Here is a 143,391-nt window from a genome sequence, read left to right on the forward strand (position 1 = left end):
TTCCTGTGGCCACTGTCAGGGTGGACAGGCCGCACCGCAGGGCACGTCCACACGAACTGGAGCGAGGGCAGGGCCCCGAGTGGGGTGGTCCTGCCTCAGCGGGGCGGGGTGCACTGGTGGGGGACTGACAGCTGACGGCCTTAATGGGCACATTGTCCCCTTGCTGCCGAGAGCACCGCCCGGCCACTTCCTCACACGCCGCGCGCTGGATGAGCTCATGTCTGAGGCTGCGGGCGGCACGGGGCAGCCGAGCTTGGCTGCAAGGAGGCCCGGGGCCCGCGAAGCCCGAGCAGGCTGGGGCCGGCGGAGTCGTGAAGCAGAACGTTGTAATGAGCGACGCCGGCTGGATTTATGGGGCTGCGCACGTGCGCCTGGCCTTCCTGCGAGGGCCTCCGCACGGGAACAAAAACAATTCCTGGCCCGAGAACGGCGCGACTGGGTCTTAACAAGAGCCCACTAATTACTGGAAGGCCCCGGCCAGGTCCCCAGCCTGTGGAGGAGCAGAGCGTGGGGCTGGTTCCTGTGTCAGCTTAGGCTTTGCTGGAGTCTTCGGTCTCTACTCAGGAGGCCCAGCGGGAGGCACGAGACATGCCACTTGCTACCTATGGCATTGCAGAAGCCGCTGACCTCCTCCTTACTTTTCCTCATCTGTAAAATGGGGCGATGTGCCTTCTGAGGCCAGGGGGTGACAGCATACCAGAGTGAACAAGGGTGGACCTCGCAGATGGCCTGTTTCTGGTTCTGAGTCTTGATTATCTGCCTGGTTCTGCTGTGTGGCTTGCCGAGAAACTTCACCTCTCTGAGCCAGGCTCCCTCACCTAGAAAGTGGGGATAACGGTGTTCAGTTTGCAGGGTGACGAGGAGGATTTGACAAGAGAACGCACGTGGACTCCTTAGTGTGCCAGGTACTCAAACTGCTGCCACCTCTGCACGCGGTCATGGCAGCCGTGTTACTGTCATCTTCCTACACAAGCATGCGAGTGGCAGATGGGTTCTTGAAGGCCCTGTGTCAGTGTGATTCTGCAGCTGTGCTGTGGTGTCTGGGCTTCAGAGGGTCAGACCCATACCCTGTCAGGGGCACGTCGGAGACTCATAGGGGCTGACATGTCCTTTGTCCTCTTTCCGCTGGTAGAATCTGGGCCTTGGACTGAGAGCGGGGCTTGTCCTGGGGCTGGGTCTGTGAGCAGGAGATCCCTGACTTGGGGTTGTGTGTTGGGCCATCAGTAAGTGGTGCTAGTCTCCCGCCAAGGACACCTGCCCTGTGGCCAGTACCTTTGCCTGGAAAGTTTGTGCACCAGGCCCCCTGGCACACAGGCAAGAAACTCTTGGCTGCGATAACTCAGAGGTCTCTCCTGAAAACATTTTCTACTGTTTTCCCTGTTTATGGATATCATGGATTTAGCATCTGGCCAGAAAGTTCCCATGACCACTCCCTTTTCAAATCGAGAGCCAAAGAAAGCAGAAGCACCAGATGCCACGAGATCTGGGCTGTGGTTAGCAGTGTGGCGAGAGGGTGCCGTGCCGGGGCCTGGGGCCAACATCACACTTCACTCTGAAGCCACCGTGTGCCCGCATGAAGCGGGAGATCCAGCAGGGTGGTGCCCCTGGCTGACTTGCACAGGGATGGATTTTCGGGAACGACTATGTTCTCCCCAATCTTCTCACTGCCTTGTCTGACTCAGGCGGTCTGCCTGGTGACTAGCCTCTGAGGTCCTGGTGGAGTCTGCTCACGCAGCGATTCCCATCTGGGTCCTTGGGGTAAGACGCCGAGGGTGCCCCACAGGGCAAAGGCCCCTCTCCCCGGCCTCATGGAGGGCAGGGTTTCTTTTGCTTGTCCACTGATGCACGCCTAGGGCCTCGCGTACTGATGGGTCCAGAGGGCTCAGGGGATGTGTGTGAGTGAGTGATCCTCGCTGTGTGATGGGGAGACAGCCGTGTGAACACATGACAGCCATCCAGGAGGCACAGTGTTGTGGCTGCTGAGTGTGCCTGGTGCACCGAGACAGGGCACCTGGCCTAGACAGACAGGGGATCGGGGAAGGCTTCCTGAAGGAGGAGGAATGGAGGTCTGAGAGCAGAGACCTGAGGGTTGAGCAGGATGACGAAGAAAAGGTGGCTGTGGCATGTCCCAGATTGAGGCACTGGCATACACGGTGGCCTGAAAGCGACGTAAGAGAGGGGTGCAACAGTCTGTACTGGTGGAAAGAGGGGCGGAGGCGGGGAGGTGAGGTGGGGGGAGGCTGGGCACCCTTCCTCGGGACCCAGGCCCATGTCCCCTTCAGGAGGCAGCTTCGGAACTTCCATGGGTCCCTCTTCCTTTGACCGTTCTGCAAACGGAAATGCTGTGCCATCATCCCAGCCCGTTGTGAGGCCTGAGGCAGCCGTGTGCGTGCACGTGTCTTGTGTGCTGTAAAGGGCTGCGTGGCTGATGGCTCTGGGTGCTGCCCTGTAGAGGCCCTGGAGTGACTGGGGCCACTTGAGGTCCAGAGGTCCAGGAGGGTTCAGGTGAGGGCCCCTGCCTAGCGAGGTTGTTTAGGGGAAGTTGTGAACATCCCCTTGGTCATTTGGATTTGCCCAGAATTAAGGCCGTGAGTAAGCGAGAGTTCCTCACGGTTGGCCTATCCGTGAGGTGGCGTTTCCCTAACCGGGATGTGCCACAGGGCCAGGTGACCTCTCTCCAGGCCTTTAGGGGCTGCCTCCAGGTGGGATGCCACGGGCATGACCTCCGTGGCACGTAATGAGGAGCTGCCGGGGTTCAATTAGGCGCCGAATCTGGCACTGCGCCGTGTGACTGACAGCTCATTACCCCACTGCCATTTTGGGCGGTGGAATTTAATCTCCCAGATGGCAAGCAAATCAATTTGTCCATCCACTGCAGCTGAGCCTGCTCGAAGCCTACTCTAATTTATTCTCTTAAGCTTCAGAAGCCTTGCCGTTTCAACGTACAGCAATACCAGCTTCCCTGGCCAGCCTGGGCATGCGGTGTACAGGCGGGCATGTGGAGAAGGTTGAGTGGGCGGCCTGATTGGGCGGCTGGAGTGCTCAGGCAGGGCCCATGCCATCAGCCAGGGTCCTAGTCCAGGAGTCTGGGCTCATAGGTGGGAAGGTTGTATGTGGGAATAGGAGTGGTAGGACATCTAAGTCCCTGAGACCAAAGTTGCCTGCCCCAGCCTAAGGCCAGAAGGCACTTTGGCCAGCATGGCACAGGTGATCTACTTCCATGCATTCTAGGGCTGGGTTTCCCCATGCTGTGGTCATGGGCCTGCTAGAAGATTTGGAGGCTGTAATTCTGGGACTCTGAGCTGTCTGCCCTCAGTAAAGTATGGTCACAAGCCCACAGCCGTGGCAGGAACCTTCACCTTGCGACGCTGGGACAGTGTTCAGGGAAATCCGAGGCCTCTTCCTCCACGATTATAGTGCCTGTGGCATGTGCTCCAGGGTGCATGATGCCCCTGCTCGACTTTGGGTGCCGGGCCCCAGCGGACTCTGGAAGGCAGTCTGGGTGACCCCTCTAAGCATACTCAAGGGGGCTGTTAGCAAAGGTCTGCATTTACGGGGCAAAAACAGCCTCTCCGAGGGGAAATTTCAGCTGCTTTGTGTCCTGGGTGATCCTGTTCAAGGTGGGTATTTTTCTGCGTATCCCTCAGTTCTGCACTCTGCTGACATGGGGCTCTGGAGTCTCCTTTGGCGTGTGAGGTGGGGGGCGTGGGAGGGGTGAATGTCGCTTTGGTGGTAGAGGGATTTGAGGAAGACAGTACCTTCTGTGGAGAGAGCATTTGTGAAACACTTTCTGGAGTTTGACAAAGCAGCCCGGCTGAGTTGGTTTTTAGGGGTCAGGGAAAGGCCAATCTATTTACACACCTTTGCTAAGGAGCATGGCGGGGCAGTGATGGCGGCCGGGATTAATGAGCAGTTTTATTGCCTCGCCTGTCAGGAGGGTCATGGGATATTATTTTGATATCGGGGGGCCCCCAGAGGCAAACACATCAGGTTAAGTTATAAACAGAAGAAATGCCAAAGGAAAGGTGGCCTCACCCCTGGCCATTAAGCGTTTCCTTTTCTTCTCAGCCAGGGATGGGCCCAGGACCCTCCTCCCACCCCGGTGCTTTCAGGGGGATCCCTCTGAGGCCGCACCAAAGCCAGTTCCCAAGATAACATTGGCCGGTGGCGCCGGGCCAGGAAAATTAAACATCACGGTTGCTAACGAAAGGAAACGTCCGGGCCATCCCCCAGCCTCCGCTGCCTCTGACAGAGGGAGTGCCGGCCCACTCAGGGTGAATGATGACACAGCCCGAGTGACATGTTGAGGAAACTGCCTGAGGACTGCCTGCACCCGGCCCTGACCGGCCCGGTTGGGTCTTCCACCCCTCCGGCCTCGAGATGGGGACCAGGATTGGGACTGCGTGACTGGACGAGAGACGGAAGTGACTGCTCATCTCTTGTTTTCTTCTCCTGTCTTCTTGCCTTCTTGCCTTTTCTCTGTCAGGGCAGACTGTAGCTGTGACCAGACACAGCCGCCTGACCCTGAACGGGCAGGAGGAATTCTGCCAGATAAACACAGGCACAGATGGACAGCTCCACATGCCAGGGCCAGAGCCAGGGAGCAGGGGCCATGGCGGATGTGGCTGGCCTGGCTGCACGTGGGGTGCAGGTCTGGGCTTGGCCCCCGGCAGACCCGTAGCTCCCCTGGCTGGCACCGCCAGGCCTGTGTGCTGTGTGGCCACTTACCATGTATCACCCTGACCTATGAAGTCCTATGTCTTCTGCTGCACAACCCCCACGCCCACCCCCTGCAACACTGTGCTAGTGCGCACAGCTCCCTCCCGAGTCCCTGCCCATTTAGCACGCATGTCTCTGGGTCTCCCACTTGGCTGGACAGAGGCAGGGTCTCACCTGCCTTTGCCCGTTTGAGGCTCTTTTCATAGTAAGTACCCAGTAAATCCCGTTGGCCCCTAGATGGCTTTAACATACATTTCTATTCATCTGTCCTCTAACACGTTCTGTTCATGCTGCCAGGGCTGGCCACACATGACCTGTCTGGAATAGGCAAGAAGGCCTGCCTAACTGCAGCAGAACTTGGGAGTACATACCAAAGGAGAGGCCACCTTGGAGGTTCAGAGAACATACAATGGGGAGCACTTTGTTTAGTTAGACAACTGGGCTCATGTCCCAGCTCTAGCACTGAGAGCTGTGTGACCTTGGGGAATATGCCTCACCTCTCTGTGTTGTAGTTTTCTCGTCTGTAAAATAGGGATAGTATTACCAACATCACAGGGTTGCCATCCAGCTGAATGGATGTAGAGGACTGGGATATGGGTGTGCATACACACACACACACACACACACACACACACACAGTAGTTATTACTGTCATATTAGTCCCAGTTGGAGCTATGGTGCTGTGTTAGATCTCAGATGCAGGAGGCAGAGGAAATTGTCTGGATTATTGAGGGCAGAGCCCAGCTGCCGAGGGCAAGGGCTGCTCCTCAGGAACAGGGAGTGGGGGGTGGCTGTTGTCTATCTAGTGCCACCACCAGATTGCAGGGCTGCACAGCCCCTAGCTTACAGAATAATTTCATTTTTGGTAAATTTCACTAACTGCAACGGCTCTTTTGAATGGAGGCATGTGTGCATTTCAAGTTTTCCTTGCAGTTACACCAAGTTTTCTTTCAAGTAATGAGCTGTTTTCTTTTTCCCCTGTAAACATGAGGCTGACATCAGAGAACAATTTTTGATCCTGGTTTTAAAAACTAACTGGGTGGTTTAGACATGATGGGAATCCCAGGCAGTTGGCTGGCTCTCTTTTCTGTTTCACTGAAAAGCATTTCTTCAATGAGCCCACATCTCAGGGGCGAGACGCACTTTGGATTAGTGAAAGTTTAGAAACATTTAGGTGATTATGGTAAATAATTCACGCAAATCCCGACAACTGCAACTTATTCTTTTGTGTGTGCTGGAGGAAGAGCCTAAGCTGGCTCCCTTTCCTGCATTTGCTTCCCAGTCCTCTTAGCGCCATCTAGTGGAGGCCCCTTGCTAAATAATAGGATTTGCTCCTGTGGTGCCTTCTTCAAAGTTGAGGAAATGCAATTCACCTAGAGGCCTTTTAACCCTCTGTTCCTTTTGTGTTTCAGTCTCCAAGTTAGAAACACCACCACGGTGGGGGTACCTGGGTGCCTCAGTTGGTTCAACGTCTCTGCTGTCAGCACAGAGCCCACTTGGGAGCCTCCGTCTTCCTCCTCTCTCTCTGCCCTTCTGCAGCTCGCTCGCTTTCTCTCTCTCTCTCTCAAAAATAAGCATTAAAAAAAAATACCACCATGGTTAACTGGATTTCCTTTTGTTGCTGATAAGAGTGAGCCATCAGGGGCCCTGCACTGTAGTTGTCAGCATCTCTGCATCTGAGTCTGGTGGTGACTTACTAGTCGTGTGATCACTAGGAAGTTACTTAACTTCTCCCAGCCTCAGTGTTCTCAGCTGCAAAATGCCTTTGAAAACAGGAAGTGCCCATCGAATTATCCCTGAGGCACAATGAAATTATGCCCCTGAGGGGCTCAAGACAGTGACTGGCACACAGCAAATGATCACCATCCCCAGCTAATAGCACGGTTTATTTCTCGTTATCCTATAGGATTCTACCTATAGACAAAATGCTCTTGGGTGAATGACTGCACCGTGTGGTTTGTCCGAGCAAACACTTTGAAGATACTACTTTTGACCTGATGACATTTTAAGATGCGTCTTGAAAAGACCACAATAAAGTTTTTCTTTCTTTCTTTCTTTTTTTTTTTTTAATCAAATTCTAATCAAGAAGTAGGAAGTGTAGACTCAGTAGAGATCTTGGGGAAGAAAAGTAAAAGTATTAACAACACCTTACCTTTATGAGAAACTTGGAAAAAACTGTCTTTCAGGTTTGAGTTAGAAGCAGTTGCCTTTTCATTGAAAAGCATGGTTGTGTGATGGCTTGGGACTTCTATTTTGATTTCATTAGGCACAGTTGGGAAAGGAAAACTGATCCTTTATGTTCATCTCTGATATGTGTGTGCTACATAGTTTCTCCTGGCTAAAGGCTGTTCTAGAAGCAGGCCTATTTCTTTTTAGAGAGAAACGGTCTTCTGTGCATTTTAGGCAAATGTACCTTCTGAAGCAAAGAGTGTCTGTGTTTTGCTGAATTTAGGTAACACAAGGTTTAGCCACTGTCGTCCAGCTGGGATCTCCGTAAATACAGCTGACCCTTGAACAAGATGTGTTTGGACTGCACAGGTCCATTTACGTGAGGATTTTTTTTTGATAAATGCAGTATAACATGGTGTATGTATTTTGTCTTCCTTCGGTTTTTCGTAACATTTTCTTTTCTCCAGCTTTCTTTATTGTAGCAATACAGCCTATAATGCACGTAACAGACAAAATAGGTTAATCGGCTATGTTATTAGCAAGGCTTCCAGTCAGCAGTAGGCTATTGGTAGGTAAGTGTTGGGGGAGTCAAAATTAGACTTGGACTTTCAACTGGGCGTGAGTTGGTGCCCCGAACCCCCACCTCGTTCAAGGGTCAGTTGTAATCTGCATCACTAAACACCCACAGCTGTGAGAAAGCATGTCAAAGCTGGGAGCACATCTCGGGGACCTTGGGAGTGGCACCTTGCCCTTGGAAAGTTTTTGGCCGCAGGGACCCTGTCCTACAGGAACAAGAGGCCCGACCCAGCTCCGGCAGAAGTCTCCAGGCTTCGCCAGCTCCATGTGGCAAGCGGCCCGGAGACACTGGGCCCGTCCATGAACCAGAGAGACTGTCAGGAGGGGGCGGACGGGAGGAGAGATCTGGGCTCAGATTCTGAAGATCTGGGCTCAAGTACCAGTCTGCCACTTACCACCCACATGGCTTTCAGTATACCTGCTTCCTCACCTGTGAAATGGGGAGAATGCCCTTGCCCGAGTGTCACAAGGATGGAAGGAGAGACTTTAAATGAGCTCCCCCTACCAGTCATTAGGGCCTGAGGATGCTCCTGTGTCCAGGCAGCGGTGGCCCTGTGGTGGCTCTGGGGGCAGCTGCTCTCGTCCCCCATCCTGTGACAGGAGAAGTCCACCTAGGGCTCAAGGGCACAGTAACTTGAAACAAGCCAGTCACCACAGCAATTTAACATTTTACTAAATCGATTCACACAAATTCCAAATCGCAAATATAATTAAGGACAACAGATTCTGTTCTGCCTTTTAAATCTTTCATTTTCAAATCCATCATTATGACAAAAAGTAAACAAAAATGAAGTCTGCTGCAAATTCATGATCTTTCTTCTTGAGGGAAAAAAAGGAACATTAGAGTAAAAAGAACGCCACTGGGTGTACAATAAAGCACCACGACACACGGTTACAAAACAGGCTTCCTGGATTCGGCCACACGTAGAAGACACTGCTCTCCCCGCTGTTCTGCGTCAAGCAGGATTTCATTAAAATAAACTATAAAATCTCCTAGGTTACACTAAAGTCAGACACGGTCTGGAACACAGTGCTTAACAACAGTAATGCCAACTATCAGTGCTAACGTAAAAACATTTTAGAAGGTCAAAAACAATTAAACTGGAAACCAAAACCTTATCTTCCCTAGATGAGCAAAACTGGAAATGAAAGGGTTCCGCCTCCCAACAGGCGTGAAGGGGATTTTTCTTTCTTTCTTTCAGATCGGAGGCGGGGGCGCGGCGCAGGCTGCTTCTGTACTTCAGCCTAGTTGGCGTCCAGCTTGGCCATTTCCTGTACGTAGATGCCTATACTCTCGCTGTCAAAAAGCACGAAATACACCGTTTTGATGGAAGAGGACATCGTTGACACGAAGTAACTGGAGATGGCCTTCAGAATCAGCTGAGCTGCCGTCTGCTTTGGAAAGCCATTCCTGCAGGAGAGAAGGGGGCTCAGCAACCAGGGGCCGCCGTGGCCATGGGCCTGCCGCCCTGCCGCCCTCCCTCCCGGAGGCCCCAGGGTTGGGTGCTGTGCTTCGCCTCGAGGGGCCTCAGTGCCTGCGAGGGCTGCTCACACACAGGGGAAGGGCCAAGCAACAAGCACATATGCACGACTTGTGTCTCCTGCGTGGAGTCTCCCAAGGGTAGTGTGAGTTCCCACATTTCTGTTCCCGGTGTTACTGTGACTAGGACGGGGCTTGACGCCACCCCTCCCCCATGGGACAGCTGGAGGCTGGAGCTTCTACAGGAGGGGACTGTTGTTCACACACATAGGGGCGTTAAAGCCTTCATGTGGGCCTTAGACTTGACAGGTGCTGGGGCTGCTGGCCTGGAGTGCATCCCAGGACCCACCAGCTTGCTATCACCCATAGGCCAGGCCATGGGGGGCTGGGAGTGCAGGGGACGACTCCTGGCCGAGGGGGCTCTTTATCTCAAGAAATGGCATTCAAATTTCCCCGCCAGACGGCTGTGAATTCACATATTTCCACTTAAGGTAAAAGGTGGGAATTTTGGAGGTAGGGCTCAGACTCGGGCAGAATCTGAAATGAGGCCTAGAGAGACTGGAGTCTCTTGCTGTACATGTGCCTGGGGCTGTTCCTGGTCAACACCGCAGGTGCAGGACCCAGGAAACCCGGGACAGTGGCAGGAACATAGCGGCTTGCCTAGGCTGGCAGAAAGGATGTGGGTTTTGAGCCAGTGGTCTGGATTCAGATCCCTTACTGACCCCCTGGGTACAGTTAAGGATCCTCAGGTGAGAGTCTGAGGCCAGGTTTCATGGGGATTTCTTTTTTCATTGGCAGATCTGCAGTCTTCCAGAGCCCCCAGCCTGTGGACCATTGTATCCAAAGTGCTGGGCCAGCCTGCCGGCTTAGGCCACACCCCTCCTTCAGATGGGGTGCCTGCTGCCAGGTGAGAGGTTTTCAAATGCATAAGGTGGAGGCTTTCTTAGAACATTCTGAGCCTTGCTTGCTAAGTGCCTCTGAGTTTTGAACTACCTTAGCTTATTCCTCCGGAGAGCCACTCTTACTCTCCAGTTGTCAGTACTAAGCACATCTCAGGGCCACAGGGCAAAACCATTCTAGTGACTTGGTTTTCATCCAACGGGGCTTCGCCCAGCTGGAAGATAGATCCCTAGTACTTGTAGATGCTTTGGAAGTGAAGCTCATTCTTAGCAGACAGGGGGTGTCACCCGGGGCACGTTCCCAGCCTGTGCCGAGGGGCCTCTGGGCAACAGTGGGGTGTGAGGCTTGTCCTCAGCCACACGGCGCCCACAAGGCAGCCAGCCAGCACAGGACTGCCCGGGAGGAGCGGGATTCAGAGGCCGAAGGAAGAGCTGCACAAGTGTACCAGCTGCAGGAAGGGGGTGTCAGGCCCAGACTCCCCTGGAGCAGATCCTGGGTGCTCTGTCTACCAGCAGCACAGGAATGGTGCCAGCAGGTGGGGCAGGACGGAGGGTGGTGGGGACCATGCTGAATGAAAGGTTTCGCTGGAAGCGGGGAGGATGTGGGACCCACAAAGCAAGTTATTCCCCTTCCCCCCATCCACTCTCAGATCTGCAAGCTCATTCTGGGAAGAAGCTGTTCTCATCACCCCTGACAGAGTTGCCCTGACCACTGTCACAGGATAGGTTGTCTGGGAAAAGGCAAGTGTTGGCAAGTATTCGAAGACATGAACTCGACTTCCCATTTTAGGGGCACGTTCCTAGGGGCACGTGTATACATGAGTGTTGTGGGAGGTCCACCTCACACCCACTGTGGGTGCCTGAGCGTGTACAGGCTGCCCTTCACCCAGCCCCAGTCCTGAGGGTGAGACCAGGGCCAGCTTTGGGGGAAGGCTATGCCGTTACGGGGTCACGGGGGTCACTGGAATAAGGGACCCTTTAAAGTGTCTCACAAAGAGCCAATATTTACTTTCCCACTGTAAACTCAGATTACGGCCTCTAACTTCATCCCTGGCGAGAAAAGCCAGTGGCCAGATCTGCAGGAGTTCCGGGAGTGCCTGGAAGCCGAGGCAGGACGGGGAGCCTGGCCCACCCTCCCGAGCAGCCTGTGTCAAGATCAGGGAGGGCTTATTCAGATGCAGGTTGCTGGGCTCTGTCCAGGGAATCGGACTGGGCAGGTCGAGGGCACGCCCTTTGAGAACCACTGTTCTGCATGGAGCCAGCAAGGAGGTTTTAATCTGAGCTCACAGCTCAGCCCCAAGGTTAAGAACCTAGAAGTGAGGGAGAAAAGGTGGGGATCGAAGGCTCTAGGCCCGTAGTATCAGTATCTGTCAGCCCTACTGTTAACGGAGCACGGGCTGGTCTCTTTCAAGGTTGTTGGGTGCAAGTGAATTTGATTTATTTCCAGGAGAACCTCTTATTGACAAACTCATCCCTCTGTCCTAGGCAACCACAGCCTAAAGAAAAAAATGCAGCCAAGGGACCGTAGCTGTTCTGGACCACGCAGGCCGCCAGGAAGGAGTGGGGAAGGTGATTCCTTTCTTTATGCTTTCAGGGCTCCAGAATGTTTTCTTATGGCCATAGTGAGCGGCGCTTGTAGCAAAATGGAGCATAGCAGCAGCTGTTCTCATGGCAGTGCTTTACACACCACACCCGGAGCCCTCAAGTCAGGGGCAGCTGTGTCGCTGCAGAGGCCCAGATGGCCTCCCGTCCTCAGGAGGGCCGAGCAGCAGGGCAGTTAGAGGTTCAGGCCGTGGAGCCACACAGGATTTGAGTCCAGGCCCTGCCTCTGTGTCTTGTTTGTCATCCGGGGAAATGGGGTAGGTAAGCAAGGCACCTGTTATCCCTGGGGGCTGTGAGTATTGAACAAGACAATGTGCAGAACATCCTCAATTGGTAATGGCGTCTATAGAACAGGCAGTCTGGCAGCATCTTTCTGGAGGCTCATGTGGTACAAAACTGTCTTCCTCCCGGGCCCCGTGATCGCTGTCACCACTGCACTTTCCCTGTGCCGACAATGTCGGCCTCAGGCCCCCAGAAGGCCATCGGGGTCAGCGATGACTACTGGCACGCATGGTATGGCAGGGTGACGCAGGGTCGCTGGTGCTGTGTGGGCCAGCTTCAGAGGCATCACTGGTCTGTGGGGTCTCTCTCATCTCCCGGCTTCCTGGCTGGTTGGGGTCCCTGCTGGTTGCTTCCCTGCAGCCGTCCCCGGTGGCCATCCCTGCTTGGCCAAGTCTTTGGGCCCACCTCCCCTAGCAACAGTCACTCTGTCCACCTTCTGGAGAAGACCAGATGCCCCCTCCCCCAACGCACAGTAGAGTAAGGGGAATGGGGCTTCCCTTGTAGTGTTAGATTTGGGTTTGAAGCCCAGCTGCCCTGGGGCAGGGGCCTTAACCTCTCCAAGCATTAGTCTCCTTGACGTGGGTACACGGGGTGCTGATGCCAAGAGGCAGGTGTCCCTCATATTCCCATTTAGGTCCCATGGGGCCTGCCAGGGGCCATGGTTAAGGCATGTGCCTTAAGTTACTCTGCAGGCAAGTGTCCTAGACTCCAGCCTTTTGGTCTTGAGCCAACTAAGGAGCTTCCCCTGAAGTCATTTCAGTTGTCTTCAGCCTCAGTTTCTCTAGACTAGTGAAAGGGGACCACCTGAGCTGTCGCACTCTTTGGGTCAGCCTGCTCAGTGATGGCTGGGGGCTACATACTGGTTGTCTGTTCTTGCATTCCACCTGGACCACAGGGGTTCTGGGTTCACAAGGGCCATGTCCGATAAGGGATTGTCATGCCTCCAGCCCTGCTGGGCCCTCACCTTTGATGGGGCATCACTAAGTGTTTCTGTTATCAGTGAGCTCACCTGCAGGGCTGGCCACAGCAGGCACACAGGACTCTAAGCCAAGAGCTGTGTTGCACAGCCTGATCAGGGACCCTGGAAGCTCCTGTGGGGAGAGGCTATGTATCGGGGGTTGGAGGAGTCCAGGCAGATTCTTCTGGAGGAGACAGACTGGCAGCTTGCCTTTGAAGGCAGAGCAGGATTAAAGGTGGATTCTAGATGGACTCTGGTTTTTGTATGGGACTGGTCCACCTGTCTAATTGTCCTGGCGGTTTGCAAGAGGGTAGGGCTGGATGTCACAAAAGATTGAGTGACTTTAGGAAAGTGTGTCCCTGTGTGGTCATTTTTTCTGGTAGGATTAGGTTTCCCTCTCACGGTGCTCCTGTGCCTTTCCATTTTCCATGTTCTATGTAGCTTTGAGCAAGTGCCTTTGTCAAGCTTGGCTGCCTGAAGGCCACTCCCTCCAGAGGCAGAGACCAGGGCAGCAGCTGAGAGCAGTGGGCTCCACTTCCAGAGGGCATGGTGGGGGGGATGGACTGGGGAGCACAGCCCCTGTGTGGCCTGTAGCCTTCTTTCCAGATGTTCTTGTCTTAGGCTAGTAGGTAATTCTGCCCGTTCTGTTTGGTTTCTTCCTATCTCTTCTAAAGCCAATTCTCAAGGTGGAGGGAGGCTGACGGCTGGGCCCAGGGAAGTCAGGGACTTCCCCAGTGGGGTTTCTGAGCTTCCCTAAAACCTCCTCCTGTACATCACCCTCAAGCAGGGGGGCGATCCTCTGGTGGAGAGCAAATGGGGTCTGGAAGGAGCTCTATGCCTCTCATCTTGGCCAAGGACTTGCCCTAAAATTCGGGCTCTCCCCCGTCTAAGTCGTGTCACCTCAGGGGAGCGAGTTAACCCCTCTCAGCTTCCTTTTTATTTTTTCTTTTAGTGGAATTAATGACAGTGCTCACCCTGTAAGGGTGTTGTGAGATAATGCAGATCAAGGGTTTAGCACAGTACGTGGGACTCAATGAATACCCATAAATGGTAGCTTGAAAAAAATGAACTGGCCTTGAAGCTCATAAATCTACAGAGAGTTTAATCAAAGTTCCAAACTACCCATTCCCTATATCCTACCCCTCCAGAGAGGGGGTCGCCCCCTAATGTCACACAGAGCTGAGAGAGTGGGGGTATCCATGAATGTTGTGACCATAGTACCCAAGGACAGTCTCCCTGAGGTCAGGGTCTGGCCTCCGGGGGGCTACAGGGAGAGGGCATAAGGGTGGGATGGCCCTCCACATGCTGGGCCTTGGCTGAGAGAAAGTGACCCCTCTGCTCCTTGCCAACATGTTTGCATTTCTATTATTTTCATTCCAACCCGACTTTTAGGCCGGAGACACTGGATGCCACAAACAAGCTTTTTATTTCCCCTCCTAAAACCCACTGTGATTTACAGGCCGGCTCTGGTGTAATCCTAATCTTTACTCATGAAAGAGAGGGCAGCTGTTTACATGGCTCTGTGGGGCAAGGTCTGCCTGACAGATGTGGGGCCGCTGGCATTGCACATGTGCTTGCCTTTGGCATTCTGCCCTCTTAAAAGCTTTCAATGGATTGTTTTTAAAAACTTCTTACTCCATGAAAAATGTAGAGAATTACTTTTATGCTTCAATTAAAAGTTTCCCAATAGCTATATGAAAGAATATGAAATTATTACCTCCAATAAAGGCTCCTGTTGCTTCTTTCTTCGGAAGCACCTTTCATCAGAGCAGATCAAAGTGCATCCGAAGCACTAATTGAGCCTCAGGACCATCTGTGAGGGAGGGCCATCCCCAAAGCCATGCTCACTGATAAGGGAGGCCACGGACAGAGAGGCTAACTCGTTTAGCAAAGGTCACACAGCAGCACTGTGCCAAAGAACAGACCGTCTACAGGATGTGGAAGAAGCAGGAAGCTGGCTACTTAAACTCTGATTCAGAAGCACTTTGTCAAAAAAAGGTTCGGAATCGACTCTGGCACCCATTACACATCTCCCTAGTTCTGGGGAAATTTCAAGCTAGGGGCGGGGCGGGGGTGGGTGTGCTGACGACCTTACAATGGTGGCTTTTGTCTTTGCCACCGGCTGTGACAGCCAACTGACAGCAGCCTGACAGCAAATGGCTTTCAATGGTCCCTCTCCTTTAGCTTTTCTTTTAAGAGACCCTTAAATGGTGTTGCAAAGTGATGTTCAACATAGGCTCTTGGCAAAAGAGAACAGGATTTAAAAGCACAGACCGGAAGTGTGGACGGCACCCAAACCAACACGTGTCATCACATACCTCTGGATGTCCCTCACTTTGGCAGTGAAGTGGCACTCAGCGTACAGGGTAGGGAGACTGTGGGCATGCATGAGGGTGGGGCGCTGGCATGAGCTATCACTGTCCCCTGAGGGCCCCTCTTCCCCCCCCCACATACTGTGGGAACAGGGCAGCTTGGGCAGACCTCCCGGTGCCACGTGATAGGAAGCCTGCCCAGGGCTAGCTCTGTCACTTGAGGTGTGGAACCCCAGTGGCAGCAGTGTTCAGAGAGGCATCATTACAAAGCCTGCCCAAGATGGCGCTCGCAAACTCTACTCTTTGCTCCTCGTGGGTTCGGAGGGGAAGTGCTTTGAAAAGAGGTGCTTTCTCTAAACATGAGGAAGGGGGTTGAGGATGGTCACCCTGTGCGGCCTGAAGTGTCAAAGGAAGCCAGTATATGGCCGCCACACAGCCCTGCCTGGGCACCGGGAGGGTCCGATGGCAGAGACCCAAGTGGGCGCACAGTCTGGATCGGATGCCCCAGGTGCAGCCACGGCCAATACATAGCCCTGGGTTATGGCCCTCTTGGGCCCAAGATGTCCACAGCTGCAGCCTCTGGTGCCAAATCCAGAGTGTGAGGGATGAGGCACAGACCAGGACAGGGAGGACCCCATGATGTGATGGGAAGTGGGACACTGCCCCTGTATCATGGCACGGAGTTCCCAAAGCACTCTCCCTTCTCAGAGCTCTAATTTCTTTTAATGCACACCCAGAATTACTGGGGGCTACTTCAGCGCTGGAAGCCAGAGCAGACCCAGCCCTATGTCACTGTCACAGAAGTGTCCGCCTTGCACGAGCCAGACAGCAGGATACATGGAGACAGAGCTGGCAGGTTGCGGGGTGGGGGGGGGCGGCGAGTGAAGGATGCCAGAGATACAAAGGTAAGGGGCAGAGGCATGCTGTGGCTGGGAAGGTGCTCCTGGAAAGAAGGTCCTGGCTTTCACACCTCCCCTGTCCTCTCCACTTCCCTCATATCTGAGTCTTCGTGTCCTGCCAGGTTCACTCTCTAAACCCCCATCTCTGATGGTCCCACTACACCCTGAAGTCACTTTCTATGCTGACATCTGCTGTCACAAAGGAAATTTGATACGTTCCTCAGTCTTCCTGTCTCACTCCGTCTCTTCAATTGCTGTTCACCATTGCTTAATGTTTGTATTCTTTCCCCTCCTGTGCTTTGGGTCTTCTCGACTAAAGCAGATGGCTCGAAAACAGCCTTAGCTGACCGTGCACAAGTCAGAGCTCCACGATTATGGGCTAAGTATGCAGCTAAGTATAATGACCTCACAAGCCACGATGTGCCCTTACCTGCCGCTGCCAATGGACGGGAACGCGATGGACTTGAGCTTCTTATCGTCTGCCAGGGCCAGACAGTTCTTCACCGTCTTTTCCAGAAGTTCCTCACACTTGTCTGCACCCCAGACCGGACTGTTACAGTGGATCACAAACTTGGCAGGCAGGCCGTGACCTGCGCTGACAGCAGCTGGAGGAGACAAGACAGGAACAGTGAGTTCTGTCCCTCACATACCCAACACAGCACCCTCCAGCTGCAGCGCGCCCCCAGGCTCCCCTGTGGCCTGCATCCAGGGAGCGCTGCAGCTGCCTGCCATCTTGTGCTTCTGATGTCCCCCTAGAAACTGCTCACCGGCAAGTCTTCTCGGGAAACACCAGGCCAAGAGCCACCCTTGGAAAGCTGGCATTGAGATGCACCGCCACTAAGAATTCTAGCCAAGATTACAGCCAGCTCTCTCTGTACATCCTCCCAGAGGCGGACCCTGAACCACCTAACTTGACTGTGTCAGAATGTTTGCAGCCTCAAATTCGCCTCTGGGGATCTCTAAGCCCCCTTCCTCCTGTGAACTCCTGTACACATAATTATGATGTGTCTATAAATCTCCCCGGCAGAGTTCAGGATAAACCTATTAGGAAAGCAACTCCATTTAATGAGCCACTAAGCAACATGACTGGCAGCTCTGGTGCCCTCTTCTCCTCCTGAACTGATCTTCGTTTTTGACAGAATTAAATTGTTCTTTCACGCTGGAACTGGTTTCTGTTCCGGGGAGAGCTGCCTTTTCCCCACTACACGTCTCTACACCCCACCCAGCTCCCTCCCTCAGGCTTTGCCTTCTCATCAGAACCAAAGGCACTGGCTTTGGGCGTGCTATCCCGTAGGAAGTGTTCCAAGTCAGCGCCGGGTCTCCCAGAGCATGTTCTGGGACTCCTGTTCCCAAAGGTGCAATGCACAGGTGGTGGTTCTGGGTACTGGGTTTGCTGAGTGCCTCCTGCGCCATTTCTGTACAGGAACACACTGAGGCCCCACATCGCTGCTATGGTCTGATTGTTGCCTGAGCCCACTTGGGGTGACCGTCCTCGTGGGTAGGACTGTCAGGTCTGCTGTGGCACTAGTAGATACTGGGGAAGAGTGATCGGTAGGTAGTGCCTCATGGTGCAGAGAAACAGCTCTGAACTAAGAGGTCTCAGTTTGACTCTTGACTCTGGGCTCAAGTGCTGACCTATAGCAACATGAGATGTGGGGGGTTTACGCACTGGTCTGTCCTCGGGAGAAGTCACTGCTGAACGATGCTTGGGAAAAGACTGGAAAGAAACATCAGTAACTGTGATCATCATCCGTTAGTGGAGCCAGGGCTAAGGTTTTACACCACCTTTAAAACTTTTTCTAAAATTGATCTTAATATCAAGGACAAAATGAGTTATTCAAACAGGCAACCATATCCTCAGCCATGCTAAATGTAATGGGTTTGCATCAGCGGTGGCCCAGGTGTCACCTGCTGAGTTTGGGGTATGGAAGCATGAGGCTGACCTCTCATCACACCTCCATCTGAGGGCCACCCATGGGAAGCACCTTCAGGGTGGCACAGAGAGGTTCTGGGAAGGGATTGAAGAAAGGTCAGGAGCCCCTGGCTGGGTAGTTAATACTACATCAGTTCTCCCTTGTTCAATATGGGACTTTGGTGGAAATACCTGTAAGGACTTGGAAATGTACCCTACCTGATACCACACTCATTGCAAGCAAAAGAAAATGGGCAAGGGAGAGGTCCAAGGCAAAGCGAATGCTACCCTCTTATCCACACCCGGCTCCGTGCCTAGCCCAGGATGACTGGTGAAAGAGGGTCACTGGTGTACCCTCTGAAAGAGGGCTTGTGTAGAAGTCACACAGTAACCGGTGACACCTGTATTCAATTAAGAGTCATTTTTAAAGCAGCAGTAGGATTTGCAAGACAGCTTGGACACTGGGGACCATCCAGTATGAAGAGGAACCAGAGCCCAAAGGAAGGGAATGGCTTGTCCTCACATCACTGGTGGAGTGAACCGGGCCTCACCCCACCGTTTGGACCCCTAGGTCCTCAGGAGGCCCTCTGTCCTTCACCACCTACGGACCACCTCCAATTCCAAAATCCAGGCCAGTAGCAGGAAGAAGGCTCTGCCACTAGCTCTTAGCAATCATCCTCCACACATCCGGTTCCAAGTTATTTTCTTACCCTTGGTATCAGGAAAGGTGTGACTGGCAAAGGAAAAATGTCTATTTCTATTTTGCCCATTAAACACACAGATGGCTGAATGAAAATGATTAATTTGCACTTCTCGCCAGCACTTTTGCAGATGGCTCAGTATCACTGCCTACAATTCTCAGCTCTCAGCTTTGCCAAACTCGAATGCTGTAATTCCTTAAAATCAGAGTCTAGACACCAAACATTTAAAAGCTATTTTGAGCAATAAAGAAAAAAAACTGGAAAGGTAGTTTTCACAACCCTTACACTCCCCCCGACAATTTGCATGTGTTTTAAGTCCAAATTTGTAAGGCTAACCGGCTCGGAGACAGGTTTGCGTGGACACGCACTCCTGAGTTCCAAGATGCCTCATAATCGGGCTTTCCTAATGCTGCACGGGCCACGCCCAAATAAGCAAGGCGCTGCCCCAGCTCACCTCCAGCTACTTCCAAGGGCCCGTTCTTTTTTCGGAGTTCCAGAACAGCTTCCACAAACTCCTTGCCACCTTTCTTCTCCAGCGTGTTTCCTAGACAAGGACAGGGTGAGGTCAGACTGTCATTCTTGCATCTCAGGGCACACACAGACACTTAGCATGTCAGGTGATTACATACTTCAAATGATCTGACCAGCTAAATTTCCATACAGCTGCAAAACAGGAAACTAAGACTTGGTTAAGTCATGAAAGTGAAATTTAGAAAAGATTCACCACTCGGCCAATTACCACTGAGCTGGCTTTGCTATCCGACATTTGGGGGTGACTCAGGGTAATCCTGGATATGCCAGAGATACGAGGGACATGGGACACGCCTGTTCCCTGCAAGCGTGCCTGTCCTGCATTTCTCGCCATGAGAAATCAGATGGTGTTGGCTTCTGAGGCTCATGCCCCCCGCCCCTAGATTTTCTTCTGAGGAGAACCCCCAAATATGAAGGCTTTAGGGGAAGCATACCAAGTTCCCATCAGGGAGCCAGCTCTCCCCTTGGCAGTGTGCCCAGAAGAAAGCATTCAGATTTGGTCACCTCTGGACCACCGTTATGACCATACTTCTTTCCTATTTTGCAGCTCTGGTGTCAAAGGTGAATACAAAAAAAAAAAAAAAAAAAAAAAAGGAAAGGAAAGAAAAAAGATTAAAAAAAAAAAAAATGGCCTCAGACAGTATTTCCTTCATCACACTAATGACTCAGAATCACTTTAGGTAAAGGAAGGCAACATCAGAAGCAGAGCTTAAAGGGGAGCTTGTACTACGTGAAAGTTTGTAAAAGAAGATGACTGTTCACCAGATTTTCAAGGTTAAACCCAGCGGAGGTAGGCAGCACCTTTTCTGGAATTCGGGTTCTTGCTAAGTACCCAATTCCTGCCAGGAAAACCGGGTTCCCACACAAGGTTACCAACACCTGTGAGGCCTGTTGGTTAAATGCCTCGTGTGGCACAACAGGCGGCACTGAAAACGTGTGACAACATCGTCCTTTAAAGTTTGGCCAGAATGGGGTCTCTCTTCCTTAAGCTCTGATTCATCAGTTTTGCACATTTTAAAGTACTTTTCCTCACAAGAGGATAAAATACTCCCCTTAAGATTCACCATTTGTCTTGGAAAATTCGGAGATGCACTCGGCACACTGTAGTAGGTGTCAGTCAGGGCGCATCAGAGTGCACCAGCCCAAATTCTCTTTGGATTCACCCTGTCGGGACTAGGTCTTTTTCTCTTAGAAAAACCTGCCTCACTGGCGTGCTTGTTCTGCAGGAGTGAACTAACCCCAAGAAGTATCTGGAAGGAAGAGCACATCGTCTGGGCACTGTCACAAAAGAGACGGCACCGGGGCTGATGGCAGGCACTGGCCCGCACGCCGGCCCACTGCAGGAAGTCTGGGGTTGTGTGCATGAACGTGACCGGCAGGCCGGCACCCCCAGGGAGCTCTAGGATGGCCAAGAGCAGGCCCTGCTTTTAAAGAGCAATTAGCACGGGATGCTTGGGGTAGGATCCAGCATCCCTTATTAGCCCAGACTGCCCTCACGCCTCCGCCTGTCTTGGAAAGCAGTCACAGACACTTAAAATAGCAGAGGTGTCAGGAGGGAAAACACATCCACTCCAGAGACTTCTAACTGCTGTGACAGCCGCTGTCTGTTTCTGACAAAGACCAGCGTCACAAACGGTGGCCGGACAGGCATGAGGGAGCAGGGTCAGACCTCACAGCCACCTCCACCCGGCAGGAAGGGGAGACTCTGAGGATACAACCCAGAGGAGTGAGGCCCAATTACGGGTTCACTCAAAATATCATGCAGCCGAGAAAAACGCCTCTGAATTCTCAATCTGCCGGGTCCCAAACACTGCTGCCCGCCACACCTGGTCGGGCCTTCCCTCCTGACCCATTCTCAAGTTTGCAGGAGGGAAACAAATACGCTCTACGTGCAACTATTTTAGGTGTGCATCCTCTACCCCATATGCTCTTCGGGGAGAACTGAGAAATTTGGGAGGCAAAATAAGATCAGCACGGGAGGAATACTACCAGCTCCTCTCTAAAGCAAAAACGATTAAGAAAATGGGCTTATTTGGAATTAAAGGTGTTTGATCTTAGGAAGAGTGTTTACTTTAAAATTTTTTTACTTATAATTAAATCTCGCTTTAATTAGAAGTGAAATTTGCAAGTTAAAATACACTCAATGCATTTCCCAAACTTAAAAATTGAACCCTAGGTTGCAGGCAATCACCCGGTCAGGACTGGACTCCTACACACACATATGTACGCACATGTTCATGTAGACACACGTGTACTTTGTAACAAGAAACAGGCCCATTTCGACTGTATTGTCAACACTAGTAATGTAAGACTCTTGTTTTTTAGGCTTCACTTCAGGGTTAATCATAAAGCAATTGGCTTCTTTGCCCCCAAGCATAAACACGTGTTACTCCCATGAGAACAAGAACATTATTTCATGCTTAGAAAGCAGGCATAAGTATTGGTGTTCAAAACAGCCTAAGCGAAAATTTAGGCTTGGGCATATGTCAGGCTAAGCCTGTGGTCTATTTCACTGTTAGAAAGAACTGTGATGGGTAAGAGTTAATCACGGGGCTAAGCATTCCTGCACTGGCATTCCTTCTTCCAGCAGTCTTGGGTCTCAGGAATTCACACCCAATGGGAGAAATAGAGTGATCGTGTCCTAGCTTCTTCTTTTCCCCTCTCACACATCAAAGTGGGAGCTGGAACCAATTGAGGCCATGCATGAATCTGGTTTGTCATTGTTTTGGCATTGTAAAAGATAGGTGGGTTCAGTACTAGTCTGGACTGGTTCACTGAGAAAAGGCACTGAGGTGGGCTTTGGAAGACCTGGGTTCTGGCACAGTCATTTAGGGTTCCGGCCGGCCAGTGAAGCCATCCGGACCTGTGGAGGTTCTTTTCCAGCCGTGACAGTGTCCGTGAGTGATGGGCCCCCTGACCTCGGGCAAGCTCATGGACCCAGGGTACTTAGAAGTCACTGAGGCTCAGCATGCCTCCTCTGTGCACCTCAGTTGGGGGAGGGCAAGCACATCACAGGGGAAAGGATTAGCACCAGTTCTGATCACGGTTTAGGAAGGACTAGGTTCTTTCCCTGCTATCCCCCGGCTGGTTCCTAACTCCATCTGAAAGCCTCCAGCTCTATGTCCCAGCACAACTAATCCTGCTGAACGTACCCCTTCCACAGCCACAGCAAAGAAAGTCAGCTTTCTCTTCTCCTCGGGCCTGGGGGAGACCCCTTTGCGCCCGAAGGGTGCTAATTTCCATTTTACCCAAAGTCCTGGATGGCAGGATGAACCCAGGCCTCAGTCACTCCTGGTGGAAAGATAAGCCCTTAGCTGTTCTGTTTATTTCCCTCCCATCAAGTGTTCATTTGGTCAAGAAATAAAGAGAAAGAATATCTTTCTCTTAAGCTGTCTGACTTAGGAGCTCTTAAACTCCTCCAAAATCTTGTGAAAGTGGAGTTTATTTTAATTGCCTACAGCCTGATTTCATTTTGGCCTGGACGACTTGGCGAATCCCAACTTCCCGTCCAGTGTGTCTTTTCCATCCACGTCCGAGATCCAAAATGCCCAGGAGAGCAATCAGCCCAAATCCCAGTGGCTAGGGCAGGCTGTGAACAGCGGGCTTTGCTCGTGACACTAAACAGAGCTGGACAGCCTCGCATTGCTAAGCTGTTGGACTTCCACTGTCTGGGACGCTCATGAAAATCCCCATAGCTTCAGCCTTCAACATGACTTCACTTCTGCCCGTAGCAAGGGCACCGCTTTAGAAAGTGGTGTTCAAATATACACCTAGGGCACCACTCTCAGGACTAGCACATCGATGGTAAAAATCATTAGATACACGTGAGAGTAAGGCTATACGGTAAGCACCAATCAGGAGGCAGACACAAAACAAGGTGCTTTGCTTAAGTTATCCTAACTCTCACTATTATCACTCTTTCGATAGGACAGAGAAACCGAGGCACTGGGGTGTTAAGTAACTGGCCCAGCTCTCATGACCTACAGATAGCAAGGTTGGGATTTGCGCTCCTTCTACCTAGCTCCAAAGCGGTGCCTTTTTGCCATCCATCCGGATGCCCCCTCATCACGTAAGCAGCACAGCATACTCTTAGAGCAGGGCACTACCTGACTTTCATGTAGCAGGCCAGCGGCCCCAGGGCTTGGCACCCAGCCTTCCCTCTCTCTCCCTCACCCCACCCTCAGATGTTGAGCGCCAGAAGCCAAATGACTATGGGTGTCAGCTGCCAGGGAACAGGAAGGAGCTTTCTGGGTCTAGCAGAGTTTCTCAAGTGGTCTAGGCACCCCACATCAGAATGAGGTGACTTTCATGCAATAAAGGTCTGAGAACCTCAGTGTGGGAGAGTGTTCTCAAAATGCCCGAGTGCACCTGAGGCCTTGAGGCCATCTTCAGGAAAGCGTGCTTCCGATGCCAAAGTGGGGGGAGCGGTGCTGACACCTGTGCCTAGGTATTGCTATGTGTCTGGTCCACAGCGGTCACATCAGTGGTCTTGGAGGCCACTCAGCCGACCTGGCTGCATCCCCTTCACAGCTGAAATCACGGGTGAACCCAGTCTCCGACAAAGCTGTGCCTCGTGAAGCAAATGCAGAAATGATGCTGCCGAACCAGTTTCCAAACCAGAAGCGCGCCCATCTGTGAGCTGCATGACACACCCTGGCTGCCAACTAGCTGTACCTCTCGTGTCTGCAGCCCGGGGACTGGAGACCTTAGCAAGGTCGACCTTGGGGAGGCCGGGGACAGCTGGAAGTGTGAAATGAATGCAGCCCTGCATAGCTGTCAAAGGATCAAGCTGTCTGCGGCGGCCGACTGACCATGCACACACACACTCGGCAGCACCCGGCTAGGCATTACCTACTTCACCACCGGTGTAGAAGTCAGTGTTTGTCGGGTGAACGACAGCATCACTGTCGATCGAGGCAATGTCAGCCTGTACAACTTGCAACTATAACAGGTAAACAAATGTATATCAACTGTGTTGGACCGAGACCCACGCACAGGCACATTTACTAATGCCCCAATGGCGGGGCTGGCCTACCTGGTCGATTCCAACATGTGAGCCCAAGGGGCAATCAGTCCACGAAGTGTGCGCACATGTGGATGGGGGTGAGGAGGAGGAGGAGGAAGAGGAGGAGGAGGAGGAGGAGGAATATCAAATGTGACATGTTTAAATTAAACATTTGAATGACATGTCCAAAAAAAGAGAAACACACACATGAGATCATTTCCAAAGATTAAAAGAAATAACAAAACAACGAATGCCCCGTTTCACTTCGCAAAAGCCTATAAAACTGGCACCCCACTGAGAAGGCTACTAAAACATGGCATCTGTTTTAAAAAAAATGTGGACTATCAGGCCAACCACAACAACGAGTTTCTCCATTTTGTTGGCAGCCGTCAACGTTCAGAGCTGGAGTTTTGGTCTTACGACATTCAACGTTTGGTCTGCCTTCAAGGGACAGCTCTTGAAAACCAAGAAAACAGTATGTGTGCATAGAGAACTGCCTTTATTTTTTCCCGCTCAATGTGTACAAATGTTTTTCCAGGTCTACCATTTACTCTAGTCACTCTTTATTTTCATGTATTTTACACATAAAACATACTTTGGATAGATAGGATCCCTGCTTTTTCTAGCCTGTGGCCTTTTTTTTTTTTTTTTAAAGAAAATATCCATACGAAGAGAGTATGTGGTCGGAAAACAAGGCCGGGCAGGGCATTCTTGAGTCCCAGTTCCTATGTTTCCGGCCCACTGTTACACCCAATTGGTGTGGGTCGGGCCTGGGCTCTGGAATGAGCATCTGTGCCAGTAAACGAATCTGCCACCTTACAAAGGTAGCCAAAGGTCGGGGGTAAAGGTTTATAAAACAAACCTGGGTCGGCATCAGGCCTGAAGCTACCTTGGTGGGCCTCTGCTAGTCTGCTGCCCCTGTCAAGGCTCAAGGCTGAGAGGTCAGGAGCCTTCACTGAGCCCCTGAGCTGACAGTTCTCCAGGCAAAGATCAAGCCACAGAATGGGATACTGAGGGATCCCTCTCAGCTTGCCCCCAACCAGGGAGACACCGTGGCTCTGAGGCAGAGTTGTCCTCTGTAGGAGCTCACCCAGAAAGAGATGTTGCCCTTCTGTTTAATATAATCCCGTAATCAAATAATTCATGAAGCTGGCATGCAGTCATATACTGTTTTCAGTTGTAGAAAAAATTGAGGAAGTGACAGTAAGTGGTAAATTTAGGGGAAACCAATTTACTGGTGGATTAAAGACAACTTAATGATATACTGATGCAGTTTAATTTTCTCCCTTTTCAAGTGCTTTTAAGCTTTGTCATTTCTAATTAGGGATTAAATGGAGAAACTATCATTTTGTAGTAACCTGAGATTTTTCAGTTCTAAAAAAAAACAAACACATTTTTAAAAAATCCCTCCCAAGTAACCAGCAGTCAGTATGATCATTATGGAAGAGAATTTAGATAGCAATACATTTACAATCAAGGGGAAAATAGCCAATTGCACTCAATGAAACATTATCGGATCATTTCCATTTGAAATGGCTTGGAGTGAGTAAACATTGAGGATTTCCTTCCAATGTTCAACTGGGATTTGGGAATTTGGCTTGACCATCTGAAGTTTGAGACAATGAAGAGCCTAAATTCTGGGTTCCATAACTTTTCATCTGACAGCTGGCGGTGCCAAACCCCATCCCCAATTACCTAGGTCATCTTTAAGGTCAATGTCAGCATTGGTAGGATTGATTATGGCCTCCACCTCAAAGCCGGCTAAATTACTGATTTCACTGTGAATAAGGTTCAGCTGAAAAGAAAAGCATGAGGTGGGAAATAACAGGACAGCCGGGAAGTCACAGAGAAGTGAGCCTTGGGATACAGATGAAGGGCAGTGCACACTCCAGGGGCACTGGGCGCACGGGGTGGGGGTGGGGAGGCGGGACAGGGAGTCGCTGGCTAAAATGAATCCAGTTCAAACAAGGCTCCAGGGCTGCTCGGGATGCTGAAAGGAAGCAAGCTAGGCTGAGGCTCCAGAACCTGCTGGGTGATGCTTGGGGCCAAAGGGAGGCATAAGCCATGTGGACTGGTGGATCCACTTCCCTTTGAAGGAACAAAGTACAGCAGCTATCAGGACCCAGCATCGGGGTACTCATTGCCGAGGTGGGAACGGTGTATGTGACCTCTTCTTTGAGCCCCGGGATGGTACAGAAGTCCCAGCTGGTGTGGGAAAGCCCTAGTAGCTCTGCCATTCTCCTCTAACTGGCCATGGGTCTTTAAAGGTGTCCCCATCACCCTGACTACTGGCTGGCTGGCTCCCCTGCCCTGCTCGGAGGTAGCAAGGAGCAAGATGGTCTGTTGCTTAGAAACCTCTAATCCTGAAGTTCTGGTGAAAGCCAGGAAGAGAACCAGCAGTTCTCTGGCAAGACCATGTGTCTCTTAAAATGTTTCACCTTGTGGAGGCCCACTGGGTCGAGGATTTTCCTCGAGTTTCATGAGCATGGAAACCAACTGGCTCTCTTTGAAGAGCCAATGAATGTCCTCCCTTCCCACAGGTATTCCATTGCTATAGCAAGCATCAAGATGAGAGAAGCCCTGAGTTCTAGATTCGCCTGTCAGAAAGACAAGTGGAATTAGCTGGCCCAGGACTACTGTCCTGGGTCCTACCCTTTCCCCTCCTGTTCTTAGGTCCAAGTGCCTGCAGCAAAGTGCTAGCTCACTCTCTAAGACGCTTATCCTTCAGTGACATGAATTCCTAACAGCTGCAGCCAAGAGCAATGCCTAAGCAGCCCTCAGAGGAGCTGGTGCCTGGGACCCACTGTGATCCATGCTGGAAGAGCTGCCCGCAGCCGCAGGGCCCAGCAGGACAGGAGCCTTTGTCCAGGCACGCACTTGGAGGACAGGGCCGTGTGCAGCCACTTGGCAGGGAGGCTCTTGGCAACTAAGCTCCAATGCACTGAATTTCTGAGGCCAAGTGTTTTGTTGAAAACAAAACCCAACAAAAAACCTGACACCCTATAAGCACCAGAAATATAAACCCGCATTTCTGATTCCCAGAAGTAGACAGGAGATTCTCAAAAAAGACCTGCTGAAACTAAGTCATTCTTTGTGAGAAAGCACTTCTGGAAAGAAATCTGGTCATACGACTGGGGAAAGGCTCAGCAGGGTCCCATTTCTAGTTAGGGCTGGAAGGTGGAAGAGGAACAAGTTTTCTGCACCGGGACTTCCTGGGATATGGTTCCCAGCACTGCAGGTGGTTCAGGGGCCACCAACATCCCCGAACCTGGAAGAAGCGCACAGGGGGGTGGGGGGGGGGGTGACCTCACACAGCAGAGCACTCAGCACTGCAGGACAGAGGCATACAAGAGACCAGTACCAGGGTGAGGGTGCTAACTGCTGTGCTGAGGGAGAAGGGGTGTGCATGGGCAAGACTAGGGGGGCTCGAGGAAGGCAAGTGAGGAGTCGGGATTCAGGACAAGGGGAAGGGTTTGATTATCATATAAGTATTGCATCTCACTTCAAGCAAACAGTGTTTATAGCAACTCAAATTAAGTGAATCTTCCCTGCTCTTCCTCCTAAAACAAACACCCCAAGACCCTATACTGTAAAGTAGTAGCAGGTTGTTGAGGGAGGAAGGGAAAGGAGAAAACCGGGAAAGCAACACTTTACTTGGTGTGGTATAGATAAGTACACTTTTAGGATACCTAGGAATTTCCTTTCTTGTTGTTTTAAAAAAAAGACATGTTCAGATCCCTAAAATTCACGCTATTTTTTTTCCAATGGTGTAGATGCTTCTGAACTTATACTTGGAGATGCCTCATTGGAAAATCAGCTGTTTTCCACGGGCTTTGATTTGGCTAGCAGAGAAGACCCCAGAACATGGTCTCTGACTCTGCCTGGGGAGAAGCCCCCTTTTGCCTGTGGGATGGGCTCTCTGGACAAACTGTGTGTGGGGGGTGGGTTCCGGGGGCTTCATGGCAGTACTGAAGCGAGGGAATGGTCGCAGACAGTGCAAATTCCTCGGAGAACTCCCTATTCACTCTCTGCACCTTCCTTTCTGACAGAGGCAGCCTGCTTTCTGAAGCACTGCACCGAGCCACGGCCCCTGCAACAGAGAATTCCCAGCCAACCAAGTACTCTCACTCTCCCTCACATCTGAGTCTTGCTTTTCCGACTATATTCCGCTGTGTACCAGGCTTAGTACAAGTCCTCAGGGTGAGGGGCTGAGCCGCAGAACCATTCTGCTATTAAATATATAGAGGTACTTTAAAAAACCACCTCTGGACTATATAGCATGTGTTTGGGGTGGGGGGAGCCTTGTGTGTGTCTGGGAGAGACATGGGTGCGAGGGGAGAGGCCACATGGCTAGAGGCACTTTGGAAAGACACCTGGGTAACCAGATTGGCTTGGGCGGGCAGGCAGTAGACAGAAGCCAACAGTGAAATGATCAAGAACAAAGGCCAAAGCTCCCCTGAACAGGAGGAGAAAGCCCATGAGCATGGGATACAAACAGGCCACGTGTGCAAATGTCTTGCAAGGATCCTGTTGTCCAGTGGGTACATAAAAATAGGCCTGGTGGGGCCAGGAAAGATGGCCAGTCCTGCCAAGTCCCAACCCCCTTCCCCCAGGAGCCACATGGCTCTATGAAGCACAGGGCAGAGCAGGGGGACCTGTGGGCTGGGAAATAAGATTTCTGGGTAACTGCGAAAATTCTCGTATTTAGTTTGATTCTCTGGGAGGTGGGACTAATGATTTCGAAATTTGAATAAGGTCTCTACTTCTTTGTCTTATCATTGGGAATGATGGGAAAATAAGTTTTGGGGGCACCTGGGTGGCTCAGTCAGAGCCTCAGACTTTGGCTCAGGTCATGATCTTGCAGTTCATGAGTTTGAGCGCCATGTTGAGCTCTGTGCTGACACCACAGAGTCTATAGCCTGCTTCAGATTCTGTGTCTCCTTCTTTCTCTGCCCCTTCCCTGCTCATGCTGTCTCTCTCTCTCAAAAATAAACATTAAAAAAATACATAAATAAAAGTCTTAAAAAAACAAAAAAAAAAAAGGAAAAATAAGTTCTGAATGACAGCACAGGGAGTTTAAAACATATGAAGATTGCTGGCCACCGTAGAGAGTGACGAAAGGGCACTGCCAGTTAGAGAGCAGAAGGGGGTCCTACTTGGCTGTGGAGGTAGAAGAAGGGGACCTAGCTAAGTGTCCCACGAGACCCTTCCACCTCTGGGCCCTGACTACCCTAATCTCAGCTGGGTTTACCACATCCGGTCTCTCGGTCTGTAGTACCCCCATATTCCCTCCAGTGGTTATGTCCACATTAGTCCTTGTTCTCTACTCACAAGTGAACTCATTAGGAGAAGCTCCCAGAAGGCAGAGACTGGGTTGTCTCTTAACCCTGAGTGCCACAAGAGGCCCGAGACAGTGCTCAGGCTGCTACAGGCACACAAACAGAGCTGGAATTGAATGTCAAACATCCCGACAACTCTGAGGTGAAATGCACATCTCTCTTCTCTTAAAGCAGGGCTAATGGAAATGCCAGAGCTCAGAAACCGGGCCCTTGGTCTGCAATGGACCTCAAGTGGCTCAGGGCCAACCTGGCCTTTCTGGAAGGCAGGCTGTGGCCCCCACCACTTAGGGCAGGTCAGAAGGAGGCCTGCCAATGATAGGGAAGGAGCCAGTGGCTTGGAACTACTAGACAGATATGTGGACTGCGCCTTGACATGACCTATTTGGCTAGAGGAATCCTATTTTTTTTTTTTCACTTATCAAAAATTCCATTTTAGGAAACAAAAGTAATTGATAAACAGTAATCTGAAGGACATGTTAAATCTAGCCTGGAATTATTAAATTTTGACGTTTCTTTGACAATGCCTTCACAATGGACAAGGAAGGGAAAAGACTGACCAGTCTTATTTCCTTGTGCTGGCCATATACAATGCAACTCTCTTCCTGTCACCCAAGTCCACCTCAACCAAGGCCAAGGGAGAGGGCACTGTTTCTAAGCCCCTCATGGAGAACTGTGTCTTCTCTGTGGCCCCATCGTGCCCTGCCTCTGGGATCAAGGGGTTTTCTTTAACGGTGCTCTGATGCCCTGCCTGCACACATCCCCAGATCTCCTGAAGATCTCCTGAAGATCTTCTTTAATTCTCCTGAAGATCTCAGGTCTGGTGGTAGCATCTGGCAGGTTTCAGGCTAGACCTGCCACACAAAGGACACATGTGAGCACCGCTGGAGGCCTAGAAGCCCGGAGCCAGCACCCTTCATGGCATGTGAGAGGCCCATTGTCAGCTGTAGGGGTAGAAAGACGGCATCAGACCTTTTCTCCTCACTGCCGTTTCAACTGCCCCCTCTCCTAATAGTATTCCAGCCTCTGGTAACTGGGTGTCTCTGCGAGGCAGACAACCCAAAGTACCCTGCCCCATGCCTTTAGTGGCCTACGGGGCTGCGGCTCCGATCCTGACAGTTGGGAGGCTTGGAGACTCACTCACATTCTCCTTACGCTGCCTTCCCTACTGCTGACCAAGGAAGCCCCAATCAGTTACTACCACTGACACAGATTTATAGAAATACACATTGGAAGAATTTTTTGGAAATAAAAAAAACCCATCAGGTTTTTCAATCTCTGGAAGGAAGCTGTGAATCTCTGTTGAAGCACAAAGCAAAAACATTCGGTAGATTCAGATTCACAGCAGTCTTCTTTTTGAAAACAATTCAACAATGTGTGTGAACGCTGGATAAAAGCAGAGTAATGAGGACGATCACTCCTGAGACTTGAGAATCTGAAATACACCATCGTCAATGATAATTAGACCCCAGGCTCCTGAGCCCTGGGCCAGCTTCTGTGAGTAGCTTAGCAACCAGGCCTTGCAGGGCTGTGCAGGCGCAGTATCACCTTTCTCTACCTTCTCCTGCTTGCAGCGTTCAAGCATGGGTTTCATGGTCAAAGATGGGAAAACAGGACTCGTGGGACAAAGGGTACGATACGGTCTTCATCTTCAGGTACCCTTCTTAGGACACTGCCTAAAATCCAACTCACAACGAACGTCCATAGACTCTTGAATACAGAGAACTGAGGGCTGTTGGAAGGGAAGGGGTGGGTGGGGGAATGGGCTAAATGGGTGATGGGCATGAAGGAGGGGACATTTCAGGATGAGCACTGGGTGTCGTATGGAAGAGATGAATCACTGGGTTCTACTCCAGGAGCCAGGACTACACTCTATGTTAACTAGCTTGAATAAAAAAACAAAATCGAACTAAGGTCTGTAGTAACATTTTAAAATGCGCTTTGTGTGAAAATTCTCATCAGTTTTAGGACTCTTGCCCCTCTTGCATTATTAAGCCATGACTTTCACCCACAGTAATAGCCAATAAAGGACCAGAAAGTACTGCTTGCAAAATAACACTCCCGACCATAAATACGTGCTCTACCTCACACCTCAGGGCCCAGCGTTCCAGAAAGGGATGCTGGCACACTAGTTTCCGATGCTGGCACCCAGGCTGACTTGAGGTGTTCCCTTATTCTGTGATGCCACAGTTGGGGAGATAGAGTTTACCCTGCTAAAGGGCATGTGTGGTGCTGGATTTGGGGGTACCTCGCCCTGGATGTGTGAGTTTTGGGTCATTAACCTGGCAGCACATTTGACGTGGAGGGCAGCCTCGCGGTAGCTCGGTGTTTGTTCTCCCCACTGACACTTAACTGTGGGATGTGGGAAAGAAGGTGGGTGGTCTGTCTGGGTCTGCACGCAGCCCCCTCTCTGACAGCTGACTGCTTTACACGGGGTTCAGCTCAACCAAACAGAAGTCAAGACCTCAGACAGGCATATTAGTTTCTTTGCCAAGTCTACTTCTCCCATTTTCCTGTTTCTTAAACATTAGATGACACATCTGTAGGTTATTATGGAGTGTCAGTACTTCCCTATAGCTTTTTGCTCTCCCCTCTTCCCAATCCTGAATGGGGTACAGTGTTTGCCGATTTGTACTCTCTTGTACTGTTAGGCCTGTGGCACCTGGTCCTGAGACCCCACATGGTGCGGAAGAAGGCACTGCGTGGCTGCAGAGGAATTAGCAAGGTGTCTGCAGCCTTTGCCAGCTCCCTTCCAGGGCTCACAGGCAGCAGAACCCAGACAAGACCCTGACCCCCGAGATCGAGAAGGGCATCCATTTGTACATGGACATCTGTGTGGCTGAGTGCTGCTATTCTGAGGGTACTGGAGTTCGTCCAGTAAGGGGGTGTGAGGCTGGCTGTGGGGCAGTCAGCAGGAGACAGCAAGACCACCACAGGGAAGGGAGAGGCCAGAGGCAGGGCACCCAAGGGTGGGATGGGAGAAAGCATGAGAGACGTTGGGGGAGAGCAGGAGGGCCTGAACTGTGCTACCTGCTGAATCGGCTTCCAGGCCTGGCTGACGGTCTGCAACAGGGACTTAAAGACAATGGAGCTACCCCTCAAGAGCAGGCTGTTCACACTCGAGTTCAAACCAAAGCAAGTGGGAAGGCGCTTCGCGTTAACGTTCCATGTATTACCCAGAGGACACGTTAAAGGGTGTGAAAGTAGACCCAGGTGGTTGCCTTCACTGCTGAGTTGAAACTTTTAAACAAATAAAAACAAAAATCTTTTAAACGAAAACTCTGAAAGCCCCAGACCTTAAGATGACAAGCGCTGCTTATTTTTCCCTTTGAAAAATGCGTACAAAATACAGATAATGGTTATAAAATGTCAGCTGCAATGGTTATTTGCTGGAACACAAGGTCCACCACAGGAATTGCATCATGAGAGCCTGAGTGCAATTAGTGACAGGAAGGGGGGAAGAGGGGTAGGAGCGCTTGCAATGCAGGAGCAGGAGGGCTGTGTCACTGAGATGCAAAAGAAAATTGACAGTGAGGTTGTAAAAATGATGCAGCTTCAGAACCAAGTTGTTAGCCACAACGCAGTTTACATGAAGGTCAAATTCATTCATGCCTTTAATTGTTTCTCACGTAGGACTGAAACATTAAGAGAAGCGTAATTCCCTCTCTCTCCACCCCCCGGTTTTTTTGTTTGTTTTTTGTTTTGTTTTGTTTGTTTTTGGTGTTAATAGAGCATTATTAATTAACTCTCACTCTCAGGTCTTAAAAGCCTTTGCATCATTTTTATTTTCAACAAAAGTGAATCATCTTTTACAAAACCATGGCGTCCTGGCAAAGCTGCATCACTGGGATGGCTGAAAATACATTGCCCACGATTAAAACAAACAAAAGATTGGCTTGAGGAGTCCAGAGGTGGCTCAGTGCACCCATTACCTAAGGACGTCTAAAAACAATCCCGCCCCCGGAGCAGAGGCTCTGACTTCAGTGCCCACCCGAGCCTGTGCGCTGCCTACTAGACCTTTCCTTTTCCAAGACCCAGCTTTGACTTGGGGCAGTTTTGCTGGCCGGGGGCTACATGATGACCAGTGTATCCCACATTAGTAGCTTCTTCTGCAGACTAACCCCGGGGTTGTCCCGAGCCCCCCACCACCACGGGAGCGGCTTTCCCGCTTCTTTACCACTACCTCTTCTTCCCACCTGCCACTCTCCCCCACTGCTCCTGCCGCAGCCCCCCCGTGAGGCTACCCACTCCTCCTTCCACACCCACACGGCCAGGAGTGGCCTCCGGGAATCCCCAGGCCTTCCTGCAACAGAGGTGGCCTCCACCCGTCTGTCCCAGGGCCGCGAGCAGACCGAGGCCGCACATCTGCCTACCTTCTGGCCGAGGAAGAGGCTCTTGGTGGAGAGTACTGTGAAGCCATCGGCCGGCGTTCCCTCGGTGGTGCTGTCGGCGCTGGCTGCCTTGCTGACTTCGCCCTGCTTCTTCTTGCACAAATACAAGAGTCACTATGAGGCCCATACAGGCAGAGACCAAAGGAATCTGGGCTTTTCTAATGGGGTGGAAGCTCACAGGCCCTCCCCTTAATACTGCAGAAAACAGGAAACTAAAACACAACCAGTTTGGGGCCTGTCTCAGCTCGGGAGCTGCAGGCTCACTGTGAAGTCCGGGAGTTCTATGAGGACAGTTAGCTGTATTTGCATCACTTTGTCATGTAAACACACAGCTACTTAAAGGCAAAACTCTACTGTTCAATGATAATCGAGAACAACTATTTTTATAAGTTTAGACCAATTAAGTATCTCTTACTTAAGGGTCTTTGCTTTCTCCATGTCTGCACCCTATTCAAGTTGGAGGGGAAAAAGCAATCTGTTCCTGGTCACTAGTTCTCAAAGAGCAAAAATCAGACCAAGAACCATAACCCTGCAACCTCTTCCAGCCCGGTAGGTAAGACACTCCCAACTGTCCTTCACGAAAACCAGCCTTGGAGAAGGATCCCTATGGTGGCTGTTGCTGAGTCCCGCTGCCCCTGGGGACTCCCCATCCTCATAGTGGGCATGGATATCAGCATCTCATGGGCCTCCTTCCAGCCCCAACCCGACTCAAATATGTATACCCTGGGGTTCCTAAGGGCCTTGCAAGGTCTGTTGTCCAGAGAGGTTTAATTCATTTCCAGATCCTCAACTTTCTCATGTACTTTTTCCTGAAAGTGATCTACCCTAAGTGATCTGCACATGTGATAGAGGTCTCATGTCAGAACTCCCTGCACCACCACCCTTGTCCTGCTTCCCACAGTGACTAGTAGCCTGGCACACCCCCAGGGAGGGAAAAGGGATACAGGACTTTACCAGTCTTTCATGCATTTCTGTTAAGCATGAGGATTATAAGAGAAATGGGTATTCTGGCTCATTTGGGGATGTTCTGCATTCACATGTATCATACACTGAGGATAGCGGGAACAATGTCAATTTGTGTTTAGATACTTCGCCTTTTGCCTTCCCAAGTACGATCAAAAAGGACATCACTCTTGAGAGATGCTCCAGTGTGAGGAAACCAAGAAAACAGGGGATGAAAGGTATCCCAGATGACCATGCATTTATGAAGGAACGCTCTGGACCACAGACCCTGTCCACATGCCAACTTAGGGATTCAAATTCATTAACATATTAACATTTTTGCTTACATTGAAAAAATAAGGGCTAGTTTTACTCAACACTTTAACAAGAAGGAATGCTTTGACATTTAAGTTCTATGGCCAACCTCGAACATTTTCCATAAACGAAATGACCTAAATCCGAAGCTCCAAGGTTTTGATATAAATAAGAGAAAAATTATTTTATCACGAAACAGGGTATTAGCAAAGATATGATAAAATGATCACTATTATGGCTTTCCTGTTTCTTCCAGTACGCCAGACTGGACAAATGATAGACCAACAGTGAAAAAGGTATAACCCACAGTTACGTGGTAAGTCTTAGTAAGCCTATTTTTAATACACTTTCCAGGAAACAAGAAAGGGAAAGGCTGGGTGACAAATCCTTTCACTACTCAGATGTTTCTAATTCTGTGCTTTCAACAAAAGGAGAGAAATACCAAAATGACTTAACAGATGAGAGATCATTAAAGAACAGACTGATGGAGTTAACAGTGCCAGTTTCTTAGTTGTGACAAATGTACCGGGGTTATGGAAGATGTTACGATGGGGAAACTGGTGAGGGGCATTCAGGAACACTCTCGACTGTCTCTGTAACTTTTCTGTCCATCTAAAACAATTGTGAAGTAAAACATACTAAAAGAAATTGATGACAGATTACTATGTGACTGCTGCCACATAACTCAAGAGTTCGGAGGATCGAGTGATATTGCTGTGCCCTGAAATCCTTTCCATTCCCATTCAACTACTTTCTGTGCGTAAGACATTCCAAGTACTTACACCTATAAATATCCAAATATAGGATGCTGAACCCTGTTTCATTTTATAAGTAAGTAACTGTCCTAGGAACCTGAGTGAATTATAAAAACGATCTCCATCTATCCCATTACAAGACACGGTTACGGGGAAAAAAAAGATACAGTTGAGGGAATATTTTCCTTAATATTTATTAAATTTGCACAGTATTGGTGTGATCAACTGTGTGTTAATAAATGTGACAATGATCCAGTCCTGTAGAATCCACAGCATTTAGTGGATTTATGATCACAAGAAATTTTTTCCAAGTAAATTTAAATTTATATACATTATTTTTGTTCTGAACATCAAGAGAATACCAGCAGCATAAAATGTTTGACATTAGGATAAAATATTGTGGGACAAGTGAAAGGGAAATATGGGTTCAAGGAGAAAATTAATGTAAATTTGCTGCCTGTTAAAACAGAGCTTGTCTGTATGTTTTTAAATGATGGTACTCCAAATCAACGTTGTATTTCAATTTCTCTGGATACATGTAAATGAGTGATGAAACAGTGTTTTGCATACCAAAAATTATACACTTCACAGATATTTAAATTTATTATGAAAAGTTTAGCTGTCAAAATTTAAATGTGTGAGATACAAAGATCTTCAAAATTGTTTTAGGATGTAGGCAAGCAAAAACCTTTGAGAACGACTGCTCTACCCAGGGAGCGCAGTGCATGCAGGGGGTCCTCAGTAAACACTTGGGAATGGGATACAGTTGATAAGTAGATAAGGATTTAGTGCTTATGCCCCCCAAATACTTGGACTTTTAGAGGTGAGAAAGCCTTAACTTTCAGAATTTCAGGTATCCAAGAAAGGGAGCTGTTTTTACTAGAAGAGGCTGTGATGGCTTCTCTGGGACCCGGGTATAAGTCAGCAGCTGCCTATGAAGCCAAATTATAAGGCTTAGCCTGTGATAATTAATCCTGGTGGCTTTCAGCAATGGTTCATTTGCTCAGGGCCTCCACCATTAAAGCTGTTGCCCATGCTGTACACTGGGACAACCACTAGGGGAAAACAATAGGAAGCTTCCTCAAAAAATTACAAGTAGAACTACCATATGATCCAGCAATTCCACTTCTGGGAATATAACCAAAGGAAACAAAAATCCTGTGTCAAAGAGAGAACCATACCCCCTGATCACAGCAGCATCATTTATAACGGGCAACACACAGACACAATCTAAGTGTCCACAGAGAGATGAATGGGTAAAGAACTGTGGTATATATATACTGAAATATTCAGCCATAAAAAAAGAAGAAAATCCTGACAGGAAGCCCACAGAGCTCCAAAAACTATGAACCCAAAGAGACCCACACCAAGACACATTATAATTAAAATGTCACAAGTTAAAGATTTTTGACAAGGAGAGAATCTTCTAAGTGGCAAGAGAAAAACAACTTGTTGTTTTCATACAAGGGAACCCCCACCCGACTATCAGATTTTCAGCAGAAATTTGTAGGCCAGAAGGGAGAAGCACAATATATTCCAAGTACTGAAAATTAAAACAACTTCCAACCGAGAATACTCTACCTGGCCAAGGTGTCCTTTGAAATTGAGAGAGAAATAAGTCTCCAGACAAGCAAAAGCTAAAGGAGTTCATCACCACTAAACTAGCCTTATAAGAAATGTTTTTAAAAGGACTTCTTTAAGCTGAAAAGAAAGGAGTGCTATTAGTAATAGGAAAATACATGAGAGTATAACTCTCACTAGTAAAGGTAAATCTATACTAAAGGTAGAGAATTAATCACTTAGAAAGCTAATATGAATGTTAAGACACAAGAGTAGTAAAAATAACTGCGATAATTAGTTAAGGGATGCACAAGATTAAAACACATAAAGTGTGACATCAATAACATAAAATGTTGGGAGGGTAAAAATGTAGAGTTTGAGAATGTGTTCAAACTTATGTTATTAGCTTAAAATAAACTGTTATAGGTTGTTCTATAAACCTGTGTGTCCATGATAAACACAAAGCAAAAGCCTACAGTAAATGCACAAAAGATAAATCTATACCACTAAAAACACTCATCAAATCACAAAGGCAGAGAGCAAGAGAGGTAGAAAGGCACAGAAGAACTACAAAATAGCCAGAAAACAACATAATGGCAACAAGTACATACCTGTCAATAATTTCTTTTGAACTAAACTCTCCAACCAAAAGACAGGGAGGCTAAATGGATAAAAACACAAGACTGATCAGGGCACCTGGGTTGCTCAGTCCGTTGAGCATCCTACTTAAGCATAGGTCATGATCTCGCGGTTTGTGGGTTCCAGCCCCGCATCGGGCTCTGTGCTGACAGCTCAGGGCCTGGAGCCTGCTTCAGATTCTGTGTGTCTCCCTCTGTCTGCCCCTTCCCTGCTCACACACTCTCTCTCTCCCTCAAAAATAAACAAACATAAAAAAAAAAACCCCACAAGACTCATCTATATGGTGCCTCCAAGAGGCTTACTTCACAAGGACAAGACAGACTGAAAGTGAAATGATGGAAAAATATTTTTCATGTAACTAGAAACCAAAAGGAGGCTGGGGTACCTGTACATGTATCAGGTAAAATATTCTTTAAAACAGAGACTACAATAACAGATAATGAAGGCTATTACATAATGATAAATGTGTCAATCCCACCAGAAGATATTTGTATATATTTAATAAATTCCGTAAACATTTATGCACCCAATCCAAGAGCACATAAATATATAAAGCAAACACTAAGAAACCTAAAGTCAGAAGTAGAAAGCAATACAATAATAATAGGGGACATTATACCTCCATTTTCATCAATAGATAGATCAACCAGACAGAAAAATCAATGACACATTAGACCAGGTGGACTTAATAGATATATTCAGAACATTCTGTCCAAAAATAACAGAATACACATTCCTCTCAAATGCACATAGAACATTGTGTGGTAAAAATCATGTTTTAGGACACAAAACACATCTTAATAGATTTGAGAAGACTGAAATTGTATGAATCATCTTTTCTGATCACAGTGCCAAGAAACTAGAAGTCAATTACGAATAAAAAAAAAAAACTGGAAGATTCAAATATGTGGAGATTAAACTACACACTACTCAACAACCAGCGGGTCAAGAAGAAATCAAAAGAGAAATAAAAAGATACCTTGAGACAAAGGGAAATGGAAATACAACATGCCAAAACTTACGAGATGCAACAAAAGCAGTTCTAAGAGGAAAAGTGTATAGCAACACAGGCTGCTTCGAAAAAACAGGAGAGGGGCACCCGGGTGGCTCATTCTGTTAAGCATCCGACTTTGGCTCAGGTCATGATCTCGCGGTTTGTGAGTTCGAGCCCTGCGTCGGGCTCTGTGCTGACAGCTTGGACCCCGGAGCCTGCTTCACATTATGTGTCTCCCTCTCTCTCTGCCCCTTCCCTGCTCATGCTCTGTCTCTCTCTGTCTCAAAAATAAACAATAACGTTTTTAAAAAACAAAAAACAAAAAACAAGAGAAAGCTCAAACAATATAACCTTACACCAAAAGAAACCAGAAAAAAGAAAAGGAACAAATGAAGCCCAAAATTAGTAGAAAGAAGGAAATAATACAGATCAGTGCAGCAACACATAGACAAAAATAGAAAAGATAAATTAACCTAAGAGCTAGTCCTCTGAAAAGATAAACAAAACTGACAAACCTTTGGCTAGACTAAGAAAAAACCCAGAGGAGTCAAATAAATAAATCAGAAATAAAAGAGATGTTACAACTGATACCACAGAAATACGAAGGATTTTAAGAGATGACTATGAACAATTATATGCTAAAAAAATTGGACAACCTAGAAGAAATGGACCAATTCCTAGAAACACACAGACTACCAACACTGAATCATGAAGAAATAAAAATCTCAACAGTCCGATTACTAGTAAAGGTATAGAGCATCAGTCATCGAAAACCTCACAACCAACCAACACAAGTCCAGGACCAGGTTTCAATGGTTAATTCTAATAAACATTTAAAGAAGAATGAATACCAATCCTTCTAAAACTTCCAAAATATAAGAGGACATTTCCAAACTCATTTTATAAGGCCAGCACTACCCCAATACCAAAACCAGACAAAGATGCCATAAGAAAAGTAAATTACAAGCCAATATCCCTGACGAACAAAGATGCAAGCCACTCAACAAAATACTAACAAATGAATTTGACAATGCATTAAAAGGATCATATACCATGATCAAGTGGGATTTATTGTGGGGGATGTAAGGGTGGTTCAATATCCCACAAATCCATCAAAGTGATACACCACATTAACAAATGAAGGGTAAAAAAAACCCCACAAACCTATGATCACCTAAACAAATGCAGAACAAGCCTTTGACAAAATTCAACATCCATTTATGATAAAAAATCTCAACAAACTGGGTATAGAAGGAACATACCTCAACATATTAAAAGCCATAAATGTCAAGCCCACAGCTAACTTCATATTCATTAGTGGAAAGCTGAAAGCTTTTCCTCTAAGATCAGGAACAAGATAACAATACCCATTCTTGCCACTTTTATTCTAATATATATTAGAATATATATAAATATATACATATACACACACATACTATATATGTATATATGTATATGTGTATACATATACTATACATATAGTGTATATGTATATATATATATATACACAGTATGTATGTATACATATATATATTATATATATGTATTTTATTCTAATACTATATTAGAAGTCCTTGCCAGAGCAATTAGGCAAGGAAAAGAAAAGGCATCCAATTCAGAAAGAAGTAAAACTCTCTCTGTCTGCAAATAGCATGATACTATATATAGAAAACCCAAAAGACTCCATCAAAAACCTGTTAGAATAGAGGCACCTGGGTGGCTCAGTCAGTTAAGCATCTGACTTCGGCTCAGGTCATGATCTCACAGGTTGTGAGTTCGAGCCCCGCATCAGGTTCTGTGCTGACAGCTCAGAGCACAGAGCCTGCTTGAGATTCTGTGTGTGTGTCTCTCTCTCTCATTGACTCTCCCCTGCTCACACTCTGTCTCTCTCAAAAATAAGTATACATTAAAAAACTTAGAATAAATGGATTCAATAAAGTTTCACGATACCAGATTAATATACAGAAATCTGTTGCATCTGTATATGCTAATAACAATTATCATAAACAGAAGTTAAGAAAATAATCCTACTTACAGTTGCATCAAAAAATAAAATATTTACAAATAAATTTAACCAAAAAGGCAAAAAACTATATCCTCAAAACTCTAGTACATTAATTAAAGACACTGAACCAGACACAAATAAATGGAAAGATATTCTGTGCTCATGGATTGAAAGGATTAATATTGTTAAAATGTTAATACTACCCAAAGCAATCTACAGATTCAATGCAATCTGTATCAAAATTCCAATGGCATTTCTTATGGAAACAGAACAAACAATATTAAGATTTACATGAAATCACAAAAGACTCCAAAAGCCAAAGCCATCTTGACAAAGGAGAACAAAACAGAAGTCATCATGCTCCCTGACTTCAAATTATATTACAAAGCTATGAGATACAAGTGTAATCAAAACAGTATGGTATCAACACGAAAACAGACACACAGACCAGTGAAACAGAATGGAGAGCCCAGAAATAAACCCACATATACATTATGAATTCATGACATAAGAGCCAAGACTATACAACAGGGAAAGGGCAGTCACTGCAATTAAACAATGTTGGGAAAATAGGATAGCCACGTAAAAAAGGATGAAACTGTACCGCCACTTTACATAATATACAAAAATTAACTCAAAATGGATTAAAGACTAGAATGCAAGTCCAGAAACCAAGAAACTCCTAGAAAACAGATGGTAAGCTCATTGTTAATGCTCTTGGCAATGATGTTTAGTATATGATATCATAAGCAAAGGCAATGAAAGCAAAATAAAAAATGGGACTACACCAAACTAAAAAGATTCTGCAGAGCAAAGGAACCATCAACAAAATGAAAAGGCCACCTTCAGAGAAATTATTTGCAAATCATATACAGACAGGCCCTGACTTTGAATTTTTCTGCTTTCCAATGGTGCAAAAGCTATATGCATTCAGTAGAAAGTATACTTTTAATTTTAAATTTTGATTTTTTTCCCCAAGATAGCAATGTGTAGTACTATACTCTCTCGTGATGTTGGACATCAACACGTAGCCACAGCACCCAGTCACACAGTCATGATGGTAAATGATTGACAGACTTACGCAAACATTCTGTACCCATAGAACCATTCTGTTTTTCACTTTCAGTACAGTATTCAATAAGTTACATGAAATATTCAACACTTTATTATAAAATAGGCTTTGGGTTAAATGATTTTGTCCAATTGTCGGCTAATAAGTGTTCTGAGCACGTTTACAGTAGGCTGGGCTAAAGCTATGATGTATGGTAATTATGTGTATTAAATGCACTTTCAACCTAATGATATTTTCAACTTACAATGGTTTCATCATGACACAACCCCATCATAAGTCAAAGAAAATCTGTATCTGATAAGGGGTTAATATCCAAAATATATAAAGAACTCATACAACTTAATAGCAAAAGAAAAAGAATTTTTTTTATTAAAAAGTGGTCAGAGACCTAACTGTGAGACCTGAAACCATAAAGAGCCTCGAAGAGAACAGAGGCAGTAACTTCTTTGACATCAGCTGCAGCAACTTCTTTCCAGCTATGTCTCCTGAGGCAAGGGAAAGAAAGGCAAAAATAAACTGCTGGGACTGCATCAAAACAAAAAGCTTCTGTGCCGGGAAGGGAACAATCAACAAAACTAAAAGGCAATCTACAGAATGGGATATTTGCAAAAGTCCTATCTCAAAAAGGATTAGTATCCAAAATATATAAAGAACTTATAAAACTCAACACCCCAAAATTAAAAATCCAATTAAAAACTAGGCAGAAGACACAAATAGACATTTTTCCAAAGAAAATATCCAGATGGCCAAAAGACACATGAAAAGCTGCTCATGATCACTCATCATCAGGGAAACACAAATCAAAACTACAATGACAGAACCTTGCACCTGTCAGAATAGCTAAAATCAACAACACAAGAAACAACAAGTGTTGGAGAGGGTATGGAGAAAGGGAACCCTCTTGCTATATTGACTGGAATGCAAATGGTGCAGCCACTGTGGAAAACAGTTTGGGGGTTCCTCAAAAAGTTAAAAATGGAACTACCCTATTATCCAAAAAACACAAAAATACTAATTTAAAGGGACACATGCACCCCGATATTTATAGCAGCATTATCTACAATAACCAAATTATGGAAACAGCCCAAGTATCCACTGACGAACGGATGAAGAAGATGTGGTATATGTTCACAGTGGAATGTTACTCAACCATCAAAAACAATGAAATCTTGCCATTTGCAATGATGTGGAGGGAGCTAGAGAATGTTATGCTAAGCAAAGTAAGTCAGAGAAAGACAGATACCATATGATTTCACTCATCTGTGGAATTTAAGAAACGAAACAAATGAGCAAAGGGGAAAAAACAGAGAGGCAAACCAAGAGATAGTCTCTTAACTGTAGAGAACAAACCGATGGTTACCAGAGGGGGAACGGTGGGCGGCGGGGGGGGGGGGGGGGGGGGGGGGGGGCGGATGGGCTAAATGGGCGATGGGGATTAAGGAGTGCTCGTGTCATGATAAGCACTGGGCATTGTATGCAAGTGTTAAATTACTAACTGTTCCCCTGAAACTGATATTATTACACTGTATGTTAAATAACTGGAATTTAAGTAAAAACTTAAAAAAAAAGTGGTCAGAGAATCTGAATACACACTCTTCCAAAGAAGACATACAGACAGGCAACAAGTACGTGAAAAGGTGCTCAACATAACTCATCACCAGATACATGCAAATCCAATCCACAGTGAGGTATCTATTGCCTCACACCTGTTAGGCTATTATCAAAAAGATAATAAATAGTTAAGTGCTGGTAAGGACATGGAGAAAGGGGAGTTCCTTGTGCACTGTGGTTGGAAATGTAAATTGGTGCAGCCACCATGGGAAACATTATGGAGGTTCCTCAGAAAATTAAATAGAACTACCATATGATCCAACAATTTTTACTTCTAAAGAAAACAAGGGGCGCCTGGGTGGCGCAGTCGGTTAAGCGTCCAACTTCAGCCAGGTCACGATCTCGCGGTCCGTGAGTTCGAGCCCCGCGTCGGGCTCTGGGCTGATGGCTCAGAGCCTGGAGCCTGTTTCCGATTCTGTGTCTCCCTCTCTCTCTGCCCCTCCCCCGCTCATGCTCTGTCTCTCTCTGTCCCAAAAATAAATAAACGTTGAAAAAAAAATTTTTTTTAAAATAAAGAAAACAAAACACCAACTCAAGAATATATGTGCACCTGCAGGGTTACTGCAGCCTTATGTATAATAGCCAGGTAATGAAAATAACCTGAGTATCCATCAATGAAAACATGGCTAGAGACAATGTGAAAATTTGATAAAGATACTTATATATTATATATACTAACATATTTTATATCCTGATATATATGTCCTTACATATAATATGTCCTATTAGATATGTTATGTATCCTATTATACATTATCTCCTCATGTATTTTATATATACATATACACAAACATATACAAAATAGAGTGTTATCACTAAAAAAGAAGGATGTGACCTGGAGGGCATTATACTAAGCGAAATAAATCAAGACAGAGAAAGACAAGTAACTGTATGTTCTCACTTATGTGTGGAATCGCAAAAAAGAAAAAGAAAATCCGAGTTTACAAATACAGAGAACAGACTGATGGTTGACAGAGGTCGGGGGTGGGGGGTGAAATGGGTGAAGCTTGTCAAGAGGTACAGACTTCCAGTGATAAAAAAACCAAAGTCACGGGGATGTAATACACCGCACGGTGGCTATAGTTTTTAATACCGTACTGCATATTTGGAAGTTGCTAACAAAGCCGACTTGAGAAGTTCTCCTAAGAAAAAAAACTTGATAATTACATATGGTGACAGATGTTAACTGGACTTACTGTAGCGATCATTTGCAATATATACAAATATCAAATCATCATGTTGTACACCTGATATTAATATGATATTAAATGCCAATTATATCTCAATAAAAAAAGAATTCATATCCATAATAAATATGTACTGTAAGGCATTTAAAAGACATAGATAATCCACATTTTTAAAACTGCCTAAAACACTAGCACAAAAGGAACTATCCAAAGGGCCAAAATTTGTTTCAGCACATGCGAAAGCTAAATGGTCATGAAGACAATGCACAGCCATCAGACTGGCTAAAATTTAACTCTCAAAACAGCCTGCCTTGGCAAGAATGTAGAACTGGATTCCCCATTTGCTGCAATGGGAATGCTCACTTTCACCACCACTCGGGAAAACTATTTGGCACTCTCTACTAAAGCTGAACATATGAATACCCTATGATACCACAATTCCACTTAAAAGTATACTCCCAAGACAATACAACATGTGTGCACCAAAAGGCATGTACTTTCATAGCAGGAATATTGGTAGGAGCCTCAAATTGCAAGCAACTTAAATCTCTCAAGAGCAGAATGGATAACCACGTGGTGGTAAATTCCAACCATGCAACACACAGACTCAGTGCTGTATGCTACATACAATAACCTAAATGAATCAAACACAATGTTAAGACAAAAATAAAGAAAAAAAAATACACCCTAATGGAGTTAAATGTACTATGGAGATTAAAAAGGTCCCTTACCTCGCTCAGATGCCACCTAAGTGTCTGTACCTAATTTTTTATTTATAGTTGTGTATTTGTGGGAGAACTGGATGTCAGTGGTCAAAAGGGTCAAACTTTCAACTAGAGTTCCAGTCCAAAAGTATGACGTGGGAAGACCCTGACCCTCACCTCCACCATAGACACACCCAATCTCCAGCTACTGATAGAGCAATTCCTTCTGAAGAACTGAAGACTGACTGAACAGCTTTTGTCCAACAAAGATAAAGAGACCACACAGAAAATAACAGAAGGAAAGAGACACAGTGATGAAGGGAACCCCCCACTGCTGCTGCGAAGTGCAGTAGGGAAGGAGATACTGAGGGACTGGGAGCAAATTTGTTAGCCTTGGGCACAGAAAAAAAGCCTCGATTTAAAACAGCAGCTAGTAGGGATGCCTGGATGGCTCAGTTGGTTAAGAGTCTGACTTCGGCTCAAGTCATGATCTCATGGCTCATGACTCAGCCCTGCGTCAGGCTCTGTGCGTTGACAGTGTGGAGTCTGCTTGGGATTGTCTCTCTCTTCTCTCTCTGCCCCTCGCCCTCTGGTTCATGCGTTCTCTCTCTCTCTCTCTCTCTCTCTCTCTCTCTCTCCCTCCCTCCCTCCCTCCCTCTCTCAAAATAAATAAATAAACTTAAAAAAAAGAGTGGCTAGTATATAAAAGATCTAGATCCTCTGGCCCTCTTCTGCTCGTGCGCATTCTTTCTCTCTCTCTCTCTCAAAAATAAATAAATATTGTAAAAAGAGCAGCTAGTGTATAAAAGATCCAGCGCTATAACTCCACCAAATGACAGGGAAGCTGCTGGAACTCTTTTCACGTCAGAGGGGCTGATGAGTGCCATGGTTTACATTTCCCCTATACCTTGGTATAATGGGTGGATGAGAGCAGGGTCCCAGGGCTCCAGATCCAATATCCTTGATGAACACAGATGAAAAATCCTCAACAAAGTATTAGCAAACTGCATTCAATGCAAGAATACATTAAAAGGATCATTCACCATAATCAAGTGGGATTTTTAGTCTAAGGATGCAGGATGGTTCGGTATTAGCAAATTAATCAACATGATGTACCACCATCAACACAATAAAAGATAAAAATCACATGATCATCTCAACAGATACAGAAAAAGCATGTGACACAATTCAACATCCATTCATGATAAAAACTCTCAATAAAGTAGGTTTAGAGGGAATATACTTCAACATAATAAAGGCCATATATGAAAAACAGCAAACATCATACACTCACTGGTGAAAAAGTGGGAGCTTTTCCTCTATCAGGAATAAGACAAGGATGCCCACTCTCACCATTTTTATTCAACATAGTACTGGAAGTCCTAGCCCCAGCAATCAAAAAAGAAAAACAAAAATAAAAGGGATGCAAATTGGTAAAGAAGTTAAAGGGTCACTCTATGCAGATGATGCGATACCATACATAGAAAACCCTAAAGACTCCATCAAAAAGCTACTAGAAGTAATCGATGAATTCAGTATAGTTGCAGGATATAAAGTTAATACACAGTAATTGGTGTGTATACACTAAAAATGAAAGAGCAGAAAGAGAAATTAAGAAAACAATCCCATTTACAATTGCACAAAAAGAATAAAATACCTAGGAATACACTTAACCCAGGCAGTCAAAGACCAGTGCCCTGAAAACTATCAAGAAATTGAAGACAACACAAACAAATGAAAAGATATTCCACCCGCACGGAATGGAATAATATTGTTAATATGTCCATACTACCCAAAGCAATCTACAGACTCAACACAATCCCTACCACATTTTTCACAAAAGTAGAACAAGTAAAACCAACATTTGTATAGAACCACAAAAGACCCCAAACAGCCAAAGCAATCTTGAGAAAGAAGAACAAAACTGGAGATATCACAGTCACAGATTTCAAGATACACTCCAAAAGCTGTAGCAATCAAAACAGTACGGTACTGACACAAAAACAGACACACAGATCAACGGAACAGAATCGAGAAATAAACCCATGCTTATATGGTCAATTAATCTACAACAAAGGCAAGAATATACAATGGGAAAAGACAGTCTCTTCAACAAAGGGTGGGGGGAAACTGGACAGCTACATGCAGAAGAAAAATACTGGACCACTTTCTCATACCACACACAAAAATAAGCTCAAAAGGGATTAAAGACCCAAATGTGAGACAATAAGCCATAAAAACAGAAGAAAACATAGGCAGTAATTTCTCTGATATTGGCCTTAGCAACATTTATGTAGATATGTCTCCCCACGCAAGGGAAACAAAAGCAAAAATAAACTATTGGGACTACATCAAACTAAAAAGCTTCCGCACAGCTAAGGAAACCATCAAGAAAATGAAAACGGTGGTGGTGAGGGGGGTGCTCCTGTGTGGCTCAGTCAGTTAAGCATCCGACTTCAGCTCAGGTCATGATCTCACAGTTTCTTGGAGCTGGAGCCGGCTTCGGATACCGTGTTTCCCTCTGTCTCTCTCTGTCCCGCCCCTGCTCGTGCTCTGTCTGTCTCTCTCAAAAATAAATATTAAAAAAATAAGAAGATGAAAAGGCAGCCTACGAAATAGCAAATGATATTTGCCATGATATACCTAATAAGGTATAATATCTAAAATATATAAAGAACTTATACAACTCAACACCAAAATAAGAGTCGAATAAAAAACAGGCAGAGAGAGGCACCTGGGTGGCTCAGTCAGTTAAGCATCCAATTTCAACTCAGGTCATGATCTCACGGTTTGTGAGTTCGAGCCCCATATCGGGCTCTGTGCTGACGGCTCAGAGCCTGGAGCCTGTTTCAGATTCTGTGTCTCCCTCTCTCTTTCTGCCCCTCCCCCACTCACACTCTGTCTTTCCCTCTGAAATTAAAACATTAAAACATTAAAAAAAAAAAAGTCTGAGAACATGAATAGACATTTTTCCAAAGAGGACATACAGATGGCTAACAGATACATAAAAAGATGCTCAACATCATTAATCGTCAGGGAAAACGCAAAGCAAAACCACAATGAGGTATCATTTCACACCTATGAAAATAGCTAAAATCAAAAGGACAAGAAATAACAATTGTGGGCGAAAATATGGAGAAAAAAGAAGCCCTGGTGGGATTACAGAATGGTGCAGCCACTATGCAAAACAAGAAAATACAGTTGCCATGTGATTCAACAATTCCACTACTGGCTATTGACCCAAAGAAAACGAAAACACTAATTTGACAAGAGACACGCACCCCTATGTTTACTGCAGTATTATTTGCAATAATGAGTAGAGAGAAGCAGCCCAAGTGAATATCAATAGATGAATGGATAAAGAAGTGGCACATACACATTTAATACACATTCACATACAAAAGAATATTACTCAGTCGTATCAAAGAATGAGATCTTGCCATTCGCAACAATATAGACGGACCTAGAGAGCGTTATGCTAAGTGAGATAAGTCAGAGAAAGATAAATACCAAGATTTCGCTTACTTGCGCAATCTAAAAAGCAAAAGAGATAAGTAAACAAAAAGCAGAAACAGAATCATAAATACAGAGAACTCGTGGTTGCCAGAGGGGAGGGGGTTGGATGGGAAGGGCAAAATGGGTGCAGGGCAGTAGTAGGTGCAGGCTTCCGGTTATGGAGGGAAGAAGTCACACGGATAAAAGGTCCAGCATGGAAGATAAAATCAATGCTACCGTAACGATGCTGCACAGTGACAGATGACAGCTACACGTGCGGCGAACGCAGTAAAAACATCCAGAGAAGACCCATCACTGTGTTGAGGGCCCAAAACTAACTTAACATTGTAGGGCAACTACACTGCTTTTTTAAAATACTCCCCCAAAAGGTACAGACTTCCAGCGAGGAGATAAGTACAGGGGATGTAAGGTGCGGCCGGACAACCATAGCTAACACTGCTGTATGGCATATGTGAAAGTTGTTGACAGTCAGTCCTAAGGGTTCCCATCATAAAGAAAAACACTTTTTTTTGTATCTCTATGAGACAAGGGAGGTCATCTAAACTTAGTGTGATAATCACTTCATGATGTATTTAAGTGAGGTCCTTATGCTGTATACTTGAATACGTGTAGTGCTGCACGCCAAGCACAGCTCAATAAAACTGGAAAACAGTGCAATAGAGAACGAGAGGGGGAAATTGTAAGCAGGGTATATATTGCAAAGGCACAAATATATTCACGATGAGCCCAGAATGTGGTATTAAAAAAACTTTTTAAGCTGTTGCCCCACTCACCTACAACAGAAGGCGTTCAGCCCTCCACCAACAGAACAGAGGGGCTTCTGCCAAGGAAAAGTAAGTGGTCCACGGTCAAAGGTCATACAAGTGACATTATGTTTGGGCTCTGAAATTGTGCATTTCATTTCTGGTTCTACTAGTGATGTAACCTTGAGAAAACTGCTGGACTTCCCTCTGCCTTCAATTCCTTGTGGGGAAAAGGAGTCTAAGGTGAGAGAACTCCTGATAAGCCACTGGCCTTGATAGAAGGCTGCCAAACCCTGTCTGTACAGGACGGGCCTTTCCTCCCCAGTTCTCTCCAGCCTCTATACCTGGCAAATGGCTGTCTCTTCCGCGCAAGGTTCCCAGCCCAAGACAGGGTAGTCGCACTCAGGTGCCTCGTGAGATATCACTACATTCAAATCATTAGTAATTGTTTCATGAACTTTTACATAAAGCCTGTAGTCAGGGACTATTTCCCTTCCCAGCCTCTCGGATTAAAATGCCATTTTCTTTTAAGAAATGGTGATAGTGGTAGATTCTTTTCGGATCCTGGCCCGAAGGGGAAACGCTAGCAAGCAATACTCTTTGTCCATCTCTTAAATGTTGATTTTGGAGAATTCTGTATTGTTCTACAAATCTCAAAGCCCCCATGTATTGTACCTGCACCCTGTTTTGTTCTGAATGGCACAAATCCTCATCAGTCAGAGTCAGTGGCCTTTTTAAGAACACATAGGACTGAGTGTCCAAAATGCCTTATGTGAAATCATCAATCCAGGATTCCCTATGCACACTCTCTTTCACCTTGATGTCCGACCTGCTAGAAAGCTCATTAAAAGGCCAGCAAAATTGGCCTCTTAATTGCAAGGATGGCGGCTTCTCGAAAGAACCAATCTCTTTCTTTGGCATCCCTAACCCAAACATTCACCACTCAATTTTCAGTTTCAATATTTATTTCTCAAAAAAGAAACAGGTGCTCTCCCAAAATCACCTCGGGCTTTCTGCCAGGCAGCGAGGAGCAAGCCTATCTTCATGATCCAGAGGGTGATTTCCACACGGCGCTGGAGCTCAGTTAGGGTGGTAGTGCGGATTTAGGTTTAAATAATCCTACGTGAGACTGAATCACTGTATTGTGCAGCTGAAACTAATATGACGCTGTAGGTTAACTAACTGGAATTTGAATAAAAACTTAAGGAAAAAATAAGAAAAATCCTAGATGAGACCTTTTTTTATACAGATTTTTGGCAACAACTATCTATCTTCTTGGAGATCTCGTAAAGACTATCCTATGGCTCTCGGTAAACATTCTGACAAGGGGTGTTAACCTGGAAGATTTAAGCATAAACGGTTTCCTTTGAATCTTCAGCATTTTATGCCCTTGAAAACCTTATCTTGGGAAGGATTCCTAGGCTTCTCCAACTGCCAAAGGTGTGCATGTTATGGAAATGTTGGAACCTCACATGCCAAGTCCTGTTGAGTTCTCCCTGGGAGGGAGACAGGCACACTTACTTGCTGGTCGTCTGCCAGTCACCTCTCCTACCAGTCACCTGAGGGCCCAGACACCTTACCCTCTCAGGTCTCTGTTCAAGGGTCACCTTACCAAAGAAGCCTCACCTGTGTGAAGTAACACGGCTCGTGCTGTCACTCTGCTGTATTTTTGTCACCGCACCCGCCTGTACCCACAGCCCTTCTGGAATGACTCTGCCTCTCCTTGCTAGACCAGAGCAGAGCTCACCGAGCACCAGGGGAGGGCAAGGGCCTTTGTTCACTGTGTCCTCACTCCCAAGAGTAATAATGGGCACGTGCAGGCTGGGTGAATACTGATCGAACGAACGCATCTTCTTTCGACAACTTTGGCGCTGAATGTTAAAAGAACAAGGCAGATTTTGGAATTTCTTAATGGCACAAAATGTTCTCGATGTGACCAAGAACCATCAGAAAACGGTCTGCTTCAGCAAGTTCACACTGGGGACTTTATCCTACAGGTGCGTGGGCACACACACCCATCAACCATCGCGGTCACTGTGGCACTGTCTGTCGGAACGCTCGGGACAGCTGTAGGCTCATCCACAGAGACGTGGTTAACACGGTACTGCACACTGTAGAGGCCACTCGCACCACATCATGAAACAGAAAGAACCAGCCATATAGTCAGAGCTGTAGAACAAGTCAGTAGCAGCAGCACCCAACCCGTGTGCTGCACACCCTTCCCGTCCTTCTCCACAAAGCCAGTGAGCAGGCGCCCTTAAGCACTGCCCCACCCTGCAAAAGCACTGGGTAACAGGACTTATTTATATCCAAAGGCAGGTATGACGAGGAGGACTGTATGGGCCTATACGCTTTTCCATGCGTAGACTTTCTGAAAGGCCCATAAAAATTCACTGCAGAGACTGCTCTGGGGAGGAGTGGGGGGCCGTGGCGAGAGGGGGACTTCTTACAGCACTCTCTTTCATACCATCCCAACTCTGACACCTATTACCTCGTCAGAAACATGATGCAAATAGGCACAGTCATTGAAGCATAAGGCTGGATTGCACCCCTTCATTTCATGGGAGGGGGTAAACTGAGGCACAGACTTGGCTGAGGCCACCCAAGTAAGAAGGAGGAGCCCTAAGGCACCACCAGGGCCCCGGACTCCTGGCTGCGGTGGGTTTTGGCACCTTCTCCAACCGGTTCCACAATAGCTGACTCAGCTGTCACAACTGGAGACTCTCAAAACCTTCCAATTACATAGAACTGGGGGGAAAATTATGATTTGGAATTCACGTGTTGACACTTGAAAAATACCAACTCCCTTTTACTCCAAGTGCTTTAGCATGTTAGGAAGGCTTTCTCTGCATGTCTCTGGAAAGGTTATTTTCAGAACATTCCACTTAAACCTGGAGATGCAGGTTTTCTGCTGTTTCTGGGAGCTGACACCACAATTTACATTAAACAAATGTTTTGAAAATTAGCTGTTCACGGTTCCAATTTCAGCTTCCCCCAGGGTTTAATGTTAGCCAAATACTGGTACAGTAAGCAGACAATGTGTTTTATTGTGTGGAAGAAAAACAGACCACCATAACAGACTTCCTGCTTTTGTAATCAAGGGAAAAGCTGAATGTTCGAGTGATTATTGGCATATGGTTATTAGAAACACTGAGTTCCAAATATAGCTACTAGGAGCTGAACACACACACACACACACACACACACACACACACACACCCTTCATTTGAAGTCCAAAAAGAAAGACACAGCATTCTTAGTGTTTGCTTAAGTGGGACAGCAGAAAGTCATCAGGCAGAAACTAATAGGGGAAGTAGTGGGATGACGGGAGCGGGGTTCAGCCCAGGGTTGCCCGAGACAAAGAATCAGAGAGGCTGCTCAGACGTCAACCAGCAGTGGGCCTGCATTAACAAGGGCCATGGCTAGGGCCACAGCCAGAAGAAGGCTCAGCCAAGCACTAAGGGCACCAGCTCCCTGAGGCCCATGTTCAAGAGATGACGGACTTGGCATCTTGATCCTCAAACATTTAGAAAGGCTTACCCATGCACCTTTCCCCTGCCTTCCCTGCCCCACTATTCCCAGCAAATGCAAATGCTAGAACGGTTCAATATGCTAATTTTACAGTTGGTGAGCATGAGTAAGAGAGCATTCTGCAACATCCTCGCCTGGTCCTGAGCCTCCCCCAGGGACTAGGTGGAGCACAAGCGTCTGGCAAGAACCTACAGGACACTCCTCAGGAACAGGTTTCTCTCTCACAGAGCTGGGAGTGATTCTCAGGTGGGGTGGGGCAGGGCAAGGTGGTATCCTGGTGGCAAGAGGAATTCAGATTTTGTTTTTAGGGAATCATGTGTCTGCGCCCAGAAGGGTGTACAAGAACTTCAACTACCAAAGGCCAGCGAACAGCGTAGACACAAACTTGGGAGCCTGGGGCCTGCTCTGTGGACTGGCTCAGAGGAGAGGATGTGCTGGGAGTGTGGCCCCGAGCCTAGCCCCGGGTCAGTGCTGCTGCAGCCTGTCCTGGGAAGGTGTCCTCACCACCTCATCAGGTAAGAGGCTTGGGTTTTGCTCGGAAGAACGTGCTGACACTGCATCTGATCCACAAGGCATTTCCACCAGCTACTACTGAGGGTCTCACAAAACAGCCAGGTCGCCTACTGCCAGGGGTAAATTCCTCCTCGTCTGGCTGGAGACCAGAAGGATCACACCTGAGGTGGGGGCCCAGGGCAGGGCAGCTTACATTCCATTTTACTGATGATGAGCTTTCATTGCACTGTCCCTCATTTGTTGGCCCCGGAGGTTCTGACAACAGCTCAAAGGTGGGGACAGGTGAGGGAGGAACACAGAGCACGTGTTCCAGTTGCTTCCAGTTGCGCCCGCCCTTGATCCTGCTGATACTCAGACAGGTAAGAGCAACCACCTGCAGACCCAGACCTCCCGAGGGTGGGCTGCTGTGCTGCGTGCAGTGAGGAGCGAACATGGGGATCAGCTGGCCTGCCCCACCCAAGAAAACATTAGGTCACACTAATGAGAGGGCTTCACTCACCACAAAAAGACCAGCACCTAGGACCTGCTTGGTGTAGGCTGGGTTTGGTAGGGGCACCTGAATAACACATCTATTTTTCTCCTTAACAAGGCAACCGTCCTACAGAGCCAACTGTCTGAACCATCCTACTGGAAGATGCACAGTGGAGGACACGCAGGCACAGTAACACAGTGACAGTTCCGAGAGGCAGCCAGTACCTGTGGGTAGGACCCGATGGCAGCCACCCCTAGCACAGGAAAGCTCCTGCACACGCAGGTCCCTTCCCAGAGGTGGAAGCATCTCCCTGGCAGGCCAGGAATGGGCTCTTCCAGCCTGGGGCTATCTGCCCCAGACCCTCCTCACACCCCCTTGCCTACCGGGATCCGGTCCCCCAATTCTGCCCACCTGAGCTGGACTAGCCTCTCCGCAAGCAGCTCCCATATGTTCCTCCTTAGTCCTCGGATAAGTCTCAGCACAAAGGAGCCACTCATGACCTCACCTGCTTGCACCTGCCCCAACCCGCCCACTCCTGCGAAATCACATACCTTGGATTTCCGAGCCCCTTTCTTGCCTCCTGCTTTCTTAGACACGGGCTTCTTCTGGGATGGAGACTTGGCCTTTTTGGCTGGGGGTGGTGTGATGATGGCTTCCAACTTCCCTTTGGATCCTCGTTTCTTTGCTAGCAACTCCGGATGGATGTTTGGTAACACTCCCCCACTGGCTATGGTGACTCCTTTTAGCAGCTTGCAGGAAAATCAAAGTAGCAGATGGTGAGCCAGCCCACCCTGTCTCTGACCTTCAAGAAGCCGGCCCTGCCCATTCACATTCTTGCTTTGGGTTGGGATGAAGAGCTCCTTCATCCACAGGATCTACAAGGATGCTGATGAGACCCAGGCTCACTATACAGGGAATAAGTCCTCAGGGTCCCTCACTCTGGTGAAATTTCCTATCTTTCCTCCAGGGAGAGCCAAATATCTTGTTTCATTCCCTCCTGCTCCCAAATAAAGCCTGGAGGAAGAACTGCCATGGGGGCGGAGAAGCTGCTAATGGTCCAAAATGCAGCCCAAACCTCTGAGAGCCAGCCAAACACCAACCTCCCTCCGTCTCTCGGCCACTGTGACTGCCTGCAGAAGCGTCTGGCGTGCGGGACGCGGAGGAGAGCCCCATACCTGATTTAGCTCTTCGTCGTTGGCCACGGCCAGCAGGATGTGCCGGGGGGTGACCCGCCCCTTCTTGTTGTCTCTTGCTGCGTTGCCAGCCAGCTCCAGAATCTCAGCTGTGGGGAGCAGAGGGGTAGAGCAGCTGGTCATGTTAGAGCATCAGGGGGTCCTGGGCATCCTCCTGATCCCCCCCCACAGTTCATGGTGCTGTGAATGGACACAGGCAGCAGCCTCATCAAACAGCTGCCCTGAGGTATGAAGCTGCAGGGGTCCTGCCTGGCCACACTTTGAGCGAAGCCACAGAGGTACCGAACGGAGCCAGGAGGCCCCCGGTCCATCTCCTTTGTTTTGGAGATGCGAACACGGAGGCTTAGAGAGAAGGGAGGAGCTGAGGGTCTCTGGGTGATAAGTGGTGGAGCTGACATGTGAACCTGTTTCCCAGAATGGGCTGCCCGCAGTCGGCACTCCACACGTCACCAGGACCGACCCTGCAGAGCCAGAGTGCGACCCTGAGAGGCAACCGAGCACCATAAGCAACGGCTCATGCATGTGTCCACGGGACGGTGGGGGGAGGTGGCTGAGCAAATCTGTTGACCAAAGCAATGTCCAACACTGCACATTCACACTCAAAGCCAAGAAAAAAAAAAAAGTTGTAATAGTCATTCTAGAGAAAAAATGAGATCTGAATGTCAACTGGATATTAGATACTAAAGGATTATTAATTTTCTGGGGTGTGACCATAGCATCAGTACCCTGTAGAGAAAACTGTTCGTAGGAGATACCTGCCCAAGTACTTGGGAGTGAACTATCTTGACGTCTGCAATTTAGTCTCTCAAACAATTCTGACAGACGCCATGGAGTAAAACTAACGTGGGGATATGCTACGTGCTGTTAAATCTAGGTGTGTGACACAAGCGTCCCTCCTTCAGCATTCTGTACGCTTGACACTGAAAAAAAAAAAAATGTTACCAGCTAGCAAGCTAGGAGTTCGGTCCCTGGTTGGTGGTTAGTCAAAGTCCCTTGGCCGGTCCTTCGGGGCAGGCTCTCACTGGACAGGGTGACAGCTCTGCCACAGCACCCAACCTGGGGGACAGCCAGTGCCCTTTGGCAAGAGGGTTTTTCTCCCTGGCAGCACAATGCTCTTGCTGTCAACATCATCACTGTGTCCTCATTTCCTTAACCCAGACTGTCTCAAAATGTATCTTACACCCCCTCCCCATGTCTGCAATTCTGCCCATGCTGTGGTCCTCTGGGCCCGGCTCAAGCCTGACCTCTTCCTGGTACTAAAGATTTCCTAGTATTCCAGGTCACGGTGTCAACACTGGATGTCTCCAGCAAAGGCAAAACTGAGACTCATTACAAAGTAAGTAGGGCAAACCTTGTAGCTACATGAAAATCCTGTCTTCAAAGTTTACAGTATTCCATGGTACACATCCACAAGTGCCAAGTGCCGAATCGAGTGCAGTAACTATGGTGTGTGTAGAATGCTGAAAAATTGCTTGGCTACTCACACAAATTCTCGTATTGGTAGAAGTGAAAAACCAGTCACACCTGGGACAGGTTTCCACTCTGAACCCAAGGCAGGACTTCATTTACTCCATAATCCCGTCAGTGAGCACACACCAACACTGGAGGCACCACAAGGCCCCTGGCCACCTGATGCTCCCAGGCCAGTGTCCCTCATGTTGAATTTCACAGTTGAGAGTCACCAGAGTGAGGCCCGGGGAGGGCCCGGGACAGGAGGAGAACCAGCCCACTTCCCACCCTGACTCGTTAGTCTCAGCAGGACTGTTTCCCAGCGCCCTGAGTGCAGGTGCAGGGGGAGACAGCCCCTCCAGCCATTTCACTGAAGCCTCCCTGTAAGTGATCATGGCGGAGTGTCCCTATGCCTAGCACAGATGGGCCTATTTTGGCCAATGCAGAAGAGGGTGCTTGGGATACCTCAGTGGCGCCAGGCCCCAGAGGCCATGAATGCAGAAATGAGCCCACCTCAGGCTTCTTCCTGCTGTGTTCACCGAGGAGGCAGCACACCTGTAACACTACTGTCCTGCCCATGGCTGGCGAGGAGCTGAAGTGGGAGCCTCACCTGGTGTGAGCACAGGCTCTAGGAGTGAGGGCAGAGGGAAGACAGTGAACTGTGGCCATCTCTGGCCGGAGACCAAGTGGCAAGAAGGCCAGAGAGGAGCAGGTGGCACCACAGAACTGAAGGCCATCTGGCATTCTTCCTGGCCTCAGCCATCCCCTCCGCTCCTTGCCACCCCTCCCCCCCCCCCCACTTTCTGACACCACAGGGAAACACGGGGCCATCCATATCTGCAGAGCCAGAATGCACACAAGGAGGCTGTTGGATTACAACCTTTTTCCAATAAGGTGCTAAGAATGCTTTACCTGGCCTGCATTAGAGACCCACAACGGAGCCGGAAGTCCTCCGGCATAATGGATTGACAGGATGGCTTCTCAGGCACGTGGACGTGGCCAGTTTCCTCTTCCCGCCCCCAGAGTGTCAGTGGAAGGCTCTCTCCCATGAGAAGGCACCATGGCCACTGTGGGCAAGGGCTGTGGTCTTAGGTTAGGCAGCGCTGCTTTAACTTTTTCTGTGTGCAGTGAAGATGGTGATGACAGATGCAAAGACTCAGAAGGTGGGTTTGGGCCGCTAATTTGGGTGGGAGACAGGCAGCATGTACAAGCATTTAAAGTACAGGAAGGACTGTGAGTAGCACCCGTGGCACAGCAATTGGAGATGAATTCTCTAGGAATTTCCCCCTCGATTCCAGCAGCGTTTGTGCCCCCGCCCGCTGCGCTCTTGCTTTGTGGCTAAAGGTTCTAGTGGCCTGAGCTTCCACACTTGGGCCATCTCAAGGCCTGCACTCACTTACTGCTAAGTCAGCACGGATCCACGTGCAAGCGACACTGAGGGATAGGTGTGTTGAGTGGGATGAGGAGCAGTGTAGCTCCTTGGAAAGAGCCAGGCTGTCACTCCTCTGCCTCCTTCACCAAGAAGCAGGAAAATCCCCAACTCTTTTCTGGCTGCAAACCCCATCCAGCATTCATTCTGCGAGTGCCAAGAGGACTGGCCCTCCTGCCCTCTAGCCCTCTACTGCCAAAGGGCAGGCCCTCAGCTCAGCCTGTGGGGAGGGAGAGGAGGTGTGGCAGGTGGGGAGAACAAAGAGGGGCACATATTCACACTCCAGCTAGTTGAGCAAGAGCCATACGTTCAGTTGACTCCTGCATGTTTTCCAGAGGGTAGTTACCATAGCAACTCCTTTGTCAAGGGACACACAAGACAGAGCACCTCTGAGACACACCTTTTATGAGAAGCCTGTTCCACGCCCGACCGTGCAGTGCACCGCAGCAGGCAGAGAGCCGGGGCAGTTCACAGCAGCCAAGAAAGACGGAGGCCGAATCTGACAGCTAACAAAGGCAGGAGCCCAGAGCACGAACTCAGCCCTAGCCAAGTATCCATAAATGCCCCCGCTGTAGTCCTCAGGCCAGTTTCAGAAATAGCAATCACAAGGGGCTTTCCTGGCCAGGAGACGGCTGCCCGCCGCAGGCGGAGAGGAGAGGGCTGCAATGCCAGCTGCTCGGCCCTATGCAACAGTCCCCATCTGCTCTGCAGAGGGAGTGGGTGCTGGCTGCTGGGGAACTGGGGCAGGGCACATGCCACCAAAGGAGATTTTCTCGTTCAGTTTCCTTCCTAGTAATTGATCCCGTCTTTGCAAATGACAGCAAGGGCAGGGTCACGGAAGCCTAAGGTCAGAGCTGTTATGTAGGTTCCTGCCACGGCCCCCACCACATATACAGTGGGAAGGGCTCATGCCCCCACAAACAAGGGGGAGGGGTAGTCCCGGGCCAGCTTCAGCTCTGTCTTAACCTGAATGGAAACCATGCCTTCCTGCAAGGGACGGTTTCCTACACTTGATTCATCTTGTATTTTGGAAGGTTTTGTCCATCTCTAAAATTTTTTTTTCCCTGCCTACATTAAGAGAAAAGGATTCTGGGAAAGACAATCCAGAAAGCACCAGATCTACAGACACAAGTCCTTTTCTCTATGGTGTCCAGAGCTTCATGGTTGGATCCTCCTTTGGAGGCTGCTTTTAGGAGCTACAACCCTGTGGGCGGTAACCAATACAAATGGAATTTGCAAGAAACCACAGGAGGAAACTGGGCAAGAGCAGTTAGGAAGAGAAAAAACAGACCCCTTACCAGGTTCTCCACCCCCTCAAGCCATGTCTTCCTGGCCAGTGATGGGAAAAATTTTGTTACCAATGACCAACAATGAACTGGTTTGGGCCCAAAGGGTCAACTGGTTTGGGGTCAGCCTTGGAAAGGACTCTAAGGGTGGTAAGGTTCCCAATGATAAATGCTATAAAGGGTAAAGGGGACATGTTGAATGACAAGTAACACTGGCCGGCTTCTGAGCTATTTTTTTTGTTTTGAGATCTTTTTGTTTGTTTTAAGATCTAACTCACAAAACACCCAAGCGTCTCTGGCTCCCACTCCTGGCCAGGGCCAGTCTCTGGCAAGTAGTGAGCCACTGGATCCATCATTTGTAGTGGTCCAGACCAGTAATGAGACCTTATTCTCTACTCAGAGCAGCAAGCACTGCAGACACCCCTGGGCCCCCAGCCCCCAGCCTCATGGAACGTGATCTCTTTAAGGCCACTTGACAAAATTCCCACAGCCGTGAATAATGGCATTATTTGGCAGCCTTTTCAGCTATAGACCAGCTGTCTGAACGTGAATACCTCTGACAGGTCTACTTTCCAAGTTCACCCAGAGACCAAAGGCTTAGTCTTTCCCCACCCTGCCCCCCACCCCACCCCCCCCCACACACATCTTGAACTGAACCCTATCTGTTGTACTGAAGCATTCCGTCTATCTTCCTTTAGGGAGATGAAGTCATGGCTTGCAGAATTAGACTCCTAACAGCTAACAGGTGACGTGTGGAGGCTGAGCCAAACTCTAAACACAAACCTTGCGAAGACTCAGGGGCTTCTCCAGAGCTGTTTGAGGCATCTCCGTTAACAAAAGAAATATTGAAAATAACAACCAGAAATCAAAGGAAAGCAAATGCTCACGTAATCCCAAGGAGAAAACAGATATTTGCTACAAGGCCAACAACATGACGAGCAATCTGTTTATTGTATTTCTTTCAATTCATCAGGCCTCCCTCAGCAGTTCACGGAGTTCAGAACTGTTTTACACCATTCTGGAAAGCTTTAACCCAATCAACTCCAATTGGAGAGGAAATGCTAAGAGTTTCCTGCATCCCGACTGCACCACGAGTTCCTCCAATTCCCCTGGGGGCCCAGAATCCACCGGCCCGCACCTCACCTTTTCAGGAGATGAGCGGCAGAGTCTGAAGCCTGCTAAGCTGTCAACCCAGAGCTCCAGGGCCTCACTTACAGGCCACAGCAAAGCTCTCCAGTCTGCCTGTCCCGGGGCCTCAAAGGAACTGGGGATTCCACAGAGAAAATAAAACCGACAGCAGTAACAGAAGGTAGCGTTTTCTGTGCAAGATGCAAGGTATTTTGTAACAATGAGCCATTCTGCTGCTTTTCTGCAGATGTTCCAAGTCTGACACATACTGTCCCTTGCTGTTAAGCCCACGTTACAGACCCCTCCTAAAAACCCATGAGCATCTGGTCTAGTCTCCCACCTTCCCCACGTCTCCCAGTAAGACAGAAATACAGCTTAATTTGGGAGTTTCTAAAGTAAGCTGGTTCTTAGACTTCCAAGTAAAAAGTAGGTCATTCTACATGATACAGATTAACAAAAAGATCTCATTCTTGACAAACATGACCTTCCTCTAACCCTGCAACCCAGCCCAGTGCCTGAGTACCTTCCCTTTCTGGAACATCTTCCTGTATCTTCCCCCAAGTCTCCAGCACTTCTGTATAAGCTTACCTCCTCGGTCTGTCTTGAACGGAGTGCAAGAGCCACAAAGGGCAGCGTGCTAGAGCTAGGGTCTGCTGTCAGACAGCCTGGGTATGAATCCCAGCTCCTGCACCTTGCTGTGAATGGCCAACGCACACCCAAGGCAGGCTTTCCCTCTCTATAGAAAGGGGATAAAAATTAGGTCACTCCAGGGCTGGTGAGGATTAACGAGTTACCAACTTCCATGGTTAGAGCATGGTTACATAAATGTAAACTACAGTTATTGGGGCTACAACCACACACTTCATCTTTTAAAAAGTGTAGCAGGCTGGATTTCCAGGAGAAGAAAACTAAACTTCCTATTCCTCAGTTTCCTCCTACCACACTAACGGCCTAGCTAAACGGATAGATGCACGTGCATGAGAGTTGGAAGGAGGAGGAGGAGAAAAGCAATATAGAAAACCTGGTGTTTCCTTGCCCGATAGTTTACTCTTTGCTGTTACATTTAACAGTTTACATATGTTTGAAAAGCGCACTTGAACCTGATTAACCTTGGGGCTGCCAGACTTACCTTGATAGAATGCAGCACCCAGGGCGGCCCCACAGGCAGTCTCTGCCTGGGGATGGGGTCTGGGACTGTTGTCTGACCCCCACAGAGTGCGCCACAGCAGGGGCAGGACCAAAACCGTTTGCTGAGACAGCACAAGTCAAGGCCCAGGAAGGTAGGTGGAAGGATGAGGTGCGGGGGCGGGCCCAGGAAAGCCTGCTCTAACTCTCCCCACCCCTGGCTGACAGCTGGGCCAGGCCCTCTGCCCTCCCACTCACTCCCTTTCAAGGACGCCAAGTTAATCTTCAAGGAAGCGGTTAATATGTGTGTTTGTTTTGATACGGAAAATCACAGCCATTTGTTCTTAATTCATCTCGGGAAGGGGCGAACAATCAGATGTCTGCTGAAATGAAAAGATCTGAAGGGGGTAACGTAAAGAGGAAACTCACTGCAACAGCCCTGTCGTGGTGACACTTCCCTGACAGAGGGACGTTTACGGAGGAGAACAAGAAGTGCTCATGGGGCGGGCTGCCCTCGTGCGGGGGGCGGAGGCCGTGCCTGTCCTCCCCACTTAGGCGCGCATGCGCGTTCACGGATCTGTGACGCAGACATGCCTACTCTGAGTGGAACTCCATCGGGGGAGAGCATTTTGCTCTACCCTCTTTGGTGCTGTTTCCCTTATGCACAGTTTGTCTTTTCAAAATGTCAGAAGTGAAATGAAAACGCAGCGTAAATTAACAGAGGTAACTATGGTATGTGCACCGCCCCCCTCCCCACCGCACCCCCAGCTTTCGCAACTCTGGGTCACAGGCGCCCCCCAGGCCCTGACAGCTGTCCCAGCCTGCTCAATCCTGCTTCTCACAAGTTATGAGCATTTGGACTTTTTAGGTTCTTTGCATCACCGACTCTCTTTAGAGCAGTATGAGGGCACTGACTTCCTCTCTCCTAGGGCTCTTTTCGCTCCTCTTTCCCCCAGCACCCCACTTGTCCTGCAGCTGCTACAGCCAGCACCTCGACAGTGACCTGACCGCCCCTTCTCTATAGCCCAGCACAGGTCATGCCAACGGCCACGGCCCTTCTTGTGTTCAAACCCATCTCCTTCCTGTCGGTGACTCCTCACCCCTGCAGGACCCCTGTCCCCTCTGCCCACGCCAGGCCACAGGACCCTGCAACTGCTCAGGGCCTGCCCCTCTTGGGAGGCTTTGTCTGCCTCCTTCACCAGGCTGTGGCTCCACCCAGGACCAAGCCAGCCTTGGAGGACTGGGTGCATACCATCCTCCTGTGACGTCCACTGGAGACAACAGAGATGCGCAGTATACTGAGGGACCCTGAGACCCCCATGCTGTCCTGGTAACTGCTAAGGTCTGAGCTCCTGTAGAGAGCCTACAGGAGATGCTCTTCTAGAGACGGGTCACTATGCTGAGTGGCCTCGCAGACGTTACTTACACTCTAAGCCCCAATTTCCTTCTAAGCAGAATAGGAAGTGTGAGGATCCTGTGAACTACCAAATGTGAAGCACTTAGCCAGTGCCTGGCACATAGCAAGTGCTCACTATAAGGCAGATGTTTCATTCCTTAATCGCTCTGCCTTTGCCTAGCACTGAAAGCACCGGCCTCCATGCCCCCAAAGCTAACATTACCACAAGCCACTCTCAATCTGGAATGGGGACCTGCCAGGGCCTGGGGAGGAGGCTGGAGGGCAAGGAAACCAATGCTCCTCCAGGTAAAAGCCCTCATTTTCTGATACTGACTTTCAGCAGCCAACAGCCAGATTTACAGAAGCAGCAGATAAATGTTAACCAAAGACTACCTTAGTTACCAGTTACCACAAGGAGCATCCGTCAGGACAGACATGGCAAGGGAAGCCTACGATTAGCCTTTTACAGAGGCCCTGGATTCCCACATGGCTCCCACAGTCCTGCAGGCAAGAAATGTGGGCTCTGGCAGAGCAAGAGCCTCCTTGTAATGAGGACGACATTTATAAATGTCTTCTGTAAAGGCCATTCTACAAATGTCTCCCTGTGTACGCGGGCATGACAGTAATCCCGTGAGACGACACCTCAGCATCAGGCGCCGTCACAGGCCTCTGAAGTACTAGGCAACACGCTCTTCTGGCCACCACACAGAAGGCACTTGCCTAAAGAGGAAGGTGGGACATAAAATGAAGGAGGGAAGACATAAAGGAAAGGAAGGTGGGAGCCAGGGTCAGAGATGCAGGCAGGCTGAGCAGCCTGGCAAATGCAAGGACAGTCCCTGTTATCCTCTTGGCAGCTGGAACTGGAGGCGGCTGGGGGGTGGGGTAGGGGGGACGGGAGAGACAGGGAGATGGAGGGAGGCGCACTGTCCTGAATACCCTTTGGGTCTGTCTTCTTGCTACAACGTATTTATAGCTCTGAGGAGTGGCTTTTCACTTTCACGATATTTTATTCTAGGTTGACTAGACATAGAGGCCCTCAGGCAGGGAAAGAAAGCAAGAGGACTATAAATATGTTTTATTAGTTGCTGATATTTTAACGGGAAGATATCAAGAGAGAAGATATTTGTAGAATTCTTATCACTTCCTTCTCCTCTTAGTAAGTATTTCTTTAAAGCCATTCTTGGTGGTCATCCACAGAGAGACACTGGGGTACTTCTAGCATGGCTCCTGGGATGCTGCTATTTAAGTCAGTGGAGTGGCTCCTCGCTTCCTCTGCTTTTCAAGGTACAGACATCCTCAGTGGCTTTTGTGTCAGAAGTGAGAGTCAGCTCTTGACAAACTTCCCACGCCTTCCCATTTGCCACCAACAGCTGCCTGACACTTGCTGTTGCTCAGGTTGGTCTGGCCCCCGATGCCTGGTGTCATTAGCGTAACCTTAATTATGCCACATTTAAAAATCCAGGGGTCTAGTTCAGCTCCCATCTCATCAATTTCCTGGCAGCCTGTGACCTTACCGACATTCCGTCCTCCTGAAATTCATCCCTGTAGCTGGTCTTCTTACCTTCAGTAAAAAACTATTTACTAAGCGGCTGCAGAATGTAAGCCCTCATGCTGGTAGTTGAGCACACAGTGATGGGGGAGGGGTGGGGAAGGCACAGTTCCAGCCCCGGGGTCACAAATATGACCTCCGATATGTCTGACCCATCACAGACACTCAGTACAAATCTTCTGAAATAAACACGGATTCTTTCAACTTTCAGCACCCAGCCTGGCACCTTGCACCTGGTTAGAGCTTGGTAACTCCTTCACCAATAGGTCATTAAGGATGGATCACTAAACAAGTACACTAAGCACTTGCACCACTGAGACCGTGATTAAGGATGGAAGTACAGGGACATTCTCCAAGGCACTGGCCTGGTTTCATGTATTAGAGCCAACACTCAGGATCCATGGCAGGCAATATGAACTGAACTATAAAGCAGTCATCCAAGAGGAAAGTCATCCCAGCCCCCTGATGGTCCAAGATCCAGGCAGGTCTCACCTCACAGTCTCAAGTGAGGTCTCAGGGTTGGCTCAGGGGCCTGGGGGGTACTGGGGAGATCAACAACCCTCAGATTCTCCCAGCCAAGATTCTGGCTCAAATATCAGTGTCAGTCTGTGCACATCACATGTACCCATTATCCTGATTCATTATTTCTTGGCATTTCATATTTTAGATTTTGAAATGAAAACGGAGAAGAAAAATATCTTTAGAAAGATAGATAACTTACATATAACTAATAATACTGTCTCCTGGGAGGAGAACTGGGTAGGAAAAAGAGCACGAAGGGAAATGAATGTCTCACTGTATGTTCAGGGGAACAGGGAAATTTTACCATTGGTAAACATCACTTAGTAAAGAAAACAATCAAAGACAATAAAAGACCTACCAGATATGAGAAACATAAAGTATGTAACTAGACAAACCAATGAAACAGAAAATAAAGCCCAGAAATAACCCTAAATATATCTAGAAATTTCACATATGGTAAAGGTAGCATCTCAGATTACCAGGGAAAAGATGAGATACTCAATTAATTGTGTTGAGAAAACTGGGTAACCATCTGAAATAAAATTAAGTCAATCCTTATCTCACACTATGTATCAGGATAAATGGATCAAAGTAAAAATGTAAAAAATTAAAACATAAAAATACCAAGCAAAAGCACAGGGGGAATTCCTTTGTAACCTTGAAGAGAGGCAGACTTTATGAACAACAAAATCTGGCAGAAATAGATTTATGAAGACTTCCATTATTAGGATAATTCAGATAAACTTGACAATCATTCCACAATATGTATGGATATCAAATCATCACATTATATGCTTTAGATATATACAGTCATATTTGTCATTTTCCTTGATGAAATTGAAAAAATGAGCTATTCAAATAAATACACAATAACTTTAGTTAGAGAAATAATTTTTAGAGAAAACTTTGGAAATGAAGAGAAAATAAGAAATTATAAAGAACAACCAAGCCGATTCAAAAGAAAACCAGACAGGACTTCTAGAAATAAAAGTTTCAAAGCTGATATTGAAAATTCAGTGACTGAATTAAACAGCAGATAAGACACAGCTGAAGAGAGAATTATTAAACTGGGAGACAGTTCCAGAAGATAGATCAGAAATAATTATCCACAAATAAGACCTGCAAGACAGAAATGAAAAATAAGAATGAGATGAACAGATACGGAAGAATGAAACACTAACATATATTTGATTTGTGTTTTATAAGGAGAAAGATCCCAGAATAGAGACACTAAAGAAGTAACAGCTAACGACTTTATGGATGTGACAGAAGCATGTTCAAAAACAGCCTGAGAAAGCTTATCACTAAAAGACCTCATGAAATGAAATCCTAAAGGATGTACCTCAGTCACAATTAAGTGATCCCAGATGGCAGGTCTGAGAGGAAAGAGGCACACTTAGTGTTGGGCACACCTTTTTCCTTGCCTGAATCCAAAAACAGGTTTTGTCTTGCTGTGTGCTTTTCCACTGGCCCCAGCAAAAACCCAGCCCTTGAGAGGGAACTTGTCGATGCATGTGCAGACCCCAATGGCAGAAATGAAAGTGGCATGTCACCGTTCCCAGGGAAATCATGAAGCAACAGTGAGATTCCTTGACCACCGAGCATTCCCAGGCAATGCAGCTTATCTTGGAGAAAACAGAGAGGTTGTCAACAAATGGCGCTAGCGCTGTAAATCCACGTCCCAAGAAGTGAATCTAGACACAGACCTTATACCCCTTGCAAAATTAACTCAAAATGGATCACAGCCCTAAACATAAAACACTATAAAACTCCTGGAAGATAACATAGGAGAAAATCTGCATGACCTTGGGTTGGCGAGGACTTTTTAGAGACAACACCAAAGGCATAATAGATGAAAAAAGAATTAAGATGCCAGACTTCATTAAAATCACACACTTCAGCTCTGTGAAAGACACTGCTAAGAGAGTAAGAAGACCAGCCACACCCTGGGAGAAAAGAAAGCAATGAGGCCGTTCCTTTCTGATCCCAGTGACACAGTCCAGCCCTCGGCCCCGAGAAGGGAGGGGTAGCAGGGCCATTGTTTCATGAAGTGGACCCCAGTCACACTTACACTCTCATGGACCACCTTATGGACCCTTTGGAAGGACTGGGTGGTGGACTAGATAGAAACTCAGTGTTTGAGCTCCATGGCAGATTCACGTGCTTGTGGGAGAAGGGTGCTGTCAAGCCGGGCTTCTACCTCCACATCTTGCCTGGGGTAGCGAAGCTCCAGGCATCGCACCCTGTGGCAGTTTCCAGGCTCTCTCCTCAAGCCCCGAGGCCTGCCCACCCTGGATCTGCTAACAGGCGGGCAGGCCGACAGCACACGACGAAGAAAATGTCAAAGGCACCTTGTGATAAACTGCTTTCCCAAGCACTCCTCGGATGTCTACCCACCATGGAATCATCTACTCCCCCAGGGAGGCTGAGGGAGAACTAACAGTGCAGCATAGGTGGGAGCACCTCCTAAATTAACACATGATTGGCTCTGCAAGATTATGTATAATGATGATTTTCTGTGATGGGCTATCAGTGGAGATCGTTAATCGCAGATATTAATAAAAACAAATATTAAAGCTAAAATCTAACTTCCTTTCATGCGTGTGTGCATACACACAAGAGGCAGTCAGGCCCAGCAGCTATCTCTGGGCAATGGCATTATGGATGAGCTTTAGCTTCTTACATTTAAAAAATATGTGTTTTGTAATGTTTATTTATTTTTGAGAAAGAGAGAGACAGAGTGCAATTGGGGGAGGGGCAGAGAGAAAGGGAGACACAGAATCCAAAGTAGGCTCCAGGCTCCGAGCTGTCAGCACAGAGCCCGACGCAGGCCTTGAACCCACGAACCGCGAGATCATGACCTCAATGGAAGTCGGATGCTTAACTGACTGGGCCACCCAGGTGCCCCTATATTCTTACATTTTTAAACACAAACTGCTCATATCACCCAAAATGGGAATATGATTTTAACTATGGTCTGCACACAATGGGTGTCCAGTACACTAGTCTCAACTCCAGTGTTTCCAGCTTCATTCTAGTTGCAGCCCTCTGGCTCATTAAATCTCTTCCCTTTCGTGTGTGTGTGTGTGTGTGTGTGTGTGTGTGTGTGTGTGTGTGTGTTCAGGAGAATAAAACTGGCAAAGGGCTTTGCAGAAGAATGAGCACTGTGGGGTGGTGAGAGCCTGAGGGCAGCATGAATGCCCAAGAAGGTGCCAGCAAGAGTTAGCTGGGTCCTGGCCGGAAGTGTTAGTCTAAGGTAGGAGTGGTCAGGCAGACAAGCAAGAGACTCAGGAGGAATTTGGGGGGGCCTCAGAGCATCAAGGAGCCAGCCTGACTGTCCTCTTGTTCCTGCCCTATTTTTAGCTGCAGGAGTAACAGGACACACTCGGGTGTCCTGGATAGGAAAGTGGTAAAGAGGCCAGGTAAGTGATGGAGCCAAGGGCAGCCTCTGCCTACCTCAATCTACCAAGCTTGTCAGATCCTTTCTTTCCTAGGCCAGAAGCACCAAGTCCAATAGGTGTTTGCTGAACCGAGTATCCGTGTAATATGACAGGCTGCTGAAAGGGAGGGTTCCCCCTCCTGCACTGAGAGGAGACAGGGCAGGGACGGAGTGCAACCGAGCCCCTAACACAGGAGAGATACGCAGCATCTGACCCAGTTACAGATCAGAAATGAAGCAAGCTAAAACCTGGGATAAGGATGATCATTTCGTCAGCCAAACCAGACAGCAAGGTATATTCGCAAGAGTCACCCCTTTCCCTTAGGGTTTTATTGTAGGATGTGGTTAGGCACAAGGGCTGAGACTCATCTAGTCTGCAAAGTGGCCATAAGGTCACCCAGGGGACCCTGCTTGTTCCCCAGGTCAGGAGCTGGCCCTGTAAACTTCACCACGGCAGCTTCTGACTGGAGCATCTATGGGGAGAAGATTCCAGGTACTGACTAGAAGACAGGGAGGCTCTGGTCCCCAACAAGAGACAGGAGAGGGAAGACCAAGGCTGAAACATGGGCATTGAGAGGGTCAGGGCTTGGGAAAACGGCAGGAGTGGGGTTTAGAAATATAAAACTCCAGAGGTCATCATTTTGTAGTTTAGATCCAAAGAAGACAGGAAAAAAAAAATTCTAGCTATAGCCTTACCTTGTGAGAGGTGGAAATGCAGTCCTATGGTGCTGGGTTTTTATTTATTTTTTTATTTTATTAAAAAAAAATTTTTTTTTAATGTTTATTTATTTTTGAGACAGAGAGAGACAGAGCATGAACGGGGGAGGGGCAGAGAGAGAGGGAGACACAGAATCTGAAGCAGGCTCCAGGCTCTGAGCTGTCAGCACAGAGCCCGATGAGGGGCTTGAACTCACGGACCGCGAGATCGTGACCTGAGCCAAAGTCGGACGCTTAACCCGACTGAGCCACTCAGGCGCCCCTGGTGCTGGGTTTTTAAATGGACCACAATTTAGGGACCCATACCAGCAGGCTGCTCCCATAGCCACCTTGGGAGAGTCTATACCTATCACAAGGTGTCAGCATTCAGTCTTGAGAGCTGGCTGCCAGGGCTTGACATCTCTCTCAGAGAAACCCTCTGAGAGTGCACTGAATTTCTGCAAACAAGCTTAAGTACTAGGAGGGAAGTTGGTAGAGTAAGGTTTGTGCTCAGGCCATGTGACAGGGTTTCTGCCCCCCACCCCCCAAAAAAGGAAAAGATGTCATCGCACATCTTTTTGGATTTGATGAACAGGAACCAGGCCTGTTCTTTGCTCAAGGGTTGGATAAAATGGCTCCAAAGGCACTTCCCTTCCAGGAAGTAAGTTCCTTGGGCAGAGACTTTTGTCTTGGACCTCAGTGTCTGGCACAGAGCCTGGGGTATGATAGGCCATCTCCGAGTCAATATCTGAGCAACTCAGCTTAGCAAAGTAAGTGCTAAGGGCTTCCCAAGATACCACCTCACCTAGCAAATGTTCAGGCACCTTCTATGGGTTGGGCCCTGTGTGGAAGAGGAAGACCCAAGGTTTCCTTATCTATCAGCCAAGCTTCCTGCCTCAATGCCACAACAAACCAAAGCTGGTTCTTCATGACAGCTTTCGATTTTGTTTCCTCACTGAGCCTTCCCTATAGTGCCATCTGTCATGGGCTAAAGCCACACCAGTGTTCCCTACACTGTACTGTGCAAGGTGTTTAAAGGTGTTCCTTAAAGACTTCTGTGATAAAAGTTTGGGAACCACTACGTAGCACAGCTCCTTCCCATGGGGATTCACAGTGACACCAACATGTTAAGGGCTCTAAAGAGTCTTGACATAAAGAAAGCTATTTCTTGCTGGTTCCCAAACTAAAACAAATTCCTTTACTGAGAAAATTGTCGAGGTTATTCATAAATCCACCTCAAAATAGGGGATGTGAATCTAGCCATCTTCTGACCTCAGTCATACGGCTGTGTTTTTTTGGTGGAATACCTCTCGAATTTCACCAGATACGTAGGTTCTGCTGAGCACTGTTTGAGCAATGCTGACCCACAGGACCTTGACCCATGACTCAAGACCATCAAATCATAAGGGTGCTTGCTCTTTGCTCTACCACACACTGTTCATTTCCCACCACCCTCCACCCCCAACTGTGGGACTCAAGCACCTTTAACTTATCCCCCCCCCCCACCCTGTTTGCCCTATTCCCTTATTGGTCTCTGGGCTTGGGGATCCCCATCATCAATGGAAAGGTCACTGGGACAAAAGCCACGCCATATAGTTCTCATTTCACATCTCCTATACCTTCCAGTAGTGCTATGCTGGGCACAGAGGAGAGATTCCAGAAGCTTCTGAACTGATTAAAGTCAGGTTCCCTCTTCCCTTACATATCATTTAAGGGAGAAGTACCACAGTACCATGGGGGCAAAGACAATGAATGGACTGGGGCTGCCCTGACTGCCTCAGTTTCCATGCAGTAACACTTGCTTCCATCTACCATGTATTGAGAGGTTACTAAGAAAGCTGGCTAAACACTTTAGATGCAGTGTCAATCCTCACGGAGCCCCAAGAGCAATATAGGCTGCTATACTCCCCTGGTGGAGAATGGAGGGAGGCCCAGATGACAAGTGGACAGTGTCACACTGCTTGGGGAGAACTCCAGAAAGAGTCCGGCAGGGAAGCTGGATCTGGGGAAGGAGCTATCTGGTTGCCACGACCAAGCTGGTTCCAAGTGTTGCCTTTTTCCTTTTAAGTGCAGCAGATGATTGGGCTCTGGACCCAAGAGGACAAAGAGAGGCCTGCTTCACTTTTCAGAGCAAGATGCAAAGCTACAACCTCCTCCCATATCTACCTCAGCCGGGAGCAGACTGTACAAAGGAGAACCTATGTGGTCCCTCACCACTGAAAACACGCTCTGCATGGTGGGGGCGGGAGGGTGGTGGTGGGGTGTCACTGGGCTCTGATGGTCCCCTGTCTGAAGGGCTGCTGGTGGTTCAGACACTTTTTTTTTTTAAGCATGTATTCATTTTTGGGAGAGAGAGAGAGAGAGAGAGAGAGAGAGTATAAGCAGAGGAGGGGCAGAGACAGAGGGAGACAGAGAACCTGAAGCAGGCTCCAGGCCCTGAGCTGTCAGCACAGAGCATAATGCAGGGTTCAAATTCACGGGCTGCAAGATCATGACTCGGCTCAACCCAAGGCACCCTGGTTCAGGCTCTCTTAAAAGTGGTCTGGCCTCAGCTCTGGCATGCTCAGCTCCTGGCTAACTAAGAAATCTTCCAAGAAGATTTCCATGCATGTGCCAGATGCTCAGTCAGAATTGGCCTCCAACATCAAACAGAAGAGTTCGGTAACAGGACATGTTGGTGGTGAGGCCAGTACAGGCTTCAGGAGGAGGAATCAAGTGCCACTTGAAACAGAGCAGGGAGAGTAGGGCCTGAAGCTGCCAGGGCATCCTGCGGGTGTCTGGTGAGGCCCGGTGGCTTCTGGCGAATTGCAGGATAACAAGCATAAGCGGGCGGTGACAGCCCCCATCACCAGCCTTAAGGAAAGTCACCTCAGCAGCCAGAGCAGGAGTACCAGGGACTTCCTCCTCTCTCAAATGCTAACGTGAGATTTGGGCACTTACACCGTGAGGGCGTGGGAAGAGCACTTCCCCTGCATCCTCTCACTGCAGCTTCTAGAACTCTGGGAGACACTCCCCACAACCCCATTGTACAGATAACCAAACCACAGCTCAGAAATGTGAGCGACTTATCTGAGGCCACAGTAATGAAAGGGCGGCTCTGGTACCTGGGTCCACATCTTATCCGTCCAGCTCCACTGCCTCTTCCTGATGTCTACTGAACACTGTGGCGTCCCACATGGTCCCCAGGGCCGGCCACCAAGGAGACGTCAGCTCCCTGCTCCACAGCCACCTAGTCCCACCAGGGCCCTGTAGCTCAGCAGTCCTTTTAGCAAGCCCTCTCAGACCCCTGATCTCTCCACCGAGGCCTGCTGAAGGCAGGAGGCCTAGCCCAGCCATGTGCAAGGGTACCATGGGGCACTCCGCCATCACCGTGCCTGCAACTGTGTGTACCACCTGTAAGAGTCTGGGTCGTGCAGAGAACATAATCCTTCCACAAGCCTCTTCAGGTGATGACTGGACAGGCAGGGAAGCTTTGGTTACCGGGTTAACAAGCATCCTCTGGCCTGACACCTACCAGCAGCACGTACAGTTCTGCAGCATCACCGCCTTTTGCTTGCCTGGGCCGGACTCGGACAGGCAGCTCTGAAGGGTGAGGAAAGGTCTTGCTCTGGATTCGATCCCTGGGCCAGATGCAGGTTCGGTGAGGACCTGCTGAGTGAGTGGTGCTCGCTTCACATGCCTGGTGTTAGAGCATGATGTCTGCGCCACATCCTTGTCTAGGCCCTGAGCTGTTCGACGGCTGCTGCTCGGGCTTCTTGCTCTTTCCCTGTCTTCCCCAAGCTCTGGGATGAGCCTGGCACCCGGCAGGCACACGGAGTGCAGTTGAGTGAGTGGCACTGCGCCTCTCCCAGCTCTCACAGGGCCGGCTGGCCGCACAGCTTTCTCCAGGTCTCAGCTGAGATCTCCTCAGAGAAGCCTTCCGAGCCAGTTCATCTCCAGGCGCCCAGTTAGCCCAGCCCCGCTTTGGCCTATTTACGCTCTCTGTGGCATCTATCACAGGCAGTAACCATCTGGTGTGGTTGGTTCTTTCTCCCAGACTAGACCATGAGCCCCACAGAACAGGCCCCAGTCATTCCTGTGTTCTCATACAGGGCCTAGCATGGTGACTGGTACACAGCAGGTGCTCAGTAAGTGTGTGGAACAAACCAGAAAGTGTCTTCGGGGAAATAAAATCAAAGAGCGGGACAGAAAGTGGGCTTGTCCCACCTTCCCTTCTCACTCATGGATCAAAACCAAAGCTGTGACTGGGCAGATGCTCAGAACTTCCAAATACCCACATGCTCCCACATCCCAGCCCAGGGAGCTTAGGGCTAGTCAGTCAGTGTGGGCATGCAGCACTGTTCTGAGGGGCAGAACGGAGCAGTGTTTTTCACTGGATAGGGCCCCAGAGCTCAGCTACTCTCCCATCAGGGAACAGGACTCAAGTAACCACAAAAGTGACTGATGGCTCAGGATGTCTCCCGAGGTGTCTGTCACGTAGGCCAGGCACCGTGCTGGGGGCAGGCATAAGGCAACGGTCAAGCCAATGACTCAGCAGTATGTGAGGGCAGCAAAAAGTGGCTCAGATTCAGCTAACTATAGCTCTCCTGGGAGGACTTGGTAAAACTTAAAAATATGTATGATGTTTAATACACAGGGGTTAACAAGGCTGCTGCCTGAGTAAAGATTTGCCTTGAGCTACTTTCTAGCCCTAGTGATGGGCTGTCCTGACCATTCCCACACCCCTCTGTGACCACTCCCACATACCCACGAGAGCAGGGGCGGGAAAGGCATAATGCTGTGGGTACAAACAGAGTCAGGGTCTCTGGCCCCATGAGAATGGACCCACTGGCCTCAAACTCATGAGCACTGTGCTCTGTTCCAGAGCCAGCCAGGCAACCAAAGACGACTAGATTTTCTGCCTGGCACACATAGTAACTGCCTCAGATATGCCGGAGCAATGGTCTTCCCCCCAGCAAACTAAATGGTAGAAGCCTGACGGCAGACACGAAACTGATGTTGTACTTGACCTACCGGTAGTGTCTGTGGACATCCCCGTGACAGGGACATCATGGCATTCGGGCACCAGGAACCGTGGCCTAGCTGGGTATGCCCAGCACATGAGCTTTCCCGTTGTGCTCAAACAAAGACCTGCGGCTGTCACAGTAGCCTGGAGCTGGTGGGACATGGGCTGTTATCAACATTTTGAGTTGTAAGGGAACTGGGGTCCACACAGGTTAAGTGAATCACTCTAGGTCACAGAGCATATACAACCGCCAAGCCAGAAGTAGAAATGTCCTCTGCTTCCTGTCTAGTAACTTCGCCCCTGACTGCCAATGTTATACATGGTTTTCCTGCGTCACGAGCTCCGGTCCTCTGTTTCCTCATCTATAGAAGAGAAGAATCACGACTAGCGCATGCTGCCAGGCATGCCACCTAAAAGAGTCTCTGAGGAGCCAAGGGTTAAATGTCCCAGAAGTACAGATGCCTCCCAACTGTAATACACCCATGTCTTTTCCTGCCTAGGTGCTCTCAAAAGAACAAAGACACCATATCCCTCAGGACCATGTTCTTTATGGAAGAACCCTCACTCTTGCCTTAATTAGAGACCAGGGAGAGCAAGAGGTAACCCAGCTCTTCTGCTTCCTCTTACCACTTCGGAAGAGGAAACCTTGTCTTGCTGAGTCTCCTTGTCTGGCTGGAGGAGGGCTGGCTGCAAGAATCAAGGGTGCCCCTCCTGCCAGCTACCCTGACTGTGTATGGAACAGTAAGTGGTAAAAGCATTACAACAGGCCAGCAGGATCTGCGTCCCGTCCCAACTCCTCACTGGCTATGTGCGACCCTATGCAAGTTCTCTTATGCTTTAAGGCTGGTTTTGTCATCACTAAAAATGGGGGTGACATCCCTGCCCAGCCGGCTTCCCACAATTGCCATGGAGCCACCAGTAAGACCAGTAGGATTATTTCTGGGAAAAGGACCACCCCTTCTCTCCCTCCCCCCACCCCTGCCCCCGCCGCCAGAGAGAGAGCTGATTCCAAGACGGGTGCTGGGAAAATTCAGGGTGAGTCTAGAACATCGCATTGTGTGAAAAGGCAAGAAGATGTGTAAGAATGGAAGAGGCCACTGCAAAGCACAGCAGAACCAGCTTGAAGGTCAAATGTGGGACAAGGTGAGCACCATACAGAGCAATGAAAGGATAGTGTATTACCCACTAAACCAACAAAGTCCATGAAGCAACACTGAGAGTACAAGAAATAGAGAGGAAGGGCAGAAGGAAAGTAGGTTCATTACTGAAGAGTGCCAACTGATAAATGTAACAGAAATGACAGAAATAGAAAAATCACTCTTTTATAACCACTACAGTTATAACGGATTCAGGAAAGATCACCAAGTGATGCCAAAGCCATCGGGTGAAGACTGTGACTCAGGAGGTACAGAAGTCCATTAGACACCACCTTAACCAAATGACCAAACGGAATCACCAATGGCAGGACAAATCCACATCAGGTGCCTCCCGGCGTGATACCAGGCAAGGCCTCAATGCCACTTAGGCAATCCTCCTACCAAAATGTTTAACTTGAATCCAAGCCTGAGACCAGCCCAGGCTGAAGGACATTCTGCAACACAGCTGGCCTGCACTCTTCAAAAATGTCCATATCACGAAAACTGGGGAACGGTTTCAGCTTCAATAGGATGAAAGAAACCCAACAACCAAAGGAAATGTGTGATCTTGAAATGGATCCTGGGTCAGGAAAGACAACCAGACAAAATTATAGAGGACGTTTTGGGGACAATTAAGGAAATTTCCACATGGACTGTGTAACAGCCAAAAATCAAGGTACAAACGTGTGCACACATGCATGTTCACGTACACACACAAGGTGGGGGGGAGAAAAGGGAAAGGGGCCAAAATGTTAACAACCGGGACACCTAGGTGAAAATGTTCATTGTACTACTCTTACGAGTCTTCCGGGGGTTTGAAAAGTTCCAAAATAAAAGGAAGCAGACAGGTCCCATCAGTCCTGGGCAAGTGTCGGAACAGCCACTCTGTGAGCACAGCGGAGCCCTTCCTCGGTGGACCCGGGCACACTCACCTGTCAGATACTCCAGGACAGCAGCCATGTACACGGGTGCCCCCACTCCAATCCTGTACTTGGGGTGCCCTTTCTTGATGTACCGCAGCATCCGTCCCACGGGGAAGATGACTCCCGCCTTGGCGGACCGGGAGGTCTTGGTGGATTTCTTCTTCCCACCCCGGCTCGACATGGCGGCGGCCCTGGAGGTGAGTCAGTAAACACACTGTGGAGGCAAGAGGCACAGCCGTCAGGATCATGGGGGCAGTGAACCCCTCTTCCCCACACTCTCCGGCCCCTACAAGAAAGGCCACTCCTCGCGGCCACTGAGTCCTCCAGGCCCAGTTCGTGCACTTGGTTGGCGCACTCTGGCCCCTAAGAAGAGATTGGCTACGCTTTTCACATTTTATACCATGACATCAATTTTATCGGCCACTTACATTTAAACGTTACTCTGACAATGAGTGCTCTTAAGTGCCCTGCCTTTATGCCACGTGGTATAAAAGAAAATGGGATTTCTTGGCTACGTCCAATATGCTTGTTTAATAATTGCATTTTCATACACTTGAGACCGGGGCTGATAAGTTTGCTGAAGTCTTCGTGGAAAAAAAGCAAACGATGTCACCTTCCCCTGGAATAAAGACATAAAGCCTGACACCTAGGTCGCCTGATGGAAGCAGCATCTCTACCTCGTGACCCTTTCCCCGTGAGGGGCAATGGCAGCTCACAGGAGTTCAGCAGATAGTCAGGCTGCAATCACAGGCCCTCAGAACACGCCCAGTCCGCTAGCAGGGCCTGTCCTTAGAGAAGAGGGAGAAGGGCTTTTCTTACCCTGATCCTCCTCCCAATCCACATCCAAAATGCCACACAGTCCAGAGGATGCCCCCTTTTCAACACCTCACGGAGGGTCCTCTCCTCTCCACCCCAACTGTGACTGGATCCAGGTCATCTCTAACCAAATGATCGCAAATATGTCCTGAAGAGATCTCCCCACTACTTGCCCTACTCTCCAATCCATTGGCCCTCTGAGGGTGGTGCATACGAATCCGAGTACTCGACGGCCCCGGTGTTAAAGCTTTCTCTGGCTGCCACAGTTCCTAAGGTCAAATCAAGATCCTGGGCCTGTCATGCGATGCCCTAGAAATCTAGGCCTGGCACATCCATCCAGCTTCACCCCATACCTCCTGGGGTCCAAACTTGGACATGGGGCAGGGGTGGGGGTCACACACAGTTCCCTTCAAGTGCCCTCCCCTGCAGTGGCTGTGCCCTTTCGCCAAGACCTCCTCTATTCCTCACACTTGCTTCCTGCTCTCTGCCATCCCTACCCTGAGCACTCGGGTACAGCCCCTCCATCCACTGGGCTCCCTTGCACTTCACACCACGGCAGTGATGTGCATACAGCCCCGGCTTTCAGAGAGCTGCCCCTGGCTGGGCCCCTAGCACAGTACCACTGAGGTCTGCATGTTTGCTAAGAGCACTCAAGGTCTCAGATATTTGCTAAAAGCATTCCAGTCATTCATGCATCCACTTTAGGAATGATGCTGGAAAATGGAGACGGTAGTACACAAGGCAGATGAGGTCGCTGTCCTCCCAGAGTTGGTGGGGAAGAAGGGAAGAGAAAGAGGAAATAACCCTACAGTCATTTAAATGGTCATCATGAAAGACAGTGAGGGTGCTGGGAGAGGAGCTGTGAACAGGCCTCTCAGCCTGTTCTCCGGCACGAGGCAAGCATGTCTTAGAGGACATTTATGCTCAATCATTTAACCAAATGGGCAGGTCTCCCATCTACTGGTAAACTGAGATCAGGCTGCGTGCTGTGTGGGTGCCTCCAGCTCCAACAGGCCAGGCCTCTATGCCAGTGGAGGCGACAGAGTTAGGAGTCCTTGTTACTCTGATGCCCAACCCTGTATTCGGAACATGCTTGTGGTTCATACCTAACATTAGTGTGACCCCTAAGATACCTCAAGTCATGTGCCTGACAGCCATGGCCAAAACAACAGAGAGCAGAATTTGGGGGCCCTCTGACAGAATGAAGGTGGCTCAAGCCCCAGCTCTGAATAGATGTTTGGAGGCTTGTGGCAAGGGGAGGGGCACTAAAGACGACTATGATAATACCTTGTATTTCTCATCAAGGGGTACCAAGTGTTAATGGATCACTGAGTGCTAAAAATAGAGTCCCAGAAGGGTCTGCGCTTCTCTGAAACAATGAGATGGCTCCATTTCTTGCTGTGATGAGCTCCATCTTGAGACATTCCCTGCAAACAGGTGCACATGCTCACTCTGAGCAGGAAATGGTATATGTACACGTGTGCATATGTGTGTTCGCAGGGAAAGCTGCCGCTGGGTTTCCTAGCAGTCGTTTGCTTTACCACAAATGTGTTTCACAGACCAACCCAATGCCTCTGGACCCGGAGTTTTCAGATCTGAACATTTCCCCTCTTTCAGCAGGAGAGGCCTGCAGTCAGTGATGATGAATGCAGCTCAGTCCCATTCTTACTGGAGCACAGGCTTCAGCCCTATCTCCAGGCAGACCTGTCTGGGTAGGTTTGGGGCTGCCTCTGTGGGAATCAATAACGTCCTGCCCCAGGGAAGAGCCACTAGCATTCAGAGACCTGATGGGCCCTAGACATGCTCATTCTTTAAAAGTGATGCTCCTGGTGCCTTCCTTCCACTCCAGCCAAGAGTCTTGATGTGGACATGGACAGGACGGTGACTCCCAGGTCTCTAGTCCAGTGCACACCTGGCTACAGAGCCCCAGAGCTCTGTTCTGACTGCCTGTGGCTAGGACCCACTTGACAATCCCATGGGCACCTTGAATCCCTTCCTGTTCCAAATCCTGTGGAATTTTCAGCTCCAGCAGTGACAACCTCGTGCATGAAGCCCCTAAGTGAGAGTCAACATGGGCCCATTCTCTCTGCCCACTTTCCCAGCACCCAGCCATTAGCCAAGCTCTGTTGAACGCACCTCGTAACTACCGAAGCCTCTTCCCTCCTCTTCAGCCTCCCTGCCTCAGTTCAGCTCTCTCTACTCCTCATCTACCCTCCCCAGCACTAGTCTCTCTCCATGGATGCCAGGGGATCTCTGCTCCCTTGCTGGTTCCTCACCACCCTGAGCCAGCCACAAACAGCATCCTTCAACTACTTCCTCAGCATCGCTTCCTGCCACCCCTCCCCCTGGGGGCGATGCTCCAGGCCACCACTGGTTTCCTGCCCTCGGATGCAGTGTCTAGAATGTCTTTACACAGGCTGTCTCTCCTGCCTGTGACACCCTCTGTCCTTGTGCCAATCTGCTGCACTGGCACTCGTGAGATCCCTATCCTCGGACCCAGCCGTGGACTGGTATCGCTCACTGCTTCACGTTCCCAGAGAACATATCCTGGCACGTATCTGTGTGCCTGCCTGCCCAGCTCAGCCGAACCGCAAGCTGCTTGATGCCAGGCACTGTGGTCAGCTCATCCCTAAGTCCCGGGGTCCCAGGCAGGGCCTTAAATGTCATGGATCCTCAAGGGGTATTATGCTGAGAGGAAACCATCTTCACATCTAGTTTTCAGTCAGGCTCCTGATAAAGCAGCCCCGTCTTCACCCCTCCCCTGGCGGCAGTCCTGCAGCTCCTGCTCCTCACCCTTCCCCGCATTCTTCCTGCACTTTTTTTATTTTAGAGAGAGTGTGTGCACATGCAAGTGAGCGGGGAAGAGGGGCAGAGGGAGAGAGAGAATCTTACGCAGGCTCCACGCTCAGCACGAAGCCCACGTGGGGCTCAGTCCCACGACCCTGGGATCATGACCCGAGCTGAAATCAAGTCGAGTCGGATGCTCAACCGACTGAGCCACCCAGGTGCCCCTTTTTTATTCCCTGCACTTCTAACTAGGTCCCCAATGTGCAGCCACAGCTTGGAAAGACGTCTGAGTCAGCCATGCAGCTTCATGACATCCAGTCATGTGTACGGACTTTAAAAACATCTTGGAGAAAATCACCTTGTGGCTGGGCAGTCTCCAGATGAACCTGTGAATGTGCCGGCTCCATACTACTCTTCAGGGGTCTATGGAGATGTGGGCACCCACGTTGGGGACAGAGCAGCCGTGATGGAAGTGGCTGTTGAGCACTAGGCTGTGTAACTCAAATTCCAAAGTCAGACTGACCTCATTCAAGTTGTGGCTCTGCCACTTACCACCCATGCATCCTCGGGCATGTGATATGATGTTACCCTCTGAGCTTATTTTATCATCAGTCAAGCAGGGATGAAGGTAGAATCGACTTCAAACATTTGGTGGGAAAACTGAACAAAACATGCATATACGGGGCCTGCCAAGAACTCACTGAGTGGGTGCTCAGGTAAGTCAATAAAAACAACAACAACGAACAAAGGCCGCCTCCTCGAAAACCAATGTTGGGTATTTGAACTGGCAAGGACAGCACCAGTTGCTGTAACAAACAAGCCCCTATAGCTTATTTCTCTCTCGTGGAAAGTCCAAAGTAGGTTTCCATGATTGGTTGGTGCTTCTCCACATGATTCAGGGACCCAGACACCGCCCCCCATCCTTCAATGCACAATTCCCAATGTCACCACAGAAGGAAAGAGGTCGTGGATGCTAACACATGGAGGCCTTCGGGGGCCACACCCAGAGGCGGAGCATACCACTACTGACCATGATTCATCGACTAGAACTTGGTCACATGGCCACACGTGATTGCAAAAGAGGTTGAGAAACGCCCTTTTGCTATTTGCTCAGAAAACAGCCAGTCTCTGTCCTATAACAAACCAACTTGAAAGCTGACCCTGAAGCAGGGTGGGAGCAACCAGCCAAAGCCTGTTGGGCCCTGTTTGACCCATGCCCTACATCCAGCCTCTTCTGAGAGATGGACAGTCCTATGTCACAGAAAAAAGTGGCTTCTTGCACAGTCGGCTTCTCTTCAAGGCATGGACATTGCTCAGGAAAGAAACAGCTGTACTATCTTGTCAGACTGACAAAGCGATGTCCTTCCTTCCCAGGCTAATCATCCAGGAGAGCCCCCCCTTCAATAAACCAGAAGTCCTCACCCCTAGGGAGGACCCCAAGTGCTTTGAAGACAGTGACACGGCCTCAGGCAACCTCACTACACATGAGCGTAGCTGCTTTTTTGACTGTTATCAGGCCAGGAAATGAAGACTCTGTGGTTGATCCCAAAGGGATCTCTGTGGTCTTTACCTCTGCAACTCCTCCAACTATAAATCAATCACAGTAGACATGACCCTTGCTTGCAGAAACCCAAGGCTTACCCAGAGACAAGCTAGGCTTGAGTGATAGGCAGGTCTCTGACCACGGCTCCTCAACAACTGAGCTGTGACCGGGGCACTTGATCTGTCCTCTTGGCACAGGACTAGCGAGAGGCCTGGCTGTGAGGATCCCACGAGTAAGATGGACACAAGAATGACAAGCCCTCTACTACCACAAGGGCCACAGAGGAAAAAGGGTCAAAGGGCTGTCCTACCTACTACCACACTGTTGCACTCTTCCCCAACAGGGCACCGTAACAGGCTCCACACTGCCCTGTAAACCACTTTCGTCACTTCGGCACATACCACCCTCTCAGTCGATAGCACTCTCTCCAGCCCTGTGTCTGTTCCTGCTGTGGCGGTGCCTTGTGCCCGCCAGTCACAGTCTAGTTTGGGCCAGCCCTATGCCCAGACTCCAGCCTTGCGCACAAGGCCCCACTGACCTCCTGCCCATCTCTCCCTATTTCCAGCAACGAGGGCTCCACCAGGCCGAACGGCTCCCGGAGTCCTTAGTGGACATTCCTGCGTGTGGCCCGAGCCCAGCTACAAATCCCTCGTGACGTTCCTCACCCTGACACCATTCTTTAATATGTTCAATTGCTTTTCTCAATCTTCTATAAAGTGCTCTGCAAATGCAGTTCCCAGCCCTTTCTTCCAACTGGATTGCTACTCAACATCCAATTTATATAAATATCCTGAAGCCAACCTCCCCAACCTTAGCAGCTGCTATACTGTATCATCACTGCCAATTTCCTTGTCTGTCTTGGTGGGACGTACCAGTCTGCTCCCCAGTGTACCTCCAGGAACCCACTGCCCTGCCTGGTACCTGGTAGGCCCTCAAATGCTGGCTGGATGGTGACTAATTAGTTGGATGCATTTACAGTTCTCTGGACAAAGATGAGGACAGCATTTCCAAAGGCCACAGGACTCAGAAATGTGGCAAGTGGGACAGCAGTCAGGGACCTTCATTGAAACCATTCACGGACACATACCTGGCCGATCCCTGTGGGAGCTCAGACCCTTGAAGTTCAGGGAGCTTGTGGGGCCATCTTAGAGATTCCCAGGGAGGAAACACCACAACGGCCCTGACGGCTGAGGTGGGAGCCCCACAGAGGCCTTCCCACTCCCTAATAATTCTGGGGCTCCAGCCACCTCTCCTCTTGCCAGGCAACTAGCTCAGTAAGAGACTGGAGGGAAATACTTCCCTTTCTCACACCTCTAAGTGACTGACCTCCACTAAGGCTACAGCACAGAAAACTATTCATCAGGGCACTTAGAAAACCACCTGGAGATTCTGAGGTCCTCTGTTACCTAAGCAATGAATTTGTGCATATTGATACCGCATGAAATGTTGACCAGAATTGCTGCAGAGCTGGCAGTCACATGGCCCCCATCCCAAGCACCCGAGGACAGGGAACCTGAGCGATCAGCGCTTACAGTTGCTATCGCCGAGGGAGGACTGCACCATCCACTCCCTGCAGCTGGATGAATGCCCACGTGTCCACATGCATTTGTCAGCTTCCCATCAAGTCCAATCATGACAGCAAACCTGAGACACTTAATTCTGAAGCACAGGACACTAATCCTGTTTACAGCATTCTCTTCCATTTACTCCTACCATACCAGATGATTAACGGTGTCACTGCTGTCAGGTCTCCAGAGGCAGGAGGATCTACTACACAAGTATCGCTCACAGAGCTGGGGTTCAGAAACAGCGTTCTGATTGGCCGAGAACAGAGACTTGCTCTGGTGCTCGAGCCAATCAGGGAAAACCTCTCTCTCCATTCATAAAACACTAGATCATAAAGGGAGCCGGAGGATTAAAGAACTTACAGTCCACCCTCAGCGAACCAAGGGATTACAAACAAGGAGAAAGGGACAAATTGAGATAATAAGTAAATCCTAAATGGCACTTTTTGTTCCAGCACACGTCTTCCTCCTGTGTTAGGTTTTTAGTGGTGGGGAACAAACAAAAACCCGAACCAAGTGTTATTCAGGAAAGAGTTTACAAGAGGCTAGGGGAGTCAGCACGACATTTCAATAGCAAAGCACTGTCTTCCTGCCTCACGAGGAAACTTTAATTCACACTCCTCTCTCTTTTAAAAGTTGTGCCAAACATTAAGATAATAATTTCAACGGAAGGTTATCAAAGGAAAACTTTAAATGTGAGCTTCAATAGGGCAGGACCCTGGCTGGCTGGGCTTGCCATCCAGAAGCTATTCAGTATTTGTGGAATACATGAAGCATTCACAATAACAATAAAATACATCTGGCCATGATTCTTTCCTGCTCAGAACCTTCAATGGCTTCTTCTAGCTTCACCTGAGTTCCCTCCATGATACAGCCATTCTGAGCCTCTGGCAGTTCCCCCATATGACCTCTATTCTCACTGTTCTAAGACTTGACACATGGGGTTCCCCAGGCCTCAAACACTTGTCTCCATCTGCCCTCCATTGCCCAGCCAACTCCTACTTGGTCTTTCTGTACGGTAAGGGCTTGCTTCCGCTTATGTCACCTTTCTGGGGGTTACTATGGGAGCTCCTGTGGCCTTCTGCACCAAATTCGCAATAGCCCCTTGCCTGTCTTCTCCTTGTGTCAGTTTCCCAAGGACAAGGACTGAGCACTTCTTGATCATGCTTTTGTCCCCAGTGCCTGACCCAGAGTTGATTCTCAGGAAATATTTATTGGAAGACTTTAAGACACCAGTCAAGAAAACAAGCTATACAACTCTTTGGAACCCATCTGGGTTCCCTCGCAAGAGCTGGGGCGGGACCTAATGTACTTCTAAAACTGTAGAACGTGGGGAGGACTCACAGGATAGGTGCGGGGTCCCTCTCGTCCCTGCTCCTTCCCAGCATATGTGCCAAGAACGGGGCTCTGAAAAACCCAACACAAATCCAAAGGCACAATCAAACCAAAAACTAGAAGCTGCTGCAATTCTGATCAATACCACACATAGGCTCTTATTGGACTTCATCAGCTTGGACTTTGCACTTTTGTTTATTTAAATAAATCTCCTTTAAATGACTGTGGGCAGCATTAGCTCTGAAGGTATTGGAGGCAAATCCCAGAAAACATGTACTCCAAGCCTTCCTGTGGGGAAGGGATGAGGACTCTTGGAGTTCTGTTGTCACCAGGACCAGAGGAAATGGCAGAATGAGATGTACCACTCCCTGTGTCTGGGCCCTTTGGTATAGACCACGGTAGTGACTTAGGACAATGCATTAGACCGTCACATGTGATGTTCCAGACTACTCTTCATTCTAAAGGACCTACCTACCTCAAATAATTTTCACTTAAACCCTTCCCACCTCCCCAATGCCTTTAGGGATCAGCATTAACAATGGTGACAGGTTAAAACGAAATACAAGAATGAAGAGATTTCCCACCCTCCACCTAAAACTATAGGGGGCAAGAATTTAAAGACTGAGGGTTTTTAGTTTGTTTTGTTAAGAAAAAAAAAAAGGTTTATGGGACACCTGGGTGGCTCAGTCAGTTGAGCATCCTACTTTGGCTCAGGTAATGATCTCACGGTTCATGAGTTCAAGCCCCACATCAGGCTCTGTGCTGGCAGCTTAGAGACTGGAGCCTGCTTCGGATTCTGTGTCTCCCTCTCTCTCTCCCCCTCCCCAACTCACACTCTCTCTCTCAAAAATAAATAAACATTTAAAAAAACTTTTAAAAAAGGAAAAAAATATAAGGTTTAAAAGCATATTTATCTTCATTGGAGAGCCTCTTGTGCAAGACAGAGATGCGGCTATCCAACTTCAGCTAGTTGTTGTACGATGGGTATTAATTCCAGTTGCAGGCAGGGAGTGGCCATTTCAGAGCCGGTAACCCCCCTGAAGGCACTAAAGGCGCCCCTGCAATAGGCGGATTCCACCAAACTTACTAGAGTCTCCCATTCAAACCTAAAGCTGCTTGAAATTCCCCTAGTCTGTGGGGCAGGAAGCCTTGGAACAAAGCACCTTGCCCCCTCTTTAACGGTAAAACCTCAAACCACAAAGGTGGAAGAAAAAGAGAAGCTAGCAGGAGTGCCCCTCTTGTCTATTTTTATATGCTGTTTATTGGGTCGTTAAAATCTTACAAGGATTTCACGGTAATTGTAATTGTTGAATTCCAGGTTTGTCTTAGCTGATTGTACGGACATTTCTCACTTTCAAACTCAGCAATATTTTTCCTAATATCTTGTCTAAAAGAACCTTCCAGTCTGCCGACCAGATCCTTGAGTGATCCGTGGTCCCTGCAGGAGTGGAGGCGGGGCGCGCCACCCCGCACACCTGTTGTCAGGTGACACCGCCTGCAGCATCCAGCGCACTCACCTCTCCACTCCACCCCACCCCCAGCGAGTCCCTTCCCTCCCGGCCTTCTCCACCGGGAAGCCTACAGCCTTCTGGAGTTACCTTAAAAAGGAAAGAAAGAAAGAAAAAAAGAAAGGAAGAAAACACAAAAACCTCCCAACCACAAAGCAAACAAAAGGCCGATCAGAAGATGAGCGAGGGCAGCGGGGGTTCCCGCGTCCCCTCTCCAGCCAGTCCCTGGACAACCCCCTCCCCGGCCCTGCCTGGCTCCAATCCCACAAGTATCCCCCAGCCGCCAACCCTCCCCTCCCCGCAGAGAGCGAGCCAGACGCCTGCACCGCGGCCACCTGGCTCTCGGGCCCGACTTATTGTGCTGGGGCCGGCAACTCGCGGGCCCGCGGGGCCCTCACCAAGTACAACTCCGAGCACCGCAGCTCCCGGTCGCCCAGGCCCACGCTGGCCGGCCAGCGCCGCGGGGCCTCCCCGGGCCTCTAGCTTAGCCCGCCCGCCCGCCCCGGGAAGGGTCGCCGGGGGAGGGGCCAGCACTGTCGCCTTCCCACAAAAGCGCCCAGGCGCGGGCAGGAGGACGCGGTTTGGAGAGAAGTTGGCTTCCGGGTTCGCTGTTTGAACAAAACCAAAGAGAATCCCGCGCGGCCGGGCGGGGAGGGCCTGGGAGGGCGCCGTGCGCGCGCGAGGCCCCGCGTGGGCCACGCCGAGCGCGGCGACCCGAGCCCGGCCGAGCGCCGCCCGTGCGCGCCAGGCCCGGCCGCTCCCAGGCCCCCGCGGCCGGAAGCCCGCGGTGGCCGGACCCGGCGGCGGGGACCGGGCGCGGGGCGAGGGGGCCCGCGCGGCACTTACGGGGCGGCTCGGCGGCGGCGGCGGCGGCGGCAGCAGCTAGGTGTCCGGCCCGTGCCCTCTCGGCCGCTCGCGCCTTTTCTCTCCGCGCTCGTCGCTGGCCCGCCCGCCCGCCTCCTCGCTTCCCGCCCGCGCGCCGCGCGCTCGCCCCCTCCGCCCGGCTCCGCTGCCGAGTGAACTGGAACCAGTCGCCGCGGCCCCGGGATTCCCACAATGCACAGCGCGCCGCTCGTCACATCCCATGCCGTCCCCGCGCGTCCGGCCACCCCTCCCGCGCCACCCGGGCGCCCCGGCCTTGACCCCAGCCCCGCGGCTGCGCGCGCCGCGGCCTCCGCGCTCCGCCGCCGGGACGTCTGTCCGTCTGTCCGTCTGTCCGCGGGCACCCCGCCCCGAGGCTGGGCGCCCGACGCAGGGCGGGCCCCGCGAGCCGGGGCGCGCCCTGAGCTAAGTCCTCAGAAGGGGTCTGGTCCCTCGCAAAGGCGCTTCTCTGGCGCGCGTCGCAGCCCGTGGGTCTCGAGCGACACTTCTTGAGTGCCTACTGTGTGCCTGGCATGGAGCACGGGACTGTAGCTGACTCAGCCCTAAAAGCCTTCTCGTTAAGCCAGGGAGGGGGAGGCACAATTGCTGTTACCAGCAAGCACTTTTCCCTCCACCACCAATGCAAACCTCCCGCGCACCTGAGAACGTTCGCCGTGTTTCCGTTCGAGCCCCCATCAAACTCTTTCCTGCCCCACGACCAGCCACTGCACATCATGCTCACCTGGGGTTCTTTATAGTGACCCCCGGAAGTCTGGACCTGCTTTGTGCATGGGAGCGGTTAGCTACTTTGATTCAGCCAACGTTCACTAGTGGACTCAAACTGGGATTTACAACATCAGAAGTGATTATCACACACACTTTTTTTTCAAACTGCAGACAAGCAGAAAGAAAAGGAACCACTGCAAAGCCCATGTGTATCTAAATTGGTTCCTTGCTCTAGAGCGTTAGTGCCCCATCCAGGTTGCCTAAATAGGGACCTTCTCTCTGCGTCCTTCCCTCTCCTGGCCAAACTGTGAAGGGGGAAGCCACCTCAGCACCCAGGTGTGGACCAAATTTAAATAACAATACACGCCCAGCAGAAGTTTCCTGTGCTCTTGCTGGAGGTGACGGGAAGAGATTATGGAATTAACCCAAAACCGCTCCTCCCAACTCTCAGGCCGCCCCTATAGCAGGGGTGGTGACCTCCTCCTCTCACTATGCTGCTTTCACACTTCAAAAGTTTGCAAAGCAGTGTCCAATACAGGCCATTCATGCATTCATTAATCCGGTTAACTACTGCGGTCATACTTTGTGCCATGCTCCAATTTGGGTGATGGAGATGAAGCAGTGAACGAACAGGCAAAAATCCCAGCGTTGGAGTTTGAACCCCATAGGGAAATAGGCAATAGGAAAAAGGAGAACCAGTCTCCTTAACAGGAGAGAACCTCTGGGTTGAAGGGAAGACCAAACCTGTCGGGGGGAGACTCGTAAAGCCTGTTGGTGCCCTGGCAGCAGACAGATGTGAAGCTTCTTCTTCGACAGGTCCTCAGTGATGGCCAAGGCCAGACACAGAGGATGACCGTCCGATAGATCCCAATCTGCAACCTTAGGAGGCCAAGAAGTAACTCATTCACCGCCACCCCAGTATTGGCTCTGACTCAGTGAAGATCACATATACCCTATAATTTCACCATGACAGGCAGGCTAGTTCTGTACATTTCTACTTCCATTTTACAGATGAGGATGCTATAGTTCCAGGAAGCCAAGAAATCTGCCTGAGATCACACAGAGTTTCAAACCCAGGTTTGTCCAGGACCTGAGTTTTCATGATTCAGGCCTGAAGGGAGCCCTTCTGGAGGTTCGGTTTTCTCTATGTGCACAGTCCAGTCTTCCATGTCCCCCAATGCAGAGTGGGTCTTTTTGTTCCCACCCAGTCCCACACCATGTTGTTTTATTTGAAGTATACAAAGAAAATCCCATCACACACAAAATTATTTCTATGTATATAAATCCTCTGTTAAAATGGAGAATTTTAGGGGCGCCTGGGTGGTGCAGTCGGTTAAGCGTCCGACTTCAGCCAGGTCACGATCTTGCGGTCTGTGAGTTTGAGCCCCGCGTCGGGCTCTGGGCTGATGGCTCAGAGCCTGGAGCCTGTTTCCGATTCTGTGTCTCCCTCTCTCTCTGCCCCTCCCCCATTCATGCTCTGTCTCTCTCTGTCCCAAAAATAAATAAAAACGTTGAAAAAAAATTTAAAAAAAAAATGGAGAATTTTAATAGCCTGCTTAGATTATTTTGCCTGTTCTTCTTTACTATTATTCCAAAATTCAAGAAGTAGTAGTTTCATAAAGGTTCATTGCGATGTAGAATCTGAAACTGATTAATAAATTTTGTGAACTAACACAAAAGTTCATGTATCTGTCTTGTATCTTGAATGGATCTTTTAGCCATGCGTGATTTGGTAAAATCATACATTGGTCATTTGGAAAATGTTTTTTTTTTTTTCAAATGAGTCATATAGATCTTCCAGTCTTCCAAATATGAACACCTTTCATTGTACAGTATCAGAAAATCACATTTTTTAGTATCAGCATTGATATCAAAAGACTTTTAAGTATTGGTAAGTTGTAAAGCTTATGGCAGCAAAATACAAGTGTCCCAAAACTGTATTAAAATTTTTTTTATTTTTTTTTAGTGTTTATTTTTTGAGACAGAGAGAGACAGAGCACAAGTGGGGGAGGAGAAGAGAGAGAGAGGGAGACACAGAATCTGAAGCAGGCTCCAGGCTCTGAGCTGTCAGCACAGAGCCTGACCCAGTCTCGAACTCACAAACCATGAAATGATGACCTGAGCGAAGTCAGATGCTTAACCGACTGAGCCACCCAGGCGCCCCCAAAACTGTAATTTTTGCTTGAAAGTTCAAATTTATCATTGGCAACATAATTTTGGTTATTTTCCTTGAAGTGACAGGTTCATTTCCTCCATTTTCAAGAAACTGTTTATCACATACACAGGAACTGCATTATGACTTCTGCAGGCCTTAGGCATTTTCCCTTCATGGGTCCCTTCCTCCATTAAAACAAAAACAAAACCCAAAAAACCCTGCATTGTTATAAAGACAAATATATTAACATTAGATATTAAAATTGCGCCTTACAGAGAATTCAGCCCTGCACATTCCAGGTCTAAACAACCATAGTTTGTCAGTCACTCAGCCAACTTCTCCATTGCTGAGGCTCACAAGACTTTATGGGCCCACAGAAACATTTTCTTTTAAAATCAGAAAAGGAAGGGGTGCCTGGGTGGCTCAGTCGGTTAAGCGTCCAACTTCGGCTCAGGTCAGCATCTTGCAGTTTGTGGGTTCAAGCCCCGCATCGGGCTCTGTGCTAATAGCTTGGACCCTGGAGCCTGCTTCGGATTCTGTGTCTCCCTCTCTCTCTGCCCCTCCCCTGCTTGTGCTCTGTCTCTCTGTCTCTCAAAAATAAATAAACGTTAAAAAGAAATGAAAAAATCAGAAAGAGAAAATGAAAGTTAATTCTTTTAGATAGAAGAAAATATCTTAATAAAAAATATTAAAATATTTGTCTTTCTACCATTGCAATCATAAAATATAATTTTTGTATCTTTTTATGGAGAAAAGGGTCCACAGAAGCAAAAATGCTCAGGGCCCGTGACAGTACTAATGAAGTCCTGCAGTTACTGTTTCAAGAACAAATGGTGTTCATTGTAAAAAACAGCTAGGTTAGCGTGCAACTCAATCACACAAAGGTTTTTCCTCAAGGCGACCGTCTTTGTGATATGGTGAAGTGCTTTCTCCATGCTTCTCATGTGGTCACATAGAATGTTTAGAAATGTATCCTAAAGGATCAAGATTCAATAAAATTAATACTTTTTATTGCTTAGTCACGGACATTCCTAAGTGAAGCTTTTTTTTTTTTTTTTTTTTCCTGCAAGTGTTTGGCAAAGAAGAAAATGAGTATCAGTGCAGGGTGGTGTCCTTGCTGATCTGTACTAAGTCACCAGCAGTATTACTCACTTCTGTGTTTGCATCCTTGGTGCAAAGATGAAGACAGTGAAATGTCTCAATAATGTCTTAGTTTTGTCATAAGAAGTTCTGACTTGTGGACTCCTGGAAAGGGTCTCAGGGACCTTCAGGGCTCTGCAGACCCCATTTTGGGAACCACGGTCCCAAACATCCTGGGGCTGTACCATCATACTTTGTTTCCTTCATGTTATTCTTTTTTCTTTTAGACTGTTTCCAACTCTATTACAAAGACACAATGAATACCCTAAGAGATACATCTTTGTGCACATCCCATTGCTGATCAAAGAGCCACTGCATGAAGCTTTAACACAGGGAGACAAATGGCCCTACAGAGAAGGCAGGACAGCGTGCCTTGGTGGGCAGCCTGAACATTCCTGCATTCCCCAGCACCTCTCTGCCCACACTGAGTGTTCTCCAAGACCTGTGATGATCTGAGGGTCTGTTTAGTCGGGTGTCACCTCTTTCCCAACGTCCCTTTACCTTGATCTTGATTGTGGAAGGGCAGCGAGTGGGTATCCAGTTAATTCCTAAGCTTTTGATCAATACAAACCACACTAAGAAGAATGTGTGTGCACTTGAGGGAGTGGGGGGAATCCCAGGAAACAAAGCCTCTGGTACACATCTCCCCCCCCTTCCTCGCACCCACAAGCAGACAGATGTGTTATTTTCCACGGAACAGGTGCATTTGTCATCTCTACTGGCTGGGGACTTTCTTCCTTACTTGACTACTTCAGAGATTACTTTTCCTTTGATCTGCAATTGGCGGCAACATCTGACACTTTCCCTTGTTTTCAACAACCCATACCCCATCTCGTCTTTGTTAAGCAGTTAATGCCCTTCTCCAAGAGGAGCACACGTACATATTTACCCTTAGTAAGGTGTAACAAGGGGCTGAGGAAAACCATCCTAGGATGGGTGTGGGAAGGAAGAGGGGCTGTATTACCTCTTTCCAGGCAACTCTAAATTTAAATATCTTTTCCCTAGTGAAGTTAGTGCTGGATTGAAAAATACAGTGTGAAGGATTTAGACTACCTGTAGAGCAGTGGTCTTCAAAGTGTGGTCCACGGACCATGGTGGGGTGCTTGAGCAACTTTAATAGGGTCTGTGCATCAAAAGTACTTTCATAATAATGTTAAGGCCTTACTTGCCTCTTTCACTATGTTGACATTTGCACTGATGATAGAGAAACACGGGTGGGTAGACCGTTGGTGCCACAGTATGAATCAACGCAGTGGTTTCAAACTGCTAGCAGTCATGGGATTCTTCAACACACACACACACACACACACACACACACACACACACGCACACACACACAGCTAGCTTCACTTAATTTAAAATGTCCTTAATGAAACAGATTTAAAAATTTTTGTATCTGCCACCATGACTTGAAAGCTTCCCAATACTTAAAACTTTTCTGGGGCACCTGGGTGGCTCAGTCGGTTGAGTGTCCAACTCGTGATTTTGGCTCAGGTCATGATCTCACGGTCATGAGATGGAGCCCCAAGTTGAGCCCTGAACTGGGCTGAGCTATGTGTGGAGGCTGCTTAGGATTCTTTTTCTCCCTCTGCCTCTGCCTCCCTCCTGCTTGCACTCTCTCTGTCTCTCTCTCTCTCTCTCTCTCTCTCAAAAAAAAAAAAAACTATAAAAAAGAACATTCTGATGAGACTGGTGATGGTATTAACAGACATTTAAAAATTTTTTTTGACGTTGTATAATAAAATCTGTCAACATTTGGAAAGATCTTATATATCTTAGTGATTTATGACAGTACAAGCTAGTGAACTAGTATTTTCCAAACGACTAATGTATGATGCTACAGCATCATGAGTAGGTTTAAAAAATCCAAACTGCAAGATAAAGCAATGGACTTAATATCTCAGAGTATGAAGAGCTCAGTGATATGTTTTAATAATCCACATAATGCTAAGAAGGTATTTTAAGAAACTACCACTTGTCAAGTTTGGGTGTAGAATCAGAGAACAGTATCTACAATTATTTGAAAAATTATTATAATATTCCTCCCTTGACTACATAAAAATCAAAATAAAACTTTTGCATGGAAAATAATCCAACATAAAAAAGTCAAAAGACAAATGACAAACTGGAAGAAAATACTGGAAAAATATAACACAGATAAAAAGGATTTTCCTGGTCTTAAATCTGCTTAGGCTGTTGTAAGAAAATACCATAGACTGAGTGGCTTAAAAAAAAAAAAGAATTTTCTCCGGGTGCCTGGGTGGCTCAGTCAGTCTTCAGCTCAAGTCAGGATCTTTTGGTTCATGAGTTTGAGTCCTGTGTAAGATTCTGTGCTGACAGCTCAGAGCTTGGAGGCTGCTTCAGATTCTGTGTCTCCCTCTCTCTCTGACCCTCCCCCATTGGTTCTCTCTCTCTCTCTCTCTCTCTCTCTCTCTCTCTTTCTCTCTCTCAAATAAAAATATTTCTAAAATTTTAAAGTAAGAATTTTATCACACTTCTAGAGGCTGTAAAATCCAAGATTCAGGTTCTGATTCAATTCAGTTTCTCTTCCAAAGCAAAGCCACTTGTCCTCACATGACCTTTCCTCTGTACATGTGTGTATGGGGCCAGGGGTGGGGTGAGGGTGAGGGGAGGGAGGGCTCTCTATTGGATTAATGTCCCATCCTTATGATCTCATTTAATGTCAATTACCTCCCAAAGACTCTATCTCCAAATACAGTCAGATTGAGGGTTAGGACTTCAATATGAACTGTGAGTGGCCATAATTCAGTCCATAGCAGTCATATATATATATATATATATATATATATATACACATATATATACATGTATATGTACATGTACATATACATGTATATGTACATGTACATATACACATACACGTATATGTACATATACATATACATGTATATGTACATATACGTGTATATGTACACATACATGTATATGTACATATACACATACACGTATATGTACATATACATGAATATGTACATTATATATACACATATATATAGTGAAAATCACCGAGGGTAATTAAAACCATTGAAAGACTGCTCAAAAACAGTGAACAATTAACAAACAGATTAACATAGTGCTTACAGTATGAAAAGATGTTCAACTTCACTCATAAGTGCTAATAAAATCACCTCGCTATCATTTCTACTTACCAGGCTGGTACAAGTTCCAAAGCTAGAAACCGTTAGCACAGGAAACCGGCTCTCATGTACAACTGGTAGAACTACAAGCTGCTATGGCCCTACAGAGGGGGCTTTCACAGTGTTTAATAAAGTATCCCTAACCAAGCAATTCTGCTTATAGAATTTACTCTGAGAATGCACCCCAGTGATATGAAAATACAAACCCACAAGATTGCTCATTGCTTCATTATTCGTCATTGCAAAATATTTATTGCAAACACTGAAATATCCAGGCATGGGAGATTGGTTGAATAAACTATGATAGGTACACGCTAAGCACTATACACTGTAAAAACAAATGATGATCCCTGTGAACTGATGACGGAGTGATTTCCAGGAGATATTGTTGTGAAAAACGCAGACAGCAGGCGAGCATATATATAGGATGCTACATTTCATGTAAGAAAGTAGGGAAAATAAGAACACATGCATATTATCTGTACAAATGACAATGCAGGGGGATAAACGAAAACCCTAAAGACAGTTACCTATCCGTGAGGGGTGAGGGACAGAAAGAAAGGGACACAGTGGCATTTCTCTGAGTATATTGTTTTGCATACTTTTGGCTTTTGGAATAATGTTAGTGCTCTGCATACTCAAAAACTAGCATTTCATCTATAATAATAGACAGGAAGAAAATTCCTAAAACTGAAATCAAACTAAAACCCAAGTGTATCTCAGGTGAATGTCATAATCCTCCTGAAGGCAGGGAGAAAGAAGTAATCCACTTTATTTATGAACACAGTATTTGATACTTTTGGTCTGTGGTGAGAAAGCGCATCAGGGAAGAATTACAAACAAATCCTGGACCACTTTTACTGACTTGGTTTTTCGCAGTGACATGGGAAAATCAATTCTAAGGCAACTTTGGATCTACTATAGGTTTTAGTAATTGAGTACACGTGTTGATGCTGTTGGGAGTTAGGGATCTCAGAGTAGGAGAAGGGACACCCAAGTATGAAATGAGGGAAGTCAAGAAGGAGCCCTGTGAGGATGAAGTGGGACTGGAGGTATTGGTGTGAACTCACTTCTAAAATATACATACATATTTATGTGTCTATACCTGTATATGTGCACACATGTATATATGCATGCATATGTATGTATGTTTGTATACATGCATGTTTCCTAGCTCTGTCCACAAGTAAAGACACCCCTTTGCAATAAACACATCTAGCACTCATCTTGGTTTTTAATACTACTACCTACTAAAAGAAGCCAGGGCTCCTTTGAGAAATGGCTGGAGCAGGAAGTATGCAAGATAAGCCTGTGATATCTTGTTATGCCAGAAAAATAGGGAAATACACACACACACACACACACACACACACACACAATGGGGGCATGTCACAAGAGCAAAGTGGCCAGTTTGAGGGGGCACCCCATGGGCCAAATTTGGGACAGTATGAGGGATTCTTAAGTCCATACTGAAAATAAAAAGATCTCATACACATATGATCACGTATACTTATTATACATATATATATGTGTGTGTGTGTATACATATATATATATATGTATATATACATTTTAAATATGCATTTATAAAGGTGAGGGGAAGAAGTTCTCCTACTCTAGTAGAATATTGAAATAACTGGTAAATGTTGAGGGAAGGGTGAAGTTAGAAGAACATCAGCCTTTCGCAATGATGCTGATAAAGATTAGTTTGGGCAAAAGTCCTCAGTGGATACTGCATTAGTTTCTGATTCCTGTTACAACAAATTGCCACACATATTGCAAGATGTGCCCTCGACATTTTACCAAGAAATTGTTTTTCCTATCTTTCCAATGATTACAAGACCCCAGAATATTTAACCGAGGATATTTTAACTCTTTCAACGTTTCATTATTCTCATGAATCTTCTACATCTGCTTTAAATTCAGCTACATCACTAGGATTATTTTGTGCAGTTTTACTCATTTATATTTACCCTTTTTGGTGTTCTTCATTCTCCTTTGCACCACCTATGCTGTCATGCGGATCATTTTTATTTTTCCTGAAAAAAAAACTACCATTAGTGCCGGCAACTAATTCTGTTTTTCCTTCTTTAAAGAAGTCTCAAAACTTCTTTACTTCACCTTCACTCACAAGAAATTCTGTTATGGAAAAATTAAGACATTTACAAAGTAAAGAGGAGAGTGTAACGCATTCCCATGGATTCATCACCTAGTTGTGACAATTATCAAATTCGGCCATTCTCGCATCTTCTCCCAACCGCACCCCAACTTGATGGTAATGCTGATGATGATGATGATTTTTTTAAATGAGAAATGTTGCACAATGGTCTTTAATTTTTTTTTCTTTAGAAATGGGAAAAGAGAAGGAAATGCAAGGCATTTCAGTGTATCAATTGCATTATAAAATCTGATACAGATAGAAATAGAGATAGATAGATGTATGCACATATCAAACAATAAAAGGAAAAAATAAGATACTGTGGCTGTAGAGAAAACAGGGTTAGAGAAAATGCAAAGGAAGGAAAATTTTCATAAATCATGGAAATCACCAGCCTGACAGCTTTACTTTGTCAGTGTTTCTCAGAAGATAGACTATAAGCCAGAATGATTTTTTTGTTTAGATCGGTTTTAAAAGTAGGCAAAAGAAATCTGACACTTCAGAATCTGTCTCACAAAATCAAATATGGAGGAAACAAAACCTTAAAATTTTAGTATCTGAATATGTAGAAAGGCAAGTGTTTTGACAAGTAAAACAGGTTTTATGTTGGTGAAATCAGTTATTTTTTTCCAAGCTGCTTCTTTATGGTGTAGACTAATCCAATTGTTTTATTTTTTTAATTCTTTCTGACGTTCATTCATTTTTGAGAGACAGAGACGGAGCATGAGCAGGGGAGGGGTAGAGAGAGGGAGACACAGAATCTAAAGCAGGCTACAGACTCTGAGCTGTCAGCACAGAGCCCTATGTGGGGCTCGAACTCATGAGTCCTGAGATCATGACCTGAGCTGAAGTCGGGCACTTAACTGACTGAGCCACCCAGGTACCTCTAATCCAATTGTTTTCTGAGGAAGGAAGTTAGGAACTATAATTGCAGCAATGGTGAAAAATACTCAACTATGTCCTGATATTGTAATCTAGCAACTCATAACTTGTGAATTGAAGTTTTGGTAGGTTTAGGTAACCTGTTGCAAATGATTTTTAGAAGATGGGCAGTGGAGTATGGCCTGACCAATAAAAACAATGATGATGATGATTTTTAATAGCTCTTTTATTTTTAAGGTAAAATGCGCATCATGGAGGTACACACATTTTAGTTGTGTGATTTTGACAAACAATACCCTACTTTAATTGCCTCCTTTATCACAATCAGAACATTTTCATCATGTTAAAAAGTTCCCTTGAGTCCCTTCCCAGTGAATCTCTACCCCCCCAGAGGCAACCATTGATTTGATGTGTTTCACCTCACATTGGTTTTGCCTGTTTTAGAACCTCATAAAAATGGCATAATACAGTTTATCTCTTTCATGTTCCATTGTTCTTGTTTGAGGGATCGATGCATTTTGTTGTGTGAATGAATACTGCATAAGTTTTTATTGTTGAATAGCATTGCATTGTATGAATATATCATGATTTGTTTATTCATTCTCCTCTTGATGGACCGGCAGTAGAAGAGTTTGGATTGCTCTACATCCTTGCCACTTTCCATTCAAATATCTTCCTTTGTGAAATATCCCATAAAAAGTAAGATTGTTTGTTCTTTTAACCATTAAGTTGTAGCTGTGTTTTTATGTCCTGGACACTAATTACTTCTTAGTTATATATCTTGCAAATATTTTCTTTTGGTCTGTGTCTTGCCTGTTTATTATCTTTGTGATGTCTTTTGATGAACAGGTGTTTTTACTTTTGACAAACTCCATTTTGTCAATGATTTCTTTTACAGTTTTATCAAAATCTTTGGCCCCTGATCGTGAAGATATTTTCCTTCAGAGCTTTATACTTTCAGCTTTCACATTTAGGTCTGCCATCTATGACACATCAAATCTTGTGTGTAGCGTGAGACAGGGAAATCAAGCTTTGTTTTGTCTCCTTTGGGTCCTCAGTTGTTATGGCATCAGTTGATGAAAACCTTTCTTTTGGTTTGTTTTGGCATATTTCTTGAAAATGAATTGACCATATATACACATCTTTCAAAAGGAATTTGGTGTTCTGCAGTCATTTGGTGAGAGGTCTTCCCTCGTGAAATCTTATGTCCTTCAATCTCCATTGCCTCCAGAATTCTCTGATGCTTTAGAATATATGATTTTTATGGGTTGCCTGGGTGGCTCAGTTGGTTGAGCATCTGACTTCAGCTAAGTTCATGATCTCATGGTTTGTGGGCTCGAGTTCCGTGTCTGGCTCTGCTGTGAGCACAGAGCCCACTTCAGATCCTTTGTCTCCCTCTCTCTCTGTCCTTCCTTGTCTCACACTCTTTTTAATATATATATATATATATATATATATATATATTTTTTTTTTTTTTTTAATGTTGTCTGCTGTTTCTGGGTCTTGTCAGTGGGAGTATTGCCTTGCCACAAGCTACTTCATCAACCGGGAAGTGGAACCCTGTGTCGAATTTGCTGTTGTTATCTTAACTTACCAGAGACAGACGCTCTTTCCTCTTTTCTCTTACGTGAACTCCAGGGGATAAATTTCCCTCTAAGCCCAGGTTTACTGTATCCCACAATGTCTCAGCCAGCTCAGATGGCTCTAACAAAATTCCATACATGTGTGTGGCTTAAACAGCAAACATTTATTTGTCATTGTTCTGAAAGCTGGAAGTTCCAAGATCAAGGTGCTGGGTGAGGACCCTTTTCCTGGTCTGCACATAGCCACCATCTTGCTGTGTCCTCACATGGTAGAAAGATGGGGAGGAATCTGGTCTCTTTCTCATCTTACAAGGGCACTATTTTCATTACGGGTGTTCTGTCAGTGTCACCTCAACTAAACCAAATGACCTCCCAGAGGCCCAATCTCTGAATGCCATCACACTGGGGATTGGTGTTTCAACATACGAGTTTTGGGGAGACATAAGCACCCCATTCCATAGTACACAAGTTTTAGTATGCTGTCTTCATTGCTATTCAATAGGATTCTCCTTTCTATTGAGATGTCTTCTTTGATCCATGACTTACTTAAAAGTATATCACTTAACTTCTGAACATTTGAGAATTTGGGGGGTAATTTTATTGTATTTTATTTACTGATTTCTAACTTCATTCCACCGTGTTTAGAGAATATCTTCTGTATGGTTTCAATTCTTTGAAATGTGTTGAAATTTGCCTTATGGCTCAACATGTGTTCAATTTTGGCCAATGGTCATGTGCTTGCAAAAATAATGTAAATTCATTCTTTTGCTGTTGGGAGGTAGTAGTCTATATATGTTAGTTAGGTCAACATTTTTTATTGTATAGTCAAATTCTTTTCAATCCTTCCTGATTTTTTTTCCTTGTTATGTCATCAAGAAAAATGTATTGAAGTTTGTCCCTTTCCCTTTTAGTTCTTGCAAGTTTTGTTTTTTATATTTTGAGCCCCTGGTTTGAAGCACATACAAATTTGGAATTGTTATATATTTCTGGTAGATTGACCCTTTTAATATGCATTATCCTTCTTTATCTCTAGGAAACACTTTGTTTTAAATTCCACTGAGCAAACCAGCTTCCTTTTAGTGACTATTTGAATTGAATGTCTCTTGCATCCCATTAAATTTTTTAAGATTTTTATTTTATTATTATTTTTTTTATTTTTAGTAGGCTCCACACACAATGTGGGGCTTGAATTCACAGCCCAAGATCAAGAATCACATACTCTAGTAACTGAGCCAGCCAAGTGCCCCCATCCCATTACTTTTTTTAAAGTTTATTTATTTATTTTGAGAGAGAGAGAGAGCATGAGCATGAGTGGAGGAGGGGCAGAGAGAGAGGGAGAGAGAATCCCACCCTCGTGGTGTGGGATTGATCCCACCAACTGTGAGATCATGACCTGAGCTGAAATCAAGAGTAGGACACTTAACCGATTGAGGCACCCAGGCACGCCCATCCTACTAATTTCTAATAATTCTGTATCCTTATAAAGTATGTATTTAAAGAAGCATTTGGTAAATGTTGTCATTATTTCTAAATCCACTCTAACTAAGACTTTTAACTGGAGCATTTCCATCATTTATATGTGATGTTAGAGCTGATATTTGGGGCTAAGCGCTGCAATTTACTACTTATTTTCTATTTATTCCACCTCTTCCATTCCCTTTCTTACTCCCTTTTCTATTATGCACTTTTATTATTCTATTTTTTCTCTATTAGTTGTGAGTTACACATTTAGTAATCATTTTGTTAGTGGTAAGCCGAGATTACAGTGTGCATTTTTGATTTATTAAAATCTAATATAAATGAATATTTTTTACAATTTTCTGCATAATACAAGAATTTTAGAACATCTTCACTTACCTCCCTCCTCCTGCATTTTCTGTTACTGTTGGATGCTTAATTATGTACATAATATAATTGTGTGTGTTTATTAATATGTAATATGTGTATGATTTAATTACAAGTAATGCTAAATATATACTTTTGCAATCCCACATGACATTATTATGGATGTTTTCAAAGTGAAAATTCATTTGGTTTAAACTACTTGTTTACTTTCTTTAAAATAAAAATTTTATCGGGGCGCCTGGGTGGCTCAGTCGATTAAGCGTCTGACTTTGGCTCAGGTCATGATCTCGCGGTTCGTGAGTTCGAGCCCCGCGTCGGGCTCTGGGCTGACACCTCAGAGCCTGGAGCCTGTTTCGGATTCTGTGTCTCCCTCTCTCTCTGGCCCTTCCTCTCTCTCTCTCTCTCTCTCTCAAAAGTAAATAAACATTAAAAAAATTTTTTTAAATAATGAAATAAAAATTTTATCTTCGTTTTAGGTTTGCAGAAAAGTTGCAAAGATAGCGAAGCAAGTTGCACACACCTTGCACCCACTGTTCCCTGTCACTAATGTCACTAATGCACTAAGTGGTGCATTTACAACATAAGGAGCCAGCACTGGTACTGATCATTCCCTAAGCTCCATACTTTATTTGGATTTCCTTAGTTTTTCCCAAACATATTGTTTCTGTCCCAGGATACTACTTCATGTTTGGTCACCACGTCTCCTCCTGCTCTAGTCTGTTACAGGATCCAATTTTCCTTGATGTTAATGAGAGTGCCAAAGAGTCCTGGTGTTGTGTCGAGCTCACGGTGCCCTCCCTCGCACCCATGTTCCTCCTGCTCTTCCCCACTTCCCTTTTGTCCTCTCTCCAGCCCCCGTTGCAAGTGCATTTCTTAGAAAAGTGTCAGCATGCAAGCTTTTGCCTCTGGCTCTTTCTTCTAGGAAATCCGCAGTAAGACTCTCTCGTTCTAGGCTCTGGATCTTTGGGGTCCCGACCAAAAGCCTGAGTGGCCCTCCTGATTGGCAGATCTCGAACTCCAGCTCTTGTTCCTGCTGAGAGGCTGCCAAAAGTTGTACTCGGCCTCTGAGCCGCCACTTTCTGATCACCGTTTCCACCAAAAAGTCCCAATTGGCCGATATCTCAAGGGGAAAAAGAATGCCAAATATCAGGCTCAGTTTCCTGGGGTCCCCTTCTCTCCGAGATCTTGCTTCTAGAAATCCTGCATTGCTCTTTCTTGCCATCAAACCATTTAAAGATATATATTTCTGCCTTTTTTTTTTCTTTCCCTAGTTATTTTTAGCTAGAAGCTTGGTTCAGAAAAAAAGCTAGTTCTCCATTTCAGGAAGCAGAACTCACAACCCTGGGTTTTCATAGGAAACCACAGGGTACCGCTAGAAAAACTGCTGTTTCCTTACAGACTCTGGCAGGCCCCAGGCCTGGGAGAGAACAGAATAGGGCTCTGCCCCTCACACACCTTTTTATTTCTGTTGTTTCTCACTGCCTTTGTTTTCTAACAGCTTTCCATGTTTGAGTGTGTTGGTGGAAGGTAGCTTTAGTATAATTTTCCTTGCTATATACAGTTGGATCTCTCAGCTGGAGAATTTTTTTTCTAATATATATTTTCCTAGAAAATGGTCAAGGTTTTGAAAAATGTTGATGTAAGATCATACTTAACATTTACCTATAATTTTATTTTTTGTTAAATTTAAAAATGTTTAATTCCAGTGGAGGTGACATACAGCGTTATATTTGTTTCGGGTGTATAGGAATTCAGCACTTCCATACCTCACCCTGTGCTCATCACGGCAAGTGTAGTCCTTAATCCCCATCATCCATTCAACCCAACCCCCCACTTACCTCCCCTCTGGTAACCATCAGTGTGATCTCTAGGTAAGAGTCTGTTTCTTGGGGTGCCTGGGTGGCTCAGTCAGTTGAACGTCTGTTTGACTCTTGATTTCAGCTTAGGTCATGATCTCAGGGCTGTGGAATCAAGCTCACATGGGGCTCCATGCTGCTTAAAACTCTCTCTCTCTCTCTCTCGCTCTGTCTCTCTCGGGGCACCTGGGTGGCTCAGTCGGTTGAGCGTCTGGCTTTGGCTCAGGTCATGATCTCACGGTTTGTGAGTTCGAGCCCTGCATCAGGCTCTGTGCTGACAGCTCAGAGCCTGGATCCTGCTTCAGATTCTGTGTCTCTCTGTCTCTCGGCCCCTCCCCCGCTCATGCTCTGTCTTCCTCTCTCAAAAATAAATAAACATTAAAAAAAAATTTTTTAAAAAGACTCTCTCTCTCTCTCTCCCTTCATCCCAGTCTCAAATGCTATGAAGGGCTATGCTGTGAAGGAGTGTTTACCATGTGCTAAGTCCTCAGAGCACTTGAATGGCTCAGTCAGTTGAGTGTCCAACTTCAGCTCAGGTCATGATCTCACGAGTTCTTCCAGCCCCACGTTAGGTTCTCTGCTGTCATTGTGGTGCCTGCTTTGCATCCTCGGTCTCCCTCTCTGCCCCTCCCCCATTCTCTCTCCAAAATAAATAAAATAAACTTTGTTTTTAAAGATTCTTTCTCTTCTTCTCCTTTCCCCTCTCCCATGCTCACGTGCTCTCTTTTGCTCTAAAAAAAAAAAAAAAATTAAAGAGTCTTCTTGACTTTTCTCTTTTTTTCTTCGCTTTCTTCACTTTCTTCATGTTTCTTAAATTCCACATATGAGTGAAAGCATATGGTAGACTAAACAACTTTCTACATGAAGGAAAAATGCAGAGTTAGTCCTTGGAACAATTGCAAGGGAGATAGAGGTGGGGAGCGTGCATCGCAAAGATGCTTACCTCACTGTCTCCCATTCCATCACCCAGGGAACTTTCCACAATTCTGGTATCTGCCTCCTGTCCTTTTCCATAAATGTTGACTCCAATTTTCCTTTTCATGATGATTGCCTTACCATCATGTGCCCGAGCTATCATATAGTATTGCCCTCTGGTGGATGGAACTGTTGGTCCCTTATAGAATGGGCTCAGAATGCTGCCATTTTGAACCCTGTCAACAAAGGAGGAGACAGAACAATTAAAAGAGAAAAAGGACTGCCGACTCTCACATCTTTTTTTTTTTTTAATTTTTTTTTTTTCAACGTTTATTTATTTTTGGGACAGAGAGAGACAGAGCATGAACGGGGGAGGGGCAGAGAGAGAGGGAGACACAGAATCGGAAGCAGGCCCCAGGCTCTGAGCCATCAGCCCAGAGCCCGACGCGGGCCTCGAACTCCGGGACCGCGAGATCGTGACCTGGCTGAAGTCGGACGCTTAACCGACTGCGCCACCCAGGTGCCCCGACTCTCACATCTTGTTACAAGGAGTCTTTTCCCCCTGGATCTCTTGCCCTAACTCACCAGGGACTGGTGAATTGTACCTGTGATAACTGTTTCTGAATTAAGAATCAATAAGTAACAAGCAGGACTACACTTTGGCCTCTCGGTTTTAAAAAATACCCTGGGGCTGGCTCTAGGTTGAGAAGGTAGGCGTGATTTGGGAAGAATAGGATTTGCTGAATTTCAAAACCGCTCTTGTATTTTCCAGGGTAGGCTAACTGCTGTAACACCTAAGCTACACATTTCACTACTTTACACAGGAAAGTTTATTTCTTCTGCGTCGGGCTTTCCTACATACCAGAGCAACTCCCTTGCTGTGATGTATTGAGAGTCAGCCCTCAATAGAAGGGTTTGTTAAAAAAAAAAAAAAAAATTGTTTTCTTGCTTGTGCAGTGTCCCACCATAGATTTTCCTGGTCAGGTGACTCTCCTGTATGGCTCTCCTCTACCTGATGTCACAGGAACTCAGGCTGCTTCTGTTTGATGTCTCTGCCCTCTTCTAGGACCTCAGAGAACTCTCCAATTAGCCAGTAGCAAGGAAAAGGTAGTCAAGGCTTGCACACAGGGAAGTTTATGAGCCAGACTTGGAATTATACCCACTTTGGGCATTTCACTGGCCACCATCCAGTCAAATGACTGCACCCACCTGAGAAAAAGGCTAGGAAGTATAGCTTAGTGGTGGCCCAGGAGGAATAGGTAAATGGTTTGTGAACAGCTATCAAGTCCCTACCACAGGTCTTGTGTCTGTGTCTGTGTGTGTGTGTTTCTGCCTTCCAAAGAAAAAGTAAGAAGGATGTCTCAGGTGTCGCAAAGAGCCTCCAAACCTTCTTAGATCATTGATGTTCTCAGTCTACTCAAATCCTGAGTTGACAGCAACATGGGATGTGATTTTTTTCAGCCACTTAAGACTAGAAGGAAGAGGCTTTTCAGTTAAAACACGGAATATTTTCCTGGTCCTGGGATAGATCTAATTGGCCAATATTATTTTAAGTAAGCTCCTTATTGAAGTTTGACATAATGTAGAAAAATGCAGAAAAACCACCGGCCCATAAGGAAACAGTTCAGTGAATTTTCACAAGGTCAATACAGCCATGTGACTATCACCATCAAGAATGAAAACATTACCCCATCTTAGAAATTGACAAGTAAGGGGGCGCCTGGGTGGCGCAGTCGGTTAAGCGTCCGACTTCAGCCAGGTCACGATCTCGCGGTCCGTGAGTTCGAGCCCTGCGTCGGGCTCTGGGCTGATGGCTTAGAGCCTGGAGCCTGTTTCCGATTCTGTGTCTCCCTCTCTCTCTGCCCCTCCCCCGTTCATGCTCTGTCTCTCTCTGTCCCAAAAATAAATAAACGTTGAAAAAAAAAATTAAAAAAAAAAAAAAGAAATTGACAAGTAAGGGTGGACAGGACGGTTCTTGGTGATGGAGAGGGTATTCTAGGGGCACTGAGTTGTAGTACATTGCTTGGGTTCTCCTTTAAATGTTAGCTCCAGGGGCTCCTGGGTGGCTCAGTCAGTTAAGCGTCTGACTCTTGATTTCGGCTTAGGTCATGATCTCACAGTTTCATGAGTTCGAGCCCCACATTGGGTTCTGTGCATTGACTCCATGGAGCCTGCTTGGGTTTCTCACTGTCTGCCTCTCTCTGTCCCTCCCCTGCTTGCACTCTCTCTCTCTCTCTCTCTCTCCCTCAAAATAAAAAAAATAAACTTAAAAAAAAAAGTGCTAGCCCCGAAGTTGAGGAAATGCTAAAGTGGCCTGAGGCTTGCCCTCCCCTTGATTCCAGACATATGAATTACCTCTGACAGGTTAGTTCCTCTTTTAGAACCTCTGTTTTCCCATGTGTACTATGGGAGGTTTGGACTGACAAACCACTAAGCTTTCTCACCTTGGGACAACTCGGTTTTAGGACTTGCTCCAAATCCTACAGGATGGGTGTGATGGGGGGAAATGCATGATAGGCCTGGACAGCATCGCTTGTGCAGACAGATGCCGTAGCCCCAACTTGTGCCCAGGCCCGGGGCCGTCTTCACTGAGTTCTCCAGATTGTGGTCCGGGCGGTCATTCTCCAGTGCTGTGCCATGAGCCGTGCTCACCCGGCTGGTGTTCATTTGTTTTGGCTTCATTGAGTCTGTGTGTGCTGTGTGGGCTGCCGGACCTCGTAGAGTTGTTGGTGCACAGTCATAGCCAGGAGCTGAGGGTGTAGAATATGGACTTGGGCAGACTCGAATGCCAACTCTGACTTTATCAGAAGCTGGCTGTGTGACCTTGGGTGAGTCATTTAACCTCTCTGAGACAGGCTCCCTATCTCTGAAGTTCCGAGGAGACAGTCGCCTATCTCCTAAGTTGTTGTGTGGAGGAACTGAGCTAATCCTTGGTGCCTGGCCTCTAAGTGCCAGGGATGAGGTGGCTGGCAAGCCTGGTTGTGGAGAGTTCAGGAGCAGACCGGAAAGGCAGTCACCAGGTCCTTGTGACAGCAGCTGTGGTGGAAGCTCTAGCAGCTTCCCGAAGTCTCAGTCATGTGATGGATCCTTATATTCGACAGCCGGCTGTCACTCCTTTGCATACGCTCCTCCAGCCCTTACCATAGCCTCCTAAGCATTTGACTCCTGGCACAAAAGCCCTCTTTTGCTAGAAACACCTAGAACAACTTCAGTTCCTTGCACTGAACCCAACTGGCACAGGATGGCGGTACTGCTAACACTTACACAATCACGGGCTGAGGCAAGCGTTCCGAAGAAGCACTCCATCAATGGTACTCAGTAATGGTTGCCGTAAGACTACCTGGTTAGCTGTTCGAAAGTGGGGAAAACCAGTTCTGTAAACGGCAGCTTGCCGCCCGCCAGTGCTAGCAGGATTTTTTCTTCCTCCCACTTTGGTTTTTCCAAGCAGTCAGCAGGCATCTCTAACAAGAGGAAAATGATCCTTGGCCAATGTTGCTTTCCCCCTTGTGTTCTCGCCAACAATTCATGTTGCCTTAAGAGATTAGGCCTTTTTATTGCTTGCCTCATTGCCCTGCTGTCTGCACCAAAGTTATGTCTTGGCTGGCTGGGCGTGTCCTTCTGATGGAGTCCAGGCCTGCTGCACAGAGAGCAAGGGGGTTATTTGATCTCTTGACTGTGGCTCTCATAAGCCCCATTGAGGGTGCGCTTACCCACGGAGCTCTGCTATGCTAATTGGCCCCGGGAAGCCGAAGAAGCGAAATCCCACCTAAAGCAGTGAGTGTTTCTTCTGGCAGGATTTGATGTTTGGGAGAAGGCAGCCTCTATGGGGGCTCAGGGGTCAGCTCTGGATCCCACTCGACCCTTCCCAGATTCAGCTAATGGGCAGCCATTGCTTGATCAGGGTGATGGAGGGTCATAAGGGGCATCTCCTGCCTCCGGAGAGATTTTCACTCGGCCTGGACTTAAATCCTGGAATGTGAGAAAACCCCTCTGATTGTTTGTCTGTCAAGATGAACCCAAAGCCTGATATCTTGCCCACCAAGAGCTGTTCCACAGACACTGCTGGTGAGAAGGTAGAGAAGTTAGCCTCTCCACTCCTGACTCACTTTTTTTTATTATTATTATTAAAAGCTGCATGGCACTTTTCCCGCTCTGAATTCTCATTGCAGCTCTTCCTAAAAGGCAGAGTGATCCTACAAAGCCCACAGATAAAATCATTAGACCCTGGAGAGAGGTTCAGACTCAATCCCTTTCACTGGCAAAAGCTTAATGAGAGTGGATCCCCAGCACTGAGTGACTCTCCCCCAGCTTGGTCATTCTCACCTGCCCTGGTCTTCCCAGAATTGCCCCTGCCCTGGGAACCCCCAAACCCTTCACATTCTCTTCACTGCTGTGACGTGCTCTTGATGGGCACTGAACTCAGCACTAGGAAACTGTTTGTCTACAAAAGAAGAAGAAGAAAATTCACTCTTTGAAAAGTAACCCAAATCCCCTTTTCTTTACTGTGAGTCCCTATCTCTCTCTAACGAATGTCCCATCTCCTTTGTATACAGCAGAGTTCTCCAGACTTAGCGTGCTTGAGAATTACCTGAAGCAAAAGCACAGTCAGATACCATGTCACCCCTACTAGGATGGTTCTAATCAAAACCATGGAAAATAACAAGTGTTGGTGGAACCCTTGTGTGTTCATTGCTGCTGGGAACGGCAAGTGGTGCGGCTGCTGTGGAAAAAATTTGGGGGTCCCTCGAAAAGTTAAACATAGAATTATCATGTGACCCAGCATTTCCACTCGTGGGTATATTCACCCAAAAAATGGAAAACGGGGGCTTGAGTTGATACCTGTATACCGATGCACACATAATGTACTCATGATGTACTCACAATAGCCAAAAGTAGAAGAACCCCAAGCGTCCATCAACGGAAGAATGGGGGCACCTGGGTGGTTCAGTGAGTTAAGTGTCCGACTCTTGATTTTAGCTCAGGTAATGATCTCATGGTTGTGAGATCGAGCCCTGAGTCAGGCTCAGCACAGAGAGAAGAGTCTGCTTGGAATTCTCTCTCTCCTTTCTCTCTGCCCCTACCCCACTTGTATGCTCTCTCTCTTTCTCTCTCTCAAAATAAATAAATAAACCTAAAAAAAAACAAAAGGATGGGTACACAAAATGTGGTATAGCCATACATTGGAATAGTATTCAGCCATAAGAAGGAATAGAGTTCTTTTTTTTTTTATTTTTTTTTAACGTCCATTTACTTTTGACAGACAGAGAGACAGAGCATGAGTGGGGGAGGAACAGAGAGAGGGGGAGACACAGAATCTGAAGCAGGCTCCAGGCTCTGAGCTGTCAGCACAGAGCCCGATGAGGGATCATGAGTTGAGCCAAAGTCAGATGCTTAACCAACTGAGCCACTCAGAAGCCCCAGAAGGAATGGAGTTCTAATACACACGACAACATGGGTGAACCTTGAAGATATTTATGCTAAGTGAAATAAGCCATACACAAAAGGACATGCATGGTACAGTTCCACTTACACACACTCTCTAGAATAGGCAAATTCATAGAACTAGACAGTGGATTAGGGATTATCAGACCCTTGGGGTAAATGAGGAGTTACTACTTAATGGGTACAGCTTCTGTTTGGGGTGATGAAAAAGTTTGGGAAACCGTGGTAAAGCCTGTACAACAGGGTCGATGTGATTAATGCCTGCCACTGAATTGAACATTTAAACATGGTTAAAATGGCATATCTCATGTGGTATTTATTTTACCGTAATTAACAAAAAAAAAGTAACCACAAGAGCTTGCTGAAATGCGCCTTCCCAGGACGCTCCCAAGCTTGTTGAATCAGTATGACCAGGGTGGAGCTCCATCATGACTTGTCAAGTGTCTCTGATGTGGGTAATCCAGGGGATTCTTTTAGGATGCAGATATGCATAAGGATAGGTCAGGCCACCTGCCTTCCTTGGGAAACATAAGGAAACAAAAGAGGAGGGCGGGCCAAGCTTTCCTGAGGCAGGACACGCCCACTTCACACACCCTGATGAGGAAAAGTAGGCCATGCCACGCCCTGGCCTGGTGAGGACAGGCACACCAGTCAACTACACAGCATGCATCTGAAGGTGGCACTCTTGGGACCAGAGGAAGAACAGGGACCTTGCGACCAACACTGTGACTCTGAGGTCCAGAGTCTTGTGATGGCGCCTGCCAGTCTCCGGGCCAGCCCTCAGAGCCCTATCCCGTGTCCTTCTCCAGCCTGCACCTGCCCAGCCAGGCTTCCCTCCAGGCTCCAGCAAAGGCCAGAGTCAGGAGCTGACTTGGGGTTCTGGCCGCTTCTGGAGTTGGTCATGTTGTCTTCTTTCTCCCTAGTTCTCCCAGTGCCAGGGTCAAGTTTGCTGTTCTTTCCTCGGTGGTACATGATCTCCATTCCGGTATTCCCCTCCCCATGACCAATGCACTTTACTGTATTTATTGACTATGTCTTTTCTTGCATGCAAGTAATCAAATTACTACCAAAGAGAACGACCCAACAATGACACAACCTCGCTGGGCTGATATTTGAGAGTTGTGCTTGTGTTCTTTTGTTGCCTGGCAACTCAAATATTCTTTGAGATTGGTTTACGCTTCTACTCTGAGTTCCTAAGACTCAGTTTCAGAAACTATTCTGATAATGCCCCATCCAGAGAAAAGCTGAGGAAAAAAAAAAAAAAGGCTGAACCTGGAAACTCAAATCTAAGTCTTGTTCGTCTTCAGGACAGAAGGACGAAGAAGGGAAGAGGCTCGCTCGTTCACTCCCCTGCTTTCTACCGAATCCCGACTCGGGGCTGGGTCTGCACCTTGGGAAGTAAGAGTGGACAGGACACAGCTCTCGCCTTCGGGGAGCTCAGTCCCAGGCGGGGTGAGGGTGGGGCTGGGGAACACATGTCAACTGGCCACCATAAAATAGTTGACTGGTGGGCAAGGCAGGGGTGTGGAGGGAGGGCCAGAGGCTTGGCCTGATGGGTCATAGATTGGAGGATTCAGGGAAGATCAAAAATGAGAGGACACTTTGAGGAGACTTTTGAGAAATGGGTATTTTTTTTAGGCAGACAGGATGTGGTTGGGACCTGAGCTCTCCAAGCCATGAACAAGATCACCAGTCAATATGGGGCCAGGTGAGGGGAGGGGAGGCTGCAGGATGCAAAGCGGCCTGATCCCTTGCACTGAAATGACACCCTTACAAGTCCAGACTGGATCCTGTAGGCAGTAGAGAATACCAGAATATTCTGAGCAGGAGAGTGCTGTGGTCAGATTTGCAGGGTTATTGAATGTATGGAAAATTCCGTAAGAAGAAAAGAAGAGTGTGATGAACCAGGAGCCCATACTTAAACTGAACAATTATGAATGCTTCTCCAAATTTTCTTAATGTATTTCTTTGCTAAAATATTTTAAGGCAAGGGGCGCCTGGGTGGCTCGGTCGGTTAAGCATCCGACTTCGGCTCAGGTCATGATCTCACAGTCAGTGAGTTCGAGCCCCGCGTCCGGCTCTGTGCTGACAGCTCAGAGTCTGGAGCCTGTTTTGGATTCTGTGTCTCCCTCTCTCTCTGCTCCTCCCCTGTTCATGCTCTGTCTCTCTCTGTCTCAAAAATAAGTAAACGTTAAAAAAATTTAAAAAAACCCAATATTTTAAGGCAAATCAAGCCATCTTCTCTAGAAACTTCAGTGTGCCTCCTTTACAAATTCAGATTTTCTTTTTACTTGCTATCACACCTCACACACTTAACAGTAATTTCTCAACATGTCATCCCAAGTTCACAACCAAATTTCCCACATTGTCCCCAAACGTTTTTGTTTCAAGGTTGCTTTGAATCAGGTTTCAAAGCCAGTGTGCACACTCCAGTTACAGTTTTTGTTTTAGAAAGCTCACCCAGGGAAGGGTGGACTCTGGAAGGTTCAAATCTTCTAGCCCCGGGGAAGAGGCCAAGTTACATTGTTTCAGTCGGAAACATGGGCCTGCAGTTCAGGCTAGCAGGCGGGGGGGGGGGGGGGGGGGGGGGGGGGGGGGGGGGGGGGAGTTGCTCTGCTCCTGGGTGAGAAAGGCTGGTGTCACTCGGAGCCCTGGGAGGATGGACCCTGAGGGGTGGCAGGCTTGGGTGTCTTTTGCAATCTTTAAGAGAGATGGGGGATGGGAGCTTACCGGCAGCAGGTGAGCGTTGAAAATCTACCTTGATGTCATAGAACTCTGGAGGCAGTCGCAGGGGAACAGTGAGGGTCAGAGCCTTCTGCGGTGCCCCGAGCGGTGGACACGAACAAGGTGAGGGGACAGGGATGCGGACAGCCTTTACAGGAATCTTTAAGAGAAAGCGGATGGGCCATAGTCAGAAAGGACGGGCAGGCGAAGAGGAACATCCCCAGGTATGGCAGGTCTGTGACCCTCTAAAGGCTAAAAGGCTCTAGTTTGTCACTCCAGAAGAAGAGGAAAGGTCAGGTGGTGAGTCTCAACTGAGGTTGCGTTCTGGAAGATAGCCCAGCTCTTTCAAGTGGCCTTAGCATCGAGCGTGCCCACAGAAGCTGATGGCAAGGAGGTGGACATGTGCAGGAGGGTTTACCTAGCAGGTGTGTTGTTGCTTCATTCGTTCCAGGAAAAGCTGAAAGTAGCCTGTAGGTGTAACAATAAAGATATAGAGAGACACGTTTTCTCAGCCTCAGCTGTCAATGTTTGAGGTCAGGTGAGTCTTTGTTGTGGGAGCCGTCCTGGGCATCGTAGGGTGTTTAAAAGCATCTACCCACTAGATGCCAGTAGCCACCCCCACCCCGCCCTGCGTTGTGACAACCAAAAATGTCTCCAGACATTACAAAATGCCCCCTGAGGGAGGGGCGAAATCCACTGCAATTGGGAAATACTTAGGTGAACACGTGATATGCCCTTACGGTGACATATTACAGCATCCTAAAGATGTCTTTTAGGGGGCCCCTGGGTGGCTCAGTCAGCGAAGCACCCGACTTCAGCTCAAGTCATGATCTCCCAGTTCGTGGGTTCAAGTCTGTGTCGGGCTCTGTGCTGACAGCTCAGAGCCTGGAGCCTGTTTCAGATTCTGTGTCTCCCTCTCTCTCTGCTCCTCCCCCATTCATGCTCTGTCTCTCTCTCAAAAATAAATAAAAGTAAAAAAAAAAAAAAAAAAAAGGATGGCTTTTAGGAGTGATTTAGGATGTGTGCCAGAATCCTTACAATATAATAATAAGAAGAAAAAAGTTGCACATATAATTTTTTATACAAGAATAATGCTAAATGTACAAGTAAGCACACATCATACCTGGGAAGAGGTGGGAAGGAAAAATACTAACATATGAAAGGAAATTAATTCTGGATGATAAGTGACCTCTTTCCAAGTTTTCTCTTTTCAGGAATAAGGAAACCACCACATTTTCTACACGGATCCTGGGTGTTTTATATTTATTTATTTGTACACACAGCGTGGCCATGGACCCACTCATTTATTTTAAGGAAATTTATTACTGATCTAACATATGTCCAAAAAGAGTTTGTAGGCATATAGCTCAGTGGGTTTTCACCCAGTGAATATACTTGTGTAAACCGGTGCTCAGATCAAGAAACAGAGTATCAGCAGCCCTCTCAGAAACCCCGTGTGTCGTCTTTCAGTCATTCCCTCCCCCCAGGATGACCCAGGTCCTGATTTAAATACCATAGATTCCCTTTACATACTTTACAGCTTTATATTCTTTATATAGATGTGATTGTGCATGCAGCGTGAGCTATTTTGTATCTGGCTTCTTGGGCTCAATGCTGTTGGTACGATTCATTTATGTTATGGTGTGTGGTTGTAGTATTTTATAACGAGTGTATATTATTTTTAAAATCATAAAGCTATTTTACAAAGACGGCAGATGGCAGCTATTAAAAACCTGGGATGGTTTCCACTTCCCGATGAATGTTCTACAGTTCTCTGCTGGGGAGCTGGTCATGGCCTCCAGCCCTTGGTCCTCTGCCTCCTGCCTTGCTCTTCCCAGTTGGCTCTCCGAGTCTAGGGAGGACGTAGGCTGATCTCACCATCCTCTGGCTCACCTGCTGTCACCAGTGATGCACATTCGTGTTTGAACCCCCTCCCCCCACCCCCGATGAGGAGACCGATCAGACAAGATAGGGAGAGGGGCATGTGCGGCTTGCACAAGGCTGAACAGGAAGGGGGGCCTGGTGTGTCCCAAATGGGGCTGGGCACTCCTGAAAAGAGGGTCTTCACTTCTGTTCCCATGGTGACTGTCACTGGCATGCCACGGGTAGAGACACAGACATCATTTGCCTCATCTGGTCCCCTGGCTTGTCACATTCGTCAGGGTAAAGCAACCTCCTGGACACTCCTTTGTTCCCCAACATCTTACAGAGGAGGGACTGTCATGATTTCCCAGTTCAGGCACCAAGAGTCTGATGCCGAAAGAAGTAACTCGTTAAGGCCCCGAGCTGGGCCACAAGCATTGCCTCTCAAGGCCACTGTCTTGCCCTCTCCCGTCGCTGGCTGAGATGGGGGCAGGGGGGCAGGACTCCATCCGCGGTGATGTTCTCTGTCTGCTGACCTGGTCACAACCAGCTGTGTGGTCAGGCAAGTCATTATCTCAGACACCGCTTCAGTTGGTTTGGCTGTAAAACGGGCAGCTCACTACCTCCCTTCTTCATGCTCCAAGCCCTGCCTCCTCTCGCCAACAGGAACCCCTGGAAAAATGTTCTGGCAAAACGGAGGCATTTTTACGACTCTCTCCTCACCTAAACCTGCTGGGCCAGGACAGAGCGCAGACTCTCGGGCCCTGACCGTTATCCTACACTTTGGACCCCGGCGCCTCCGGCTTTGATGTCGTCTTGGTAAATGTCCCTGAGTCACCAGTGGGCTCTGATCTCCCCAGCACCTAATAATTCAAACAGCCTGGGCAGTGAGCAGCTAATCAGCTGGGCAGCCTCTGCAGCTGCACAGTGAGGTCGAGAGAGAAGGGGTCCCTTTCATTCTTAGGGTCTCATTCCACAACCCGAGGGCCAGGGCAGACGCCACCATCTCCTGGCCCAGGGGGGGAGGTTAATTCCTGCAAGGACCCGGGCGGGCATCTGCCTGGCCGAGGCGGCCAGTTGCACGGTTTGAATCATGGCCGTGGCGGCCAGGCCATCGGGTGGGAATTAAAATTTAATTTAGAAAGTCCCGTCTCTGCGGCCCTGGTGGCCGTCGTCTGGGTGATTGACTGGCTGGTTTCTTTCACCTTTGCACGCCTTGGGTTTTTACTGGCGGAGGAAATGAAGGCTGAACTGGGGCAGGAAATTCCATGTACACAGGTGTTTCTGGTTAGCCCCGTGCACCTCGCCCAGGGGCACGTTTGGGGGCCAGGGATGCCTGTGAGCCCGGGGCTTCTGTGACCCGGCAGCTGCTGTGGCTCTGCCCGTGGGGAAGGCTGGACAGGGCACTCGGGCCCCTGCAGGGCAGACAGGGGTGCCGACGAACGGTCCCACGGATGGTCCCGGGGCCCCCGTGCCTGCCCACCGCTGACACAAGATCATGCAGGCGACTTGGCGAGAGGCGCCCCAGAGTGGCGCCTGGTGGCACCAGGGCCTGACCTGGAAGATTAGCGGCGCCCTGAGGCGGTGTTTACACGTTGTAGCCAGCTCTTCACGTGGCTGACCTGCCCCCATTTTCACATCTTCTGAAAGGCTTAAAGAGCCACAAAGCATGCCCTCCCTTGCTTAAAGGGGCTCTGGAAGGGCTGGGGAGGCCGCCTTGGGCTCGGTCTGAGACAGCCATCTGGGGGCTTGTTCCAGAGGCCAAAGAAGGAGCTTTCCTCATCCTATGGCTTCCCCATGCTGCCGTAGGGGCATCTCCACCAGCAGCCGTTCACTGTGCGAATGAAGGTACCTGGGGCTCCCCGTCCATCCAGAGTGCTCCTGGAGGGAGCAGGCCTCCTGAGAAATGGCACGGGGAGGTACACTGACTAGCTCTGGGCAGAGGCTCACCCCCACCCACCCACCTCAGTTTTTTAATGGGCATCCTAGGAACGAAGTCTGCTGTGTTGGCCGATTGAGGAGATACCCTCGGTCTGTGAGGAGCCCACAATCTTCGCTCGGCTCTCAACTGACCATCCAGCTCCCGGGAACGTTCCCAAGGGAAGGAAAATCATTTTATGAGTAGTTTAGAGTATTACTTTAGACACAGCACAACAACAACAAAAAATGTAACCAATGAAAATGCCCTTCAGTTGGTTGCAGACTGAGGTATGTCATTGACGTAATACCAAATAGCAAACAGATCACTGTGTTGAGTGTGAAACCATGTAAAAGGCCCAGGAAACGACTGAAGACAAGTCTATGACCCCCGATTACGATGTGTGGAAAATGTGTACCTCAAGGAAGACTGGAGGAAGATGCAAGTAATTGTTCATTTAAATATACTTGTCATTCAATATTTAAATGCATAATTTAAAACGAAAATTAAGTAAGAACAGAGATCGATATGAATATGTGTAAGTTATCGAGTTCCCGCTAGGATGAGACCCCGTGTCGTCTGTCCAGGACAGGATGTATGGGATCTCAAAGGCTGGAGAAAAGCCTGTGACTGGAGCTTGGCCACCGTGGGGGGACATAAAAGCGGGGTCATCACAGTGAGTGCGGCCACCCATGTGAGGTTGTGGTTAGGGTGTTCTGGGCATCCTGGGGGAAATGGGGCTAAGCCTCTGGCACAGATCAGGACCCCGCATAATCCCCTGGTCTCTGAAGAGGGGTGGGAGGGTCCCCAGGGCTCTGATCAGCACACGGCTGCCCCTAGCTGTAGGGTGCGAGAAATGGGTTTTCACTGCAGTGAGGAGTTTTAAGGCTGGGTTACCTAAGCAGCACTGTAGAAGGGACATCATGTTTTGTTTTTGTTTTTTTAAGTTTATTTATTTTTAGAGAGAAAAGAGAGAGCATTGGGGGAGGGGCAGAGAGCAAGAATCCCAAGCAGGCTCTGCACTGTCAGCGCGGGCCTTGAATTCACAAACCATGAGATCGTGACCTGAGCTGAAATTGAGTCGGACGCTCAACCGACTGAGCCACCCAGGCGCCCTGGGACCTCTTGTTCTTAGTGAAGCACAAATGAATGGCTGCCACAAGTGACTGTGTAGGTTGAGGTACGGAGGGGGCTAAAACTGAGCCCCCTGAGCCCCCTACCCCTACCTCTACCTTGGCCTCGGACCCCTGCCAGGTATGCTGCAAGGCACCTAGGGTGGGCATCTCTCTTGCTCAACATACTTCCCATATTTCAAGGCGTAGCTCCATCCTCCTGCTCCCAGGAGCCTCTTCTGAGCAGCTCAGCTCTTGCCAGCCTGCGCTCAGAGTGCTTCTAGAATCTGGATGTGGTCCTGAGTCTGAGGAGGGCAGGGGCCAGGCCTCACCCTCTCTGGACAGCACCTCCTTCCCCACCCTGGGGCTTTCAGAGCGGATCTCCGTGCCTTCTCCGTGCCACAGATGCAGAATAGCAGTTGGAGTAGTAGCAATGATTTGTGAATTTCAATTCCTCTTCTAAAACTGCTTGCAGATATTTCTGCTGCTTTCCTCCACTCCCCCATCCTACTTCTTCCTTCGCCGCAGACAGGACTTAGGAAACAGTAACTCACACTCCCCCCTCTGCTTCTCCTGCTCCTCCTGTGGGTATCACTATGGCTACTTCGGGGATCAGCCTGATTCTGATCCACCTCTGAGCACCCTAGAACCATCAGACAGGGTGCTGTTCACCTTTGCGCAGGGGGAACAGCAAAGAAAGAGAGCTTCCCAACACTGACTGCTCATTGAAAGCCAAACACTGCACTCAGCACCCCGTAGGCATCATTTGGTTTCATTCCCCCAAACATCCCACGAGACAGGCGGTGCTCCTGCTTATAGATGGGAGACCCTGAGGCTGGAGGAGATTGGTCTCTTGCCCAAGGTCACGGGGCTAGTAAGAGGTAGAGCCAGGCTCCAGACTTTGACTGTCTGATTCCAAAGTCTAGGCTTTCCTTTGCTCTAAATCCCTCCACTCAACCTTCTCTTTTGTCTGCGGAATTCTAGGAAGTGTTGGTTCTGTTTCTCATCAGCAGGGCCTTGTGCTCCCCGCAGAGCAGGGTCTCTGGGCATTTGCACATCATCCCTACAGGCAAATGTTGGGTGTGCAGAGCCTCATCTCCAAGTCCAGGGTGTCCAGAACCAGCTGGAATCAGAGGCATTCTGGCCCTTTTCCCTGCCACATGGAAATGTCGTTTGCAATCAGCCGGCTGTAGTTGGAGAGCTGCCTTTTAGGTGCAGCGACTAAAAGGAGCACATGGAAACACTCAGTGCCTGAGCCAGCATCAGAGAGGCCCTGGCTCTTAGCCATGAATGGCGGCAGGTCCAATAATGTTGAGCTCCAGGCATGCGTGTTGCCAAGAAGCCAGAGGGGTTTGGAGATTGACCAGCTCTTGCAGCACGTGAAGATGCCTTGCACAGTGCTGGGCGTATGGGTGCTTGAGAATGTAGATCCCTGTTTGGTGACAGAGGGGCCGTGGTCCTGTGGGCTAAGTGCCCGGTGATGAAATGTTCTGTGCCATGGCTGCCTTGGGGGTGGGGCACGGTCTAAATCAGGGGACCATGGGCTTCTGAGGTTGTATGTGAGTGTTTCGCATGCTCCTGTATCCAATGGGCGGCCATAGCTTTCTCTGGGCTTTCAGAGCTATCCCAGACCCAAGATCCTACTATCCAAGAGGCTGCAGGTAGGGACCAAGAGATTAAGCCATTCAGCATGTTCTAAGATACGCTCACCCCTGGGACGGCTGGCAGGGGGAGATGTGCCAGACTGACGAGAGTGTGAGGAGGGGGAACAGGTACCCAGGTCAGGCTGTCTCTCTGAGCAGAATGGAGCTCCTGCTGACTCCCCTCCTACTCTGACCACACAGGCTGCAGAGAGCAGAGTTCTCCGGCCCTTGGGGGGAAGATGGCCTCCCCCACCATCATCTGTGAACCTCATCTCCAAGTTTAGAGCTTCCTCCCCAGGTGGGGTTGCCCCCTCTCTGAGCTCCAATTTCCCCATCGGCCTGTGGCCGTATATCTTCTCCTCTTTTCTCCTGGCTGCTTTATAGCTTGCTGGAAACACCTTCCCTTAACACTTCGAAATGTATCACTTGAAAGCATCTTAACGTTAACCAATGCGATTCTTTTTTAATTTGAAGGGGCTTATTTCTCTGAATGGCTTTCCTGATCATATAGGAGGGCATGCTCCCTAATATTAAACTTTTTCTTTAAAAAGAGCAAAAAATGACTCACATCTGTTTGATATTTAATTCAAATTGAATGGCAGGACAGGAACAGAATTACACTGCAAACGGCCATAAAGAGCCGAGCATACGGAACCTACACACCAGACGATTTGAAATGACAAAGGATTGAGGGGGATGTGGCCTGGGCAATGGGGCATGTCCTACCCAGAAGCCAGAGCTGTAGTAGCAAAGCCAGGAGAAGGTGGAAAGTGGGAGAGGGGCTCCCTTTTGCACTGGAGGATTTTGTAGGGACTGATATCTAGATGCATGTAAGTTTGGGGTCTGGAATCCAAGCCCCCAACAAGCGTCCTGATCCCATCTGGAATCCAATGCTCGTCGCTCTACATTGGGGTGGTGACCTGTCTGGGCTCCCCAAAGGGCTGTCGGGTAATGCTCGCACACAGCCTGGGTGACCAACCAGTCACTGCCCTGATCTCGGGGTCCTGGAGGCCTTGGGGTTGGGCTACAGCTCGGAGATTGAGCTCAAAGTCTCCCTGCTCCCTGCTGATCAGTTCACCAGAAACTCCAACATCCAGCGTCTAAGAGGGCAGGGAGATGAGGTGGGGCCTAGAGAGCTGTGTTTTCCTCCCTTCTCAGAAAGAAGGTGACTTCTAAATGCCAGGCGACCTGTACTTCCTTGAGCTCTGAGAGTGAGATCCCAGGAAAGAAATGAGCACAGCCTCTTAGCTAATACCTGTGGGCATGTTTGAAGTCAGGTGACTGATTACAGGGTCCAGGCATAGCACTTTAATTGTGAACCATGTCTCGTGGCATCTGCTAGGTGGGCATCGACAGTGGGGTTCTACAACCCAAGCTCAGCCAGAGCTTGTGGGCTTCCTCTCACCAGGTGTGCACGGATGTTGGGGGTGAGGAGAAGGGCAAGAGTCCCCCACTTACCAGGTGAGTGCATTTGGGAGCCTTTCCCCTCCCTGCACTTTTGTTTCTTCATCTGTAGCATGGGACGGTTTAAAATCCTCATAAGGTTATTTGAAACATCTAACATTATAAATACAAATGACTTCACTTTTAAAATGGCCAAACACCATACTGTTTTCTTAGAATGGTTACCCTGACCTCTCCAGCACTTCTGTGTAGGCACCATATGCATCTCAAGGCATTTTCACATGTTTGTTTGTTTGTTTGTTTGTTTATTTGTTTGTTTGTTTCTCTGGCCCACCGTTCTCAGGTGCTGGAACTTTTTCCACATGGTGGTGTGCTAAGAGGGTCCCATACTGTCTTATAAGAGCCGATTGTTAAACAAGCCACCACTGAAAATTAAAGCACAAAGGGGTGCCTGGGTGGCTTAGTTGGTTAAGCATCTGACTTCAGCTCAGGTCATGATCTCCCGGTTCGTGAGTTCGAGCCCTGCGTCGGGCTCTGTGCTGACAGCTCAGAACCTGGAGCCTGCTTTGGATTCTGTGTCTCCCTCTTTCTCTGCCCCTCCCCCACTCACCCTCTGTCTCTGTCTCTCAAAAATAAACATTAAAAAAAAAAAGAAAATTAAAGCACATGAACTTAGTGTTGAATAAGTTACATTAAATACAAAGTTAAATAATAAAAACTCACAGTTTCCTAATTATTTTACTATATTTGGCTATATCTGTGCTCTTGGGGTATTTGCATCCAGTCTCTCTGTGTGTAGAAGTGCTATCTGTGTGTGTTTATGCACATCTCTTTCCAACTCCAGGTTCAGTGGTGTCACCCTGATACCTTGAAACTGACGATGGTGGGAGAATTTCCATCACGGAACTCAGAAATCGGCAAACACTACACAATCAGAGGTCTCCCACCACCCAGAGAGCTGGTGGTTAACCGTCTGCCAGCCCCTGACTGACTGTAGGGATTGGCAGAGTGAAGTCTCTAGAGCCTTTGGTGACTTTCTTGGTATGCCACGTCGTTCTCTCAACCTGCTGCTTTGTCCATCAGACTTAGATCTTCCAGCATTCCCAGGCCCTCGTGTGCAGGGTATACGGCATTGCTTTATTCAGAACACTCTGAATTTGGCCTCCTCCGAATGCCTCCTACCATTCCTGTAATGAGGTCTCTCCTTGGCTTCTGGTTTTTTCCCTGAGCTCAGCCAAAATATTCACCCTGGTTTTGTGAAGCATGCTGCGAGTCTCAAGTGGAGGTATTTTCTCTTTAACTGAGAAGCAAAACTCACAGCTCATAATGACCCTGGGGATTTCTAACCAACACCTTACCCGGGGTGCTAGACAGAGCCCAGAGGCTTGCATGTGCGTGAGAGTGTGTGAGTGTGTGAGTGTGTGAGTGTGTGAGTGTGTGTGTGTGTGTGTGTGCGCGAGATGGGGAGTGGCATGGAGAAGGAGAAGTCAAACCACATGAGGCTTTCCTGACATTTCAAATTGAAATCTGCACAGCAACCGCAGCCCCAGGGGAAGAGGAACGTAAAAGTGAAAGATGGAGCCCCCTGATTATTAGCTTCCCTCCTGGGCCTCCAACAAGTGTCTACAGGGGACCATGTGTTCCTCAGTAATGAGGGCCAGGATGATTCTGGAAACCTCTGACATCATGCATGCAGCCTGCTTGCTTCCAGTGTTCCCCAGGGCAGAGGTCCAAGTTTGGGAGCTCCGCACCTCGTACATGTGTTTCTGGGTGGTGGGGGGCTGGGCACTTGTGTTGAACCATAGACATAGGACTCATCTGGAAACGGGAAAACCTATTGGCAGAGAGTAGAAGAATCAGGGGTGTGAGCCCTGCAGGGCCTTGCTGGATTTGTCCTTGCCTCCCGGGCTTAGGGTCCTATAGAGAAGATGAGGGCACTCATGGAACAAACCACTTACCCTGGCCTCTTCTCATTCTGAGTAATTCATTGTTTAAAGTCCATTTTAACCTGTTAAACCAGCAGCTTTGTTGTGACATGAGGTTCTGCTCAAAGCTCATTCCCGAAGGCCTGCTTTCACCCCACGCAAATTCTTTGTCCCAGCTCACTTTCTTGGCAGTCAGTCAATAGACCCCTGCTGAGGAGCCGGGTGGCTGTTCCATCCGTAGACGCAGACTCGTCCGAGTTGGTCTCTGCCTTGCCCGGGGCCATGTTGGCGGGGCGGAGCACACGGCAACTACACGTATTCCCAGCCGAGGAGATACCATGTGGTGGATACCATGGATCACTGCCTGAAAACCCCTCTGAGTGTCCCACAACAGGCTTGGAGCTTGGGGGGAGGCCATTCCTTTCTGGAAAAAGTCAGGAAAGCTTTCTGGAGGGAGAAACGTTTGGGGATGGGTGGTGGCAGTTCACACTCATGGCCGGCAGTCATTGAGCGTTTCCAAGGCATGCATGCTAAGTTCCATTACACATATGTGTGCATTTCCGTCTGCACAGAGGGGGCGCGGGTACTGACAGCATTCCCGTTTTGTACTTGGGCGTCGGCGGCTTGGGAGATGAGGCAAGTTTTAGGGTCAGTAAGTGGACAGCAGTGGGGATTTGGACCCTCCTCTGCTGCCCTGCCTCTGAGGTGGGGGGAGAGGGGTTTTCAAAGCAGGAGCCCCGGCTGGATTGCGTGACCCAGGCCAGGATGGCCCCACCTGGCTCTTCTCTGGACCTCACTGTCGGTACCTGTCCTCTTGTGCCCTCCTCTTTCCTTTCTTACAGAGGCCAAAGGATATGTGGTTGGGGTGACGTGTGGGAGAGGGGGTCTGTGCTCGCCTGTTGCCTCCAGGAGGCCCCCAGGCAGGGGAGCCCTCTCGGCCATGCCCCCTTTCCTCTCCCTTTCTGGTGGCCCAGGCCCCCTTCTCCCTTTTTGCCCTCAGACCCTCCTTCTCCCTTCTCTCCTCTGCTTACCAGGGCGGAGGGCGGGGGCAGTCCACCCTGCAGACTGCATTCCCCAGGTTTGCTCACCAGCTTCCTTCTGCCTGCCTTCGGCCAATAAGAACCGCAAGGGGTGGGTGAGGGGAGCAGCCAGGATATGTCACCCTCTCTTTCAGGGCCTCACGCTGGGGAGAGAGTCTGGAGCGGCAGGTGTTATCTCCTCTTTGGCTCCAGCCTACCCCCCCCCCCCCCCCGCCCCCAGATGGCCTCTGACCCTAAGGTCCCAGCTTCTGCAGGGACAAGGCACATTCCTTCTAGCTCTGTGCCTGGCAATGCCTGCTCTGGTTGACTCTGCAGCCCCAGAGGTGGGAGCAACTTCTGCTCTTGCTGATTTCTGAGGTGCGTGGCCTGTTATGTTTTCGCAATGCTTACAGTGGTTTTTGTTTTCTTGACTGGATCCTGCTATGCACCCTCTCCTACCTCCCCCCCCACCCCCGCCGCTCCCTCCCCCCAGGCAAGGTGACCTAATAGGATCCAACCTGCAGAAAGCTGCATATGAATGGAGGAATGATATCATGGTGTCCTGATCCCTCAGAGAAGAAATTACGGAAAGGAAACCCGTGGCTGGCTGCCTGACTGAGCTCTCCCTGAGAACCCCCCCTGCCCCCCCCTCCCTGTCTCTGCTTTATTCTGAAGAGTCCCCACCCCCTACCCCCTGCCTCTGTGTCTTTAAAGGAAAGCAAGGCAGATGTCTCAGCTGGGGCTCCTTCCAGCAGTTTGAATGCTTGGCTCAGAGCCTGGACGTCATGATGGTTTTGCTCTGGTACCTGCTCTGTGTAATTTCTCTGTTAGGTAACACAGAGGATCGGAGAAATAACAGAGTGGGGAAGAAAGCCCCCCCTTCAGAACTCCAGACCCCATGGGTCTTTTCCCTCCTTCCAGGACTGTGATTTGAATTTTATTCAAATCTGCCCCTTCTCAGACTCCTTCCTGGTTCCCAAAGGTCTGGAGCTGGGCACTGTAGCTGCCAGTGCCCCTTAAAAAGTTAGGCACTGTGGGGGAAATGGAGGCTATGTTCCCCTGGAAAGAAGAGGCAGAGAACAGTAACAGTTCAGGGAAGGCTGGCATTATCGGGGGAGGGCACATTTTTGCGGAGCAAGCCCCATACCAAACGACACTTTAAAGCCTTTTCAACTCACGTCCTTAAAGAAGAAAATAATTAAACTCTTCTGCTGGGGATCACCTGGCTTCCCACATCCCTTCACTTAGGATGTTTTGTTCCCACTGGAGCGTGTGATTGGAAAACAAAGGTAAATGAGAGCAATTTATTCCCGGATCATTTCTTCCCCCGGCGGGCTTAAAGCTGCCTCAGCCATAAAGAGTTTACAAACTCTAAAGAAAGATAATAACTTCCCTTCTCACGGCCCGGTCATAGGGAGGTAATGTATGTTTCCAATCAGCTGAGAATGTAATTCAAATGGTAGGTTTTATTTCACTTTAATCCGCCTGTGAGTTCACATTCAAGGTAAGAGGGATCACAGCCCTGCAATGTGAATAGAGTTCATTAACTTGGCATCTCCACTTAGAGGCGGAGGAGCTGGGTCTGTCTGCTCCTCTCCCAGAGCCTTGCACAGGCTTGGGCCTCGTGTGCCGGCCAGCGACCAGAGCGCGCCGGAATGTGGGCAGGGCGGCCACAGCGACCGGAAGCTGGAGGGTCCAGTTTGGGGACCAGCTAACTGGTAGAAGCTGAGGAGGAAGAAATGAGCTCACACAGTAGATAGAGTAGATAGTCTCCCCTCCGCAGCCCAGTTTGGGGGTGGGGGAAGGTCCTGGAGGTGGTGATGAACTGTCCACACTGCCTGTGGCTTACTTGCTTCTACACACATCTTTGCTGACAGCAGCCTAGCTACTCAGTGGGCTGTTAGGCAAAGAATCCATTCTTAGCTCTGTTGGAATCGTGTCTCAGCTCTATTTAGTCACAGGGAGACCTTGAGCCAGCCACTTGACTATGTCTTGCTTTATACATTTATGAAGTGACTATCCATTTGAGGGGAAAGGGCCATGTTTTCTTCATCGGCCTACTGTGAAGCCTTTTCTTAAAGTTTATTTATTTGTTTTGAGAGAGAGCAAGAGAGCACGAGCAGGGTAGGGGCAGAGAGGGACAGAGGCAGAATCCCAAGCAGACTCCATGCTGTCAGCATAGAACCCGTCGCGGGGCTAGAACTCACGAACCATGAGATCATGACCCAAGCAGAAATCAAGAGTGAAGACCCTTAACCAACTGAGCCACTCAGGCGCCCCTGGCCTACAATGGAACGTTTAAGGCCGCTCGTTCTACAATGAAACTCACTCCTGCAGGGTAAGCGTTACCCTCTCCAGCCCTTTCTTTGGAAATACCGATGCCTTCAGCAGTGTGATATCTTAGCTTCCCAAGCCACAGGGAATCCCTTCAAGGAACAGTTCTGGTCTGTGCAGGTGGGGTGTCGGTTTAGGGAGGCAGCGTGTTCCTAGCGAGTGTCTGGGGGAGGAGGTTCTGTGGAGGGTGGCCTCCATCATATGGGCGTGGAGCAGAGGTATCAAACCAGATCCAAGGAGATGAGGGGGGCTGGGGGCCCACACTCTATCCTGCCGGTCCAACTCAAGACTCCTAGTGATTGGAGCCCCTCCTAGAGTCTCCTGGAGGTACCTATGTGCCTCTAGGAAGTGCTGAGAGCTGTCTCTCAGTCACATGGGGACCTGTCACATCTGTCGACCTTCCCCAGCAGTCATCTCACAGAATCTCAAAAATGCAGCATCCTGGCTGGCTTGGGCTGCAGAGGGTCAAGCCCCAGAGAGAAGCACAAGCTGTGTTCTGCCCCAGCTGGAGGATCTGGGCTCTCCTCACTGAGGCCTAGAGCTGGAAGAGACTTACTGTCTGCCCACGGCTTCCAGGCCCTGCTGCCCCAGTTGGCCGACCCATCTCTCCTCCTGCCACTACAAGCCTTGGCCATGCCCTCACCTGCCTCACTCATGCCTTAACAACTCACCTTGCCCGTCTGTCTGTCCATCCATTCTCTGACCAGCTCCCCAACAGCCCCCTGGAACACAACAGCAAACCACCCGTGGTCCTCATCTGTGTGGAGCCTAAGTCTCACAGGGAGACAGACACAGAAACTACGGCGACAGCATTGGGGTGTCCGGTGCCCTTCCTTGCCCCCGGCCACAGCCATGGTTGTGCTGTCCTGCCATCACATCCTCACCATGCTTGCTCACGCCTCAGAGCCCTGCACATTTATGTGGAGTTCTCAGGTCTCCCTGGAAATGGGGCTCGGGAGGTTACGGTGTCCCACTTACAGACAGGTTGGGGAGACTCCCGTTCTTGGAAGAGCAGAGGAATGTGAAGGTTAAAATGTCTTAAAGGGCACTAGGGGTGATTTCTAGATTTCCGGACATGCCTTCAGAGAATCGTAGTGCTCTGGGGCTAACTGTTGTAGCCCTTTGTAGCAGACGTACGCATGTGTGTCTATGCTGAGTGTATGTGTCAACCCGCATTCAATTCATTCCACTGAATTGGACAGTGAAAGCTTACTCTACTGAGTACCTACTATGCACCAAGCACCACACTAGGTGCTTTATATGCACTGCTTCATTTTACCACCACAGCTGGCTGTCACTTTTCCCATTTTCCAGAAGAAGAAACAGGCACAGGGACATTCATTCACTTGTCCAAGGTCACAGAGCTAGTAACGGTGGAGTAGGAATTCCAACCCAGGCAGCACCCGATTGCAGAGCCCCGGCTTGGAGCCGCCCCAGGGGGTGGGCGTGGCCCGTGTCCATGCGTGCACGTGCACCCCATCGCCTCCGCGCACTGCCCTGTGTGTGGGAGCTGAGAGAATGCAGAGGAGGTTTCTGGGAGGGTCTTTCCAACCTGCTCAGGCTGCCTGTGCAGGCCAAGTGTGTAAATGCGGGTGGGTGCAGGGACCTGGTGATTTAAATGGTTCTCTGGTCAGGAAAGATGGAATCTAGCACGGAGCGGAGCTTTGCTGCCCTGCAACCTGGTACGAGGCAAGCGGTGAGTTTTCCAAGGAGAGTTTGTGAATCAGCAGAGTCCGAAACAACGAGCCGGACGTGTCTGGGCTCCCTCCTGCCTCGTGTCTGGCAGGCATCCTGCAGCCTGCTGTACACTTCATCCTGGGGCCCGGAGGGACTCCCAGACACTTCCCTCTGAATCTCCCACTCCTCATGGGGGAGGTAACTCGTTTCCTCTCATAGACCCCCAGCAGCTAGGGTTTACTTTCTTCCGGGGGGGAGGGGACCCCTTGAGTGGTAGAGGTTCCGTGCTGGAGCAGGGGAGCTGCCCCCTGGGACTCTGGGGTAGCGTGCCACCAGCCAGCTTCCTCTTTTCTGCCTTTGAAATTCAGGTGTGGTCTCCAGGTTGTGGCTTCCCTGTTCTGTATCTGCTCCCTTATACACAGTTTGGCGAACGTTTTGGTCTCCGGAGGGATCATCGCTGCATTTTGAACCCGTGCATGAAATACAAAGGCAGCTCCAAAACAGTGGGCTTCATCAGACCGCCCAGCACACGGCTTCTTCTGCTTGCCAGCCCCGACCATGTGTCTCCCATCCAACAAACTCTAAATATCGGGCCTTCTGGTGTAAGGAACAGGTTAAAGCCCCCTCCTGACTGCCCACCAGGGCTGCAGCAAAGGCAAAATCCTTTATCAGGAAATCACAGACTGCAAGTGAGCCCTTGGGTACGGACCCATCACGTTCCCTCTGTCAGGTTTCATGATGGTATCTAGCCCTTCCTGAGTGCCTACTATGTGACAGATGCTTCACTATGAGCTCCTAAGACCGTCATAACATCACCAGTGAATGGTGACTGTTATCTTACCCACTTGCCGGAGGGGGAAATGGAGACCAAGAGCAGGCTAAGTCCCTGGCCCAACATCACACAGCCAGTAAGTGGCATGATATTGGGCAAGATACCTTTTCTAAGCCTCAATTTCCCCAGGTGTACAATGTGTTAACACCACTGTCCATCTGAGTGTTTTGAGGATTCAGCTGGGCAAGGCACATAGCTCCTAGCAGAGGGCTAAGCACACGTAAGCACTCACCAGACATGGCCACTTAATGGTAGAACTAATGTTAACACCAGCCCGAAGAGAGAGAGAACACAATGTTTACAGCACCAAGAACAGGGGTGATCAAATAATTCAGTGATTAGTTCCTCAACAGGTGTCTTTCATGAGCCCAGGTAAGCTCTCTGGGGGCAGGGACTTTGTCAGCCTAGTTCACTGCGGGTTCCTGGGGCTTTGCACAGCATCTGGTGAATGTTTGTTGAATAACTGAGTGAAGGACAGTTTGGGGGGCCCCCACATGCCATTCACAGCATTGGACAGCCCCTTCTTCTTACAGCCCTTGCCCTCCTCTGCCTTTTGCTGTAATCTGAGTGTACTTGTCCTATTCCCCATTAGAAGGGAAGCTTCCCAAGCCAGGACAGGCCTGGTTCCTGCCCACTGCTGTCTTCCCCATGGAGAGGATGCTCAGAGAGTGCCTGGCAGACCAGCTGAATCTTCTTGCCAGGCTCAGTGTCTCCAATATCCTAGAGCATGGTCTAAGATGATGATGGCCATCTGAGTTTGTAGGTCCCTCCCTTCACGGCACGGGTGAACATTGTTTCTCAATGATGCTTGCAAGCCCCCACTGGGGAGTTGGAATGGAGATGATGTGGAGAGTAGGTACTTGTGCTCAGCCCCTCTGTTCACTGAGAAGTTGTCCCACCCTTAGCCTGCATGGCTTACTAACTAGTCCCTTATATTGGAGAGACCACCCCACCCCCGTTGGTATATGACCCACTTTGAGTAAAATTACCGTTGAGCTGAATTTTACCACAACCTCTTCCCCCCACCCTCACGAACTTAGTCTTGAAAGATTTCTCTGCTCTGGGAAGCCACCTTTCCCTGGAGGTCTTGCCCTCCCATCAGCCAAGGCTTTGATCCAGAAATAACAGAGGGAGGGAGTGTGAGGATGACCGTGTGATAGTGAGTTTCCCGGCAGGCCCAGCCCCCAGCTCCCCACCCCCAGGAAACCCTGAGCTCTGCCCACATCCTTTCCAGAAATGTGAGCCCCCACCTTTCCAATTTCCTCTTACACCTCTTCTGTATTTCCCGCCCCTGCCTCTGCGTGACAACGTGGCGTGCACGCACCCCGTCTGGCGATCAGGGAATCCTACTGGGCATGCCAGCTTAATGAAATACTTACAGTTTATTAAACACAGGCTTCCCTAAGCCCTGAGTGCCTGTGGGTATTAGAAAGCCCAAGGTAACCCCGAGCTACCACGAACGTAATTGGTACATGTGTCCATGCATTCCTCATGCAACCTCAGACTCCAGCTCTTAAGCGGCTCACGAAATTAGCCACATAAAGTAACTCCTAGGCAGACAGGCGGGGGGAAATGTGGGGAAAGGCTGAGAGAGGCTCTCAGAAGCCCTCAGGGCCTCTAACGTATACAAAGTTCCCGTTCCTTTACGTAGCTGTAACCATGGAGGGTGCTCCCCCAGCCCAGGCTGTTCGTGTTTGCAGAATCTCTTCATTATTACCAGGCCCGTCTTGCTTGTCAGCCTCACATGATGTAGCTACAAGAGTTCAAGTTCTATTTCAGGTAAGCCTTGCTCTGGGCCGCTGGCGGGGCTAGCAGAGCATACTTTCTGAGGGCTCCTTCTGGAGCTGTGTTTCTGTTCCTCCTCCAGGGCTTGGATGGGAAGGGCCGTGGTGAAGCCCCGGGTGATCTGGAGCTTGCTGCCCCGAACTTGGGGGCGGCTGCTCCTGGGGTTTGCTTTCCCATTCATCAGTCTCCTCAGCCTGGGGCCTGTGAATCAGGGGCGAGGAGCTGAGATGGAAGCAGCAGACAAAGGCCTCCAGGGAGGTGCCTCGCTCTATGCGGACCACCATCTGGATGCCGGAGAAGGCAACCCTGTTGACCACGCTCAGTGGAACCTGCTCCAGGAACCTCAGAGTCAGCCCGTTGACCCACACACAGCCTTTGCGGCTCAGGGCCTTCAGGCAGAAGGCCAGGGGAGTGCCACCCTTCTCCCGGTAGGGCTCCAGCGACAGGTGTCTGCGGGAGAGGCACGGGAGCCGCAGCTGGAGGTGGGCGTCCGGGCCCCGCCCCACCAGCAGCGGGTTGGTGTCATGCTGCAGCTTCGGTGGGACGTTGGCAAAGGTGTCTGGGTCCTGCGTGGGGTGGTACAGGCTCACATGCAGGACCGTGAGGGGCTTCTCCGTGGATGGGAGCCTGGGAAGGATGGAACACAGACAGAGAAGTGTGGTTGGAGCCTGACACCTCTGTGACTCCCTGAACCTAGACATGCTTGTCTGGCTCAGGGACCCTGGACCCCCTCCAGCCCAACAGAGCAGAGCACGGAGTGTGGACACGGTCATCCTGCTCAAGCCAGGATAACACCGAGGCTCAAGCTGGTGTGGAAGTTCAGCCCCACTGGTTCTTTTTTTTTTTTTTTTTAATTTTTTTAACGTTTATTCATTTTTGAGAGACAGACAGAGTGCGAGTGGGGGAGGGGCAGAGAGAGGGGGAGACACAGAATCCCAAGCAGGCTCCAGGCTCTGAGCTGTCAGCACAGAGCCCAACATGGGGCTTGAACCCGTGAATCATGAGATCATGACCTGAGCCAAAGTCGGACGCTTAACTGACTGAGCCACCCAGGTGCCCCTCAGCCCCACTGGTTCTAATCTCAGTGTCACCTTGATCATATTCTGTGAGTGGGCCTTACCACCCATCCACTCTGAGCTTTAGTTTTTTTCTGTACTGTCAGTATGCCCCTCCTTGTCTTTGTAAGGTATATGGGATACCAGCTTCTGTGGTGTGGTTATGGTGGTGGCCTACTGACAGCTGGAGACAATCTGGCCCTGTTTTGAGGGGAGGGAAGAACAGACAGGATACACCTTCCTCGTATCCAACCGTCACACAAAAATACCCTTGCTGGGCCCTTGTTTGAGCCAGGCACTGAGCAGCTGCTGGCAATGAGCACAGGAAACAGGAGAACAAGAACTTGATTTCCGGAACACCCAGCTGGGGGAGGAGACAGGTGCCTCTTGCATCAGGAATTATGGAGAGAGACAGAACAGGGAAGCCCAGTTGGCTCCTGGGGGAACCAGAAAGGCTCCCTGGAGACCCAGAGGATGAAGAAAAACAGCTAGCATGTTCCAAGTTGCTTCTATGGGCCTGGCCCCATGCCAAGTGTATTTTGGGCATGAATGTCTCACTATATGGGCAGAGGACAGATCCTGATGGAGAAGGTGGAGAGCCATGAGAGATGTCACTCAAGAACCAACAGGGGCTCACGGCGTCTGGATGGCTCAGTTGGTTGAGCACCTGACTTCGGCTCAGGTCACAATCACACATTTTGTGAGTTCGAGCCCCGTATCAGGCTCGCTCTGCTGCTCTCAGCACAGAGCCCTCTTCAGATGCTCTGTCCCCCCTCCCCTTCCCTAAGTCATGCATGCGTGCTCTCTCTCTTAAAAAAAAAAAAAAAAAAAAGAACTGACAGGGGCTGTGTGGAGGCCAAGTAATAAGGCGGCCACAGTGTGAATCGCACACATCCTTTGTTCCAGCAACTCCATCTCTGATCATTTGTCCTTTAGAATGTCACTGGCACATGCAGTAAGGCTACTTACAATAGTCGGCTTTGCTCCTGCATGCATTTGAGGAATATAAACTCTCTGGCACATCCCCCAACCCCATATGGCCCAGAACCTGCCAGAGCCTTCACTGGGAACCAGGGGATGAGTGGGTTTGAATAACTAATTGTACACTTTCTCGGCACCAGACTTTGCTTACAGGTTTTTCTCTGCTAAGAATGTATCCTCCATCCCAAACCCTGACCAAATACCGCTCTTCTTGAAAGGCCCGGTTCCAATGTGGCGTCTTCTAATGTAGCTCTTTTCCTGTCTCTGCCCTCTGACCCTTTCCGGACACCGCCATTCAGTCCTTCTTCTCATTACATGTCAGAATTATGTGGGTCCTCGTCCTGTCTTCCCTGAGCCCTCCTGCTCTGTCCCCTAGACTTCCCAGGGTCAGGCTGTGGTCTGAGCCGCCCTGTTGCTCAGTGTCCCATTGCCCTGTACAAACAGGGCCTGGCCACATGTGTCTGGGGGCACATTTGACAAATGGCTCAGTGAAGACACGCTCACACAGGAAAATCATGTGAAACCAAGTTTAGGTACGCTGCAAATGTGAACCTAGAGCTCAAGGGCTGTGTGTGGAGTGGCGGGCGGGGGGGGGGGGGTTGGCAACTGGAATCCTGTCACAGGTGGTCTGAATCTGGGACCCTCCACCCCTTCTGCATTTTGGGTGAAGTAGGTTCATGGTGAAGACCTTCCACTCTGGCCCCTCAGGCCCCTCCCTTTTCCCTAAACCACAGACATACACATGTCTCCATCCACAACCCCCTCTGGCCCCAGACTGCAGGAGACCTCCTGACTACAAAAGACAAGCTGGGCCCGGAATGGCCAACCGGGGTATCCAAGTCCTCAGGCCAGGCCAGAAACTCAGAGTTCACTTCTAGGACCCGATCTCACATCCCAGGGACCCTGAGAAAATCCCTCAGAAATGAGGGTTCACCGCTGCCCGTGAGACATTACTCTCTGCTCCACTGCGCACTCCAGAGCCGACAGAAATCCCCCAGCAGCGCAGAGCCCCGGAAGAGGCCCTCACATCTCCAGGACCCTCCAGTTGTTCTGGGGAAGCAGAACCCAGCCCTACCAATGTCGTCTCTGGGAGGAGACAGCAGAAAGAGACTGAGATACGTGCCTGGTGAGTAGCCAGCAGGGGCTCTGCTCCCCGCCTCCCCCCGCAGCCCAGCCCCGGGCCATCTCCCCTGGCTATGTGTCAAGTCCCCCTCCACCTACCTTACCGCCAGGGGCACCTCTGGCTGTGACTCGGCAGCCATGATCTCTCAGGAGCAAATGGGTCCCTGCCAGGGCAGGTCTGGCTTGGCACTTAAGGCTGTGGTTTGGGGATGTGATACGTCAGAACATTCATCAGTTTTGCTGCTTTCTTCCTTTTTCCCATTAGGAAGGAAAATGTACGTGTGATTTCCCATTGCAGAAGTGCAACCCTAGCGCTGAGTGGTTGAGAAACCGCAGCCTGGGATCCTTGCTAGCCCTGGCCCCTGGGGGGTGGGGTGGGGTTCCCCGCTGGGCTTCAGTACACTGCCTGGGTCTGCAGCCTGTCCCCTGGCACCCCGGGAGCTGTGTCCAGGGCACCATTCACTGGTGCTGCTACTCTTCTCTGCTGCCAACCGCGGGGGTGTGTGGGTGTGTGGGGTGAAGGCCTCCCAGGCTTGTTAGAAAGGAGAGGCTTTTTGAACAGAGAGCCAATGAGGGGAGCCCCCACTTATGTGGGAGAGTGTGAGGAGAGCGTTACAGATGGGCCAGCGGTGGCCAAGAGGGCTGTGGGTGACAGAGCAGTCCACTCAATGTCTCGGGAAGGGCAGGGCCTCAGCGGATGGGGGTGAGGGCTGCTCATGGTGGGCAGCCTGTCCCACAGGACAGCAGAAAGGCCATCTTCTATGCTCACCCCTCCTGGGCTCTGCTGGCCTTCCAGAGTAGCATGGAAGAGACTGAGATAGATGCTTGCCCAGCACTGTGAGCCCCGGCCATGCTGGAAGTGACCCAGTGTCCACCGGTGTATTCATACTGCCTTCACTGTACCCCCCCAAGCTGGCAAGAGACAGGTGCCCATGGTATACAGGGGGTAACGGGGGCCCTAAGAGAGGCAGTGCCTGGCCCAAGGCCCCAGAATGCGTCAGCATATAATCCTTCCTCTTTTTCCCATCAAACCTGGGCTATCCTGGGGATTCTTGGGGGGTATCCAGGTGGGTAGTACAGCCCGCTGGTCTCCCAATCTGCCTCACTGTCCCCAACGAACAGCTTACTCTCCCCCCGAGAATGACCCTTGTAGCCCCTGAGAACTCAGCAGGCCACACTGTGGGGGCCAAGCCCCTCTGGGCACTATTCAGTGCTTCGTCCACTTTATCTCTTCTGAGCATTTAGACTCTACTTGGTTGCTTAGTAACTAAGAAGGAAAATAGGAAAATCTCGAAACGGTCATCCGTCCCCCGTCCCCCATGTCCCAGCCAGTGTGACACAAGCAGGAGGGCTCCCCCAGGAAACCAGGTCCTCCGGAGATGGGAACTGTATCTGCCCCTGTGGGGGGGACCAACTGTTAACTCCAGGCTGCCTCCCTGGAGGCATCTTCTTCACTAGCTGTCTAAGCTCCAGCATGCACAGAGCTGGGCCAGGTGTGTGTGGGGGAGGCCTGTCCCCATGGGGATCCGCACAGAATATCAGCATTCCTGTCAGGAACCCAGGGCGGTGGGCAACAGGCAGAATCCGGGCAGCGGCTCTGCTACCTCTTGCTCTGTGACCTTGGGCAAGTCCTATCCCCTCTCTGGGTCTTAGTTTTCCTTCCTTGGGGATGGGACACCCCCTTCCCGTTGTACCCTGCGACCATGTCTCAGAGAAGGGCTCTGTCCACACTTCCAGCCCTGGCATGGGACAGTAGGTGGGCAGAAGAGATGTGTTCATGCCCCCCTGTGCCCTCAGGACCTTGGTTCAGAGCATTCCCTAGCAAGAGAATTGAAACAGCCAGGGAATCCATCAGTACGAGGAAGTCTTGCCTGGGCTGTGTCTTCTGAAGGAGAACAGGAAGTCCTGTTCGTCACTGGCTGGCAGTCTCCTGAGGGGACAGCGAGAGCAGGGGGAGAGCAAGTGCTGGCTTCTCTCTGCTTGGCCCCCTTGGCCAGGATGGCCTTCTCTAGTTGGTGTCGGGACCCCGAGGAGTGTACCTCAGTGAGCAAATGTCTCTGTCGTGTGCTCCTGGGAAAACTCAGGGACAGAACAACAGTTTCCAAGGCTTTCTACAGTGGCGGGCAGGCGAGAGTTCTGGGGTCACACAGGCTCTGGTGTGAGGCTTGGTTCCTTCTTATAGCAGGTGTGTGTGTGACCCCAGACAAGTTACCTGGCCTCTCTGAACCTGATTTCTGCTCTGTGAAATAAGGACAGTTTGTTGTGTGAGGGCTAAGTGAGATAGGCGCCAAGTGTCAAAGACATGGTTCAAAGCTGGTACGTGAGGGCTGCTCGTGGTAGAAGCCTTAACAGCAGAAGACCGCGAAGATGCACCTTGTGAGAGACGCTGGAGGAGCAGACTAACAGCCTGCACAAACCCCAAATTCTCAGAAGGCCAGGTTTTGCTTTAAAATTTCTTTTTTGTTGTTTATTTATTTTTGAGACCAAGAAAGACAGAGCATGAACGGGGGAGGGTCAGAGAGAGGGAGACACAGAATCCGAAACAGGCTCCAGGCTCCGAGGTGCCAGCACAGAGCCCAACGCGGGGCTCGAACTCAGAGACTGTGAGATCGTGACCTGAGTCGAAGTCGGACGCTTGACCGACTGAGCCACCCAGGTGCCCCGACCCAGGTTTTGCTTTAAAGGAACATAATTTTGGAGTGCAATACCTAATTTGCACACATTTAACATAAATTCCATTTTCAGTGATAATGAAATTAAAAGGGCGTGCTCCAGGAAGACTCTCCAAGTTATGGCCTGGGGCATGTGGCCCTAACACAGGAGGACAAGGTTACGTATTTGACAGATGAGGCAGCTGAGGCCCACAGCAATTAGTCAACTAGCTCCAGGGTCTCGTATCTGAGAAGCGGCAGAACCAGGACTGGGACCCATTCCATGGCACTCTTGCGCCTGATCGTGAAGCTGCTGGGCCTCGAAGGTGGTATTCTCTGGAGTCCAGCTGTCCTGCCTTCTGCAAACGTGCTCCTGCCGCCTGGCTGGCAGTGCGCTCGGGAGAGAGGGGCCGGCTTCCAGCAGCCGGCCAAACTGTGCGGAGGCCACTCTACTGATGTCCCGGTGGCCTGTGGCCACCAGGTGGCAGCACCCACAAACCTAGTGGCCTGTTCTCCGAGGGGGAAGGAGAGGATGGGCAAAGCATGGGGAGTCATTCACCAGAGGACCTCAAAACTCATTGTGTGTGCGTGGAGATAAAGCAGGAAACCAGCGCAGGAGGCCCCGTGGAGCAGTGGTCACAAGCACGGGTGCTGGGCCAGACAGGCTCAGAAGGGTAAGTAAACTGCCCACGGATACAGACTTAGTGCACAGCAAGGATGGGTGAGAAGCCGGGTCGGCTCCGGTAAAATGGAGTACCGCGGGTGCCCTCCAGGGAGGGGGGACCGCAGGAGAGGAAATGCATGCAATGCACAGAGCCTAGGCCAGGACCTCATGCAGGGGAAGTGGACTATGGCCGCAGTTACCATGTCTGTTATGATTGTTACCATGTACCTACTGTTACTCTGATCTTGCCTGATTGCTCCCTGCCCCCACTGAGCTCTCCCGTAAGACAAAGAGCACCTGTAACTCATAGAGATAGGTGCTGTGAGGGGGGGTGGGCACAGAACCAGGAACCTCCAGGAGGAGCATCTAACCTGCCAGGGGTGGGGGACACCTGGGAAGGCCTCCTGGAGGAGGGGACGCTTGTGCTGACTCTGTAGGGTGGGACGTGGGACGGTGCCTGGTGGAAGAAGGTGGGAGACCGTACCCAGTTTCCAGAGATGCGTCTGCCTCCCCCTGCCCCATGCTCTTGGCTAATAAGAAGGCTAACCACCAGGTGATGGTTGGTTAATGAGAGGGCTCACTGAATGAGTGACCAGGGTTTGTCCAGCGCTACCGGTCTCTTGGCCTGAGCCCCGGTGGGAAGCAGATGGCTATCGGGGTTGCCCTGATTGCTCGTTCCCTCTGTGTTCACTCCCAGAGTGCCGGCTGGGCCCCTTGCAGAGGCTGGGCTGGCCGGCAGACCTGGGTGGCCTCCTCCTGCCGAGAGCCAGAGACAGCAGGAAGGCCCTCAGGAACTGCCACCATTGCCACCCAGGCCCTCCCCCCCATTCCAGGGGCCACTACCAAGCCTGATTTCACTGATTTCACGATTGTGCTAAATGCTTAATATATGTCCATTTTACTTCTTGTTAAATCCCATAATAAGGACTCACCTATGAGCTAAACCCTGGAGCCCTGACCAGTGCCTGGAACAGGCCTGGGGATGGGGTGCCTGGGATTTCTGAGGCCTTCTTGGCTCTTACCTTGGGGTGGGGTGTTCAGGACACACGGAGCTGGTGCCTGTAGGCCCACCAGTTCCCTTACAGTTTGACCTATTTTTTCCCCACGGAACTAAGAGCCAGCCCTTAGGTTGCCTGGGGAGCAAGGGCTCAGGGAAGGAGGAGGCATCCTGGCTCTTAGCCAGCATGCACTCCCTCCACCTCCACCCACTGGCTCCAAAGCAGCAAGGGTCCAAAAGGCAGAGAGAGAGCCCTCATAGGGAGCCAGCCTTGGCTTTCCTGTGGACATAATTTGGGGCAAGTCGCTTTTCCTTTCTGGGCCTCAGTGTCCTCATCTGTAGAATGGGGATCATCATGCCTGCTCTATAGCCACCGTCTTCATTTAACACTTTATGAGGGGTCAGCTTTCACTTGGTTGAAAGGACTTGCCTATGGCTGCTTTTCTGTTTCCATCAAGAACCCACATTGAAGAAATACAGCTTGGTCTTATTTAGAGGATGCATCTGGCTAGGAAAGATGGCCTCAAACACAGCATAACACACATCAAACATGGCCTTTTTGTTTTTAATTAAGTGAGGTAAAAGCCTAGCATAAATACTTTTAACTAAAGTTTAGGAATAAAGTGTATTTTGAAATTAGTGTGTCTTCAAAGGCAGACTTTTAACATACCATGGGGGAAAAAAACTGTGGGAATTTAGGTGGTTTCTGGCGCCTAGAAACACTCCATGCAGATCTGATAGCAACCCAGGAGGGAGAAGAAAAACAAAACTCTCCCTCTGCAAACAGTTATCTGCCTTTACATTGTGGTGAAGTGTACAATATATAAAAGTTACCACCTCAACCATTTTAAATGTGCAATTCACAGTGGTACGTATATTCACATTGCTGTGCACCTAATCTTAGAACCTTTTCATCTTGCAGAACTGCAACTCTAAACTCGTTACAAAACTCCCCCTCTTTCCAGCCCCTGGCAACCGCCATTGTGTTTCTTTCTATGACTACTCTAGAGACCTCATATAAGTGGGATCGTACAGGAATTGTCCGTTTGTCACTGGTTTATTTCGTGTAACACGATGTCTTTAAGGTTCATCCATGTTGTAGCCTGTGTCAGAATTGCATCGCTTTTTAAGGCTGAAGATACTCCATTGTATCACTCCACCGGATACACCACATTTTGTTTATCCATCCATTTGTCCGTGGATACTTGGGTTTCTCCCACCTTTTGGCTATTGTGAATAATGCAACTCTGCACATGGTGTACAAATACCTGTTTGATTCCTTGCTTTCAATTCTTTTGGAAATATACTCGGAAGGGGAACTCCTGGATCATCTGGTGATTTTATGTTTAATATTTTGAGCAACCACCATGGCGGCCATAGTGGCTGCACCAGTTTACGTTCCCCCCAACAATGCACAAGGATTTGGACTCCTCCGTATCGTTGCCAACATTTGTTATTTTCTGTTTTGTAAAAAATAGTAGCCATCCCAATGAATGTGAGGTGATAGCTCATTGAGGTTTTGATGTGCGTTTCCCTAATGATTACTGATATTGAGTATCTTTTCATGTGCTGTTGGTCATTTGAACTGAATGTCTTCTTTAAAGAAATGTCTACTGGGGCGCCTGGGTGGCTCAGTCGGTTAAGCATCCGACTTCAACTCAGGTCACGATCTTGCGGTCCGTGAGTTCCAGCCCTGCATCGGGCTCTGGGCTGATGGCTCAGAGCCTGGAGCCTGCTTCCAATTCTGTGTCTCCTTCTCTCTCTGCCCTTCCCCCGTTCATGCTCTGTCTCTCTCTGTCTCAAAAATAAATAAAACGTTAAAAAAATTTAAAAAAAATAAAGAAATGTCTACTTAGGTCTTTTGCCCATTTTTAAATTGAATTATTTTTTCCCATTATTATAGGCATTGTTTTTGTTCTTTCTTTTTTTGAGAGAGAGAGAAAGAGAGAGAGTGCGCAAGCAGGGGAAAGTGGCAGAGGGAGAGACGGAAGGAGAATCCTAAGTAGGCTCCACCCCCAGCGTAGAGCCTGACATGGAGCTCGATCCCACAACCCTGGGATCATGACTTGAACCAAATTCAAGAGTCAGATGCTCACCGGACTGCACCACCCAGACTCCCCCTGTACACTTTCTTTATATATTCTGGATATTAACCCTTATCAGATATAGGATTTACAAATACTCTCTCCCATCCCCTAGGTTACCATTTCTCTCTGTTGATTGATCCTTTGATGCAGAGTTTTAAATTTTTATATAGTCCAGTGTACCTATTTTTAATTTTTGCCTGTGGTTTTTACTATCATATCTAAGTCATCATTGCCAAATCCAGTGTCATAAAGATTTTCCTCCAAGAGCTGTGGGGTTTTAGCTCTGTTTAAATTTTTCATCCATTTTGAAATAATTTTTGTATACCACCTAAGGTCAAGGTCCAAATACATGTGGACGTGCAGCTTTCCTACAAAGAGTTATTTTTTTGTTGGAGGCGAGAGGGGCGGAGAGAGAGGGAGAGAGAGAATCCCAAGCAGGTTCCACACCCAGCACAGAGCCTGATGTGGGGCTCAACCGTGAGATCATGACCTGAACAGAAATCAAGAGTCAGACGCTTAACCGACTGAGCCACCCAGGCACCCCTACAAAGAGTTATTTTCAGATAAGATTTATGACTGATGGTGACAATGTACCGTATTTGACCATATGAGGCAACATAAAATATTTTACATACCTTGGTAACAATATAAAACAAAGTGCCTCCAAATTTACCTTGTAGTTTTTGTTAATTTTATGTTCCCATCTTTATGGCTGAACAGAAATACTCTTCATCTGGGATAAATAACATGCCACACTGTCAGCAGTACAGATTGTTTTCTGACGATATAAGTCTCACGGAGGTGTGAGTGGGAAAATCGGTGATGACTGTGAGCTGCCAGGCTCCCGAGCCCGCCATTTCCTGCCTGTAAACTGGGCCCCATGCCCTTGCTCTCTGCCCTTGCCTGATGCTCCTGGCGTCACAGATTTTAAGGGCAAGGGTTAGTGTTAGTGCTGTGTTTTTGTTACCACGGGCTTCTGCACAAAGCCACACCAGACAACCTCCACTTCACGGGTTTGGGTCCCAGACTTAGAGCCCATGAGGAGAATTCTGAGCCCCCAGTACAGTAGATTCACAAACCCCAGAGGTTCAAAGCATTTCAAAATTTTTGAGTTTGCTCATAACTTAAAACTCTTCCTAGAAAGTTGGTTGTCTAAACCGTTGGCTCATTCCCACAAGGAAAACTGGTCCCCACTGTGGGGACTGCCACCAGGAAAGGAAGTTTGAGGGGACTGTCCTGCCCACAAGTGGGGGTCCACTCACATCTACCACCTCTGTCTACCCCCCCTCAGGCCCCCGCCTGCACGTGGAATAGTTATCATGAGCTGGAGGAGGACCCAAGTTTCCTAGGGAAAGCCGCTAAATCATGGAGGTTTCTGATGCCAAGAAAAATAGGCTTGGCCCAGCTCTGAGGCCGTGAACCTCAGATGCCACCTCAAGAGGCTGCCATCACCGTGGGCAGTGCCATCTGGCTTCATTTTGCCAAAACAAAGGCAAGGCCCTCCAGCAATTTCTGTGGATTTGTTTTACAAAATTAAATTGTCTGCTTTTAATTCTCCTTGACCAGTTTAATACCTATTGGAATTTCAAACCCAGTGACATGCAGAAAACCCACTTTGGAGTTAGGTGTCGGATCCACATGACCTGCATTTCAGCCTGGGACCAAAAAAAAAAAAAAAAAAAAAAAAAAAAGAGACACTATGGAAACTTCCAGGGAGCAGGGGCCTTGGCAGAGTGGGATCTCTAGGCTTTGAAGCTCCTGGACCACCCCGATGTGTAGACATGCTCTGGGTCCATAGGGACTATTAGCTGTCTCTCCACACCCAGAAACAGAACCAGGCTTCCCTGCTTTGGGACCTTACCCCGGCTCCAGAGCCAAGTTCCAGCTTGTGCTTTCTTTCTTTTTTTTTTTTATTACTATTATTTTTAATGTTTATTTATTTTTGAGACAGAGAAACACAGAGCATGAGCAGGGGAGGGGTAGAGGGAGGGGGAGACACAGAATCTGAAGTAGGCTCCAGGCTCTGAGCTGTCAGCCCAGAGCCTGATGAGGGGCTTGAACTCACGGACCGTGAGATCATGACCTGAGCTGAAGTCGGACGCTTAACCGACTGGTGCCCCCAGACACCAGCTTGTGCTTTCAAGTGGGCCTCCTGGACCTCTTCCTGAGAGGTCCGGGCCCGGGGGGGAATTGGCCTCCTCTGCACCCAGCCCTGCATGGGCTCTGTACTGGCCGAGCAAAGAGACAAACTCTACTTCGTGGGGATCCAGGCCAGTGCACAAGACAGACTCTTGGACACATACCAGCCGGAGAGACCAAGAAGAGCATCATGAGATCAAGGGAGTTTCAACAAGGTCCAAGACCAGCCTGGGGGCATAAGGAGGGCTTCCTCGAGCAGGTGATGCCAAGGCTGGGTCTCGAAGAAACAGTATGTGTTGGCTAAGTCAAGAAGGAGGAGCGGGTGTCCCAAGAGGGGGTCTTGCACAAGCAAAGTCTCCCTTGGTAAGTTCGAGAGAGCCGATGTCAGGAGAACCACAGAAGGAGTGGGCTACTTCCTCTGCCTCTGAACAAACACCTGGGGCTCTGCTATCATCACTGCTTGCAGCGACTCCTGCTCTTCCCCTCCAATTTCTCCCTTGACCCTGTCAAAGCCCCCAAGGCTGGTTGATGCGGCATATTGGCCTTCATCGCTTAGCTCGTTGTCCTGTCTCTGCTGTGCTGTTGAATGTCCTATTTATTAGGGTGCAGCCACAGCCCCTCATAAAGAACATGCAGTCACTGCCCCCCAGGACCAGGGGGGAAAGAGGCTGCAGCGTCCAGCTGGGAAGTCTGGATGGCTCCATGCCTAGGGGACGTGCTCAAGTTCATGGCTCGAGGGAGGAAGTTTCGTTTCTGAGGTTGTTTTCTCCAGTCTAGATATGCAACATTTCCCTGAACGTTCTAGCTCCGTTCTGAGATGCAGGCTCACAGAGTGAAAGGCTTTGTGTTTGTCTTGTTTATATGCAACGTTTTGAAAAAGTAATAGACTCACATAGTTCACAACCTTTGAAAAGATTAAAGGAAGCCGAGCGAAAAGTCTCTGTCACCCTTCCTATCGGGTAACTGCCTGTGTCCTGTGCATCCTTTCAGATATTCTTATTTTTTTTAATGTTTATTCATTTTTTGAGAGAGAGGGAGAGACAGAGCACAAGCAGGGGAGGGGGCAGAAAGAGAGGGGGACACAGAATCTGAAGCAGGCCCCAGGCTCTGAGCTGTCAGCACAGAGCCCGACGTGGGGCTCAAACCCACGAACCGCGAGATCGTGACCTGAGCCAAGACGGACACTCAGCTGACTGAGCCCCCCAGGCGCCCCTTTCCAGATATTCTTTATGCAGTTCCAAGCATGTATGAGTATACAGTCTGGCCATGCCCTCCTCTTTCCTAAACACTGCCTGGTGCCTTGCATTGTGGAGGTGTCCTTAAGACCAGCAGCTCACGTTCTCCCCAGCGGTTTCTCACTCTTAAAATTATTCTCCCTGTCCTATGATATTTCACACAACTAGCCCCAGCCACGACAACAAATATTTCATACTCTTCATGCATGACATTTTTCACATATGCTTTACAAATGTGTGTCTTCATTCCGAACCGAATGTCGTGGGAAATATGTCTTTTCCACATGGCCGCTACTATAATATAAAAAGCATTTTCCCCTTTCCCTCGGCCCCAGGGGGGCACTATATCATGAAAATGGAGAAGTGAAGAGAAAATGAGAAATCCTGCCTCCAGAGCTCTTTCTCCAAGCGGTTTGCCAGAGGCTCCCTGGGACCGTGTCACCTCCCGAAGCGTAAATCACCAACGAGGCCTCCGCTCAAGTTGTCACCCGGTGGCCTAGCGCGTGGCTATTTCTGTTTGGCGGCCATCGACTCAGAGCGTCCACGCTGTGTAAGTGTTGCCCTCTGCGTGTCTGCCTCCATGCCTGCTGCCAGCGGACCTGTTCCTAAGATGGGCATATGCTCCCCTCTGGGTTTCTACTTGAGGCCCAGGACCACTGTGGTTCAATCCTTCAAGGCAAACCCCGCTGCTGACGGGCTTGCTGCAGACCACGGGATGCCTCCAACACCTTTAAATAAAGCCCAGGGGTTTCTCTGCTCCACCTCGGCGGGCCTTTGAGAACCTTTAGTACAAGCCAGTATCTGGCCTGCCTGGAAACCTGGGAACCTGGCTAACAACCAGGGCCAGGGCTTGGCAAACGCCAGCCTCAGCCTGCCTTTCTTTCCCTCCCTTTCCTGTCCCTCTAACCCCCAACACGCGTGGGTTATGGATGAGTGTGGCTCAAAGAAGCAAGATTTCCCCCAGTCTCTTGCTCTACAATACTTAATCTGGAAGCCCGATGCTAAGAACATTTATGGTTTGTGAGTGCTAGGAGGCACTGTTGGGCAAGTTTTGTGTGCTCCAAAAAGGGTCTTGCTTGTATTTATGTATATATATATATATATATATATATATATATATATATATATCCCACATACCCCTCGCCATGCCTTGACACACAGCCCCCTCCACTGTCAACATCCTGCACCAGGATGATATGTGTGTTGTAATCTCTGAATGTACCCCGACACGTCATCATCACTCAAAGCCCGTAGCTTACATAGGGTTCACTCTTGGGTTTGGAAAAATGTATAATGACGGGCAACACCATTACAGTCTGCTACAAAACAGTTTCACGGCCCT

The 143,391-nt window shown here is 48.6% G+C and overlaps 2 protein-coding genes and 1 long non-coding RNA gene across 6 annotated transcripts; 1 reads left to right on the forward strand and 2 right to left on the reverse strand.

Annotated features, from left to right (window-relative positions):
- Positions 1-8,120: 8,120 nt before the first annotated feature.
- Positions 8,121-87,218, reverse strand: LOC122487571 (core histone macro-H2A.1). 4 transcript variants are annotated; one of them, XM_043588278.1, is made up of 9 exons: positions 87,008-87,218; positions 76,617-76,821; positions 55,507-55,613; positions 54,883-55,080; positions 33,755-33,862; positions 23,892-23,982; positions 18,964-19,053; positions 16,327-16,501; positions 8,121-8,875 (listed from the first exon to the last, which is right to left on the reverse strand). In XM_043588278.1, exons 2-9 carry the CDS (start codon positions 76,786-76,788, stop codon positions 8,710-8,712), a joined length of 1,107 nt encoding a protein of 368 aa, XP_043444213.1. In that variant the 5' UTR covers positions 76,789-76,821; positions 87,008-87,218; the 3' UTR covers positions 8,121-8,709. The 4 variants fall into 4 exon arrangements, with proteins under 4 accessions (XP_043444213.1, XP_043444206.1, XP_043444195.1 ...); XM_043588271.1 differs by having other exon boundaries at positions 33,755-33,865; XM_043588260.1 differs by lacking the exon at positions 23,892-23,982 and adding an exon at positions 25,741-25,840 and having other exon boundaries at positions 33,755-33,865; positions 87,008-87,216.
- LOC122487595 lies at positions 9,744-14,380 on the forward strand. The gene is made up of 2 exons (XR_006298416.1): positions 9,744-9,851; positions 11,329-14,380. It is a non-coding gene; the product is annotated as an uncharacterized LOC122487595 (long non-coding RNA).
- Positions 87,219-128,696: 41,478 nt separating the features above from the next.
- Positions 128,697-132,620, reverse strand: TIFAB (TIFA inhibitor). Its single transcript, XM_043562940.1, has 2 exons — positions 132,376-132,620; positions 128,697-129,745 (listed from the first exon to the last, which is right to left on the reverse strand). Exons 1-2 carry the CDS (start codon positions 132,414-132,416, stop codon positions 129,142-129,144), a joined length of 645 nt encoding a protein of 214 aa, XP_043418875.1. The 5' UTR covers positions 132,417-132,620; the 3' UTR covers positions 128,697-129,141.
- Positions 132,621-143,391: the final 10,771 nt, after the last annotated feature.

This window comes from Prionailurus bengalensis, chromosome A1, assembly GCF_016509475.1.
Source record: "Prionailurus bengalensis isolate Pbe53 chromosome A1, Fcat_Pben_1.1_paternal_pri, whole genome shotgun sequence".
In the NCBI taxonomy this organism is placed as follows: Eukaryota; Metazoa; Chordata; class Mammalia; order Carnivora; family Felidae; genus Prionailurus; species Prionailurus bengalensis.

Excerpts from the sequence above, each read along its gene's own strand:
- LOC122487571 (XM_043588260.1), bottom strand. The coding sequence starts at position 76,788 with ATGTCGAGCCGGGGTGGGAAGAAGAAATCCACCAAGACCTCCCGGTCC. Across the intron at positions 55,081-55,506 it reads ACGACGAAGAGCTAAATCAG|CTGCTAAAAGGAGTCACCAT; the intron begins GTATGGGGCTCT and ends TTTTCCTGCAAG. Across the intron at positions 8,876-16,326 it reads CCGTCCATTGGCAGCGGCAG|GAATGGCTTTCCAAAGCAGA; the intron begins GTAAGGGCACAT and ends TCTCTCCTGCAG.
- TIFAB (XM_043562940.1), bottom strand. The coding sequence starts at position 132,416 with ATGGCTGCCGAGTCACAGCCAGAGGTGCCCCTGGCGGTAAG. Across the intron at positions 129,746-132,375 it reads GAGGTGCCCCTGGCGGTAAG|GCTCCCATCCACGGAGAAGC; the intron begins GTAGGTGGAGGG and ends CATCCTTCCCAG.